This window comes from Taudactylus pleione, unplaced genomic scaffold, assembly GCF_031769625.1.
Source record: "Taudactylus pleione unplaced genomic scaffold, aTauple2 ptg000019l, whole genome shotgun sequence".
NCBI lineage: Eukaryota > Metazoa > Chordata > Amphibia > Anura > Myobatrachidae > Taudactylus > Taudactylus pleione.
This window is the reverse complement of record NW_028284421.1, coordinates 24,052,334-24,196,512: the sequence shown is the minus strand read 5'-3', so window position 1 is coordinate 24,196,512 and position 144,179 is coordinate 24,052,334. Positions and strand designations below refer to the sequence as shown.

The 144,179-nt window shown below is 43.9% G+C and overlaps 4 protein-coding genes across 5 annotated transcripts in view; 2 read left to right on the top strand and 2 right to left on the bottom strand.

The window, feature by feature from the left end:
* Nucleotides 1-16,155, bottom strand: part of MPI (mannose phosphate isomerase) — a 41,939-nt gene extending 25,784 nt beyond the window's left edge. Inside the window, exons 1-7 of one of the 2 annotated variants that reach the window (XM_088443768.1) lie at nucleotides 16,078-16,155; nucleotides 9,227-9,354; nucleotides 7,864-8,064; nucleotides 7,299-7,440; nucleotides 7,018-7,206; nucleotides 6,747-6,920; nucleotides 4,159-4,367 (exon numbers count right to left, since the gene is read on the bottom strand). In XM_088443768.1, coding sequence (XP_088299894.1) covers nucleotides 4,159-4,367; nucleotides 6,747-6,920; nucleotides 7,018-7,206; nucleotides 7,299-7,440; nucleotides 7,864-8,064; nucleotides 9,227-9,354; nucleotides 16,078-16,108 — 1,074 coding nt within the window. In that variant the 5' untranslated portion in view covers nucleotides 16,109-16,155. Of the gene's footprint in view, nucleotides 1-4,158; nucleotides 4,368-6,746; nucleotides 6,921-7,017; nucleotides 7,207-7,298; nucleotides 7,441-7,863; nucleotides 8,065-9,226; nucleotides 9,355-15,564; nucleotides 15,696-16,077 lie in introns of those variants that run through there. The other variant, XM_088443777.1, reaches the window with a different exon arrangement.
* Nucleotides 16,156-16,252: 97 nt separating this feature from the next.
* On the top strand, nucleotides 16,253-46,148 carry SCAMP2 (secretory carrier membrane protein 2). Its single transcript, XM_088446179.1, has 9 exons — nucleotides 16,253-16,422; nucleotides 36,533-36,613; nucleotides 36,811-36,900; nucleotides 37,297-37,408; nucleotides 40,829-40,957; nucleotides 42,466-42,628; nucleotides 43,157-43,258; nucleotides 43,344-43,461; nucleotides 45,060-46,148. Exons 1-9 carry the CDS (start codon nucleotides 16,366-16,368, stop codon nucleotides 45,204-45,206), a joined length of 999 nt encoding a protein of 332 aa, XP_088302305.1. The 5' UTR covers nucleotides 16,253-16,365; the 3' UTR covers nucleotides 45,207-46,148.
* Nucleotides 46,149-67,231: 21,083 nt separating this feature from the next.
* On the top strand, nucleotides 67,232-105,460 carry ULK3 (unc-51 like kinase 3). Its single transcript, XM_088446178.1, has 16 exons — nucleotides 67,232-67,472; nucleotides 68,742-68,882; nucleotides 70,610-70,730; nucleotides 71,135-71,239; nucleotides 72,311-72,454; nucleotides 72,970-73,052; nucleotides 74,442-74,597; nucleotides 74,804-74,909; nucleotides 93,379-93,419; nucleotides 94,930-95,032; nucleotides 101,705-101,769; nucleotides 101,844-101,919; nucleotides 103,642-103,682; nucleotides 104,830-104,871; nucleotides 104,988-105,054; nucleotides 105,351-105,460. Exons 1-16 carry the CDS (start codon nucleotides 67,377-67,379, stop codon nucleotides 105,365-105,367), a joined length of 1,404 nt encoding a protein of 467 aa, XP_088302304.1. The 5' UTR covers nucleotides 67,232-67,376; the 3' UTR covers nucleotides 105,368-105,460.
* A 1,254-nt stretch (nucleotides 105,461-106,714) lies between these two features.
* On the bottom strand, nucleotides 106,715-143,505 carry CPLX3 (complexin 3). Its single transcript, XM_088443755.1, has 3 exons — nucleotides 142,757-143,505; nucleotides 109,692-109,779; nucleotides 106,715-108,289 (listed from the first exon to the last, which is right to left on the bottom strand). Exons 1-3 carry the CDS (start codon nucleotides 142,918-142,920, stop codon nucleotides 108,065-108,067), a joined length of 477 nt encoding a protein of 158 aa, XP_088299881.1. The 5' UTR covers nucleotides 142,921-143,505; the 3' UTR covers nucleotides 106,715-108,064.
* Nucleotides 143,506-144,179: the final 674 nt, after the last annotated feature.

Below are 144,179 nucleotides of genomic sequence, written 5' to 3'. Positions count from 1 at the left end.
GTCATGGTGTGATGGCTGATGTTTGATGCTGGAGTGGAGCGAGGTCCGGCGGCGCTTCTAACTGCTTGCAGCCTGCCAGCACCTCCACACATGTGTTTCGCCGGAGCTCCTTCCTGGCTGCAGTGCTGCTTGCTGGAAGCAGTGATCAGCATCCCTTAATCTTCGGTGCAGCTGGGGGAAGGCGGAGCTGCTCCACTGTACAGGTTCCTGCCTCTGTTGCCTGGCTGCAAGGTGGGCCTGCTGGCAGTGGTCGCCATTACTATATTACTCAGTAACCGTGCCTCTATCAGCATCCCCATTTTCAGCCTGTCTGCTTGTTTTTAGTGACCTGTATTTCTACAGCTTCATCAATTTATCACTATGGGCAAAATGGGCCATGCGGCTAGGGGCGGATTGGGATCGACAACCAGCCCGGGAGATTTTAGAAAGCAGCCCTGATGGGGGCGGGCTCTATTGAGAGAGCGGGGTCCTACTGAGGGAATGAGATACTCCCTCCGTATAGAGCCTGATTCTAAGTTGTACGCAGTCGCGGCTACTACAACCCCTGGCAAGGTGCACACCCCTGTGCAGTGCCCTCAGTACTAGTCCTCCCCTGTGCAGTGCCCCCAGTAGTAGCCTCCCCCCAGCAATGCCCCCAGTAGTAATAGAGCCCCCAATAATAGCCTCCCCCCAGCAGTGCCCCCAGTAGTAACCTCCCCCCAGCAGTGCCCCCAGTAGTAACCTCCCCCCAGCAGTAGTCGTGCCTTCAGTAGTAGCCTCCCCCCAGCAATGTCCCCATAGTATTCGTGCCCCCAGTAGTAGCCTTCCCCCAGCAGTGCCCCCAGTAGTGATCTCCCCCCCAGCATTGCCCCCAGTAGTAGCCTCACCCCAGCAGTGCCCCCAGTAGTGATCTCCCCCCCAGCAGTGCCCCCAGTAGTAGCCTACCCCCAGTAGTGATCTCCCCCCCAGCAGTGATCTCCCCCCAGCAGTGTCCCCAGTAGTGCCCCCAGTAGTGATCTCCCCACCAGCAGTGCCCCCAGCAGTGATCTCCCCCCCAGCAGTGTCCCCAGTAGTGCCCCAGTAGTGATCTTCCCCCTCAGCAGTGCCCCCAGTAGTGATCTCCCCCCCCAGAAGTGCCCCCAGTAGTGATCTCCCCCCTCAGCAGTGTCCCCAGTAGTGATCTCCCCTCCCCACCCAGCAGTGATCTCCCCCCCAGCAGTGCCCCCAGCAGTGATCTCCCCCCCAGCAGTGTCCCCAGTAGTGATCTCCCCACCAGCAGTGCCCCCAGCAGTGATCTCCCCCCCAGCAGTGTCCCCAGTAGTGCCCCCAATAGTGATCTCCCCACCAGCAGTGCCCCAGTAGTGATCTTCCCCCTCAGCAGTGCCCCCAGTAGTGATCACCCCCCCCAGAAGTGCCCCCAGTAGTGATCTCCCCCCTCAGCAGTGTCCCCAGTAGTGATCTCCCCTCCTCACCCAGCAGTGACCTCCCTCCCAGCAGTGCCCCCCCAGCAGTGATCTCCCCCCTCAGCAGTGCAGTGATCTTCCCCCTCAGCAGTGCCCCCAGTAGTGATCTCCCCCCTCAGCAGTGCCCCCAGTAGTGATCTCCCCCCCACCCCCCAGAAGTGCCCCCAGTAGTGATCTCCCCCCTCAGCAGTGTCCCCAGTAGTCATCTCCCCCCCAGAAGTGCCCCCAGTAGTGATCCCCCCCAGCAGTGCCCCCAGTAGTGATCTCCCCCCTCAGCAGTGCCCTCAGTAGTGATCTCCCCCCCCAGCAGTGCCCCCAGCAGTGATCTCCCCCCTTAGCAGTGCCCCCAGTAGTAGTCGTGCGGTTCCCCCAGTGGTAGCCTCCCCCCAGCAGTGATCGCCCCCCCTGCAGTCCCAGCCAATCATGTAAAAAAAAATAAAAAAATTCACTTACCTTAATCCCCGCTCCGGCATCCGCTCCTCTGTCCTCCGGGCGGGCGTGCTCTGCATGATGGGAGAGACGTCATGACGTCTCTCCCATCACCCACTGCGGGAGCCGGAAAATGGAGCCCGGCTCCGGCAGTGGGCGCAGCAGCCGATGAGAGTCTGTCTGATTCTCATCGGCTGCTAAAACAAACACACAGCTGCCGGCGCTGGCGGCTGTGTACTTGCTCCTAGTAGGTAGTGCGGACGGCACTTATGTGTCGACCACACTACCGCCCTGCAGTGTCCGTCCCGCTCGCGAGCGGGTCAGAATCAGGCCCTGAGTCCCCTGTATTTCTTCCATGTTCAGTATTTTGAAAACTAGACAGTCTTGTCTCCTCGCTGGTCTGGATGGGTCATAGGGCCCATATATCGCTTAATGTTCTCACCAGGTCTAAGTTGTTGAGGGGAGGTGGGGGGAAAGAGGCCTATAGGGCTCAAAACGTGTTGGAAGTCATCAACAGCCACCAGACTTTTGGTAACCTAAGCCTGTGAGTGTCTAGTAGGGTCGTATCCGGAGACACCCTGCTAAATTACCCGAAAGACACTCACCTACACCTACTGGTAAGATAATTTTTTCCTTCGATTGCTACAGGTCTTCTGCTCATTTAGAACTAACTGACTATATCTGTCCTGTTGAGAGCTAATTTACATGTCCCTTTTAGGGGGGGGGAGTTTTATTGTTATTTATATTTTTTTATGCTGCTTATCAATTATATATGTATGTGTACCACCCTGAGGGTTATCCTCATTTGCTCACCAGCACCTTTGTGGTGAATTACATGACTCCAGTCTATACCACCTGTTGGAGTATAATTTTGTGACCTCTATTATTATTATCATTTCACTGCATTTGCATGTGATTGTTTTTAGAAAAATTATATTTTTTCTTCTGTGTTTAATAAAATTGATATTATTCTGTTCTGAGATATCCTGTATATCATTTTAAAGAATAGCGCAAGACGGACACTGCTGATATACATTCACTTTACAGTTAGTTTCTTATGGAACATTGTAGTTCTGAGTTGTTAAAGCTATCCCTCCAGAAAAAAACAAACGCCTAGACCTAGAAACATGAAAATTGAGGAGTATATTCCTTCCATGACATAGGTGCCCAGTAAGAAGGGATTTTTCGAAATTTGACTCTTAAGGGGGTGAAAAGAGCTAAAATGTTTCCTCCCCATGTGCAATGTGCTGACTGACTGTCTCATCGTGGTTACAGCACAGTTCATATCCAAACACCAACTGGTAAGGGAGGGTAATGTCTTAATATAGCAGTAATACATTGCAATAGAGATGTGTCATGGTGCATACACACGGTCCGATCAGACAACAATCAGATATCGTTGTCTGATCGTCTTACATGTGGTGGATGATCGTTATCGAACATCCAGCACATGCACCAACCCCCCAACTACGATATCGACCAGGTTGGCCTGCATGCATGGGTGATGGTCGATATCGACCATACGTGCCCGCGCATCGACCATCGTTTGGTTGTTGAAAGGGGCTAATAAACAGGACGATATAAACCAGTCGCCAGGAAACAGGGGTATATTACCCCACATGGGGTAAAAATTTTATTTCTGGGGGTAATGGACGGACAGCCGGGCATGCATATGAATCATTCTATAATATTGAATGATTCATATGCATGCCTGGCTGTGCCGCAGGGAGGCTCTAAGCCGGACACCCGCTGAGATGTTATTACCAGCGGGCGCCCTCCCTGCAGCGTTGCGTTAGCCGGAGGCTGGAGTTCTCTTCTGAACTCCAGCTTCCGCTTCTCTCCATGCGCACTATGGGAGAGACGTCATGAGCGGGATTAAGGTGGGGTTTTTTTGTACAAGCGGCACTACAGGGGCATTATATGGGGGCACTACTACAGGGGCATTATATGGGGACACTACTACAGGGGCACTATATAGGGGGCACTACTACAGGGGCATAACTATGGGGGCACTACTATATAATTTCCTTCCTTTCAAATCAAGGGGGTAACGTCGGCGTATCTAAATATATTTTGGGGTAAAAGGTAAAAAAGTTCCCTGACCCCTGATATAAATGATCGAACAATAAACAGAATCGTTATCATTTATATCATCCTGATTATCTGACCGTGTGTATGCACCATTACTGTAGTGGTGAGATGGAAATGGAAACATTAAATATCTAAGGACTACCCGGGTGAAACTTGGTACATCAGCTAGTAAGTATACAAATCTCAATGATCTCACCTCAATTTTGATGACTGTGAAGTCAGGCACAGGAGGGTTGTAGAGGAGAGCATAGGGGTCACTACTGATTGGTGTAGGAGTAAAAAGTTTAGCAGTGGCTGGAGCTGGTATGTAAGTCAGCATCTCGCACAGTGTGTCCACATCTATATACTTAGGTGTGAGGCCAGCACGTACAGTGTTATCAGAACAAGCCATACATTCCACGCAGTCTGTAGAAAGAAAGAGCTCAGTAAATTACACAAAAAAAAAGATTCAATATTCAATTAACCGCATAATGACACATGGGGCCAAATGTAATAGGGTGAGCGTTTAGAAAATGTGAGAGTTTAGCAGTAACCTCTCACATTGGTCGAGTTTTATCTTCAAAATGGGAAAACACCTGGATGAGATTTTAAATCGTGACAGTTTTTTGAGTCTGAAAAATATGAAAGTTTGCTCTGTTGCTTTGTTCTCAGACTCTATTATATTGGCCCAGTTTAAAAAGTGTGAGAAAACTCTCATTTTCTAAACTCCCACCCTATTACATTTGGCCCATGGTGTTTCATCCTATTAATGTACCCATATGAGTTTCACTTTTTTTTTTCTTTTGACAAATGGGGTTAGGTTACATAATGGATTCTTGTAATTTGGTACATATCACCTAAGGGAAGACAAGCTAAAATGTAAAAACAATACAGTTCTGGGATGTTACCATAGTTACTGTAATGTACTTAGGGCATCCCTTGAAATTTACCCCTCAATTACAGTGATAATCAAACACAAAATTAATTTTATTATTATCATTGTTGATTGATAGGTGGCCAACTCGAACTCCTTTATGGTCAAACAAGACATTAAATATCCCGAGATGCCCTTTATTTCCTGTGTCTCTCTCAGTCTGGCACTAGATGAACACATAGTGGTCACACTAAACATTATGGGACATTATACCTGTTCTAACCAGTTACCTTGGGAGGTTGTACATAGTGAGGAAACAGGATAGAGAGGGTGATATCTCTTTGTTCATTGAGATTCAGCTAAGACAGAGTAACTTGCAAGAAGTATCATGTGCTCACTTCTGCATTGAAGACTGAAGGTGCCCACACGCATACCGACTTTTCATCCAATTTGGCCGATTTCGACGAACCGTGACAACAGATCATGTAAAAAATGGCCAAATCGTGAGTTTCTACTCTTGATCACGATGACGATGCGCGTCCCCGCTCGTCGTACCTCGCATCTTCAGATCTGCCATGCTGTAGGGCAGATTAGCCAATCTGGGATACAATGCACTGGCTGCACGATGGATCTTAAGTCAGATTGGACATTTTTAACTCCAAATCGTGACCACGACTGCCTGGGGAGAGTTCAGGGAGGGTTCAGGGGAAATCGTGTACATCGGCTGATTGGGAGCAAGTCGGTATGTGTGTGGACGAATCTGAGAAATGGGTCTCCCACAGACAGATTGAAGCTAAATAAAACATATTGGATGCTGAAACTTAAACGTTAAGTATTTTCAACTGAATTGCATCTTATTTTTGTCATCATCACTTAGCTGTACCAAATTAGCTCTATTTCTTTATATTACTGAGATTCAGCATATAGAATTACCAACTGACACAATACAAAGTGAATGACGCTTGTCAAAGTGGCATAACATTACAATTACAGACACACACAGAGGCAGTATGACAAGTAAAGCATTATATTGAATCTAGCGACCCACCCTGGCTTTGCACAGGAGCAATATTGAATCTACAGCAATAGTCTTTTTTAACCAAGGTATTATAAGTTTGCCTTGTAGACGACATTAATAGTTTTTCCTCCTGACGTCAACACGAAAAGGTTTAGTTTTGACTTAACACAAAAAAGGGCCACGTAAAGTTGCCCATGAGAAAAATAGTCTCCATTTAGGTCAATACTAGCCACGTTACGTGTCTGTCGCTGTGCTTTATTTATTGTCATGCCAAAGCAGACTCTTACCGGGAATTGGGCTTGTTTAAAATTAAAGAATTGTTTTTCAAATAAATGAAATAGGAAATATTACAAACAAAGTTTTTCCCTTTTTATTTTTTTCAAATCAGTAAACAGCGCTTACATAAATTTTTCTGGAGAAACTGTATAATACGTATCAATCTCTACATGGTATAAAATAAAGTCCATCGTTGTGATATATCTTTAACAGTTTAGGCGGCGTAAGCAAAGAAAGCGTTCGGACGTCCATTTTTTATTGACTTGCTTCATTAAAATCGTCACTGCTCAGCTCCCTTTTGCCATACGTTAATGTTTCATATACCTAAACGCTCATCGACAAATGGTCTGTAGATTAGTGAAAACTGCACCACAATCCATCCAGTGGTTCTGGAGATTAGCCCAATCAAACAGACAGACGCTGACCAGGGACTGTATTTTATTCTATGTATAGATGCACATACGTTAGGTTCTGAAATAAACTGCTGACCTGCCACAAAAATCACTTGTAATCAGAAGTGTCCCTCATACAAACACACACACACTCATGTTAATGTGGTGAATTGTACTAGTAGCTAGAGAAGCATGTACTAGAGAAGCATTACATTTCATGTGTAGATCTTAATAGAGTTACTCACCACCCTCCAGATAAGCGTGGGGCTCATTGGCTCCCAGGTACATGGCTTCTCCAGGTTGAAGTGTCACAACATTGAGGAAATAAATAGCAAAACAGCCAATATCTCCAGGGAACTGTGAATGCAGTGTAAGGAGCAGATCTCCAATACAGTAAGACACATCTCCTCCACTCTGAACTGGAAAACAAATAGTAAAATATGAGGCATATCTTTACACAATACCCATGTACTGCAGTGTGTTCAGGTAATTGTGTTCCTTAGGACAGCTGTGTACCTTGCTGAGTTACATGCTGAACCAACAAATGAAGCTGTTCTGCACACTCCTTCTTGCTGCTCTGCATCATGCAAGTGAAGCATCTCCGCAGTGCCCTCTGCTCCTCCAACTCTTTACAGGGATCTGCTGCACTAGACTCCAACTGCTGGGCAGCCTCCTTACCAATAAGTGCATAAAACTCTGGGACATCTGAAAAGTAATAAAAGGTTGTACAACTAGTAAGATGATCCCCCCCCACATGTATGCACTGTAGAATGGGGATAGTGTATGTGTGTTCATACCCTGCAAGAAGCCTACAATCTCAGATATAGGTCTGAATCCACAAAGACCCCGGAAAGGGGTAAGAGCTATGGCCATCTCTGGTTTGTGGTTGTCATCAGGGTAATGCTGTGGAAATTGGACATGGAGCTTCTTAGCCAGTGCCTGTGTGTGAAGAGAAAAAGATGATAAGTCTTATAAATACAATAAGTACAGTAGGGGATGTAGCCACTACTCTGGCTGTCACAATGCCGGCACTCAGAATGCTGGTCAGCATCCCGACAGTAAGTAGTGGAGTTAGGGGGAGGGATAAGCACTAGGGGCAGGGTTAGGCACTAGCGGGTAGGGTTAGGCACTAGGGGTGGAGGGCTAGGTTTAGGGATAAGCTTACGCTGTAGGGATGCCGGCCTCGGGATTCTGACCACCGGGATCCCGTACCCAACCCGTACAGTAGAGGTTGAAAAAAAATATAAGATGGAGGTAGAATTGTTCAGTTCCCTCTCAGTTATCTAATATCATACCCCTGTGTTCCCCATTCCCTCATATTTCCTTTCCTATTCCTACTTCCCTTGTACTGCGGCATCTCACCTTGTCTGGATGAGCCTGGATGGATAGTGCAAGTCTAACTGATAGCACTTTAAACAAAAAAGGAAGTTGATCCTGGAAAGCTTCTCTGACTTTTGACCCAAGACAATCTGGATGAGCTGCAATCCACTGTCCTAGGGTCTTCTCGGTAACACGATTGTCTATGATTACAGCGTCACCTTTGGGGTGAGTTCCCATCCACAGCTAATGAAAGAAAATTTTGAAGAATATGAATATAAGATAGTAAATGTTGAAGAAAGGCAAACAGCAAAGCAGTTGCTTTTACGAACATTATGAAATAGTAAATAAAAAGGGGGGACAGAAAAAGTGAATGTAATCTGTAGCAATCAGGTTCTCTGTGTTATTTTATTAGAAAATTAAACAAATGCCCTTTATAAGGGAATCAAGTAACTTCTTTTATTTCCCCACCACACCAGTTTTCATAAATACACATTGAAAAAGAACACTTTTGTTACATACATCAATATCTTTAGAATGTAAGCTCTCACGAGCAGGAGCCTCTTCCCTCATGTGCTTCTCCTTACACTTTCTTCTACTCCTTACTCCCCATAAGGGCACCTAACTCTTGACTGATAACTCCCGGCTGCTTATTGTGAGTGTTTTAATCGCTATTGCAGCAATGTATATAAGTCGTGTCCGTGTCCTGCACTGTAATGTACTGTAATTTACTCGTTTCCTGTTCACTTATTAGTTCTATGTACTATGTAAGGTGCTGCGGAACACTTGTGGCGCCATATAAATAAAGGATAATAATAATATAATCTTAGGAACTAAACTTCTTTACCAAAGCTCAGGGGCGTTTTAAGAGAGGAGGGGACCCGTGTGCACTCCTCGTGCGGAGCCCCCTCCTCTCTCCCTGCTGGCTGGCCAGCCACCGGAGCATTAGTAGACTCCGGGCACTAGAGTGTGCCCAGAGTCTACTGCGCATGCGCAGAACACCGGAAAATGGCTGCGGCGGCCATTTTTCTGGTGTTCTGAGCAGCAGTGACACCCGACGCGGGACCTCGGACAGGTAGGTTTAAAATAATATGGGTGCAGTGTGTGCGGTGCGGGGCCCCCCTGGACCCGGGGGCCCGTGTGCCCCGCACACACTGCACCCATTATAGATACGCCACTGCCAAAGCTGTATTTGAAGCACAGCAACAACTGACATTATAATATGCCACCAAGTTAGTCTTTATTCCTTCATCCTCATCTGCAATGTTTCAACTTTCAGTCATAAAGTCTGTGTTACGCACACTGTGTTTCCAAAGATAGAAATGTGCTCAGGGGTCGATGCCCATTTCTGCTGTATTTTAGAGTCTAATACACTTGTTTGTTCCACTTGTTGGAATTCTTGAGTTACCTCCGCATATGGCTTGTCTGGCTCTATCTTCCGTGTAGGATCACCACTAGCCCACAAATAAGCCACCTCACTGTCACTGCCATGTTTGCCCCACGCATAGTCTTGCACTGTACAAGACAGGAGAAATACTGCAAATAAAGGAAGAAAGAAGAATTAGGGATGGAAGTGAAATACCATGTCAACAAGTGACATCTACTTCCTACAGAGTATCATTATGTTAGAGTGAGGGTAACTCTAATGGGCGTAGCTATAGTGGGTGCAAGGGGTGCCAATGCTTTGGCGAGAATTAGGGGCCTCAAACACAGCCCATATAGTTGTCTACCAAGTTCCTGAAATTGCCTTCTTAGAAATTGGGTCCGGCCCATTGCACTGGCTTGAAAAGTGGTACTCATCAGTGACAGTCTCTCCCTCTCAGTAAAGCTCCACACTGACATGATCTATCTCCCACAATCCTGTGTCACGCTCACAGACACAGATGAGCTAATCAGTAAGCCCAGGACTGTCGGAGAGTGGGTTTCTCTTTGTTTATAGCCCTGTGAAGCTGATGGGCAGAAATTAGGATTGTCCCAGAAAGGGCCAAAATGTGTAAATTAAGAGCATCTCCACTCAAAATGGAATGTCCTGCATTAGGAAGTATCCCCCTCAGGTAGGAGCTGGTTGGACCCAGCCCCCTGTGTGGAATAATGTGAACTGGAGGAACTACGTGGCATAATGTCTACTGGCAGCACTATAATGTGGCATAATGTGAACTGGGGGGTGGATACAATGTGGCATAATATGAACTGGTGGCACTGTATGGTATAATATGAACTAGGGCACTTCTATGGGCCATAACATGAACTAGGGCAATATTATGGGGCACTGTGGAGACAGGCATTTCTCCAAAACATTGGAAGAGGGGCCCCTTCAAAATTTTGCTATGGGGACCACAAAATTCCATCTATGACCTTGATAACGGTCCCTTTTTTTAAAAAAAATGTCCCTCTACTGGTTGCAATGTACAGGCCTGAATGGATAAACTGCACAACTGCCTCTAAAGTGTCTATGTGACACAAGTACAACAGCATCTAGTGCTTATACTAGCTTCTGTATCAGTGCTTTGTGGTGTTTTATAGCAATGTCCTTTACATTGCATGTGACTATGAACGTACAGAAAGGTGTTTTCTTTTTTTATTTCATTTCTTAAAAGTGTCCCCCTGACCATATGTAATGTTAGGATTTATTCATTTACAGCAGGGGTGAGGAACTTTTTTTCTGCCACCTCTATACAGACAAGTTTGAGGCATCAGATGACATCATTTTTCATCAGGTACTGAATCACAGTGCCTGGTGTCATGGAGACAGAGAGGAAACACTTAAATGATGGCAGAACTGTAAAATGCTGCTGCTGTTTCCATAGAGGTCCACATACAGCAAGAAAAGGTAGAAAGTGGGAAGAAAGGTACAAGAAGCTATCTGATAAGGATCTGTTTTTCTTAAGAGTGTAGGAAGTAGGGTTCTTTTTCCCATGAAAGATTGTTCAGTCTATTATTCTACATTTGTAAAGGGGCCTATCCACTAGGCAACATGAAAGACTGAACGCTAGCGTTCAGACCTTCAGGTCACCGAGGTGCGGTGCCCGCACTGAACGGCGTTCACTGAATGTAATTCAGTGCTGGAGTCCTACCTACTATCTCTGAACATGCCGAACCTAACGAGCATCGTCAGGTTGACAGACATGTTCAGTAGATAGTCGGGGTCGGCAAGGATCCAGCGTGCACGCGCATTGCTGGTCCTTGCCGGCTATCCATTACACGACTTTGTGAACAATGCGACCAAAACCTCCTAGTTTTGGTCGGATTGTTTACGAAGTCGTGTAATGGATAGGCCCCTTAACACTATTTGGGTATAGTGTGCCCAATTATGTGGTATTTAGAAGGGTAAAATAATCGGTGTAGACATAAGGTTTATGTATTAACAAATATTTAGCATAAATATTGCAGGTGGGACTATATTATCTAGGTCCACTTTCTGCTTTCTGAAAGTCAGTTCTGGACTATCAAACATCTAATTTGACCTAAGTTACATCCAAACAAGTAATAATATGTTCAAATAAACCTTTAGGCTAATTTTTGTGTCCAAGGATGACTTTTAAACAGGAGTACTGATCATCTGTCCAACATAGCCAAAGATATTTATAGAGCCCAGAACTGAGAATGTCAAATTTGTCCTTCACGTCCCGGAAGGAATCTTAATATATTCATTTATAAGTCTGCCTCTATAATATCTCTTTCACTATGTGTTCATGCCTGGTACTGGTGACATACACAAACAAGAGCAGACCTTTGCAACAGCAGTGGGCAGTAAGAAAACAGAATGTTACATTACTTTAAAAAATATATATATATTTTCTTTCTGAAAACAAGAACATGCACATGCTTTTTCAAGACCTTTTCTTTCAATAAAATGCCAACCTATCAATCCTACTTACATTATACTTTTATCTATAACTGCCACTCCAACTCACATAGTTTAAAAGAAATCATAATTTGAGCACTAGGGGCAAAATTCCACTGGAGCCAAAGGGTAAAACATAACACAATCAAACCAACTACAGAAGTTCCTGTGTAAATATGACCAATAGTATGCTTCATTACCAGGTATTAGAGTACTAAAATAAAATAATCAGAAACTAAATCATAGTAATAAAAATAGAACTTGTCCCATTTAAATAGAGTGGTTTATGCTATAGAAAAGTTTTCTGAAGGAAAATATGTTATTTTTTTATCTATCGGACAGTATAATTATATACTGATATGAAAAATATGGATGCGCAGCAAGGAACTGCTCAGAGCTTGATCATAAAATATTGGGGGAGATTAGCTACAAGGTACTGATGGAATATTAATACTACGCGTGCTACCCAAGTAGGAAAACCTTGTTTCTGCTTGCAGCCAATAGAGGTACAGTTGTGATTTGTGAGAATTATGTTATTCATCACAAGATATTGAACCATGTATAATGATGAATGTATAGTAACTTCAGGTTTTTTTTATAACTTCCCCCCATACCTGCAAATTAATTTATGAAATGCTCAGATGGTGAGGATCTGTACTGAAGAAAGGTGGCATTTAAGCACAAAAGCAGATAGATATATGCATACCGCATTCTGACTTCCAAGGTTGAACATAAAGATAGAGAAGGACAAAATTATGGTTAATTCTAAATACCTAGAATGTTTTTCAAGGGGTATGAAAACTCATAAGTCATTAAAACTCAGATCTGAGAAACTTTTGTGGCTGGCATCTGGATACAACTCTTGAACTTCAATGACAAGTTGTCAAACGCCACCTCAGAATCTTGCATTCCTGCAGATGTAATTACTATGATACACAGTTTGGGTAAAATACTATATGATAGCATATCTAAGTTTGGTTGTGATTCCCAAAATATTATCTGTGATGATTTTTCAGGGGTCTCTCATGTTACTATCATAAACAAAGGAAGAATTATGCCTTTCTAAAGGGCCCCATACACGGTGCGATTTGCAAACGTCGTTTGCAATCTCCCTTGAACTCTCCCTGGCAGCTCCAGCTCCAGTGGAAACCCCGCCGCTGAGCACTCATTCACTGAAAGAGGTGAGCCTTCCGCCTCTCAGCCAATGACCGGGTCCAATTCAGTGGTTCCAGGTTCAGTGAGGACATATCCTCACTGAACTTAGCCAACATGAGAATGCCCCCTTGCTACCCAGTTAGGCTCCTTTAGTCACAAGCAGAGACGTGTGCAGCTTGCACACAACACTGTATCACCTGTAGTTGCATAAGCTTGGTTCAGAAGCAGGAGCGTTTTAAGAGAGGAGGGGACCCGTGTGCAGACTCAGTGCGGGCCTCCTCCTCTCTCTGGTGCCACATGCACTGGAGTCACCTGTCTTCAATACCTACAGCAGGGTGATATCTCCAAAACCCCAACCCCCCCCCCCCCTCAACAAATTGGGACAATCAAATTGTGACTGCTCTGCTGAAATTGGAATAGTTGGGAGTCATGCCTTCATGCCGACCCCAACCTATGCAAAGCAGCAATGAATGGGACATGCCTTCCCATCCTTCCAGTGTGATTAAGATAAATCCCACAAATTGGGACAGTTGGGAGCTATGTGGTTTGGCCAAGATGCAGAACTGAACCTTCTAACTGAAAATACTAACTGTAAATGAGACCCCGCATGTAGATAAATATCGCCAGACCCCAACAGATCCAAGATCCAATGTCATATGTTATACTCCATGCAAGGCAAAATATCCCAAATCAGTGTTGGACATTCTACTACATCAATGAATCAAAAACACTAGTGTTTGTGGCTCAATAAAGGGCACTTGCCCAAAGCATGATATATCGATGGCACTGATGCAGATGTCAAGATTTCTCAGCTCTCGGCTTGTTGGAGTATGTGGTATGTTAGATCGACATTTATCATGTCAGCATGCATCAGTTTGAAGAAAGAATGTCAATATGTAGCATGCTTAGCACATTCTTACACGGATGACATAAAGACACCAAGAATTATTGGTATCTCTCAACCTCTGAGATAATCTCAAATAATAATAAACAGGGACAGCTCCCACTTTGCTATACCTGTATGAAACAGACAGTGTACCTACTGACTAAGGGGCATATTTATAAATGTAACATTGCATGCATATGTGAACATATTCAGACTGCATGAAGGAAATACCATAGCACATATCTCCATTTCCCCAAGAATCTTTTACAGTATGGGGTTGCGAAATTGTCAGATTTACCAAGCTCCAGAATCTTTGCCCCGGTAGCTAATGCCATCTTCAGATGGCATTAGCCTATAGTAGCCTATGGTCTACTTTATCGCATTTATTTATACCAGAGATGGATCCTTTAAAGCATGGGTCTTCAACCAATGGCCCGCGGAGCCGTTCCCCGTGGCCCGCCGATGGTTAGTGTAGTGCAGTCCGCACTACACAGAAACAAACACACCGCTGCCAGCAGTGTGTTTGTTTTGGCAGCCAATGAGAGTCAGACAGACTCTCACTGGCTGCTGCTTCCGGGTCCCGCAGTGGGTGATGGGCAAGACGTCTCTCCCATAGTTCAGAGCGGGCCGGGAGGACGCCAGACAGAGGAGCGGACAGTGGCAGGCTGTTTTTTTTTGCGTGTGTGCCTTTGTTCAATATATTTAAGGGGCACTGCATAGGGGGGACCACTACAGGGGGCACTGCATAGGGAGGACTACTACTGGAGGCATTATATAAGGGGCAATGCATAGGGGGGACTACTACTGGGGGCACTATATAAACAGCACTGCATAATGGGGACCACTACTGGGGCCACTGCATAGGGGGGACTACTACTGGGGGCACTATATAAGGGGCACTGCATGGGAGGACTACTACTCGCGGGAACTGCATAATGGGGACCACTGTATAAGGGGCACTGCAGAGGGGGACAGTTATGGGACATAATTGTTTGAGGATGGGGGCAACTATCTGACATAATTAATGGAGTAGGAGGGACAGTTATGGGGCATAATTATAATTGTGGGAGGAGGGGTGCCATTCTGGGACCTAATTAAAATTGTAGGAGGGGGCAGTTATGGGACATAATTGTGTGAGGGGGCACGGTCTAAATACCGCAGTATAGCTTAGTGGCCCTCGGGCTTCATTGAATGTGGCCCACACTGAAGAGGGGTCTGGTTTTGAGCATTCCCTGCCAGCCATACTGATGCATGTGTAGCCTAACAGCCTTATCAGAGCCCATACCCCACAATAAAAGATTGCTAAATTCAAGTGAAAATATTAATTTTAGCTTTGTGACTTTAGTTGATAGCTTCTCATCACAACCAAATTAAAAATGCAGATTGTGATAAATAAGCTTTGACTCTCCAGAATGCAGTTGTGAAGAGAAGCAGCTGCGGGACGGCTCTTCAGCTGCAGGCTAGCTGGCAATGTTGCAGTATATCTATCTGGGAGCTTTGATTATCCTTCTCTATAAACCCCACTCAGCGGTTTGCTAAACCAATACATCAGAATAAAATAAAAGCATTCATAAAAAGAAAACTACCATGTTGTACATTGAGTGTAAAAGCTAAATACCAATATGCGTGGATACATTAAAAATAGGTGTAGAGGAGCCAGAGGAGGGGTGATTTAATTTGGTAAATGCACAATTAAGTTGAGTACTGATGCTGGACTACATTATACTCTCCAGAGCGACCAGCACTGTGGACGCCATTGACAGCCTCATCCTGACCATATAGCTGTCAGTGTCACAGTCAGTGTGTGATTGGAGGAATTTCCCCGGCCGTGTATTTGTGACCCGTATCCTGCTGCACTCACCTCGGGGCTCAGCCATCACTCTCTTCGCCACACTCACTCTCCTCCCCCGCCCCGACCACACATACACACACTGGCAGCAGGGCACTGTGCACCGCGCAGAGCACGCCGGGAGATGTAGTCCACACACAGCCAGTGACGTCAACGGGCGGTCAGCTGCTGCACTACAGACAGCACAACTGTTACAGTAGGGTTGTTGTTAGAACCAAAGGATGAAAGGACCTCTGATGTCACAACCACGTGACCGCTACGGCAGTACACATCAGTTATTACACTGTGCTTATGTCTGTGTCCGCGCTGTAGTATAACACAGGCACACACACGCTGGCACATGAGGTTAATCAGCATCTATGTTACACACAAGTTTTCATTGAGCGCAGTTATATCACACTGCGCCGGGAACTCTCCTATGTCCGTGTAGCAGTAGGACGGCGCCTGCGCCAGTCACTGACAGGAGGCCCGCGAGGACACTGTCACCGTAGTGACATCACAGTATGTGACGCACCACTGCCTCACCTGCACTGTGTGCTTCACCTGCAGCCAGCATATCTAGCCACACCCCCTGCTGTCAGTTAGCTCCGCCCCTCCTCTCACGGCGCACACATTGATTGGGCTGCTAGCCACGCCCATTACCCGGCTACATCGCTGTACTGCGCGGCTATTGGCCGGTATACACACCCAGCACTCTACGGCCACGCCTACCAGAAACTGCCCCGTCACATCCAGGAAGGTTTCTGTGCGAGGAGGAGTCACGGCTGGAGGACCCAGCTTCACGCTCTCAGCCCCGCAATCGCAGCCGCAGCTATGGCCGCTTATGACACCAATCCCTTCGCGGATCCTGTTGACGTGAACCCTTTCCAGGTAAGATTGGGGTAAGCGGCCCCGGGCGTGCACACATGGGGTAACTATTACATGCCGGACATAAACGGCGCTACCTGGCTGCTAGTCAAGAGTGACAACTCCGTACAGCCAATAGGACAGCAGAGAACGGGGCTGGGTCGGAGCAGGTTGACAGGGGCGGGGCCTGGCACACGTGACCTGTTGTCCATAGGCCACATAGTTAGTATACAAGGTGTGCAGAAGCCATGGGGGTGCCACCATCCTGTGTCCTCTTTATGTGGCTGCTCTGCACCATCCCATTGTTATTACTGCTTCCTAGTAATAACGTATATCCCATTCCCTATATGGAAGCAGGCTACACAGTATATACCCCACTTACAACATGCTTTATGTCACACAGACTGTGCTGTCACCTGTCAGCTCTTACATTCTCATTATGGTGGTTTATGTAGCTTTATAGAAGCTATAAGGTATGGGGATTAAAGTTCAGAGCATGGGGTTTACTAAGTTAGCATAAGTAAACTCATACCTTTATCCCTGTGACTGACTGACCGACTGTCAGTGAACCAAGAAAGACTGACCGTCTGAGAAATGACCATTCCCCAAGTATCTGTGTGCCTTTATTCACTCACCCGCTGACAACAGCAGCAGTAGCTTATGAGGCGCGTCAGCTTACTAATGCACTGCGCTTAGTAACAGTCGTTCACAGAGCCGAGCCATCCATGCCATACTGGGGGCCAGAGGGTGTTTGGCTGCTGTTTTGCGCTGACTGGAGTTCATTAAGAATGTTCCGTATTACAAGCAGCATATTTTGTTGAGAATTGCAGTAATACTAATAAATATGGCACTGGGCTTCAGCATTACTCAATTCTCCAGCGAGTTCCAATGACAATCCCCCTCCTCAGCGGCGTCATCTGCTCTTTTCCTGCCAACCTATCTCTACCAACGACAGTTTTCTGTGCGCAGTACACTTTCACCCAGTGGGGACCCATTAGTGCCTTGTAGGATTCACTGAAGGAGAAAGTCTGCCGAGTCCCCGTTGACGGCAATGCGATCTGTATTGCTCTCGTCGTCTAAAGATGGCAAAAGCGATACAGTAACAAACAGAAGTAGTCTTAGATTATCGCTGTTTGTTAAATATTGAAAGGAGGACATAACCCCTGTAGTGAGTGTTAATGGGGTTGTGTTCCGTTCAGAAATGGAGCCTTTAGTCAGCCAGCTGGTGCTACGAGGAGTACGAGGACTTCGATGGAGTCGGGAGCTGGCTGTTTGCATTACTGGAATTACCGAAACACCAACAGGTGCTGATGTTGCCAAAGGCACAGTCAGCCAGGTGCTGCGAGAAGGAAGGGGTCGGGCATGACAGAACTGGCATCACCGCTGCCTCTTGATAAGCCAGTGTACCCAATGTTTTGAACTTTAACCAGGTGTCGGTGTATGTGGTCTCTTTCTATGGTGTATGTCTTCTCTTTCTATGACTGCTTATGTTCTGGCACATCATGTACTATGTGTGCAGTTGGCAATGTAAATGGAGGAGAAAAACAAATAACACCTGAATTCAATTCTCTAATGTCTGGCTGCGCACATTTCCACTTCTTAATGTAAGCAGTCTTCGTTCATTTAACTGCGCGCTTCTATGGGGTGCAAGGAAAAATAAGATCCATTACAATCGTTCCTTTGTGACCTCTTTGGAGGCATATCCCAGAGACTCAAATCACCCACTAACAGTCTGAGAAAAGGGAATAATGTTTTAACCCAGAAGTTCCCAAACTCAGTCCTCAAGGCTCCCCAACAGTTCAGGTTTTAGTGATATCCATGGTTAAGCACAGGTGGTTAAATCAAACTGAGGTACTAATTAAGTCTCCTGTGCTCAACCATGGATATCTCTAAAACATGAACTGTTGGGGATCCTTGAGGGAATCGGTATGATCGGTTCGATTCCCGGCAGCCCGACACTGGAACAGATCCCGAAAGCCCAACAGCGCTGGAAATCCCGATCGTGCCGTAACCTAACCCCCCCTTCCCCGCTGCCTAAACATAAGTCCCCTGGGGGGGTGCCTAACCCTGACCTCCCCCTGGTGGTGCCTAACCCTCCCTCCCCCTAGCCTAACCCTAACCTCCCGGGGGGGTGCCTAACCCTAAGTCCCACCCCGGGAGCCCTAAACCTAACCCTGTGTCCACTCGCGGCGCCCAGCATCCCTTCGATCGGGATGCCGGGCGCCGGTCTCCCGACGTCGGTGAAATCAGCGGCGTCTACATCTAGACCCTGGGCATTTCACCCTCGCCGGGATTTGACAGTCGGGAAGCTGGCTGTCGGTATAATGTCAGCCGGCTTCCCGATTGCATCCCGCCTTGAGGACTGTGATTGGGAACCTCTGTTTTAACCCCTGAAAGGTTACTAACATAATAAAAGGTCTTAAATGTGTTTTTATTGTTATGTATATAACATTACCTATGTTTAACCTCTCATGCATTATTGGTTTCTTAAAACGAAGGGCCTGATTCATTACCGATCAAATCTGCGATTACACACGCAATCGGCCTATTGATGCGTTCTGCACATGCGTATGTATTGCAGTGCACGAAGAATCCACTGCAATTGGGGCTGTGATCACAGTGACTACGCAGACCCATCGCAGAGTGACTGGAAGTGACCATTTGGGGGTGGTGATGGGGTTTGGTTGGCGAAATGCAGGCATGCCAGTACGGTTGAACGCCGTTACAGGGGTGTGCATAAATTAGCCACTGCAATGCCATACACAGCTTGGGCTTTCACTGCGTTCGATGAAGTTAGCAATTTCTGAGTAAGGCCAGACCTTGTGCAAGTGTGCGTGAGGCTCCGATGGTAATGTTACCGATGGTTTCACAGTCTTGCTAAGTATTACAGATGTATGTAAGGTAAAGTGGACGGCTGCGACGGCATTGCGATTGCAATCATTAGCATTTTTTCGCAGTGAGACTGTGCGTAATCGCTGCTGCGATTGCAATAGCGATCCTTTACTGAATCAGATAGCTGATTCAGAGCTGCTCGCTAAATGCGATTGCTCACACGATGTGTATGTAAATTGTGTAGGAAGTGCTATAGCACAGTAATGCATTAGCGCGCCCAGTATTTCTTAGAGAGCGATCACATAGTGTATGCAGACACCCACCAGCCTATTTTAAGACGCCCACTTGTGCACGTCATGTCCAGGAAGTGTATGCAACCATCGGTACATCTGGTAACATCGGATGCTATCGCAGCACTTGAGGTTGACCATACCCTGCCGCAAGCACTGCGAGCACCTCAGTATAAAAACAAGCCAGGTGTCGTGTTATATGTACTATGATGCTGTCTTTTAATTATGCACACCTCTAAAACGCCGTTGAGATGCTCAGGCACGCCTGCGTTTGCACCTCCACTCCCCCGTTTTTAATGGCCAGCCCGTTACCATCTACAAACGGCTTCCCCTGTCACTCACTCTGCTGGGCTGTCTATGTGCAGTGAGCCAATGCATTGTGAACTTTGGCTAAGGTAATGCGTATGCGCACAATACATACACACTGCATGCGCACAATACATACACACTGCATACCATCGGCAGCAGCGAGAGTATGCATCTTAGCGAGCGGCTCTGAATCAGGTCCCAGGCCCGAAGTCTGGAATTTGGGTTGAGATCCATCTATCTCCTTTATTGTGCGGTGTAATGAGGCAATGTTAAAATATATATTTGTGAGTGTAAAATATATATTCTCATAATAGACAAACTTTTTCCTTTTTAGTATAGAGTGCTGATTGCCCTAGTGCAACCCAAGATGCAGACAGGGTGCAGATACTAGAGGAAACCCTTAAATAATAGAAATCATAGGAGATGTTAGTATCTGCCTTGTGGCGCGTGATGAAAGTTAAATTAAATAAACCGGTGGGTATGGAAATAGAAAAATAATAAATAAATAAAAAGGAGATACTTCACTTCAATCAAACGTTGCATAAGAGGGTTTTCCCACATGTAAAAGATAAAACTTACGGACAAATATAGTGTAACTCAGTTTAAAAAGTACCAACTTATTAAATTAAGAGATAAAAACTATGAACCATATAATTGGTCCTGAGGTGATAACCACATAGACAATAATGCAAACAGACTTTCCATTATACCACTGCATATGCATTTACTGTGATTTTATTGTTTGCTCTTACTGAGCCATAATCCTCTGTTTGCATTATTGTCTTTGCGGTTATCACCTCTGGACCCATTATATGGTCCATAGTTTTTATCTGTTATTTTAATAAATTGGGACTTTTTAAACTGAGTTACACTATATTTGTCCATAAGTTTTATCTTTTACATGTGGGGAAAACCCTCTTATGCAACGTTTGATTGAAGGGTAGTATCTCCTTTTTATTTATTTTTCCTTTTTAGGTATAGTGGCACTTTGGTTAGTTTCTGGTAAGAGTAAAGGTGCCCATACACGGTGCGATATGGATAAGCACCTTGCGACGCAACCTGTGATCCGACTGTCAACATATCGGGCGGTCCCCACACACTGAGCGATCGGTGGCCGACCTCCCAATATGCCGGCACCCCCTTCCCCCACCCGCATAGTGCTGCATGGGATCGTACATCGCATCCCCAGATCAAGTGAACATGCAGTAAGATCTGGAGGTGCGATGTACGACCCCACGGGAGCGCGCACTGGCTGATATTATACCCACACACTGTATGATATAGCAGCTATATCGTACCAATCCGTCGGATCAGCTGCTATATCGCACCCTGTATGGGCACCTTTAGATTTTTCTTTTGCTCTTTTTTTTATTGTTACAGCTGTCATACCTTGAGCTTGCATATGTGGTGTTGTAAGGATTTCTGGTCATTTAAAAAAGAAAAACAGATCCGTTAATGAAAAATTATTATAGAAAAGGTATTTGTAATGAAACCGCACATTTAAATGTGACTGAGCACTGTCATTATCATGTGCTTGTGCCAAAATCCATTTCATTATACTGCATGAGCTTAATGACATTATACTTGTTTAGTAAATATTCAGGAATGTATGTTATGGCTGCACCCAATACTCATGTGACAGGCAGTACAACCAACCCAGGCATTTGGGTAAAATGAGGGGGAATTTTAAAAGAATGCGTTTAATCTAATTTAGATATCTGCAACTAAATGATATGTGTTCATTTTGGTCTATTTTTATTTTGTATGGCATTTTCAATTATATTTAACAGACATTAAAGAGAAAATCAACTGGGATCATTTTGAATGCTTCTGCAAACAGTTACATATCTGTGCACATTTTCTGTGATGTATATGGTTAATGTAGTATGAAATAAGCATGATGATTGGATTGCTCATTTTAATAAGTTTAATATTTGTACTTTAAAAAAAAAAAAAAAAAAAAATTCTTACAATACAGCACACTTTGCTGTCCAACATGTAATTTGGTGCATCGGAAATCTATCACATTACATTTATGTGGTTCAGATCAAGATAAAAAGTTTATGCCCTATAATAAAACCTCTTGATTATCTCAGAAAGGCTTGGGCTCATCCAGATGAGCATTAGTAGCATGTTTTATGATTTTTCTTATATGCTCCAGAAGAAACATAGCCATGACGAAAGCAGTGTCTAAAAGCCACAGGATATGGACCCCATATATAAACGCATATGCTGTTCACATGGCATCAATTTCATTCATGGTAAAGGGAGAAACTCTAGTAAATAGCTTAAACATGCAAACATATTACAATGAAAAGTCACAAAACATGCAACACTAGACATACAATGCTGTAGAGGGATGTAGTTGGTTTTAATACCGTCATCCGTATCCCGACAAGAGACTTAAGATAGGCTTTGCAATACCGACGCCTATCTTAATCCCAACGCCAAAGGACGCCAGCCCGAACGAGGCAAGTCCAGGCCGCCCATAGCGCTAGCTCCGAGGAGGGGGGGGTTAGGTTTAGGGTGCGGTAAGGTGGGGTTAGGGTAACGCACTAGATGGGAGGTTAGGGTTAGGCACCACTAAGGGAGGGTTAGAGGGGGGAGAGGGGTAGGGATATAGGATACTTAGCTCTCCTGTCGGGATCTTCTCCCTTCGGGCTCCAGGCGTCGGGATATCAACCGGCGGCTATTCATACCCATTCCGCTGTAGCTGTACATGTATAACGGCTGTCATAAGGTTGACCAATGGCATATTTATTTATTTTTTTAATACAATTAAATTTAATTATACTTACTTCTTCGGGGTCCATAAGGATCCACAGGGATACCATGGGGATATTATGGTTGGAAGACCAGGCACCAAACAACTAAAGCTTCCCCTCCCAGAATGCCCTGGGTCCTTCCCCATATATACCCCACCCCTAGCCATAGGACTTCAGTTGTTGGTTTGGTGTGGCAGGATCAAGACGCACCTTTGTAACAGGAGGACTGCTTACAGCAGTCCTAAGCTTTTATTCTGTTTTATTTTATTTTCATGTTTTTCTGAGTTGGCAGTACCAAGTGTCTGAATTAAGAAGCACTTACTACGGCTCCATCTACCTCCTCCGGACCGCAAAATCAGTAATTGTGCTGGTGGTTTCGGCGGGTCGCGGCTGAGCTTAGCTAGCAGCAGTGCTGCGATCTGGACTGCACCGGATGTTTGGAGAAGTCATGTAAGGCGATAACTCGCTCAACAGGAATCGCTCGTGGCAGTCCTTGCTTTTGGTGTCAGAGACGCACCAGAAGCTGCTGCTGTAAGGGCCGGAATTGTCCGCATCCTCACTACACCAGCCGGGGCCTTATCGTCTGACACCGGGGATCGCCAGCAGACGCTATCTGCTGCAACGAGGCCAGTGTACCCGCCTGGTTAACATAGCTTAGAGGAGGTAGGCGCTCCCCAGGCAGCTCCTCCCCAGATGCAGCCCCTACGAAGGGTTTCGCACGTCTTGGTTGCTCCGCCCACCCTCCACGTATATGAGGCGCTCACTGTCCACGCTGAGTGCACCCTGTAGCGGTTGGTCTAAGGAGGGTCTGGATCAGTCTCCCTGTATACCTCTTCCATGGTTAAGGTATATGGTGCTCTATGTCCTACCATTCATTTGTGTTGCTGTAGTTGATTTAGAGCCGATTGTAATTATATTACATACTGTATGCATTGTATAATGTGACTGTTTGCTAGCTGCTGATTGACACTGTCTTTTATTTCTAAATCTGTCAATTGTAACTATTACTGTTTTCTCTCCATCCTCTTGGGGTGGAGGTTTCTTTCTGAGTACTTCACATTCATTAAGATATTTGTGATGGCTGTCATATAACATTGCAATTATTGCCTTTACTTTGAACATGTCAAAAAATAAAGGGAAAAAGGAGGGGGAGCAACCTGTGCTGGTTCCATGTAAATCATGTACGGCTTATGTGTCCTCTCAGAATGTGAAGGGTGGTTTGTGTGTTGTATATTCTAAAGAGCCATCTCCGGTCAATTATTTTGGCAATGGAGCTGGGGGATCACATGGTTTCCCTGGACATTCAGGATGCATATCTGCATGTTCCTATTATACCGTCCCACCAACAATTCTTACGGTATGCTGTCCTTCAGCAACATTACCAATTTCAGGCTCTACCCAGTGGCCTATCTACAGCTCCCCGGGTATTTACCAAAGTAATGGCAGTCATGACGGCCTATCTCAGGCGTCAGGGAGTCAGAATTGTGCCATATCTGGACGACCTTCTGATATTGGCGCAGACTCCGGTTATGTTCCAAAACCATCTTCAAATGACCATACCCTGCCTACAAAGGCACAGCTGGATAATCAATTTGAAGAAATCATCACTTTCGTCAACACAGCAGATGGTACATCTGGGAGCGTTTCTGGATTCTCTGACACAAAGGGTGTTTCTGCCAGAGGACAAGATTGTGGATCTATTATTGCGAATACGCAAGCGAAGGGTATCCATTCTATTAGCAATGCAGGTCCTGGTATCAATGGTATCCACCTTCAACATGGTTGGGTATGCTCAGTTCCATTCCAGGTCTCTACAAAGATTGATTCTCTCCAGGTGGATTGGACAGCCTCATCTGATAAAATCTCAGAGGATCCTTCTCACTCCAGATTTTTGTCACTCCCTCCTGTGGTGTCTGAGAAAGGATCATCTAAACAAAGGGCGCTTGTTCTTGATTCCAGATTGGGTGTTTCTCACCACGGATGCCAGCCTTCGCGGATGGGGGGCAGTGACAGGTCATCACACCTTTCAGGGAAGATGGACAAATCAAGAAAGTCATCTGCCAATAAACATTCTGAAACTGCAAGCAGTATACAGAGCTCTTGTCATGGCACAGGACCTGCTCCAGAGCAGGCCAGTCCAGATCCAGTCCGACAATGTGACTACAGCGGCCTGCCTCAATCATCAGGGAGGCACAAGAAGTTATGCAGCCATGAGGGAAGTGACAAAGGTTCTGATTTGGGCAGAACGTCATCCTCCGGCCATCTTGGCAATATTCATACCGGGAGTACTCAATTGGGAAGCAGACTTCTTAAGTCGCCAGGACATACACGCCAGAGAGTGGTCTCTCCATCCGGGAGTGTTTCGGCTCCTGGTAAACAAATGAGTCTACCAGAGATAGATGTCATGACGTCACGCACAACCACAAGGTCCCCAGGTACGGGTCCAGGTCCAGAGACCCATCAGTAGCCTTCTCGGACACACTGGCAGTAAGATGGGATTTCAAGTTGGCGTATCTCTTTCCTCCGATCTCTCTACTCCCAAGAGTTCTCATAAAATTCAATCAGGAAGGCGGAACAGTAATACTGGTGGCTCCGGCTTGGCCCAGATGTCATTGGTTCACAGACATACAGAATCTGTCCATATCCTCTTCCTCTGTGACAGGATCTGCTAACGCAGGGTCCCTGTCAACATCTGGAATTACTTCGTCTGGCTTTGACGGCGTGGCTCTTGAAAGCTTCCATCCGAAGAGCGAAAGGTTTTACCAGCTCTGTAATTCAGACGATGATTAGGGCACCGAAGCCTACTTCTGTCTGCATCCATTACAGAGGTTGGTATTCTTTTGGTCAATGGTATTCCCATAGGAAGTATGATCCTAACATATTCAGGATTTCCAGGGTACTGTCTATTCTTCAGCAAGGATTAGACAAAGGTCTACACCTGGCCACTTTGAGAGTCAGTCTGCTTCCAGAAGAAGATTGCTTCATTACCAGATGTTTAGAATTTTTCTCCAAGGAGTTTTGCTAGTGCAACCTTCTTTTGTTCAACCAGTAGAACCATGGGATATGTCTTTGGTTCTTAAGAGGCTACAAACTTCTTGACTCTGTTGATTTGAAGTGGTTGACGGCAAAGACACATTTTCTTCTTGCTATTTTTTCTGCTTGCAGAGTCTCTCTGATTTGGCAGCGCTCTCTTGTCGCTCCCCATTCTTGATTTTTTCACCAGGATAAAGCTGTTGTTCTCACAAGGAGGGTTACCTTCCTAAGGTAGTGTCTCATTTTCATTTAATTAATAAATTGTTGTTCCAGCTTTTCGGGCTCCAGACCTTTCTGTAGGTGAAGCCTCCTTGGATGTAGTTCATGCTCTCTGTATCTATGTGGAGCGTACAAACTCTGTTAGACAATCAGATGCTCTTTTTGTATTATATGGTTTTCACAAACGAGGGTGGCCAGCTAATACATAGACTCTGAGATGGCTACACATGACTATCTCTCAGGTGTACACACAGGCTGATCTCCATGTCCCTAGCATGGTGACAGCACATTCTACTCGGTCTGTAGGGCCATCGTGGGCATTTAGCTGTGGTGACTCTGCTGAGCAATTGTGCAAGGCAGCCACGTGGTCTTCTGTCCACACTTTCTTAGATTTTATGCCTTTTGATACTTTTGCCTCTCAGGATGCTTCCTTTGGGTGACTATTTTCTCCTTTCTGCTCAGGAGCATCCCCCACCTTAGTGGAACTGCTTTAGAACATCCCCATTGTATCCCTGTGGATCCTTATGGACCCTGAAGAATAAAATTAGAGTTATGGTAGACTTACCTAGATAACTCCTTTTCTTCGAGGTCCATAGGGCACCGACCCTGATGCACCTGGCTTCATTGGGTTATATTCTTTCGGTCACAGATTCCCTCATCTTATGTAACAATGTTTCTGGTGTACAATTGTTCTTCCTTCTCCTCTTTCCTTCTCTTGCATTGAGACTTGTTAACTAAACTCAAGTCCTAGGGCTAGGGGCGGGGTATATATGGGGAAGGACCCAGGGCATTCTGGGAGCAGAGGCTTTAACTGTTTGGTGCCTGGTCTTCCAACCATAATATCTCCATGGTATCCCTGTGGACCCTATGGACCTCGAAGAAAAGGAGTAATCTAGGTCAGTCTACCATAACTTGAATTATTTGGGAGGTGATAACCCAGATGGCAAACTTTGGTTAAAAGTTATTATATATGTTTATTAGCCGATCTTTATATAGAGCACACATATTACACAGCGCTTTACAGAGTCTATTTAATTATTCACTTCAGTCCCTGTCCAAGTAGAGCTTACAATCCTTGGGCTTGTGTATAATTTTTCGCATGAAGAATGAGATGATCCCCGTACCACTTTGCCTAAGTTTGTATTCCGTTAAATAAATAAAAAAATGGATGAATGGATCCAAAGTAAAGTTGCGAAAGTAGCTTTGCAGCAATTTCTTCACCATCTGAGACATGCATTAAACAGGTGAAAGAATATCCCAAAAATAATTGCAAATTTTTAATGATACATATACGAAAATACCGCATTGCTACTATTAAATAGATATTTCTCGCAATCATTTTCCATTTTAAAAAAAAATCTTTATTCAAACTACATTTTCACTTTTTACAGATGTGTCCTCATACATCTAGCCTCAATACACCACGCAGCGTGACTCGTCTGGTGTGAGTGAGCCACCAGGTCCTATGCTACTCTGCTAGCGTCTGGCTTCTCTTGTTGCAGAAAATGCATCTAAGTCGCAATGCAATGTTACTAGGAAGCACAGGCAGACTGCTGATTCATTGAGATGCGACACTTGTATATATCTGTGCACCTGAGTCTGTATATGAAGTACAACAGAACTTGGAAGGAAAAAAGCTGCAGCCGCTACATTGTAGCACTTCATATACAGATTCAGAGACTCCGTGGCACACAGATATATAAGTGTCACATATCAAATTAATCAGCACAGTCTGCTGGTGCGTCCTATTTGCATCACATTGTGACTTAGATGCATTTTCAGCAAAAAAAAGAAACTCTGCACTAGCAGAGTCTCACGGGACCTGGTGCACCGAGAGGGGCTTTTTACGCAACTGCAGCAAAGATGTGTAAGGACACATCTGTATCATGCAATAATTTTATCATATATATATATGTGTATGTATGTATGTATGTATGTACATTTTTATTTATTTTTTTGCAAAATACATTTGCATCTGCCCTTATATTCCCTTTCACATGGACACACATGCTCACAATGATTATTATTATTTTTTTTTATCAGAAGCCTATTAACCTAACAGTGTTATGAGTTTGGGAGGAAACTAGAGCACAGAGCCACACGAACAGAGGGAGAACATATAAACTTCACACAGTCCCTTTGTAAGGAATTGAACTTATAACCTCAGGGCTGTGAGACAGTAATGCTAACCATTTTTGCCATGTATTTGAAGAAGGGTAGTTGAAACAATCCCTCTGCAGAATTACAGCCACTTATTACTTTACAGTTCCACATGAGTTGTCAAATATTTACTTGTCACACTGCAGCAGTAGATTTTTTTATTCCTCCTACCATTTCAGCCCAGGATATTTGCCAGGAGCCAGCTTTGATCTGTTCTGTAAGTTTGCCACTTATGGCATCCTCCCCCTCCTCCCTCATCTCAAGTACAGCAGCAAATGTGTGTAGAGCTTAGTGCCTGACCAGCATTCATTGATTTTTGCTACTGGCACTTGGATAGATATGTTTTATTTGCTTTAATTAGTGTGTGTGTTTGGCTTTTGGGGAGGGTGAGCCAATTGTTTTATCATACCCAATATTCCGTCTAAAGTGACGGGAGATGAGGGGTGATATTCAATTGTTTTTGGGCGCCCATGTCTTTTCACGCCGAAATAGACTGGGTTTAGCCGCGTAAAGTTGCTAAACCTGTCTGAAGTCCAGCGTTAGCCCAGCAGTTTGGGCACCCAAAACCAGGACTTTTCGATTATTTCTGCTCGCCACTTTAGGAGGGTACAAGAACAAATCTGTGCGTCCGCGGCATTCACATATGATCAGAGCAGCAATTTAATTGCTCCGTCGGGCACCCGTTGGTAGCAGCTGTGGGCCCAAACAATTTAATTATTCATCCGAAGCCCCACCCATGACCTTAAGTTCTAGACCATATCTAGAATTTATATATAGAAATATATAGTGGTACTGTGGCTGTTGCATTCATTTGCTAAACTGCACTGACATCTACAAAAACATAACTACATACCCCTATTTTAATGTGTAACAAAGCGCAGTATAAAACACTGCTGTTTAAAGACCTGGGCGGGATTCAGTTGGTTTTTTTTGGGCGCCCAACGGAACAATTCAATTGTTGCTCCGTTCGGGCGCAAGAGCCAGCACAGACCTTTCTGCTCGCAACCTCTTAAAGTGGTGAGCAGAAATGTTTGAAAAGTCTGTGGTTTGTACGCCCAAATGGTAGTATTGGCGCCAGGGCCGGCTCCAGGGGTCTGAGCACCCTGTGCCAGCCCGGTACATAGCACCCTGTAATCGCGCTGCTGTGACGCACACAAATGGAATGTGGGGGTGTGGCCTCATTTACATAGACCACGCCCCCTGTGTGACGTTATTTGGAGGCGTGTCCGCATGGCTCGCCTCCAAATAATGTCAGGCTGGGGGTAAAGCCTAGCCCTCTGTCACTGGCTGGGCTTCCCCCAGGTCCCCAAACTCCCGATTTGACCACCCGCGGGCCACTTAGGCCCATGGGTGGAACAGCGGGACAGTACTGTCCCGCTGAAATCGGGATGTTTGGGAGGGGTGCGCCCTCTATGGGTGGCGCCCCTGTGCGACCGCACTGGTCAAATGCCCCTAGAGCCGGCCCTGCTTGACGCCCTAACCAGGACTTTAGATGGGTTTAGCCGCATTTCGCAGCTAAACCCAGTACTTTTTGGCACGAGAAGTTCGATAAATACTGGGCACCTGTAAATAAGTGAATTGCTCCATCGGGCGCCCATTAGTTATCGCCGCCCAAAACTGTTTCATTCCCCCTGTTATGTGTATTACATGCAAGGTTATTGTTACAATCCACCACTGTTACAAGTGTCCCCACTCCATTCCGACAGGACATCGCATTTAATTGAATTCTCCCCATATACTGACAATCAATACTACAGTCCCAGTACTTGCTGTCACATAGTTGCCATGATGAGCTCTATCGATCTAAGAGGTGCAGCTTTCTTTTGTGTATCCCGAGGGACAAGAACTTACCATAATATTGATAGTACTTTGGTAAGTTTGAAAATAAACCAGGCCAGATACCATCAGATAGTATGGTTGTTTTCTAAACAATATGACATTGTCACAGAGTCTGGGCTATTTCCCCACTATTAAGAGGCAACCCTGCAGTGTCCGGTCATAGCCCAGATTTGTTAGCACGGGTCTCGTGGCGCATAAAGAAAAAAAGTCTCTCTCTCTTTTTTTTTTTTCACAGTTATTGGTCACCTGGAATTTCTATGAAATAAATGAATACAGATACTCTCACTCTGCTGGCAGGTCTTCTTGTTTGTAGTGGGCTGGATACATGCAGGTGACTTCTTACCTGATTCCTACTACACAGTGAGATCCTGGTTGGGCCCCACCCTGCTACATGAGCCACTGAGTTTGCAAAGGGAGTGCTTTATAAGTTTAATTTCCTGCTGTCCAAATCAGAGCTTAGTGATTGCACTTCTTAGTACACTGTTCAAGAATAAATCCTTTGTATCTACTTACTTTCACTTGGGAAATGTTTGCCTATGTGTGCATCAATAGACTAAACACGCAATTAAAAATGTTTTGCATTTAAAACAACGACGTAGTTCAGTGCTGTACACACCCGGCAATGCACTATAGATATATTGCCCGTTCCATATCTGGCAGTGTGTACCCAGCTTAAGGCGCTATGGGCCCTTGTGTAATAATACAATTTTAAATCCAGCTCTCAAAGCCCCAAGAATCAGCGGCTTTGAAAAACCAATATTTGGTAAATAACAGCTTACCCTTTAAAATGCATTAGTTTGTTAAGGCCCCCATACATCAGAGATTGATTGCAGCAATCGTGCAATTTACAATCGATTGTGTATAAAAATCTTTCCCTTTTTCAATCGATTGCAGAATTTCCACAATCGATTGATTGCAGCAATCGTGCAATTTGCAATCTGATGTATGGGGGCCTTTAGATTGCTATCTGACGTGTTTCCTACAGACCCAGCTCTTGAATGCTTGCTAAACCAAAGGAAGTCTAGTGCAATGTAATACTTACTTACTTCCTTCTCTCTCTGAGGAGATATTCAGCCAAGCCAGGTAACGTTGCAACACATAGCTGAAAGTCCTGAGTATGTATAAGTAAATAACAAACTTGGTTTAATAATTTAACAGTTGGTGGCGTTAGGTCATCACATTGTAACAGATATATGTAAGTCTTGGGAGTTCCGATTGTCATTGCTAGTCCGGATCAATGTGCATTACAATGAACACTGGCACAAACATAATAATAAGTAGCTCATTATAAACCTGCATGATGCAGAACTTGTTAAAAATCCCAGTGTACCTGTGTCACCGCCTTCTTCACTATTGCCTCCTCTGACTCCGTTTTCAAGATCATCGTATAATCTGAAAAGTGGCAGAAATCAATGAAAAGATCACTGCTGGTGAATGTAATTGAAATCCACATTTTTATATTTAAGTTATGATGCCATGTTTTGTGCTGTATTTATTAGTGATTCTATCCTTAACTGGTTTCAGACCATCATACGAAGCCTTGTGCATCTATTTAACTTTTTCTCGCTCCCATGTGATATAGCCATCTGTATTTTGTGTTATGAACAGTATATTTTTCTGTGCAGTGTGGCAGTATCTGTGTGCTGCCTTGTTGAGAGAGCTCAGGTGTGGGCTGATGAGAAGGCAGACCAGTCAGGCTGCTGTTGGAAATAGTCTATGTGGGACTGTGGCAGCCAGAGAGCCCAGTGAAGCTAAGCAAGCCATTGGGGGCCAGGAGGCCTGTGTCTGAACCTTGCATTAAGGGAAGTGAGGAGACCATAAACCTCTCAGACTGTTTGACATTGAAGCAGCTGGGCTGCAGGCTGAGGAAGTACCCTGACGTGTTTCTTCCCATCGGGAGGACATCCCGATGGGAAGAAACGCGTCAGCGTACTACATCAGCGGCTCCTACACACCATTGTGAGAGATCCATCATCCAATATCTCCCATTTATTATTCAGCCACCATCTCCAACTCCGAGTGAGCTAAGAGGAAGAGCAACTATTTCCCTCTGGAGACCCGTTATTATACTAGCACGTTGACATGTACATTCCCAGTCACTCCCGGCACCACGGTGATTGTGCGGCATACAGCTGAGCCGCAGCGTGGAGAAACACATGCTGGTATGCAACTAACCGGAGGCCAGGATTTGCTGCAGAGTGCCGCTACTTACTGGAGCCTTATTCGGCACTTAGTTGGGCGGCACATGCTGGTTACATTTATCAAGTCACAACGTGAAGAGTACCTGCTGTCATTGAACTAACTGAACCTGGGATCCACCACAGAGTGCTGGAGTCCATTCAAGGTACCATCAGGTCATTACCTGAACCCTTATTACGGGGAGGTATAAGCCGGGACTATAAGCCTTAGTACGGGGAGGTATAACTGAACCTGGGATCCACCACAGAGTGCTGGAGTCCATTCAAGGTACTATCAGGTCATTACCTGAACCTTTATTACGGGGAGGTATAAGCTGGGACTAAGAGATCCCAGCCGGCAGGACAGTCGGAAACTGGTATTTCAATATACGGGAAACTGGTATAAGAATTATATACACTGCCTGTTAATTATAGCAAGTGACTGCCATTTCAGAAAATACGGGTGGCTGTATAAATAAGAATAAAAGGTGGAATAATTTGCAGTAATAAATCCATCCAGGAATTATACGATACGAGACTTTTTCTTTGGAATTCTGTGTATTTGATTTATTCCCGCATATATATGTGAGGAGAACATTTATTACTATCCTTTGGATTGTTTCAAAATAACAGCAGAGCATTGCTTATTGAAACACAGCCTCATGGTGTTTAAATAATTTGTGATAGCTTGCAACAATATTACTGATTTTTATTGTAATTTTCAGTACTTTGTCGGGCGACCCGTATGTATGTTGCATTGGCCAATGATGTTCTTTGTTTGTAAATTATATATTTCTAATATTTTTATTTTCTAATATTTTTATTTATTAAAATATATTTATATTATTTTCTGACATAGTGGATTTATTAGTTTATTGATTTATTGGTGTCCCTCAGCGCTGTTATTTCTTTCTTTTTTGTTCTTTTCTAATGGTTAGCAACCATAACAGTAGCGTGGCACACCAGTTTTGGTTATTATAATTAGTGTAAGTGTTCACACTGTTAAATATTTGGTCCTTTTTTGCAGCGCCATTGGCTTTATTCTGTTTCACTATTTATTTTATGCTATAGTTTAAAATGCTTATCCCTAAATGCAGTTATAACTAGATAAAAAGGAAACCAAATGTAAGTTGTAGGTACATTTGCTTTATTAGGCACATAAGTTGGATGGCGATAACAGGCAAGCTGCAGAAAAAAAGCTTTATTTAAATCTATTCCTTTTTTTTTTTTTTTCTTCAATTTTTTTAAACATTTAATTTCATAACTTTGTTCATCAGATAGTGTAGAAGATTCCCAGCTAGGATCGCCACCTTTTTATTTTTAAATTCCTACACAGGATCTGTGGTAATATGGCATGGCCTGGGGAGCGACCAAAACCGCCGTACGGTTACACCTATTTTATGAGTGCCCACTCATGCCTTTTATATGCCATCAGAGCCTCCCAAGCCCCTTTTATATGCCATCAGAGCCCTCCATGCCCCTTTATATGGCATCAGAGCTCCCTCATGCTCATATATATGCCATCAGAGCTCCCTCATGCTCATTTATATGCCATCAGAGCTCCCTCATGCTCATTTATATGGTATCTGACCACACCAAAAAAACTAGCTAGACAACAGATAGATCAGTAATGTGTGGAGGACAGGGGAAGGGAAAAGGATTACACTGTAAAATAACACAAATTAAGTATGCAACAGTGGTAAGGTGAATGGATGAGGACGATGTAAGGTAAACCAGAAAATAAGAGGCTAAGATGGAGATGTATCAAACGTTGGATAGAGATACGTAAACTATAAACCATTCAGCTTTTAACTGTCATTTTACAAGCTGCGTTTGAAAAATTACAGCTAGAAGCTGATTGGTTGGTACTTTATCTCTCTCCAAGGTTTGATACATATCTCCCTATAGGTAAAGCATGCACATACGGTGGCAGAAAGCGTTAATATTAAGTTCAGTACTTAAGTCACAGGAAGAAATGTATCAATCTAAAAAAATTTTTGGTCAGTCCTTTGAAAATTGCAGTTTCCAGAGATTTACCACAATACATCTGGAGCCCCATATGTATTAAAAAAGAGTCTGCAGCAAGCTATGTGAGATATCTACTGAGGCCCCAAAGCACAGCAGTCTCCATAGAATTCTATGGGGGCTTGATACCTAAGCCTGGAAAGGACCCTACACTCCAAGGCCTACTGTCCTATTTCATTACTCCCCACTGAAGCTAAGATTTTAGCTATTTGTCTTAGTGCATGTGGTACATCCCGACCAGACAGGATTTATGCCGGGACAGTCGACTTCTGTTAATATTAGGCGTCTATATACCCACCTCCAGGCCTCTCATGGGAAAGTCTTCCTCTGTTACAGTTTCCTTAGATGCGGGGAAAGTCTCTGATCCTAAAGATGTCCAGACATGGGGGATCACTATGGGTACCCCTGTTTTTACATGTTGAAGGGAAGTCAGGTTTTTAAATAGCCGCGGCAGGTGCATAAATGCGGCTTTGAAGAAGATTATGCAGAAGAGCATTTAGCAATTTTTTTTGTGAAAAATAACTATGCCCATCAAATCTGGGGTACTTGAAAATGGGTGCAAACATATTTTTAAGTCCCTAAAATTATATTTTATAATTCTGCAAAAATGCACCTGCCGCTATCACCCGCATTGAAGAAAACACCTGCCGCATACTTTGGAACCCCTCTGGATTAAATTTAGCTATTTTAGAAGTCTTTTCCCTATTATTTTTTATTTTAATTTTTTTTTAACCCCAAAATGTAAAGAAAAATTTGGGGTGTCCTGATTTTTTATTTTTATTTTTTGTAACATACAAGTTTAGGGGCCATTCCCAGGGGTGCCAGTTTTTTTTTTATTAAGCCTGCTCCCCTAAACCCCAATTCTGCACTTTTTTTCGCCAGCTAAAGGCTGGAGAAAACGTATCCCCCTTTTTTTTTTTTTTTTTTACAAAGACTTTTCGCACTGGCGAAAAGTCTTTGTAATTGAATACGAGGATAATTACAATAGGCGAAAATGACATAATCGGCGATAACTTATCGCCGATAACGGTTTTCCCCTGGAATTGAATACGGACCTATGTATTAAAAGGGGAATATTTTCTAAAGTACTAGCAGAACCTCACCGTGATTGTGTAGTTACATTTTGTGTAATAAATAAACATGATGTCTTGCAATTGGCTAACCTGCAAAGTAGGGCAACTAAATTGATATGGGCGTAGAAGTTTTCGGTTTTGAGTAGAGACTACCAAGTTAGATATATACTATTGAAGGAAAGTTTGAGCATTTGTGGTGACATTGTAAATTTATCATATGTTTTTTATGTTTGGCCTTTGGGTGCTGTTTAGCACTGTTCTCAGGATGGTATTTCCAGTGTCTCACTTTTCTCTAATGTCACTGGGTCAAGTCTGAGTCATTCACTGGTGGAACCAGTTATAAAGAGCAGGGAGTGGCCACTTGATAGAGCACACACTAAGAACAGGGCTTACTACCACAAGACTATAGAGGTTACTCCACATCTACCAGCAACATGAGTGTGTTGCCTTGTGGTACTGGGACATGTTACAGCATAGAAGTCATTGATTCATCCCTATAGTCATCAAAATGTATACTTGTTAACGAAGACTATTTAGCTTTATTTTATGTACAAGTAACCTAGTAACCACCATCGTTGCCACCACTATATAAGATGCCTTCGGGTGACTGTAAATGGAAACATTTAAAAGCGGAGATGTATACAATCTTCCACGTGTTTCATGCAAAAAAAAAAAATAGTTAATCAAGTGTCTATTTCTAGTGCAGTAGTTACTCTTAATTAAGGTTTGTTCACCTGAAAATATATATAATAAAAATCTATATTATAGTTGTGTGTGTGTCTATATGAATTGTGTGTGTGTGTGTGTGTATGTGTGTGTGTGTATGTCATATATACATGTGTGTGTGTGTGTGTGTATATGTATATGTGTATATATATATATATATATATATATATATATATATATTATAATATAATATAATTCACTGCCTTCTGATATGCTCAGGCGCACTGACATGACGCTGTGATACCCTGTCTGATGCTAAGTATCATATTTTTATTGAGCTGTTTAAGATATTTATATACTTCTTTAAGGCACATTAAAACTTATTACCTTTTTGCATTTACATGGAGTGCTGGTCTGTCTCTTATGGTTGATCCATAAGTGTAGAAACTCATTTATAAAAAAGAAATGAGTAAGGAAATCTTAATCCAGTGGCCATCTTGGATTACATTTTTTTAATTGGGAAAGTAGTCATGTGATCTATTAAACAGATGCAGCATTTTATAAGAAAAAACAATGGTGTTCTTCGTTTTAACATATCTAACCTGAAAAGATCCGGATATTGGACATACTGCATAAATTGGGATATATAGGTACATAATGCATAGCTTCACACAGTTCTAACATATATCAGTTGTATTCAAGTTTATAAATACTAAACTCTATAGTATGTGTGCTCATTTTCCCAGGATCCCTCAGTGACACAGATAACTACTGGTGGCCATGGGAACATTGAAGAGTTTAACCCTTTCTCAGAAAATTCACACTTGGTGGGTATGGGTAATGTTTTTCGTGATTATTGAAAATGTTGTAAAACTAGCAAAAATGTATCAATTTCATGAACCAGATTTTAATTTTCTCTAATGTCAACTAAACATCCCCCCTCTGCCGAATCCCAACTCTAGATCCATCTGTGAACATATGGTCATCGCATGTCTTGTTAATAGAATTATTTGCTTGCTTGCAGACACCAACAAATCAAAAAACAGTCCCAGTGCAGCCTGTGATGCCTTCCCAGCCTGCTGTTCTCCAGCCATCCATGGAACCATCACCACAGGTACATTTTGTATATGATGTTGTCTTCTAAATCATTTCTGTATGTAAGTATTTAAGCTGCTTCTTTTTTTTTTTCATCGCTGCACCAGTCTTTTATTCAATCATGGTAACGGAATGTATTCTGGGTCTAATGGCTGTTTTAGTTTTGAATGATCTTTTGCAAATGTACTTAGAGAAAAATAGTCATCTAAACGTCTATGTACTGTAGTAGCATGTATGCATTTTGTGCTCCTAGTAGTCAGAAGTGAGCAATATTTCCATAATTACTTTTTTATGACTCTCTGCCCTAAAATACCACCACACTAAGTATGCGCTTGTGGCTGCTTTATCATAGGCCGGCTTGCTCCATACATATGTGGACGTATCATAGACACTTTCCTTTTGCTTTTCTCTATAGGCAGTAGCAATGGCCGCACAAGCTGGTCTCCTGCAGCAACAGGAAGAGCTAGACAGGAAAGCAGCTGAAATTGAGAGGAAAGAGAAGGAAATGAGGAATGTAAATATCAACTGTGAGTATGCATTCATTTGTACTGATTCGAAAAGTGTGTGTGTGTGTGTATATATATATATATATATATATATATATATAATGTGTATATATATATATATATATGTGTGTGTATATATATATATGTGTGTGTGTGTATATATATATATATATATATATATATATTTCTAGTTATTTATAGACTTTCCCATAATAAAGTTGTATGTATGGCTCTTTGCATTGTATCTTGTGACTGGTAGTTTACAATAGGTAACAAATGCCCTGACATAAATGGAAAAGTGAAGCTCTATGCAATTCTATTTTAAACCAAGGCGGTGTATTGGATAATTCATCTAGCAATGTTAAAAGTTGGTAACTATAACATTTGCTATCTTGGCTACTGCTAATCATTCTTACTGTTTTTAAAGAACATAAAGTTCTAAAAAATCGCACCCAAAAATAAAAGTTGACCACTAGCAACACTTTAAGGAGGAGCTTCAGGGCCTGATTCAGAGCCGGACGCTATTTGCGGACGCTCGTTCAGAAAAAGGGGCCGGATATTTAAATTGAGCGCTCGCTCTTTGCGGTCTGTTAACGCCTCTATGTCTGAGCGAGCGAACGAAAAATGCGCTCGCTATTTTGTAAAGACTCCCCCTGGCCGCTCGCATCATACGCTATTTATTAGATTAATCGAGTACATCGAAAGGCGTCTGAACTGCTCGCAGTGCTTGTGGTAGGATTTTCCTACCGCAATCATGCGAACAGTTCAGGCTAAGAGACAACCAAGTGACGTGGCCGATGACGCTGGATTGTTAATTATGCCCACCCTTAAAACGCCCGTTTTGACCATTTGGCACGCCTGCGTTCGGATCTCCACTCCCCGTTTTCAAGCACCTTCCCCTGTTACCACCCACAAACGCCTCATCCTGTCACTCAAATTAGCAGGCACTCGCTATTTTGCGAGCGCTCGATTTCCGACCGCACTGACTGGTGCATGCGCATTACGACCCATACGCATGCGCAGTTGTGCGAACATCGCTCAGAGCGAACGAGCGACCGCTTACGAGCGGCTCTGAATCAGGCCCTCAGTTCTAAGCAATGGGTGCAGATTGTCTCTGGAATCAAAGCCCAAAGGCACTTTGCACCCAGTAAAATCCTTAATTTTCCCTTACACCCCATAGAGATGTTCAGTAAAATATGTGTACTCTGCTGTGCACATCTAAACATCGCAGCGCCACATAGTGGAATGTTACCTCCTAAAAGTCTCTTATTTAAATTAATGGGGCCTGTCCATTACACGGCTTTGTGAACAATCCGACCAAAACCAAGAGGTTTTGGTCGCATTGTTCACAAAGTCTTGTAATGGATAGCCGGCAAGGACCAGCGATGCGCGTGCACGCTGGGTCCTTGCCGACCCCGACTATCTACAGAACATGCCCGTCAACCTCACGACGCTAGTCAGGTTCGGTATGTTCAGAGATAGGAGGTCGGACTCCTGCACTGAATGACGTTCAGTGCGGGCACCACACCTCGGCGACCTGAAGGTCTGAATGCTAGACTTAAGAGTAAACAATGTTTTTATGGGAACAAAGTATACAAAATATTGTACTGTTCATGTACACTTACTTTCTAATATGGAACTCATAGTGTATGTAATTTTTTTTGCCTCTGATTTTCCTTTTGAGAAAAAAAATCTGCCCTGTTCTCTTCCTTGAACTGCCTCTATAGTTTTCCAGTGACATTCTTTCCACAGTTGCTATGAAACTCTTTGCAAACAGAGTGTCTGTAACAGCCATTGGAGAGAAATAAAGTACCAAGCAATCAGCTTCTAACTGTCATCAAAAACAGCCTGTAATATGACAGTTAGAAGCTGATTGGTTCTCTACTTTATCTCTCTCCAAGGTTTGATACATCTCCCCCATTGTCTGCCTCCTCTCTCCTACTTGCCCTACACTGGCTCCCCTTCAGAACCCGATTCAGCGTTCTTACACTAATTTACAAAGCCCTCACCCACTCCTCCCCCATTTACATCTCAGACATCATATCTCTTCACACTCCCGTCCGCCCACTTCGCTCAACAAGTGCATGCCTTCTCCTCCCAACTGATTACTTCCTCTTTGTGCTGCTCACTACCACTGGAACTTTCTCCCTCTCCCTATCAGACTCCCCACCTTCCTACAAATCTTCAAACAGGCTCTCAATACCCATTACTTCATCAAAGTCTTCCAGCTCTCATCCTAACCCCCTGCTCCATGCTCTTTCCTCACTGTCTACCCCATCTGTGTCATACCTGTCTGTCTGCCCCTCCCCTTTAGAATGTAAGCTCTCACAAGCAGGGCCCTCTTCCCTTATGTGCTTCTCCTTCCCTTACTCATACTATCATCTACACAAGGGCACCTAGCACTTGCTTGCACATTCCCTTCTGCTAATTTGAGTGTTATGATCGCTAATGCAGCAATGTTTATAAACCATGTTCTGCATTATTTTGTACTGTAAGGCCTATAGTTTGTGTATACATATTTTATTCTTCACATCCAAAGTTCTAAACAAGAAAGCACCACAAAGAAAATGACACTGAGAAGTAAAATTTTATCAAATTTATTTAGTACCAAACTAAACAAACACTGAACAAAAAAAGTTGCTCTAAAAGTATAATTATTGTGATATTCTGGTGAATAAGAGAAAATCAAACATCTACAAAGTGATTACTTTCACACCCAAAAATCTGAAACATTTTGTATGTAAATAGAAATGATACCATTAATAAATGCTCAAATTTGAAGTAGTCGTTTTAAAATGATTAAAAAATATATAATTTTTTCTAGAATAACCTCACACTGTACTGAATCCTATTAGCTATAGGCAAATTGCTCCACACATAGCGCAAGCGGATACGCACACTGCGTACACGACCGCGCTTCCATAGGAATGCATGGCGCAATCGCAGTGCACGTCATAGCGTACCGTAGTGTATGCAGGAGCAGGAAATCGCATGGCATGAAGTGTGCGCACTTTTGTGGCGTGATTAGCCACAATTTAACTGGGCGCATCTGTAGATTACCAAAAATGGAATCCATATATAAATTTGTTTCATGCCAAAAGATAAAGTAACCCAGAGTTAAAATGTCTAAAGGATTAATTTACATAGTAGAGGTGTGTTGCTTAAACAACTTTGTCACAGTTATTATTTTTGGCTTTAAGATCACTTGTGGTGGTTTATGCTACTGTTTTCATTGTGGTCTTTATATCCAAAGATTGACTCAATACATTTGAAAATGATTTGTTTCCATGAAGTTATTAACACCATATTAAGTATTGGCTATAATATACACTCATGCCTTTTTTTAAGTGTTTATTGCTTTGTTCTGAATGTTTTTCTTGTGTTTGTTACAAAACAATTACAGTAATGTGTGTCTGCCACCTTGTCTCTCTCTATCTGCAGTACGACAGAATAACTGGCCCCCACTTCCCCCCAAGTGTCCTATCAAACCCTGCTTCTACCAGGACTTCTCTGCAGACATACCAGCTGATTACCAGCGCACATGCAAAATGTTGTACTACCTGTGGATGTGTAGGTATCCACCATTTGCTGAGGAATGTATAGCAAGCACAGAATAGTGATATGTTTATGGCTGTATAGCTATATGAAACAAAGAGCTGTGTACTGCTCACTACCTGGGGTAAATGTAATAGCCTGCAACTTGCAGGCATGGGTGAGAACCTGACGAGTACCCAATGTTTTAAAGTGTTAATCATTTAAAAGGCAAAACTAAATTGGTTTTGCCTTTTAAATTATTGCCACTTTAAAACATTGGACAGACACGTCGGGATCTCCCTGATGCTTGCAAGTCACAGCCTATTCAATTTTCCTTTAAGTCAGATCTAAGTACAAATGTATCAGCTTCTAGCTAACAATTACCAAGTACATTATATCAATGTCGAAGGTTTGATGCATCTCATTCTAAGAGCTCCATTTAACAATGAGACATAATCGCGTTTGTACTTGTTAAAGGGGTTCTGTTACCTGTTCATTATTTAATGAACAGCAGTAAGCTTAGCTTAGCTTCTGTTTGTCACTGTACCACTATTAGAGGTACCGTCCCCATTGCTGGATACAACAAAAGCCTTTCTGGCTTCAGCCTTCTAGGCTTAGATAAGTCCTCTCCAAGTGAAAATGCAATACGCGTGCACAGATGGCCTTCGCGCATGCGCGTTACGCAGCAGCCTGTCCCTGGCAGTGATAGGCAGTCAGCAACAAAGTGGAGAGTGCCACTAATGAGGGGGGACACCGTGGGACCTTGCAGGACAGGAAAGTTTTATGTTGGATACTGGCAGCATATTTGTTAGTGTCACTGTGATGCTACACAAAGTATGCCCCCGCTAATGAGCATCATTGATAAAATCCTATAGATTGTAAGCTTACGAGCAGGGCCTTCCTACCCATATATCTGTCTGTTATTACCCAGTTTTGTTCTATTAATGTTTACAATTGTAAAGCGCAACGGAATATGCTGCGCTATATAAGAAACTGTTAATAAATAAGTAAAATAAATGGAGGCTTCATTTGCATTATTAAGTTTAGTACCTCAAAATACATGAAGTGTACTGTACCTCACCCAGGTTTAGTCATGTTGTGTGTTTATAAGGCAACTAAACTCCAAAGTTAAAATACTCAGATTTGACTCATGAAAGTAAAATACTTATCTCAGTATTGCTCTGACAGTCCCCTATATCTCCTAAAATGTATCCTCCCTCCATTACATTAGACATCTGCATCTCCTCCCTCATCTTTTAGCCCAGTGTCCTAACGGCATCTCATACAGTGCAGTTTTCTGAGCTGAGTATCACTGGCTCTGTCCCGGTGTACAAATCAACTGATCTGCACAGATCAAGTTTTCCAAGTTGCATTCAGTCTGTGTCTGCTCTGTTGGAGAATAACCTCCCACATAACATGGCAATCTTCTATAGAGGAGTGGTGGACTTAGTCAAATATAAGAACCAGGGATATAATTGGCTTTAGTGAACTGATTCACAAAAAAAAATGTGTATGATATGTTTTACTTTCTCCTCTTTCCTCAGTGCACTCATTCACTCTTCTACTTAATGTTCTGGCCTGCTTGGCGTATTTCACTCAAAATTCAGAAGGTGGTGGTGTCGATTTTGGCCTATCGATCCTGTGGTTTATTCTGTTCACACCCTGTGCCTTCGTGTGCTGGTACCGACCGATCTACAAAGCTTTCAGGTGACTTTTGGTCTGTGAATCTTGCGCAGGCTCCTTTTGTGTCTAGAGTTACTATACTCTATTATGTATGCATATAGAGATATAGTTGGTATATTACTCTTCCGTATTACATTTCACTAAGGTTTACTATCACTAAGCATGTGTTGGTAGCGCTAAGAGGAAAGTGGTATAGGATATTCTTGAAGAAGTAAGGTAAGCACGGAGAGCTGCACAAAAGTTTAAAGGAGTTGTCCCAATTGTTCCACCAAGGTTCTAGAGACACTTGTGTGCTGGTGTTTAAACATAACGATTCTCTAGGAATGGACAAGCCCTAGCAGTTATGGAAGGAGGCCTGATTGGTGAGGAGTTACACATGGCCTTATATTCATTTTCCTGTTAAATGTGTAGTTCTTGGCCCAATTATCTCCATTAAAATCCTTTTTGTACAACAGAGACCAAAAAAAACAAAAAACAATAGTAACTTAGGCAATACTCACGCTAAACCAAACAAGGCTCAATTTGACCTGCTCTGTATTTGTTTTTCCCCAGGACGGACAGTTCCTTTAACTTCTTTGTGTTCTTCATGATCTTCTTCTGCCAGATCATCATTTACATCATACAAGCAGTGGGCATCCCTCATTGGGGAGACAGGTGAGAATGTTATTGCTCTCCTGCAGCCAGCACCCTGCTAGTCTTTGTTCTGATCTCTCATCACCGTCTGCTTTTTTCCTTGTAGTGGCTGGATAATCGCGTTAACCATGACCACCACCAATGTTGCCGTTGCTGTGATCATGATAGTCGTAGCTTCATTCTTCACAGTCTCTGCCGTGTTCTCTCTTTTCCTGCTGAAGAGGGTGAGTCTTCTGTGACACACACCAGCTAGTGACTGCAACCATTCCTTACATGTTGTACTGCACTGTTAGATATAGCTAAATATCATGTAGCGTTCATAATAATGAAACTTTTATGCATTAAAGCAAAAACTGTGCATATTTGTACTACAGGTTGAGTCTCCCATATCCAAAATGCTTGGGACCAGGGGTATTTTGAATATCGGATTATTCCGTAGTTTGGAATATTTGCATACTATAATGAAGTATCTTGGGTATGGGACCCAAATTTAAACACAGAATGCATTTATGTGTTATATACACCTTATACACACAGCCTGCAGGTAATTTTATACAATATTTTCAATAATTTTGAGCATCAAAAAAAAATTGTGTACATACATGAAATTCATTTATGTTTCATATACACCCTATACACACAGCCTGAAGGTTATTGTATACTGTATTTTAATGATTTTATGCTTTAAAAAAAGCTTGTGTACATGGAACCGTCAGAAAGCAAAGGTTTCACTTTCTCAGTCATACTAAAAATATTCCGTATTTCGGAATATTTGGATATGGGAGACTCAACCTGTATACAGATTCAATATTTTAACTTCAGTTCCTTTAGAGAAGAGGTATTTCTAGACTATTTTAAAACACAAAAAACAATAATAAAAGTTATCAGCCCTAATGTTTTGAATAGGGAAGTGTGGTGTGAGCAACCTGTACAGCAAGTCACATTTTGAGAGAGGTCAGCAGTCACAGAGTCTGTAGACCTAATGACTATTCAGAACTATTATTTTATCTTACCTACACAGCGGCGGCTCAAGGCACGGGCTAGCAGGGCCGTCGCCTGGAGCACCAGAGCCTGCAGGGGGGTATAGCCCTGCGCTCTACCTGAACAGAAACACTCACCACCGCCCAGCTCCAGAAAAACCCAACAGGCGTTATTGGTATCCGCTCAGGTGGAGGGAGCGGGGCAGGGAAGGGACAACAGTGCAGCACAGGACGGCACGGGGTGCAGTTAAGCCTAGCGCCGGCCCTGTACTTACATAGTTGTTTAGTTTTACAGGTAAGGGGATATTTTGTTCTGAAGCGTGTTCTCCAGAAAGTTGAGATCGAGGAAAGAGGAAGCTAACTTTTGAAAATGCCGTTTAGTATATTTTCAGCAGGAAACTTCCAATTCTGTAAAAAGAAAACCTCATCTCTGAAACCTTCATTCCTCTTATTCCTGGAATATATTCTCGTTTTGGTCAGCACGGTGGCACAGTGATTAGCATTGCTGCCTCACAGCTCTGTGGTCATGCGTTAGATTCCAACAGGGCCCCATCTGAGGAGAATTATGTTTTTCCTGTGTTTGCGTGTTTTTCCTCCGGGTGCTCCAGTTTCTTCCCAGACTCTAAAACACATTTGGCTTCTAACAAAGAAAATAATCCTAGTGTGTATGTGTGTACATGTGGTAGGAATATATATTGTAAACTTCACTGGGTCAGGAACTATATGTAAAGTGTGCACTATATAAATAACATAATGAATAAATAATACCTGCATAAGTATTTTTTATATCGATATACGATGCGTTTGCCATGACTTACGTATCACTCTTACCCACCTGACAGGTTCACTCACTGTACCGCAGAACAGGTGCAAGCTTCCAGAGGGCACAGGAGGAGTTCTCACAGGGCATCCTTTCCAACCGTGGTGTCCAGAATGCTGCAGCTGGAGCTGCCGGTGCTGCTGCTAGGGGGGCATTCCAGGACAACTGAGCCTCTTTATTCCATTCCTTCTCACTTTTTACCCTCCTGATTCCTACTCTTCCTCATTCTCATCTTTTTCCAGAGAGGAAATTCATTGCATCTCGAAAGCAATTGCCTCTGGTGGCAGATTCCAGCACTCCACATTTTACCCTTTCCACCAAGAGACTATATAAATATATGTATTAATAGTCAAACATGATGAACTAATTTACGTGTTGCTTTTCTTTGATCTTTTTCGTGGGGCTGAATTTTTTACTATTTATTCAGTGGGATAGGTTTTTGGAAAAGTGGTAAATGACTGATCTTTTTCAGATTTCTGTGTAAAAACTCACTGAATTGCAGCTTTGTGAATAATCCAGTAATGAACTGCTTTAGCTGTCATTTGCTGTACAGTATATTGACTCAATCCTGAGATGTAAAATATGTAGATTCCTATTTACTCCTCTTGTACATTTTCCCTGATATTGTATTTCTTTGTATTTGCGGGAATGCTGCAGCAGCCATTTTAAGTACCAGTGTTACTTTTGCAGTGGAAACTACAAGATGGTGGATATACAATTTCAGATGTGTTCAAACAGCTCAACTTGGTAATACAAAAAGTAGTACTGCTTGTGCATCTACACCTTTTAAATACAGCAGCAAGAGCTACCTTTTACTACTCCTGTCAGAATGTGCTGGCGCAATAGCCAGGAATTTATCTGTCCGCCTTCATGGTGCAAATAAAATAATGGTGACAATATCCAGGCCTGGGCAGTGGCCTGTTTTTTTTTTGTTTTGTTTTTTCTCCTTTTTTATTCTTTTTTTTTTTTTTTTTTTCACGTAGAAACCAGTGAACTACAATGACTGTTCTTTGGGATAGAAACTGACTGCACCAGCTTTGTATAGTGTTAACTGTCATTGCCTTGCAGAGCTCAGTAAGACAAAATCTAAATAAACCTCTTTTCTACAATGTGTATGTGTGATTTATTTTTCTTGCGATCAGAGTCCTGCTATTTGCAGGATAACTTATTCTGGAATGAGTTGTACGCCCTCACTCTCTGTAAGTGGTAATGTTTGCGTTTGACAGGGATTGGCAGAGATAAGAAAACGGGGCATTCATTGTCCAAGAGGGCTCCATATGACCTCGGTGCCACTCTATCATTTGCCGTTATCAAAGCTCTGCTGCCAATCTCAGTGGAGAAACAGAGATTGGCACTTGTATACAGTGAGGATGGACAATCTATATAATGGTGGAATACTGTGTCTGTAGAACATCTGTTAATCAGAGTCCACTGCAGGCAGGCAATGTTTTGTTTTCTAAATGTGCCATATTAAACCATATTTTCCAAGTCAGTCAATGTAATACAGCAGTCTTGCCTGTATAACCGCTGAAGGGCTAAGCCCTTATGTCCAAATGAGGTACAGAAACCTTTACATTAGATTTATTAAGGATTTATCAGAGAGGTATTGTAGGTCTTTCTATGCCCCACGGAAAAGACCGCTGAACTGGTAGTGTCCCTTAACTTTTGTCAAAAATGTCTGTTAGGAGTGGAATGAACCCACGTGACTTTACCGCTAAGGAATCGTCCAGGTGGGTGAGGTTGTTTGTTGGTTGGTTTTGTCTTTCATAATAAACCCACACATATTTAGTGGCTAGATATAGGAGAATCTGAACATTTGGCAAGGTCATTTCCAGCATGAATGAAGCCTGTTAGTGTAGCCAGAAAATGTGCACACAGTCCTCAGATGTGTTGCCAGAACAAGAAATTGCAGTGAAAAAAAACTTGCTTCTTGGAATAAAGCATTTGTTTAGTGCAGTACACTAACTCCCAATAAGCTGTCCAGATGGCCCAGGGCAATAGGGAACACATTGCTGCAGTAAGGGGGTGTGGCCACAAGTCATAGGGGCGTGATAGGCACTTCCACCACACTTGATCTCTCCTGTGCCATTCCCTTCCTTTTCAATGCTGCGCACCAGTTCAGCTCTGCTCTGCAGGGCAGTGGTGAATGGGACTTTCACCTTCAACTACCTGGCTGATTGGAACAATGCATTTTTGATGGAAAAGGTTGGACAGAGCCCTCAAATCGGTAATGTTTCTCTCTACACGATGACCCTTCAATGCCATATTTACCAGTGGCAAGTGTGTGGCATTGAATGGCTGTTTACAGGGGAAGGCTGGGGCCCAGCCGTTGCCCACTTGGTACATGGTAGGCATCCAATATGATGTGACCGTCCTCTGTTCAGTCAGACCACATCACTTTGCCCACTGGTTATTCTTTATTCAGAAATATTGGTAGGGTATGCATGTGTGGGGTTGGGGGGGGGGGGTACGGACAAGCACTCCTTCTGTACATAGGCCCACTAAATGATTAGAACCACCCTGCACAAACAAGTTCTATTTCTAAGGGCTAGATTCAATTAGCTGCATCTTTTGTCGGCCGCCTGTCTACGAATTTATGAAAATGCCTCTCCAAACAAGGACCGTGACACCCACTTTCAGCATCTGTACACGCAGTAATACCGACTGGTGCACCTTTGGTCGCACCAACAAAACGTGCAACAGCCCTATGGCTGGTGCAGTTTTTCCATCTGAGTATGGCCTCCTATGTCTGTGAATGCAGATGCTTTCACTTACACCGCCGTAACACTCTAATTTTTTCGTACATCTCTAGCCACATCCTTGTCACTGCCCTGGAACACCCATCACTTTTCCACAACATTTCTGATACCATTCGCCTTGATCAGCACAGCACCTTTGTGCGTACGCTCTGTAACACATATGCCGTACAAGGTTTTTAGGAATTTTCACGCATGAGTAGTTGCAAAAAAATGCTCAACTACAATCTGTTCTAAAATAGGTAGGTGTTTGGTATACCTCAGAATTTAATTGGTCTGGAGGCTGGAACCACCAATGATAAACTGGAAAGGGCAAATAAAGGAGGGATAAGCAGCGATCATAGACCAAACTTCACCATTACAGTACAGGTTTTAAGGATATCCATGTTTGAGCACAGGTAACTTAATAAGTACAAAAAAGTTGAAAAAAATGAGGGGTTTAACCCCCTATTGTTCCTCAGCACACTGAATAATACTTGCAACAATATATGAAGAAGAGTATATGGTCATAGAAATTCAGAGATATTGGTTGCATGCATTTGCAAATACATGGGAAGCTGCTAGGCCACGTCACGGCTTCTCTGTCACTAGTAGTCCCTAACATTAAGGGGTCACGTCCGGGGCGCAGTGCACCCAGAAAAACATCCAGCCCAGGATGTACTGGCTAGAGGAGGTCCTTCACGGTACTAGGCATCTATCCCATGACTTTTGGCACTTCAGTGTCTTAGACCAATATCATACATGTGATCCAATAGGGGGGAAAAAAATCAAATAAAACTGTTGTCTGTAATATCATTAAAAATATTCCCACTTGTTCCAATATGAATAGTACACCCAACAGTAATATTCAAATTAGGGAAATCAGAAACTGTAAATTGTGCGTGTGGTAGCTCTCAATTCTTTATACTTGTAAGTAGTTTGAATTTAGGGCAAGGATCGCTATTCTGATAATACACACGCAACGCAGTTGCTAATATCAGCGGTGATATGCAAATGATTGCATTCGCATTGCGATCGCAGCCTAACATAAGAGTGCCCACTTCCCCTTACATGCGTATACTTTAGCAATATAATCGGTAACATCAGACCCATACGCTCACTTGCACAAGCCCAGACCTTACTCAGAAATTGCTAACTTCCACGCACGCTATGAGACCTCAGACTGCATATGGCATCACAGTGGCTAATTTGTGCATGTCCCTGCAACAGTGTGCGAACGCACTGGCACGCCTGCGTGTCCCTAATGCCCCCCCATTACCACCCACAAACGGCACTTCCTGTCAGTCACACTGCAAGTGGGTCTGCGTAGCAGCCGTGATCGCAGTCCCCATCGCAGCGTAAAGTTTGCGCACTGTGATGCATGCAAAGTTCGAAACGATTGGCAGATTGCAGGCGTATTCGCAGTTGCGTGCGGTAGTGAATCAGGCCCTTAATTTGATAGTGGAGTTGCCATTTTGGAACTGCTGAGGAAATCCCCAGTTCTAGAAGAAGAAACACATTTAGCACTGCATTAGAATCTTGGTGTTTTCCTGGATAGTGGCTTGACATCAGGTGTCAGCCACAAGCAAATCCTCATTCTTTCATCTGAGGAACATAGCCAGAATCAAGCACTTAATTCCCTCAGAAGATCTGCCTAAAGTCATACATGCATTTATATCATCACGCCTAGACTACTGCAACGCCTTCTACATCGGTCTCCCAGCAAAAGAATTGCACTGTTTGCAGATGGTACAAAATGCAGCTGCCAGGCTATTAACCAACCAGCCCCGTTCCAGCCACATAAGACCATCTCTACTTCCTTCACTGGCTGCCTGTCAGATGGCGAATTGTTTTCAAGATTAGCTACTGACTTTCAAAGCCCTACATGACCAGGGCCCAAGATACCTGAAGCAGCTTCTGATCTCTTACTGTCCCACTTGATTACTGCCATCCACAGGTTGAGCTAATTATTTCATTTGTGACTCTGTGAGGAAACCTATATAGGAAAAAAGGTTTTGTGATTATGCTCAGAAACAGGTTATAGTGTGCAGCATATGCATTAACAAGGAGGTTCACATTCAACTCCTTAAACAACAATAAACAGAAAGTAATATAATGCATTTTTTGCGCAAAAACCTGTATTCATTAAATCATAAAAGAATAATCACCCTTAAAGTCCAGAGTTTTTATAGAAGTGCTATTCAGCAGAGATCTGGACCAGTTAAAAATTAATAAGAAATTAAATGAATACGAATCTTAATAGAGAGGAAAGGAAGGCATTTACAGAAATGAAACAGTGGGAGGACATCATAATAAAGCTCTCCAATAAGGGGGGCAATGTTGTACTTTGGCCTCGAGACAAATGTGTAGAGGAACTCTATAAACAACTGAATGATATGTCATGCTACAAAGATTGTTCTATAATCCAACTATTGATTTTTTTAGAAATTTATAATACTATTATTGTGAGAGCTAAGGAGAATGGTATTATCACCAAAAAGTACAGTGCCAACCCTGCACTTATTACCAAAGATTACAAGAATGAGGCCAACCCACCTGGTAGACAAATTGTCTCCGGGATGGGTAGCCTCACAGAAAATGCCAACAAATTCCTAGACTCCCATTTGAGGAAGTATGTCCTTGTATTACCTTCATATACAAGAGATACACCAGACGTCCTGAGCAAAATCCAAGATGTAATTCTTAACAAGGATACTTGGCTGATTATGTGTGATGTTGAAAGCTTGTACACAAGCATCCATCATGAGTATGGTATCAACGCTACACAATACTTCCTGAGCATGAATCAAAATGATAACTTTAACGAGTTCCACATCACACTGTTAAAGTTTGTACTCACTAAAAAATATTTCATGTGTAACAACAACTTCTACCTCCAGGTATGAGGTATGGCGATGGGGACCACTTGTGCCCCACATATGCAAACCTCTACCTGGGGTGGTAGGAGAGGGAGTATGTTTTTAGTGCGAAAAATTACTACTATACCAATCATGTCATTTTGTGGTTAAGATACATTGACGATCTGCTAATTATTTGGGAGGGAGAAATACATATTTTCAGAGAATACCTGGATAAATTTAACCTTAATAGCTTCAACTTCAGGTTAAGATCAATTTTTTAGATATCTCTCTGACTATTGAAAAAGATGGACAGATCTCATCAGATCTTTTTCGAAAAAAACACATCTTCTAAGAGCATTTTGCACTGTGGAAGCTCACATTTCCCTCCAGTTTTGAAAGGTTTACCAAAGGTCGAATTTCTTTGCATGAAACAGAATTTTTCAATGGAACAAACATTCCATATAAGATCAGAAGAACTAAGTAAGAGACTAAAGTCCCGTGGATATAGTCAGAACTATAAAACGGACATATAGGGAAACTAAGAATTATACTAGAAATCAACTTTTGTTAGTCCCTAAAATTAAAAATGAAGATGATGCACAACAAGGGATCAGATTTTTGGGAACATTTTGTAATGAGTGGAAAAATATCCAAAGTATTTTAAACCAACATCTCAATATATTACACAATGACCCTCATCTTGCAAAAAATCTTGGGAGACAAAATCCCCAGATCACTTGGAGGAGATCGAAAAACCTATGGCATATCCTAGTGCATAGCCATCCTGAGAATATAAAAAAATCCCCTTCTCTTAGAAAATGCTCTAGGAAATGCGGAACTTGCAAGGCATGCTCCACTATTATTACCACCTATACATACTGCGATAAATGTACTAAAATCTGGTCCATCAATGAATACATTGACTGTAACACATTTGCTGTTATTTACAATTTACGATGTCCATGCTGCAAAAGTTATATTGGGAAAACCAAAAGACCCCTTAAGAAAAGTATCTTGGAACACCTGGACAGTATAAAAAAATGGCAAGAGAGACCAACAAATGTTCAAACCACTAACCCCAATAGCCTGACATTTTTTTAAATACCACAAAAGTAATCCTTGAGAGCTAACAGCCTTTGGAATAAAAAAGATCAATCTTAATATAAGGGGTGGAGATGTGGATTGTGAATTTTTAAAACAAAAACCCAGATACATTTTTGTAATGCAGTGGTATTCTAAAACCTCGGTCCTCAAGGCGCACTAACAGTCCTGGTTTTAGTGATATCCATGCTTGAGCACAGATTGTTAAATCAAATTTACTGAGGTACTAATTAAGTCACCTGTGCTCAAGTATGGCTATCCTTAAAACCTGACTGTTAGTGTGCCTTGAGGACCGTGGTTGGGAACCCCTGTTCTAATGGATACACTTACACCTAAAGGACTCAATGAGGAAAATAACTACATAGCTTTCCTCAAATAATTTAACAGTTCCCTCACACTATTTTTTTAATACTCATCCATATTGATATAATCTATATGTCTTTATACACAGAATTTTGTTTTTCATAATTTCATCACAGTGTGTTTTTTTTTTGTTTCACTACTTTTTTTTCTCACATTCACACTACACAAATTTCTGTCCCATTATCATTATCTACAGTGGTATTATATTCTATGATGAGACATATATGACTTCACATTTATAATTATAATATTTTATAAATATTAATTAATTTTATTATATTTTTTTATATTTATCTACACAGTGTTTTCACAATTTAATAAAGCCACAACGCTTAACGTGTTTCAAACCCAATTGGGTTCTTCCTCAGAAACTTGTGGCTAAGTCTATCCGACTAAATATAAATACCCCCCTTAATTACAAGAATTAACAACAACTGTGTCCACTTTTGAAATTACGGTTAGGTCTAGACTATACAAGGCTGATGGACCTGTGACGTCACACCCACGTGACCAGGCCTGAAAGGGGGAGGGGCGGGGATGCTAACGGGGAGCCAAAAGTGTCCGCTCGCCACGCTTCGGGCATGGTGGCTCGCTGCGCTCATCACAATTATTTATTCCCCCTCTGTGCCCTAGTGCAGTGGCGTAACTACTGCCCCCGCAGCGGCTTGGAGGCGCTGGGTAGCTTGGGGGCGACGAGGGCAGTAGTGTCGGAACTCCCGTAACTACGGAGGGTGCAGTCGCACCCCCTGCACCCTCCATCTGCCAGGTGCCCACTGAGTGTGTTACCAGCGGGCGCCCGGCTCCTTTTCAAACCCCCGGCGGAGGATGGAGCTCCCTCCGTCCTCCGGGTCCCGTAGGGCACTATGGGAGTGACGTCATGACGTCACTCCCATAGTGTGCTGAGGAGCGGACGCCGGGGTATGAACGGCAGCAGCACTGGAGCGGGGATAAAGGTAAGTGGGTTTTTTTTTGTGTGTGTTTGTGTGTGCGCGGGGGGGGACAACTACAGGGGGCTCACTACTGGGGGCAACTACAGGGGGCTCACTACAGGGGGCAACTGCTGGGGGCTCACTACAGGGGGCAACTGCTGGGGGCTCACTACTGGGGGCAACCACAGGGGGCTCACTACTAGAAGCAACTACAAGGGGCAACTGCTGGGTGCAACTACAGGGGGCTCACTACTGAGGGCAACTACAGGGGGCACTACTTAAATGGGCACAACTACAGGGGGCACTGCATATGGGCACAACTACAAGGGGCACTACTTTAATGGGCACAACTACAGGGGGCCCTGCATAATGGGCACTACTACAGGGGACATTGCATAAGAGGCACTATTACAGGGGGCATTGCATCAGGGGCACTAGTATAGGGGGCATTGCATTTTGGGGCACAACTACAGGGGGGCACTGTAAAAGGGGCACTAACTTGATACACACAGTTTACAGGTTATAAACTATGTTCCCAATAATCTGGTTCTACACGGACATAAAAACTGTGCAACCTGTCTTGAGCTGAGGTGACAGTCTGGCAGGAGTAGAGAGGAGGGTTGGTGAAGTAGATCTGTCAGAGTGGGATGTAATGGGCATTACTGTTTGGCATAATGTGTATTTGGCATGACTGTGTGCACAATATTAGGGGCATTACTGTGTGGCATAATGTGTTGTATGTGGCATTACTGTGTGGCATAATGTGTTGTATGTGGCATTACAGTGTGGCATAATGTGAAATAGGGGCATTACAGCATGGCATAAATTTGTTATAAGGACTTTACTGTATGTCATTATGTGTTATATGTGGCATTATTGTGTGGCATGTGTAAGGGGCATTGCTGTGTGGCATAATGTATTGTAAGGGGCATTCCTGTGTAGCATAATGTGTTGTAAGGGGCATTCCGATGTGGCACATTATAAGTGGCATTACTTAGTGTGTCATAATGTGTAAGGCATGTTGCTGTATCATGTAACCACACACCTTAAACGTCGTCTTTGGGTGTGTTTGATCTTTGGGCGGGGGGGTGGGCGCCTGAAACTTTTTTGGCATGGGGGAGCAAAATTTATAGTTACGCCACTGCCCTAGTGGATGGTAACGCAGGAGCGGTCCAGCCTCTTGCAGCGGTCACGTGGTGGATATGTCACAGAGGTCCTTTAGCCACATAGGAAATAGCAGCAACCTTGAAATTACATCCACAAGTGGCTGTTTCCGCTTCCGTGTTCCATTGCACGTACGATACCAGGAAGTACTTAATGTATGTGTACTTCCTGGTATCGGACATGCAATGGAATAGACGGGACTTCCGGACATGCGCAATAAGCATACTTCCTAGTACTGGGCTTTGCAATGGGACACATAGCGCTATTCCCGACCATGCACATAACAATCTGAACGCAGAGTGGAACGCAAACCACGGAAATGGCCACTCGTAGATGTAATTTCAAAGGTGGACACATTTGTTAATTCATGTAATTAAGGGGGGTATTTATATTTGATCAGATAGACTTAGCCACAAACGCTTCTGAGGAAGAACCCAATTGGGTTTGAAATGCGTTAAGCGGTGTGACTTTATTATATTATACTACCTGCTGATGTGGGGGACTCATTCATCTGGACTGACTGAGGGTTTGAGGAGTATCCGAAACTCGGGGCCTGATTCAGAGCTGCTTGTAAGCGGCCGCTCGCTCGCTCTGAGCAATGTTTGCACATCTGCGCATGCGTATGGTTCGTAATGCGCATGCGTAAACCAGTCATTGCGGTCGGAAATCGTGCACTCGCAAAAAAGCGAGGGCCTGCTAATTTGAGTGACAGAATGAGGCGTTTGTGGGTGGTAACAGGGGAAGGTGCTTGAAAACGGGGAGTGGAGATCCGAACGCAGGCGTGCAAAACGGGCATTTAATGGGTGTGCATAATTAACAAAGCAGCGTCATCGACCACGTCACTTGGTTGTCTTTTAGCCTGAACTGTTCGCATGATTGCAGGAAGTAAAACCTACCACAAGCACTGCGAGCAGTTCAGACGCCTTTCAATGTACTCAATTAATCTAATAAATAGCGGAGATGACGTATGATGCAAACGGCCAGGGGGCGTCTTTACAAAATAGCGAGCGCATGTTTCGTTCGCTCGCTCAGACATAGAGGCGTCAACAGACCACAAAGAGCGAACGCTCAATTTAAATAGCCGGCCCCTTTTTCTGAACGACCGTTCGCAAATAGAGTCCGGCTCTGAAACAGGCCCTCTGTGAACAATTCTGAATAAGATATGGTCCGATGAATATATGATGTCTTCATACACATGCTGATTTGTTATATGCTTTTCTTTATGCTATGCTTGTGAGTGCATTTAAAACATAATTAAATTTTTAACTCTGTTAATGGTGTCTGCACTATTGGTTTTCTTTTTATGTGCATCCCACACATATGAATATTTCTGAATGAGTTCATATGTCAAATGATTTTCCGTCTGCAAGATACGTCTGGATTGTGAGGATTGGCATCTATTGAACTATATATTTAATAAACTACAGAGAGGAGGATTTTGCACTTCTATAAAAACTCTGGACTTTAAGGGTGATTATTCTTTTATGATTTCATGAATACAGGCTTTTTGGCAAAAAATTGCATTATATTTTTTTCCGTTTTCTGTGAGGAGACCTGGAAAACATGCACTGTTTGGAGTCCTGAGGACCGAATTTGAAAACTTGTGCTCTAATACATCAGCAGGCTCTCATTCCATAACAGGGTGATCATTGATCAGGGAGGCTGTTGCGATTTGTCAGCTCCCACTCCATGTTAAGAGGACGTTGAACACCCAGACGGGCGTCCCTTAAGCTAATATACAGTACTAGCATCCCTTTCACACATTGGAGCTGACAATGTATCATGAGTACACCCTGAATTGCCTGTCCTGATTGACATCCTATTGAACTCTGGGCCTGATTCAGACCCGCTCGCGAGCGCTGAGTGCTCGCAAGCGGGTCGATGGTGCCCTAGTACGCATGCCAAGCCGTCGTTATGGGTCTCGCTCCAAAGGGGGCGTGCTGTCAATGATGAGTGAAAGCGCGCCCCCTTTGGTGGGCGTGCCGGGGGCGTGGCTGCCGAGACAGAGGCGTTCCCATGGGAACGCCTTACGTTTGGGTCCGGCCCCACTGACATCACTAGTGATGTCAGTGGGAGTGATTTTGGCTCTGATAGAGCCAAAATCACTCCAGGGCTTGCGGCAACGAGACCCTATCGCAAGGGTCTCGTCGCAAGCCCGATGGTCGTGATGGTCTTGACCATCTCGACCATCATCATGGACGCTCGCATAAGCTGTGGGTGGTAACCCACAGCTATGCGAGCGTCCAAGAGGCCGCATAAAAAAAAAAAAAACGCCCAGATTCAGAGCGGGCGCTCGTTCAGAGCGTCCGGCTCTGAATCAGGCCCTCTGTCAGTAACTGTTTATTTTCTACCATTAAGTTGCATTCATTCAACTGTACTGATCACAGCAATATAAAAAAAAACACCCAGTATACGCTGAGGAGCACCTTTTCATTCAACAAATGTTATGTATCAAATTCAATTCAAACTACAGTACTTGCAATAATGAGTAGAATTCAGAGCTGGCACACTGACTGAGCTTTGATTTCCCTATGTTGGACATCACTATTGGGCATACTATTCATATTGCAACTATTAAATAGAACAGGGTGCACGCTGATATTACAAATGGCAGAGTGTTATATGTTTTATTTTATTTTTTGCTCTTATTAGTTTGCATGTATAATATTGATCTAAGACCAGATATACTTTTATGTAAGATATTTTTTGTATTATAATATACCTATTTTATAGCTTCCACTGCTGTATGTTTAGAATTTATCATATTGTCCTTTTGAACGCTACTTATCCCTCCTTGAACTTGTTCTTTCTCATCCTGCTGTTTAGAGTTCCTTAGAGATGCATAACACTGATCTGGAGGAGCGTCTGAAATGGAGACTAATGAGCCATAGACTCCTGTACATGTGTTGAAGTGATCACTGATATTTATATATTTGAACACGTTTTTATATTGAAGATGGAATCGAAGCTTGTACATTTCTACCGACTCCGACTTAAACCAACATTGACTCCAATGATGCATACCTGGTGCAAACACTAATATATAGACAGTGACGAATGGTGATGGTGTATGCTCAATTCCAGAGAACGCATAAGTCACTTCCTGTTGGCAAGTGACAAAAGTACATTGACATGTCACATCTGCACTTTGGTCAGTAGTCACATGTACTTATAATCAGAGCTATGCAAGTGACACACCTATTGTTACTAGCATGTATTATTATTACTATAATGAAAAAGATGGATTTCTTAAAGGAAAACATTACATGTTATGAAGCCCTGACAGGTTACTCATAGAGGTTGTACTCCTGAAGTACGAAAGGAAGATACATATATTCTGTATCATGCTACATCAATATCTATGTGAATATGTATGTGTACTGTACGGTATGTCTACATGTCTTTTTGAATGTCACGCAGATATATTTCTGTATGTAGGTTATTTTTTCTTAGAATGCCTAGGAAACCAAAAGTGCAGAGTTTACTACTATTATTTATTCTGCAAGAGAGTACTACTCACTAAAGATAGAAACAAAGCAGATGGTTGCACCCAGTTCTCTTTTAAAGGAAACATTCCCTCTCTACTTTGAACAGAATGGCTTCTCATGAGTTGTTAGTTAGTTAGTTTCGGATTGTTGGCTGTGTAACCCAGAGCCGTAAATAGATATTTGGGCGTTCAGCTTGGAACCTCCCTGCGGCGCCGGGCTGGTGGACCCTGGCGACGTGTGCACGTGCACCTCCAGTTTCCCCCCTAGTTGCTGCCCTGGTGTATGCTCTATATTGTGTGTTCTGGGATGAAGGAAAACTGGAGCAACCATCGCGTCTATTGTATGTTGTTCTGGTGTGTATCTAGCCTTAGATTTCATGTTAAATATATTATTTTATGCATGCACCCATGGCTGTAGCTATAGAGGGTGCAATGGGTGCCATTGCTAGGGGATCCAGAGGCTTAGGGGGCCACAGACCCTGGTCATACAGTTGTCAAGTTCAAGGAATTTCTTGTTAAGTGTCACGACCAGGGTTTCTCGGCATAGGGGACGACGGGTATTACCTGTCAGGGTGCTGTGGCGTGGTCCTTCCGATGGAGGGGCTGGTGTCTGGCGGCGGGCGTTGGCTGTGCGAAGTGTTCCGCAGGCACTTTGTTATTCTGGCTGGGGTAGGCCTGGTGGTGTTTCCATTCCACTCTGGTATGGGCGCCGCCATCTTGCCTCTGGTCATGTGATTTAGCTGCTCCAGTCCTGGCATGTCACATTCTCTGACCTATCACGATTCTGCACTGGGTACTTAAGGGAGTTCGGAGCTTCCCATAGTTGCCAGTGCAACGTGTTTCACAGCACATGCTGAGAGAGAGTTCCTGTCCTCCTGAAAACCTGTCTGTTTGAGTGCTCACCTGTGCTTTTCCTGAATCCCAGCTTCCCAGCAGCCTACATCGCTCTGCCTGCTTCCAGTCTCCTGCTAGAACCATCCTACACCTTCTACCTACCTTTTCCCTGCCAAAGGACCTGAGTGTGCAGTTAACCCTGTACCTACACTACCTCCATTTACCTAGCTCTCTGATTCTACACTGAGCTGTCTCAGTACAACTCTCCATTCATTTCATCAGCTGCTGCTAATCCAATTACTCTATAACCTCTCTGGATTTCATCTCACCAGTATCAATCAGTAACTGTTATCCTGTCTGCAGCCTTGCAGTGACCTTTTGGATTACAAAGACTTTTTATTAGTTCTGCCACTACCCGGACATTATTCTTACTTCACTACAGTTTCTAATCATCACCATCCTCTTAATATTCTGGACTTTATTTTATACGTGTACTTGTCTGCAAGTTCACCCATTAAAAAACCCACTTTTCTATTTAAATCTGTTCAGGTGTCTGCTCCTATTTCCACCTCGGGTCCACAACAAACCCAGATCCTAACATTAAGCAATTGGTTCCGGGCTATTGCCCAGTCTGAAAAGGAAGAATCATCAGCACTAGATGGCAATCTTTGTCTCTACCTCTCAGTAAAGCTTCACACTGATATGATCCCTCTCCTAAAGGGCACTGCAATGTTACATAATATGAACTGAAGGGTGATTGTAATGTAGCATAAAATTAATTGGTGGCACTGAAATGTTGCACATGATGAACTGGGGACACTATGGTGTGACACAATATGAATTGGGGCACTGTAACATGGCATAATATGAACTGGGGGATTGTAATGTGGCATAAAATGAACTGGCGGCATGGTAATGTAGCACTTTAGGAACTGGAGGCTATACAGTGTGACATAATATGAACTTGGTGTACTACAGTGTGGCATAATAAATTGGAGGCACTAAAGTGTGGCATAATATGAACTGGGTGATCTACTGCGTGGCATAATGCAAACTGGCACCACTACAATGTGGCATATTTACTGAGGGCCTGATTCAGCAAGGAACACACGGATGCAGACTCACGCAATCGGCTGATGTTCACAGTCTGCGCATGCGTCTGGGTCGCAGTGCGCTTGCCCTAAATGCTCACTGCATCCGCAAAAACGAGTGCAGTGAATATGCAGACCCAGGGAAAAGTAGTTGACAGGAAGTGGCATTTGGGGGTGGATACGGGGAGTGGTCGGCCGAATGCAGGTGTACCAGTGCGTTCGCACCCCGTTACAGGGGAGTGCATAAATTAGCCACTGAAATGATGGATGCAGCCTGGCATCCCTCTGCGTGCAGGAAGTCTCTCAACTAATGTGGGAGGGTCAGGTCTACCTTTAGTCTGCGTGCTGCTCCGATGTTACTTACTTGATGTTCCCAATGTTTTCTCGGCCTTGCGCATCAGTATGGACGTTAGCGGATGGTAAAGGGGGCAGCATTAGTGCTGGGCATCTGCATCTTTGTGCTGCGATTGCTGTGCATATGCATTCATTAGCATATTCTCGCAGCTGCCGGGTGCGTGTGTCTGCATCCGTGCATTCCTTGATGAATCAGGCCCTGAGTGCACTGTATGGTGCAGTGTGAACTAGGGCACATCTATCGTTCAAAAATTTACTAGGACACTACTACTGGGCATAAAATGAACAACTGCTGTGGAGATAGGTGTCTATCTGGAAGCATTGGGATGGGGGCCCCTTCAAAATGTTGCTATGGGACCCACAAAGTTTTGGCTAAGCCCCTGCGTGTACCACAGTGATTTAAGTACAAATTGTAACTGGGAAATTTAAGATTTTGGCCAGGAAATCTGGAATTTGAAAGTAGAATCACTGGTGCTTACAACATCAGTCATTGAATGACTGAGATGGAGATGAGCCACAAGCACTTAAATTGTCTGTTTAGGTTAAGGAACTCCTCAGTTGGTAACACCGATGGGGCGTTGAGCAAGCTTTACTTGCCTGAAGCAGGAGTTCTGACTGGGTGAAGAGCAATAACCTTGGTGCAGTGAGATACATGGATCCAGTTGTTTTGACATTGACAGCTGTGTATAGTGATGGGTATGGCTCAATTACCAATGGCTCAATGAAGATTTTCACAAGTGCACCTTTATATTTAGAACCGGTCTCCTGGTTCAGTTAAGTGGCATGACTGGTCTGGTTCTTTTGCCTGTGTTCCTCACATGGAAACACTTAACATACTGTATCTGATTAAAGTCCTGCAGGAGTTCAGATCCAGGTTATAAGTTAATAGAAAATAAAGAGATGAGTGGTGAGGATGTTAATCTGATAGACCTTCCACTGTATCATGTGTGGTCTTACGCCAGTCTTGCTATTTAATTCTCATGAGTGCAAGGTATGAGGAAATGGGCTATATTGAAAACAAGATGTGTGTTATTCTAAGAGATCCTAATTGTACTCAGCAAGACTGCTGAAATGAGGTAAACCCTGTTTTCAGATCTTTCCTTAATCATAAACACTTCCAAATCAATATTTGACATCAGTACAAGATAATAACAGACTTCCTTTTGCAAGGACATGTGCACTTCTCAGGAATATAAGAGCCTTTACCTGTGCTGAGTAAACAGGGGGTAATACCCCTTTCAGACCTATGCCAAATACCCCATTTTTTGCTTGTGAACGCACATCAACACGGGTCTGGCGTAAGTCTGAAAGGTGCAACCCGGGTTGACAGTTCCGGGTCTGCTACACTGCTAGCTAGCATGGTTTTTCCTGGGACTTGCAACCCGGGTAAACTGCCCAGCTCTAGTTTGAAAGGTGCTACCCGGGTCGCACCTTAAACAAACTGATTGGGCAGGGAAATGAAATCATCTCCAAGCGTCCACTGAATGCCAAAAGACCCTGGTCACAGCAAGACCTGGGTCCGGTGTAAAGGGTGACAACCAGGCCGTCCCCCTTCTGTGAAAGGGGTATCTCGGCTTCAACCCATGCTCGGTGTCCCGGATTCCGAGCCGGGTTGAAGCCGGGAATTATGTATGAAAAGGGTAGACATAACCACGATTTTGTGCAGGATGCAGAAGGAGTAAACAGAAATATTTCCTAAAGGAGATCAATCTACTGTTATGACTTAGGTGCAGTAAGAAGTGAAATGAGTTAAATAAAATCATCTTCCACTTAGTCACCTAGAGATGACAAGAAGAAGCATGATTAAATACAGAACATTGATATTAAAAACCAGGGCCTTAGAGAGTGAGGTGGGCCTGGGTTTTGGAGGAGGCGAGGCTAAATTGTCGAGGTGTGGCCACGCCCCCAGATCCAGGCTAGGGGGCAATCTGTGCGATTGCTCCTCCCAATACATCATGCAGGCACAGAGAGGAGACTCTCAGCAGCCTCCCTGGACCCTCCGCATCCCAGCACACAGCTGAATGTGCTGGGTGTGTGGGAGAGAGGCTGCTGCCAGTGATAGGTAAGAGGTGTTACGGTAAAGGGTGGGAACCTCACCTAGCCTTTCTGTGAAGGTTCCATCTTCCTCACATGATTCAAAAGTCGTCCCACCAGACCTGTTGGAGAAAAACCCGTTTTCATCTTCTGATCATTAGAGCACGATTATTATGTATCCATATCACAGGGAATATTTTAATATTAATGAAAATATCCCCGCTTTGTGAATGTTATGGTTTCTGTTATATATGGCGATCTTTCAAAGAAAAAGTGTTTAAAAAAGACAATATCCCCGCTATGTACAAAGGGGAACTCGCAGGAACAGCAGTTTCGGTAACCACTGTCCCTGCGAGTTATATCCCTGGCAAATTGTAGAAGTCTTTGATGTTTGTGAAAGACTACTCCTGTGGAAGCTGACACATCGCATGTGCACAGCATCAGCTTGCGAAGTCGACTGGAGGCTTAAAGCAGTTTACACCATCTGAAGATGGTGTAAAGTATTGGGGTCAAACTCTGAAAAGCTTCAGATTGTAGTCCCCAATGATAATAATGGGGACTGCGTTCTGCAATGCTAATTAGCACTTTGCTGGAAATTTCTGTGAAATATCCTGCATTGTGCCATTAGTACATAGGAACAATACATAAAGTTATGCAGAAACTGCAGTTTCTACATACTTTTATGAAACAAACATCTTGATACATAGGGCCCTTAACTTTCGTAATTTAACCTGAGATACTCCCACATATCCTCTTTTAGGAGGCCCCATCTTCCTAATGTAAGTTCTTCTTACAATGCCTTAAGATGTTTTGTCTTCCTCCCTCAGTTCAGTTTTCAATGAACTTCATAGCCCAGTGAAGCAGTCCTTGCTCCAGTGGTCACCAGAGGATCAATTCTTGTTGCATCTGCCACTTTCAAAAGTAGAAATAACAAATATATATTTATCAGTGACGTGCGGTGAAGTAAATGGCTGGGGAGGCACTGGCTAGTATCAACAGATACATATATGAACCTGAGGGTTCATGTTGGGCATTATACAAAGGTGCAGGAGTATATAGTGCTGGAAATTTGGTGTGTTTTGATCAAGGATGTGCAGAAAAGGTAGATAGGGGAGGCAGTGCCTCACCTGTCATACACTTTTTACTCCAGAGTTTTGTCTAAAAAAATTATTATAATAATAAAAAGAAGATATTTATATTTTATTTAATTTTTTCTTATTCTTTTTATAGTCAAAACTCTGGAGTATACCTAAGTATGACAGGAAAGGCTCTGCCTCACCTGACCGCACATCACTGATATTTAGTACCACAGGTAGGAAACAGGGCCGGACTGGGTCTAAAAATAGGCTCTGGCATTTAAAGCACACAGGCCCACCTCATGTCAACATCTGGCTCCTGGAATATTCTCCTGAGTCTAAGAAGTGGGAGGAGTTAGGAATAGTAAGGGGAGGAGGCCCTCCTCCACTTACTATTCCTAACTCCTCCCACTTCTTAGTCTATGCCAGAGATTCCCAAACAGTCCAGGTTTTAAGGTCATCCATGCTTGATGACAGGTGACTTAAGAAGTACCTCAGTCAATTTGATTTAACCACTATGCTCAACCATGGATATCTCTAAAAGCTGAACTGTTGTGGTGCCTTGAGGACCGCGTTTGAGAAACTCTGGTCTATGCTCTTATATAAATAAAATTAATATTACAACAACATACAAGTGCATTACCTCCCAACATGACCCTCTCCAGGAGGGACACAATGCTCTGGTCCTGGACTTCCCTGGTAAGAGGTGGGGCTGCAGCGCAGTTCAAAAGTCAAATAGGGGAGCCACACCAAATGTAATTTCAAACACTGCCAAACATCACTGGCTGAGACTCACTGGCAGTTGGTGTGACTCCCCTATTTGAATTTTGGACTGTACTGCAGCCCCACCCCTGGAGCCGCCACCAATCATAAATCACCAGGGAAGTCCAGGACCAGAGCATTGTGTCCCTCCTGGAGAGGGTCATGTTGGGAGGTAAGTAAGTGTACATAATTCTCTGCAGAATCGGCCCTAGGCATAGGCAAACTAGGGAATTTGGAAGCCCGTCTAGGATCATCGAAGGTTTGCGGCAGGCACGGGACACCTGCTGCCGGTTGGGCAGAGACTCTGGCAGCTATTACTACCGATGCACAGCATCCACAATCGAAGCTCAGCTAACAGCTCCAATTGGGCCCAGCGGCAGCAGAGACTGGGCAGTGGCGGTTTGCGGGGGAGTGGCAACTGGATGGCGGCTCTGCTCTAATGGTTAGCCTACCACAATCAGAGCTCACAACTCCAATCAAGCAGCTCACAGCCAGAAGCAGCAGGAGCAAGCAGGCAGGGAGCAGACTCAGCACAGTTGGGGCAGTGAGCATCAACAAAAATGGCCACTGGAGGAGGGCTGCTGCGCATGATCAGCAACAGCAACTCCTCCTCTCATGGGCCTTTGCGGAGTCCAGTTTTATAAAAATGTTTTGATTAAAGTCAGCTCTGGGGAGCTGACTAGTTACATATAGATATACTCAAGAAAAATTTGTTGAAGCAGAAGAATGCAACAAAAACAGAACGAACCCTTGGTGGGGGCACTACTTGAATAATTGTAAGATGTGGCTTATACGAGAAAAATGGAAAGAAAATGAATGTGTTTTTAAAACATAACTTATAATACATATACTTAAAATAAATGAGAGAAGACTAATTTCAATAATTGGCAACAATTTCAACCACGGGTGAAACGCGCGTCCAGTCAGGACGGCGCCTCCGGCGCCGAAGGGAACGCCGTCTTGCTGCTCGGAGATTCAGATTGATTTAATTTCAATTTGTGACACACACAGGTATTTTCTCCTTGTTACTTTCTTTAGTCAGCATCTCGTTCGGTCAGGCAGTGGCACCCTGCAATGCAATTTAGTACACAGGGTTCATGCCAGTTAACTGCTATGCGGACAGCAGAGGTGACTTCTCTTCCTTACTAATTGTCAGTTCTAACAGCACATACCTCAATATATGCCTGTTCACTGCAATAAAGCACACAGGCAGAATAAAGGTTTTTGTTCTGTAAAGCTGCAACTCTTTATTCTTTTCTATGGGACACTGATATAAATGCACATCTGTGAGTGCAGAGACATCTGTCTCACCAGATAAGAGCACACTGTAACTTTTTTGTTTTGCGTACAGCTTTAATTATGAACATCATCTGATCACATGAATTTATAACAGTGATTTGTGAATGTGCTTCTGCCTAATATTAACGATAAAAAGCCATACAGTGTTTACTATTCTCTAGCAACATGTGTGAACTGAGGGACTGAGTCAGACCCGCTCGCAAGCGCATAGCGCTCGCAAATGGGTCGATGGCCGGGCAGTTCGCACGCGCGGCATGCGCACTGCGTGTGCCCCGGAGTGAGAAATTCACTCGCTCCGGGGCTCGCTACAAACGGGGTGGCTGTCGATGTTGATCGACAGCTCGCCCCGTTTTGTGGGGGGGTGGCTTGCCAAACGGAGGCGTTCCCGAAGGAACGCCTGCCGTTTGGGGGCGGCTCTACTGACATCACTCGTGATGTCAGTAGTGAGATTCCTGCTCTATTAGCGCAGGAAGCTCACTGAGGCTTGCGGCAGACGAGACCCTACCACAAGGGTCTCGTCGCAAGCCCGATGGTCGCGACCATCACCTGGCTGCTCGCAGCGAGCGGGTCTGAATCAGGGCCTAAGTCCAATCAATTGTGATTAGGATAATGGTTTATGAATTAGTTTTTTTTGTAAACTATCTCTGCAGGAAGGTTAATAACCATTTGGCTGACATACCATCTGCTTTATTAGAAATTGTTAGAAAATAGTACTTTCTGTCTATTTCAATTGATGTGGTTGACTGCATTGGTTATCTGATCACTTCTAATATTCCTGCGATATATTGATGAGTGTGCTGATACCCGGAATTAGGTAACAGAATCTTATGTTTGATGTACTTATACCTTCTTGATCATTGATATTGACAGGATATAGCAGGCAGCCACATCCATGGAGAGACATCTTCACCGGCATTTCGAATCAGGCGCTGGTCGTGAGCCAACCGGAGCTCACAGACCGGCAGCCACTGCTGATTGGCTTCCGATCTGCAAGCTCCAATTGGCATGCGAACAGCACCAGATTTGAATGGTAGTGACACTGTCTCTCAAGGACTGTGTCTGCTTGTTGGTGCGCCAGCTGTAACCAGCTGGCAGCCGGCATCAAATCCACACTGCTGCCACCCAGGCTACCCGGGTCCCTCTCTGCAGCACTGGCCAGACCTGCACATCTGGCCATTAGCCCTTATGGCATTTGCCAGAACTGCCAGATGGCCAGTCCAGCCCTGCTGAGAGGTCAGGTTTGCACAAGTATATCATGTAGATATACTCACAAAAGTAAAAAGGAGAGGGTTGAGAGTCAAAATCGATGACCTATAAATGTATAAAATTTGTATTGAGTTAGCAATTGAATTTGTAGGGTAGACGTAGTGCTGATATCTCCAGATTCTTTGCAATGTTGCCTGACACCCCAAGGGTGAAATTCAATTCTGCAATGCTTGGTCACACATATCACGGTAAAACACAATAGTTCAACTGCGCAAATTTTTCTGCACACCGCTATAGGGTGTGAGGGAAACTTAGAAATGCCATTGCTTAGAAGTGAATCTTACAATGCTGACTCTTGCACATGTCATTCTGGGACTTCAAACACTATGCACAATGCTTAGAGGCAGATGATGGCAGCATGGCCCATAGTAACATGGGTGGCAGCTACATAGCCCAGCAAATGGGTGGCCCTGTAGTGTCTGCTCCAGGCCATTGGGGGAGCGCTATGGTCATATGTTACCTCGTTTTATTATCATATTTTACCAAACATGGCTGTCATTTAGCATTAGCTAAACATTATTTTGACATTTTTAGGGAAAAAATAAATATATTCCTGTGTACATATATCAAGTACTTTCTCTTTCCAACTTTTCTAGGATTTCTTTTTTAGCATTAGCTGCAGAGCAACTGTTTTGACATTTAAGGGGGAAAAAAATAATATTCCTGTAAACATATAAGAAATAATTTCTAGATACAATACTTTGTACAAAACGAGTAAAATAAAAGCTGAACGTACAGTACTGCATGTTTCTATCCACCACTAGATGGCGCAAGTCTCCATGTTTCTGGTTATCACTGTGTGCTGCTGGCTGGGCGCTTCCTGTTCCTGTATCAATAAGGAAGTGTAGCAGCAGCTGCAGTCAGTGTCAGCCAGACTAGTGACAGCTCCATAGTAACTCACCATGTCAGGCAGCTGTCTTCTTATAGAGTGAGGGCAACACTTACCAGTCAGTGTGCTACATAGGATATGTACATGGCACATTATGGCAGGCTGGGCTCCACCTCGGCTGGATGATTTTATATTGACTGACAAACTGGGCAGCGGCACCTATGCCACCGTCTATAAGGCCTACAGGAAGGTAAATCTGCTCAGCCCAGCAGGAATAGAACAACATAATATACTTTGTGCTCTAGGAAAAGGTTTGCAGTGTGTGTGGTGCTTTGTTAGATTTTGGTTTGGATTTTGAACTTCCTATAAGTGCATTTGTCAGCACCACCTATATATAATATATATGACATGTTGAAAGCCTGGTCGTTGCCTGCTGTTACAAAGGGTGTAAAATACTAGATTGATCATTATTTTTTTGTCTAGTATTTTAATCTCCAGCTTCAGCTTTGATGCCTGGACAAGAGGGAGACATTGTGAGCCTGATTCATGGGTGGATACAATGCCTATGTTTCTGTAGTTGAGTGACTATTGGCTACTGTGCATGCGTGAAAAGTCCTGAAAACCTACAGCACGTTAGTTCCCCTGAGTGTACGCTGATACGCTCTAATGTGTACAGAGCCAATGGCATTAGAAGTAGGGCGGCTAAACTATGGGCGGTGACTGGGAGGTGGCCTGAGGTGAATGCAAAAAAATCAGTCTCATGGGCGTGTTATGGGAGTATTGCGGGTGGTCCATATAAGAGGCTGCGTTCTCAGATGCACAGCGACAGAGACCATGTGTGGTTGGATTTCAGGAGGAGACACTGCCTGCTATAGGCTGGTGCCCATGGTGGAGTATTCAGAACCACCAGAGGAGTTGCATTGTCCATGAGCATTGAAAGTTGGCGTCTCAGGGCTTGCACAGTCCGGCGCATGCCTGTTCACAAGGGGAAGACTGAAACTACCATTTGCATGAAGGCTGCAATAGTGTCCACCTCTGAATCAGGCCCCCGTTATTGAAACTTTGGGAAGAAGAACCTGAAGCTGGCTTATTATCCTGTCTGTGCTTGGGCACTTTTCTTTCTTCTTAGAGATGCTTTCCTCTTTACCTAAACTAGTCCTTAGATTTCTCCAAAAATACCCACTAAACTGCTTTAAATAATTGTTATAGTAACTACCATAATGTTTGCTGTCTGTTTCCTATAGCATGTTACTGTAATAACTGATTCCATGACCTCCTTATGTCTAATAACATTGTATCCATTGCTTCATGTATCCCATGCGCCAAATGTCCCTTCCTGCAGCTCTTACTCTGACTGCCTCTAAATAAAACATGTAAATGAACTATGTAATTACCTAGGCATCATTAGCGCAATATCAATCGCTAAAACCGTGACCACATTTGTGGCATATCAAATCAAGTATTTTGTTACTCAGTTTTTAATATGTACATCCAATGCTTTCCCTCTGCCAAATGTTAGCGGAACACACGTGAGGTTGTGGCCATTAAATGTGTCGGCAAGAAAAGCCTGAACAAAGCATCGGTGGAGAACCTTCTGACAGAGATTGAGATCTTGAAAACTGTCCATCACCCACATATCCTCGAGCTGAAGGACTTCCAGGTCAGAGTATGAAATGTATACACGCCTGGGTTTTGAACTGTTTAACCCAAGTTGAAATGAACAAATATTAACTGCTATGTTACTGCGGACCTGTGTGGTGGCTTTCTGCTTGCATTTTAGTGCAGCCATAAAATATATATGCTTTATTCGGTATGTAATCACTATCCCGGCTGTAGGGAAGCCGGCGCGCAGAATGCCAGCGCCAGAATCGCAACACCAGTCAGAATCCTGGTGCCAGCATCTTGACGGTAAGTAGAGAGGTTAGGCACTAGGGGGGTGGGGGGTAGGGTTACCTATCGACAGGTGTCGGTATCCTAACCCTGTCGGCCGCTGGGTTCCTGAGCGCCAGCATCCCGTACCCAGCCCCTTTATTCGAGCATATGTATACATACATACAGTCAGGTGCATAAATATTGGGACATTGACAGAATTTTCATATTGTGTCCTCTATTCACCACCACAATGGCTTTGAAATGAAATAAACAAGATGTGCTTTAACTGCAGAGCTCAGCAACACCAAAAGACCCGGAAGACCACGGAAAATAACTGTGGTGGATGACAGAAGAATTATTTCCCTGGTGAAGAAAAACCCCTCGACAACAGTTGGCCAAATCAAGAACACTCTCCAGGAGGTAGGTGTATATGTGTCAAAGTCAACAATCAAGAGAAGACTTCACAAGAGTGAAATATAGAGGGTTCACCACAAGATGTAAACCATTGGTGAGCCACAAAAACAGGAAGACCAGATTAGAGTTTGCCAAACAACATCTAAAAAAGCCATTACAGTTCTGGAACAACATCCTATGGACAGATGAGACAAAGATCAACTTGTACCAGAGTGATGGGAACAGAAGAGTATGGAGAAGGAAAGGAACTGCTCATGATCCAAAACATACCACCTCATCAGTGAAGCATGGTGGTGATAGTGTCATGGCGTGGGCATGTATGGCTGCCAATGGAACTGGTTCCCTTGTATTTATTAATGATGTGACTGCTGACAAAAGCAGCAGAATGAATTCTGAAGTGTTTCGGGCAATATTATATGCTCATATTCAGTCAAATGCTTCAGAACTCATTGGATGGCGCTTCACAGTGCAGATGGACAATGACCCGAAGCATACTGCAAAAGCAACCAAAGAGTTTTTTAAGGCTAAAAAGTGGAATGTTATGCAATGGCCAAGTCAATCCCCTGACCTGAATCCGATTGAGCATGCATTTCACTTGATGAAGACAAAAGTGAAGGGAAAATGCCCCAAGAACAAGCAGGAACTGAAGACATTTGCAGTAGAGGCTTGGCAGAGCATCACCAGGAATGAAACCCAGCGTCTGGTGATGTCTATGCGTTCCAGACTTCAGGCTGTAATTGCCTGCAAAGGATTTGCAACAAAGTATTAAAAAGTGAAAGTTAGATTTAGGATTGTTTAGTTTGTCCCATTACTTTTGGCCCCTTAAAAAGTGGGAGGCACATATAGAAACCGTTGTAATTCCTACACCGTTCACCTGATTTGGATGTAATTACCCTCAAATTAAATCTGAAAGTCTGCAGTTAAAGCACATCTTTGTTTCATTTCAAAGCCATTGTGGTGGTGAATAGAGGCCAAAATATGAAAATTCTGTCACTGTCCCAATATTTATGCACCTGACTATATATACTAGATAGTACTTATAATTCCCTAGTATTGCCATATTTCCTTGTCATTCTCATTTTGTTTATTGTTGTATTTTAGTGGGACCGAGATTACATATTCCTGATCACAGAGTATTGCGCAGGTGGAGACCTTTCTCGGTTCATCAGATCTCGAAGGATTCTCCCAGAGAAAATAGCTCAAATCTTCCTGCAGCAACTAGGTGGGTAGTTCTCCTGTTTGCAGTCACCTGAATTTAAAGCCATCATCCTCTCCCTCATACTTACAGGATGACTTGCACTGTGCTCCGCTTGGCTTTCTCACTTTGCATTCAGAAACTTTGTGATTTGCACATGTGCGGCTTTTCCATTTACCTTTTATTCCTGTTTCAGTCTTTGTTGGCTTCTAATAACTGTTTCATTTCCTTGCTCTCTATATTCTCCCTTTTGTTTCTGCTTTTGTTGTCACTTCTGTACTACAATTTTACTTAATTTATTATATTTTTCTAATACAGCTATTCTACTCATTATGTCCTATTTCCCAGCATGCACTATATGCAGCTAGCAGTGAGCATCACATATTCATACATCCTTATTATATCTCGCTATCGCCTTTTGTATTATGCAGCAAGTGCTTTAAAGTTCCTATATGAGAGAAATATTTCACACTTGGACTTGAAGCCTCAGAATATTCTCCTCAGTAGCCTGGATAGACCCCACCTCAAGTTGGCTGGTGAGTGTCGGCCTCTCCTTATGACTACTAATAGAGGGGATATTTGGTAATATCATTTTAAAGGCGTTGTAGTTGAATTTCTACAATTTCTTTTACAGCATAGTCTTTTCTTTCTGTGCTTTTCAGTAAGTTTTTATAAAAGCTACAGATATACAGTACACCCCGCCCCCAGCTCTGCTTCCAGTATCTCCTAGAAAGCAGCCCTCTGTTTTCCAAGGGCAGGGGAGATATAAATGATGTAAATGCTTTGCTAGAAACACACAGAAGTCTGAAGGCTAATGCGGTGTATTTAGTAAAAGTTACAGAAGATCACATATAAACCAGTAAATTATAAGTTAGTGAAATATACATTTTAACTCTAATGTATTGGTTGATTCATTTACTGCCTAATTTAAGTCATTAATGATTATTTTTAACCAGTAGGAAAGTGCAATAGTTTATACCTCCCAACATCTGTTGTGGGTGGGAGACATGTCCCTTTGGGGGCATGTCTAGCACTTCAAAAGTGCTAAGCCACCCCCTTCTATCCTCTAAACCAGGGGTTCCCAACCACGGTCCTCAAGGCACACTAACAGATTTTAGGGATAGCCATACTTGAGCACAAGTGACTTAATTAGTACCTCAGTTATTTTGATTTAACCATCTGTGCACAGTCATGGATATCACTAACACCAGGACTGTTAGTGTGCCCTGAGGACCGAGGTTGTGAATCACTGCTCTAAACACCACTTCAATGCCGTTCTGATAAGCTCGAAATTTACAAGCATCAGGACAAAGTCCTGATATCCTCATACTGGGACTATGCCAGCTGGGAGGAATGATAGCGTTACAGTCCATATCATAAGCTGCTATGTACATAATAGGTCAACTTCTTTTACATATTGATATTCTATATTCTCCACATAAAGAACTTTCTTTCAGTTGTAACTAAAGACTATAGTAGGCCAACTAGTAACTACTGGTTAGTAATCTGAGGACCACTGGACATAGATGTGTGATGAAGCAGATGCATGGCTCGAATATAGATGAGGAGACTGCTAGTCTGACACCTTGGTTTTATCTTCCTACTAGATTTTGGTTTTGCTCAGCACATGACATCACAGGATGAGTCTCAGTCACTGAGAGGATCTCCACTCTACATGGCTCCTGAGATGGTGTGTAGTAGGCACTACGATGCTCGGGTCGACCTCTGGTCTGTAGGGGTTATTCTGTATGGTAAGAAGGCAATCCAGAAATAATAACCGTATTCCTCTGCTAGTTCTGTCATGGAAATATATACAAAGAATTGCTCCTGAAGACAGCACCTTCCAGCTGAATTTACGCAAATGTCTAGTACCCATAATGTATTGTGATGTGCGTATGTTTATATTGTGTACATATTCTATGTGGAAGGAAAGTTAGACCATAAGCTCCAATACTGCATGTTCACATACATCTATCCTGAAAGAGCGCCAAACAGCCCCTTTTAGCGCACCACAGACTTTGCGGTTTATCTGCATCAAAATACTAATTCTAAGTACCTAGTATAATTTAAGTAGAATAAGATGTAACATTTAGGATAAAGTTTTTTAATTTGGGCCTCTTGCACCTTATGATGCAAAAAGGACTGGTGTATGTGTACACGTCTGTCAGCTAAACTGTGGCCGGGACTGATGTGACTGATTACAGAACTGGGTAATATGGTGGCACTATAACAATAACCCAGAATAATAATCTTTCTGACATCCTAGAGGCACTGTTTGGGAGAGCACCATTTGCATCCAGATCATTCTCAGAACTGGAGGAGAAAATACGAAGTGTCCGGACAATTGAGGTAATAAATGAGAAGATTGCCCTTATGGAGAGAGAAATTAGAAAAGTTGTCTGTATGGTGACAGGTCTCCTGCACCCTTCTCTGTAGAGGAATTGCTGTTGCCAATCTGTTAAAATATTTTAGTCAGTTTTTTTAAATCCTACTGGCATATTTTACTGACACATCATTATGCTATAACAACGTATGCTAAGAAATTATAGCAGAAGCACCATCTACAATGAAAGCAGGTCCAGGGATTGTTGAAGGGTGATTCCAACCCTGTATAACCCTACATAATCTTAGAGGATATATAATTAACTTTGAATTTTCAAACTTGACTATTTTCTCTGATGCTGACGGGTTTTGCGTGTAATAAAATTGCCATTTTAAAGCGTCTGGGAAAATTTTAGATTTTGCAAATCCCAAACCAATTACATTCTCTTAAAACCATATTTATTACCAACCGCATTTTAATTATGCCCCAACTCGCAATGTAGTAATGAGCGTTACCCTTTGCACTTATTTCGTTGACATGCCAGGACAAAGTTTCTGAAAAAGCTCTCTCTCAGCGAAGGGCTGGCAGCAAAGTGAGAGCTCCTACTACCATTGTGTTTCCAGGTTAGCACCCTGCACGTGTACTGCTCATGCACAGTTGGTGGCCTGTGTGTATGTCGGTGGAGATGGATCTGGAAGATACTTCTTCGAAAGAAATTGTGTTACAGTAGTCTATAGGCTAAATTGCCTGACACTATCTGAAGATGGATTTAGCTACCTGGACCAAGCTCTAGAATGCTTGGTAAAGCTGACAGCATAGCAGCCCCATAGATACCTATATTGAAGATATCTACTGCAGTCCCTCTTTGTAACATCTTGTCTGCTTCGCATTCTGGAAGTTGGTAAATCTGGCAACATCGCATCCTCCATAGAAACCTATGGGGGCTGCAGCTGCTGGGGGAATGGAGGGATCACAGCAGGTATCTGAGATATTTTCTGCAAACCCTCCTTCATACATGGGGGTGATACTAAATATTTGTGGTTATCCCTCTAAAACTTGAGTTTTTGTGGAATAAGCCGCAAATCTTTAATGATAAATGGGCCCCTTAGCCTCAGGTGCTGACAGTCGGGGCCAGCAGGTCACAAGTATCTGAGTCAGTGTTCTGTTGTCACAAGTGATAGAGTGCAGGTTAGTGTAGCGTAGCCGGTCCTTAAACTGTTTAAACAGAACTTTTACGTATATAATTACCTATTTCTGTTCTACAGTTATCTTTGCATACTATGATAGTAAGCGTGCTGGTTTTAACACATAAATATTTATTGTTCACAGCTTAAAATATCGATTTCTTGACTGGCACTTTTTTTTTTTGCACACATAGTTTTCTCCTTTGACTTTCTATGGTCTCTTGGCTGTAGCTCCCAGTAAGACCGCGGGTCTCACCTGAATGCCGGGATCTGCTTCAGCGGCTCCTGGAGAGAGACCCAGATCAACGTATCTCTTTCTTAGATTTCTTCAGCCACTCATTTGTAGACTTGGAGCATATGCCTTGTGCAGAGTCCCTGGAGAAAGCCGTAAGTTGCATTTCTGTGGTCTGCCCCTCTGCATCACTCCCCAAATGTTTTGCACTCTGCTTACTGTACGGGTATAACTGTAGTAATACCCACTTTGACAAATTGGCTACCTTATGTTTTGTCCGGTTTGTTGTTCCAATGTTTTTCTCAGGCCACTATTTCCCTCTCTCCAAATCCCTCAGTTGATCTTTGCCTTCTATAAACAGGCGTCACTGGTGGTAAAGGCAATTGAGAAAGATGGAGCAGGAGAGCCCTCAGCCGCCCTCACTCTGTACTGCCGAGCCATGGAATACTTCATCCCTGCCCTGCACTGTGAGTGTTTATGTGTCTGTACTTTGTGGCTAATAATATAGTGCATGGACATGTTTTCTATAATACGTATCCCTTCTTTTCAAAGGAAGATTGCCTGGAAAAAATAATTTTAAATAATGTGGTGGACATGACATTATGAAAGCGTTCTCCAGTGACTGTGTGGAAAAAGTGCTATTACCCACTGGCTTCATTTTATAAACTATACTGGTGCACTTACAGATAAAGTTCTGTTGCATTGGACAGTAGCATATTTCTGTACCGTTGCCTTTAGAACAGTTTACATAAAACTCCCCCAATATTTTCCGTAGAGTTCTTTATGAATAAGACAAGATGGGGTAAGAAAGCTCTTCCATAAGTCACTGTGTGGAAAAGCAGGTGCAGCATATAGCAGTTCATTAGAATGTAGCCATATTGTTTCTGCTGCTGCTGTTTGGCAAATGAAACCATCTATCTGAGTGACAGCTGTTGAAAACATCACTTTTTCCACATGGTTATCTGTAAAAAAAAAAAAAAAAAAAAGATTTAATGTCTCCTGTCAGACTTTGTGCAGGAATTATGGCTTCTACTCTTATTAAAAATAGTTTAGCGACCAACGGCACCGTTAAATTGGATTCTAGGGGCGATATTCTAGAAAATAGGAGTTTCTCCCTTAACTTTAGAATTGTTCTACTTTCTATTCCATAATCTGAAACATTATATATCCTGTCCACATTGTTTTATGATAAAAACTGGGATGCATTTAGTGACTGTCACAATAAAACATGACTTTTATAGGGCACTTGAAGGAAGGGGGAGGTGGCTAGACTGCACACCCTAATTTTAAACATAAGAAGTGCTACCATGCTGAGACTTAGTGTCATGCAGGTAAACAAAATGCAGATGCACACTCTGAGCTCTATGAATACTGATAGTCAAAACATTTATGATAAACTCTTCAATCAACATGGTGTATGAATAAGATTCTTAGCACGTTTGGCCAAAAATGCATGCCCATCCAGCACGTCACTTTGAACCTCATCAGATAAGTCCCTAACATCCCTAATGCTAACACATTATATACATTTAAACATAATAAGGGATACTACCATGCTGAGACTTGTAGTACCATCCAGGAAAAAGAAACTGCAGATGCACACTGAAAGCACTAAGAATACTCCTAGTCAAAACAATCATAATATATTTAATATGACACATAGGTAGTATTTTTTTTTATTTTTTTTTTAACTTCACGTTTATTGAACAAACAAGAATCACAAAAAGAGTCGCAGCAAATTCCAGAACATAGAGTACAAAGAAAAACAATCACAAAACAGACAGGCTATACACTGACTAGTGGAGAAGCATCGAAAGTGCTTGTGAAAATAAAAAGTCACTTTTAAATTGGAAAGGGACGAGAATGGGAGAAGGAACCAAAAAAAAGTGTGTGTGTGGGGTATGGTGGGATGGGGGGGGAAGGTAGTCATTTATAGTGTCCTTTTGATGGGGGAAATGATCTGTCTGGAGGTTAGGGAAGTACTGTAAATATGTATTTCTAGAACAGTGCTGCAGAAGCAACATTTCTGGAGACTAAAAAATGCATATTTCTACAGAGTCCATAGGCTCCACAGGGAGACCTTGGGGGTGTAGGTTATGGAACTGAATCCGGGCACCACGCAGTTAAAAGCTTTCAGCTCCCAGGATGCACTGGTCCACTCTCACTATATCCTGCCCCGAAGCCAGAGTCTCCTCTTTTTCGTTGGTGCCCGGCCGGAGTCGGTAGTCCTTAAGCTTCTTTATTTTTATGATTTATTTCTTTGTTTGATACATAGAGCGTGCAGAAGCATACTGTTCGTGGGACGTCTGTGCTGCCGCTCCATCACCCCTCGGGTGCCGCGACACCAGTACAGATCTGGGGATCTCGGCGGGCATCCCGGGGTCACTGCTAGCCAAGGCCCCGTTGGAGGACCCAAAATGCAGCCGGACTCTAAGGGGGCAGGTAAGGTGGGTCGCCGCTCGCGGTGGCCTGCTCGGGCATTCATACCTCCGGTCTTTCGGGGGATAGACTGGAGGTGCTAAGTGTGGACGCAGGATCTAGCCACCACGCTCTACTGGACCACCAGGGACAATTGGTGCGGGAACCAGCGTCCCGGGGGTTAATCAGCCAGGGGAGACAGCTTCCCTATTAATGCAGCTCCTCCCCTCAGCTCAGGGCACCTTTTCTCTGAGGTCTGGCTTCTCTGAGTTGTTCTCCTTCTCGGTCACGCCCCCTCTGACGTCTCCGGTGGCCATTTTCTTCATGGTGCAGTCGCAGCTCTCTCAGGACAGCGTCTGCTCCGGTCCCCCTATGCAGTGCCTCGCCCCAGGGTCAGCGTATGTAGCGCTACAGCCTACCAGATGCTGAGTCTGTGTAGATAATAGTAGTGCCAATTTGCAGTTGTATTTCTGCATTGTATGTGACTCATGCTAGCGCTGTCTGTCTCTGTCTATTTTCTACTGTCAGCATATATCTACCTTTTCTCTGATTCTGCCCTAACATACAGGTCTAGTCAGGGTGTTTCCTATACCACACATCTATAGAGCTTAATATTTGTGAGGTTGGTCACATACAGTTATACCTTGCATTGTGCCATATCCGGCTGTGTGCTCCTGCAGCTTGCCCAAGCATCAGATAGGACCACTATATTGCTTCTCTACAAGTATCCTATATACTTAGTGGTTGCTTTATACCCAGAGCCATATTGTGAGTTACATTGCCCTACAGATATGTCTGGCAGAGGCAAGGATGACGAACAGACTACTGCACCCATTCTGCTATCATGCAGATTATGTGCCACAGGTATTGATGGAGGATTTACAGGATGGTTTATGTGTTGGGTGTTTTAATCCACCAGGTACATCTATCCCCCCATCACCAGTACAGGAGCCCCCTTGGGCTGCCTTTTCTCAAGTCCTGGCCTCCATTGCGGGATGCCAAGCGGTTCCAACTGTTTTTTCCCCTATGGGGTTACCACATCAGTCTGTTATTCCCTCACAGGGATTACCACAACTGATACCAACTATGCAAACTCCTCCTGTGCCTCCACCAGGCGTGGACGTTTTCTCTACCTCTGTGCAGAGCCTGGTGGCTTCTTCTACAGCCATTCAGACCATGCTGCAGGGTGAGAAAACTCTGAAACCTGCTAAACGTACGGTTTTGCCATCACGGTCCACACAGCTTTCTGAGTCTGAGCTGTCATCTGATGATGGAGAGGTTACTGATGCCTCTAACCTCGACTCCCCTCTGGAGGAGGTGGAGGCTCGGTCTAAAATTAATATTCCTGCCTTATTGCGAGCTGTCAGATCCATCTTAGTCATAGAAGAGGACAAGCCAGCCCCTAAATCCAAACACCCTCTGTTTAAACGACAAAGTGGCTTCAGCAGAATTTCTTCTGTCAGATCAACTAGTTGAACACATGGCTGCAGCCTGGTAAGAGGTTCCAACCTTAAAAGCGTTTGCCTCATGCTACCCATTTCCTGATGCTCACTGTAAAAAATGGGAATCGCCCCCTGCAGTGGATTCCCAAGTTACACTGTTAATCAAAAATGCTACGTTACCTATGCCTTTTATTTCTTTCTTAAGGGACCCTACAGATAGGAAGGTGGAGACGTGCCTGAAATCTATATACTTTTTCAGGAGCTGTTGCCCGCCCATCCATGGCTATTTCATAAGTAGCTAAAGCTATAGAAAGCTGGGCTGATGCATTGGAAGACTCCTTCCACTCGGTGACTCATGGGGATCAGGTGTCGTTAGTTGGTCACATTCATTCGGCTGCATATATTGGAGAAGCTACATCGGATACCAGTCTCCTAACCTCCAGAGTCTCGGCTGCGGCAGTGTCCGCTCGACGTTCCCTATGGTTGCGCTCTTGGAGGGCGGATGCTGATTCTAAAAAGGGCCTGGAAGGCTTACCTTACAATGGGGAGATCTTGTTTGGCCCGAATCTGGTCAAGATTGTTGACACATTGGCAAAATTGAAGTTGGCATTTCTACCTTCAGCATCTGTTTCCTCTAAACCGAGAGTCGGCTGCCAAGAAGGCCACCAAACCCAGAAAACAGGCCTGGAGCACAAGATGCCCTGTTTCTATACCAGAGGATAAACCCTCAGCCTGATGGGACGGGCCTCCCTCTGGGGGATCCCAGAGTGGAAGGCCGACTTCTTCAGTTCACCCAGCGTTGGTGTCAAACCACCCAGGAATCCCTGGGTAAAAGAAGTGGTCTCTCATGGGTTCGCGCCCTATCATTCCTTCGGAGACCTCACCAGTTTTTCTGCACAGGCCGTCTTCAGACAAGGACAAGGCCTTACAGATCCAGAAAGCCATACAGTCCTTGCTGCAAGCAGGGGTAATTGTGCCAGTCCCACTATCCCAGTGATTAACTGATTATTATTCTACTCTTTCTGGTGCAGAAGCCGAATGGGTGTCATTGGCCTATCCTCAACCTGAAATCCCTGAACAAGTTCCTCAGGGTGCCCAGGTTCAGGATGGAAACCCTACGCTCCATTATACTGGCTATGGAACCTGGGGATGTTATGGTATCACTGGATATTCACGATGCATACGTACATGTCCCTATAACGCCCTCTCACCAGCGTTATCTACGGTTTGCTATACTACAGCAACACTTCCAGTTCAGAGCACTACGCTTTGGCCTGTCCACAGCTCCAAGGGTGTTTACCAAAGTTATGGTTATCATGGCGGAATCGGGATCTGGCTACTACCATACCTGGACTGTTGGCAGGTTCTCCAGAAGTGCTTCGCCACCACCTACAACTGACAATTGCCTTTTTACAAGCGCATGGGTGGTTAATCAATTGAATAAAGTCCTCCCTGAATCCCTCTCGGGATGATTCATCTGGGGGCCCTACTGGATTCTCACCAGCAGAGAATCTTTCTGACTTCAGACAAGATTTCCACATTACAACTACGAGTACGCAGATGCTTCCACAGTCGCCGGGTGTCAATACACTCAGTGATGCAGGTTCTGGGATCCATGGTGTCCACCTTCGACATGGTGGAATATGCTCAATTTCATTCCAGGCCTCTGCAGGGGCTGATCCTCTCCAGATGGAACGGATTGCCCCACCGGATCAAAGCTCAGACAATAGTGCTCTCTCCGGAGGTGCGTCTGTCTCTGCCTTGGTGGCTACAGACATCTCATCTAACCAAGGGTCGCCCTTTTGAATCCTGGAATGGGTACTCCTAACAACGGAAGCCAGTCTCCGGGGCTGGGGAGCAGTGAACGGTCCGCACTCTTTTCAGGGTCGTTGGACAGCAGTCGAAACAACCCTTCCAATCAACATATTGGAACTTCGGGCTGTGTACAGGGCCCTCCAGTTAGCCAAGCACATACTTCACGGAAAACCCGTGCAGGTTCAGTCCGACAACGCCACCATGGTGGCTTACATCAACCATCAAGGAGGCACTCGAAGTCGGGCAGCAATGACAGAAGTGTCATGCATTCTGACATGGGCAGAGTGTCACCTCCCGGCCATTTCAGCAGTGTTCATTCCGGGAGTTCTTAATTGGGAAGCGGACTTCCACAGCCGTCACGACGTGCATCCAGGGGAATGGTCTCTTCACTAAGAGGTGTTTCAACTCCTAGTGGACAAATGGGGCCTCCCAGAGGTGGACCTTATTGCCTTCTGACACAATCACAAATTACCAGTGTACGGGTCCCGAACAAGAGATGCCGTGGCAACCTTGGTGGATGCTCTGTCATTGAAGTGGACCTTCCAGTTTGCATACCTGTTTCCTCCAGTCTCCCTTCTTCCTCAAGTTCTTCAGAAGTTCAAACAAGACGGAGGCACTGTCCTGCTGGTGGCTCCAGCTTGGCCCAGACATCATTGATACTCAGATCTTCGGAGTCTCTCCATCGACACTCCGTTCCTACTGCCTCAACGTCCAGACCTGTTGTCTCAGGGTCCTTGCCTTTACCCGGACCTGGATCGTCTGTCTTTGATGGCTTGGCTCTTGAGACATCACTCCTAAGGTGCAAAGGATTCTCCAGCTCTGTCATCAACATGATGCTTAGAGTGCGTAAGCTGGCTTCTGTTAGGATCTACCACATAGTGTGACATACATATTTCCAGTGTTGTCGTCCCAGGAATTATGACCCCCAGGTGTTTCGGATCTACAGAGTCCTGACCTACCTTCAAGCTGGATTGGACCTCGGACTCCGCCTGGCCTCACTGAAAGTGCTTATCTCTGCACTGTCACTATGGGTCCAACGTACAATTGATTCACTTCCGGATAACCACACCTTCCTCCAGGGTGTCCTCCGGATTCAACCTCCCTTTGTCCCCCCAGTGGCTCCTTGGGATTTGGCAGTAGTTCTTCGGGCCCTCCTAGGTCCTCCATTTGAACCACTAGATTCTATAGAACTTAAGTGGTTAACAGCTAAGACTCTCTTTCTTCTGGCGATAGCATCTGCCAGGAGAGTGTCAGAATTGGGGGCGCTCTCCTGTTGCTCCCCTTCCTGATATTTCACCGGGACAAGACTGCTTCGCACTCGCCCGGAATTCCTTCCTAAAGTTGTTTCTAGTTTCCACATTAATGAGGAAATTATAGTCCCGGCCTTTCAATCACCAGACCTCTCTGCAGGTGAGGCCTCCTTGGATGTGGTCCGCGCCCTTAGAATTTATGTGGACAGTACCAGTTCCATTCGGAAATCAGACTCCTTCTTTGTGCTCTATGGAATTCACAAGAAGGGATGGCTTCGGTTCCATCACCTACATCCCCAAGGTCTCCCTGTGGGTCCTATACACTTCAAAGAAAGAGAGTTAACAAAGGTAAGTTCTTACCATAACTCTCATTTTACATAGAGAATATCCAAAATACTGTAGGGCAGTTCTCGCTCCTGTCTCTCTGTTCAGGGTCACTTATCCCCATGCAATTTACTGAAGATTAAAGATTCATACTAAAACCTACTATAATTGAGTCGTTAGTAACCGTTTTCAATATTGTACTATCTTCTATTTAGTTTATCATGTTATTAAGACAGTTTGGGTTAATACACAATGGGGCAGATGTATTGACCTCTGGAAAGTGATAAAGTGGAGAGTGATAAATGACCAGCCACTCAGCTCCTAACTGTCATGTTACAGACTGTCTTTGAAAAATTACAGGAGGTGATTGGTTGGTCGTTTATCACTCTCCACTTTATCACTTTCCAGAGCTTAATACATCTGCCCCATTCAGTCACATAGGAATCCCGAAGAGCTGAAATGTAGGTCTGGTGCAAGTACTGAATTCCATATGTGAAAAAGACAAATTTACTTACAGCCCTGGATAACTAGACCAAGTCTGGTGCTAATCAAAGCATAAAAGGTACAGATGCAGCTGTTTAATAGGAGAGGCTGTGCAGTACCTTGCAGAAAAACAAAGCAAACAGATATATAAACTGCGCACCTTTCCTGAGGTAAGGTCTCAAAACTCACATGAATAAATAAACACATTTATTATAAATAAAGAAAACATCACAAATAAAAAGACATTATTGATAATGAAAATTTAAGAGTAATAAATAAAAAAAAAATGGATACTCTGTTTGAAAATTGGATGATTCAATGTTCCAGTTGACTGCACCACAGGGATTAAAAAATGTGAATGTCTCGTAACACCTAAGCTCCCATATAAGACAAAGTAGCAGTCTCAGCCATCAATCAACGTTTGACATCCTGCTTGTGTAAACAACGCTCGTAAAAGGCAGGTCTCTCCGGCTGTGCTGAAATATATACCGACCAGTGCCGACTTACTTGACAGAGTTTTTAAGTCCAGGATAGGCTTTACGGCAGCGATATTAACCAAGCCCCAAGCGAGCTGATGCTTGTGTAGAAAAGCCACTCCGTGAATGCACTGCAAGGAATTCCCTGTGTGGTAAGCCATATGCAGAGGATGTAAGACGTACATGGCTGCTTAGCTGATGAAGCTCTGAATGCGGACCGGGCAGTTCACACTGATCGCTTGATTTGATTACAGGTGCTCAATGCGTTTCTATGTCACTTGACACTTTCTTCAGGAGGGGTTGCATGTGTGTATTCCAATGAGCACACAATTCTGTGAATTAGCAGCTCCACCATTTTGTGAGTGACGGCAATCTCATTCTGTGAGAGTGCTGAATCTGCCATTAACCACAGGGTGTGATGGCATACCATATCTGTATTGCGCAAGGAACACGTCCATTAAAGCGTCAGCTTTAATGATCGTAATTTCATAGCTTTTTGAAGTTTGGCAGAAAATCAATAGGTTTTGTGAATTTTCAGATCATGTCTTAGCAGCTTTAATGGGACATATGAAACAGTAAGGTTTATTGTCTATGGAATTTCATAGCTTTTTTTAAAATGTATTAACTATCAGGGTTTGGATGAGCAAACCGGGCAACCTGCAGGGGTGAAGGGCAACAAAATGGTACACTAACGCAGGTTTAAGAGGGGACCGCACACAGGAGGTTGGTTTGCATACCTCCCAACTGGGACAGTCCCGTTTTTCTGGGACTGTCCTGCCTGCGGGCCGCAGTGTCCCACGGTGGGGGAGATGTTGGGGGGAGCACAAACCACTGCTCTGCATAGAAGAGCAGCGGGTGTGCAGGAGGAGAAAATGCCGTGCGCATCTGTTCTCTTGTATAGGGAGAGCCTGGGGGCTGCCCAGCGTCTCGGAGAGTGCTGGGCACGCCCCCAAAGTGCCGAAAACGGGGGAAGATGTAAGGATCCGCCCCTTTTACAGCAAGCCACAACCACTTTTTGGCCAGGCGCGCCCTGTACCTCCTCAACATCTTGAAATATTGGGAGTATGGGTTTGAGAGGTGCAGAGTGCGAGATGGCTGTAGGCGCGTGGGGTAGCGGAAGCAGCAGTGGTGCATACCAGTGGCAGCGGTGCAGTGCAAAAGGGGCATCAGTGGGCGACAGAGGGCTCGCTGGTAGTGAGTATACATCTGAGGAAAATAAAATCAATAAGTTACAGATGGACGAATGCAGCAGTGAGATCTACGCATTTATGTTAAAAATTGAATGTGTAAATAAAAAAAGCGTAGCCACCCTTCCCCCCCAGAAAACAACCAGCCCCGGGCTTTGGAGCCCCAGTACTGGTTGTGCTAAATACAGGGGACAAATGACATAGGGGTCCCCTGTATTAAACACAACCAACACCAGGCTTTTGAGAACCTATCCTGGTTGCCAAAATACGGGGGACCAATGACGTAGGGGCCCCCCCGTATTTGGTGCAACCAGCACAGGGCTCTGAGCCGGTCCTGATTCTGGAAATACAGGGGGAAAAAAATTTATAAGGCTCCCCCTGTATTTCCCAAAACCAGCATCGGACTGCATCTAGCAGGGGGGTGATGCCACAGCCAGGGGAGCCCTTTCATCGGGCCCCCCAGCCGCAGCATCACGCCTGACCGCTAGTCAGCCCAGGCCGGGGATCCCTGGGGAGTTGGGGACCCCCCCAATAAAGGGGTACCCCTCCACAGGGCACCCCAGGCCCAGGCTGATAGCCCAGGGCTATCCCTGGCACCCCTGGGCGCCGGGTTGATTATGTCTAGTGTGGTGCATAAGAAAATATAAATATTGTCTTTTGCAATAGTACTACAGGTCCCAGCAGGCATCCCCCGCATGCTGGTACTTGGAGAACAAGTACCAGCAGGCGGGGTATTAAGGGCCTGCTGGCACCTATAGTACCCCTGCAAAAGAAATATTCAAATAAGCCACACAGACACAGTCTTATAAATCTTTTATTTACCGGGACCTTCACCTGGAGCGCGGCGGCCAGTAAACTCTTTTGCGCGGCCGCCGCACATCCAGGGCTTCTGCGGTGTCTTCACCTGGAGCGCGGCGACCGCACATCCAGTGCTTCCCGTCGTCTTCATTCTTCAGCTGTGATTGGCTAGCGGCGGTCATCTTTGAATTTCAAAAATAGCGCTGAGGCGCCATTTTTGAAATTGGCGCTGCTGCCGTATTCGGCATAATGGCTGGCGGGGTTTGAATCCTCTCGGGTCCAGGCCCGCCGCCAACGCCCTCACCGCCACGGCCGAGTTCCCCACCACCGCATCTGTGTCCCCGCCGCTGCTTTGCCAGCTACCGCCCGCAAACGACGGCCATCTTGCTGTACCCAAGTGAAGCCACTATGACTGCACCTGCTGGAAGCTCCTACTGCGGCTGCGCAACAAGTTGAAAAGTCCTATCTTTATAATGGCGCATTCTTGAGAATAGTTTAAAAACGGTGACTTTCTAATTTACCTGAACCCCAAAAGCACGTACCCTGGCACAATAGCTAGCTAATAAAACAAACCCCAAGTCTAAATTCGCCCCCTACCCTGAGTTTTGCCTTCCCAAAAATCCCTCATAGACTACAGCAGAAAAGTGTTCCAAATTGACAATGTCAGAAAAAAGTGGAGCTTTAGATTACTCCCAAATCCTGCATTTTTTTATGTTTTTGCCCTGAAATTTGGCATGCAGCACCGAGCAACAGTTCTACCCGTCCATGCCAAATTGTACCTCCTATAGCTTTTGAGGTGTAGCCCCTTGAACACCCTGCCCCCCCCCCCCCCTTCAGAATTCTGTATGGAAAAATCAGTGTTTTTTTAGATGCAACCTTAATATAAGGGCACGACTGTGCCCTTATATTATATGTATACAGATACCATTAAGGACGCACAAAGCAAAAAGGACTAGGAAACTGATACATATGAAACTTCAATAACGCATCTATTAATCTAAACTGAATTTGCGTTCAGAATGTAATGTTAATGAAATATGAATGATAGCCTCAGTAAGTTTTTTTTGGTAATATTTGATGATTGGCTTTGTCTTTGCACTCAGCAATGCCTGATTCTACTCATGTATAACAATAGATGGTAAGAATTCTGTAAGTGATGTAATGAGAAAATATTGGCAATAAGAATATAGATACACTGCACTGAAACACAGCTCATGTGATAAAATACAAATAAATGTAAAGCATTTGCCAAAATAATGTAAAAAGTAAAAGCTCAGGCCATGTTTAGCTTATATACATCCTCATAGTATCTGTTCAAAGTATCTTTTTACTTAAATAACATATTGTTGACACCAGTGATTTATGTAAGCTGCTAGTATCTGTATTAAACACCATTGAGGGCATATATTGTCTTGCGTTATTGCTGCATGCACCTTATTTATTGTCCTATAGTTAAGTGAAACTTTATTGCTTTATTTATAACTATGTAAACATTTCACACGTTAACAGAAAAATTAAACTAAGACAATCATTAACTAGGAAAAGGAGTAATAAAGTGAGATAGGGGGATAAGGTGCACAAAAGATAAAAACAACATACAGCATGACTGTGCCGTCAAAGGGAGGAGCAGCCATAACAGACTACAGGTTGAGTCTCCCATATTCATATTCCTGCTTGGGACCAGGGGTATTTTGGATAACGGAATATTCCGTATTTTGAAATATTTGCAATTAATAATGAAATATCTTGGGAATGGGACCCAAATATACACTAGGGATGTGCAGGCTCGGATAGGTTCGAGTTTGCATGTGGAGTTCGGATTTTTCCCTCCAAAAAAACGGAACTCAGAAAGAGGCAAAACTTCATCTTACATGGACGAACATCATCATTCCTGGACAAAAGTCCAGGAATGATGATGTTCGTCCATGTAAGATGACGTTTTGCCTCTTTCTGAGTTCCGTTTTTTTGGAGGGAAAAATCCGAACTCCACATGCAAACTCGAACCTATCCGAGCCTGCACATCCCTAATATACACACAGAATGCATTTGTGTTATACACCATATACACACAGCCTGCAGGTAATTTTATACAATATTTTCAATAATTTTGTGGCTCAAACAAAGTTTGCGTACAGTAATGAAATTCATTTGTTTCATATACACCCTAAAAAGACAGCTTGTAGGTAATTGTACACATTATTTGTAATAATTTGTACCTTAGACAAAGTTTGTGTACATTGAACCATCAACAATCAAAGGTTTCATTATCTCAGTCATGCCAAAAAAAATCCGTATTTCGGAATATTCAATTTTGCGGAATATTTGGATACGAGAGACTCAATCTGTATAAGGATATTGGATGCTGTGACCAAGTTATAATTCCAGAAAGTATAATTGATGAACAAATACCAGTTCCTCCTTCTCAACATACATCTCCTGGTGCACCAGTTAGTGAGTTGTCCCTCCATGACTCCCATACCTATGAGACTTTATCTGGGCATCCTTTAGCTATTTCTGCCACTTTATACCAAATGAAAGTAACTATTAACCAGGTTAACACAAACTGCTTGATACCCCTTGCTCACATAGCGAGATTCCCGGGTTTTTGTCCTGGCTCTGCCAAAATACCCGGGTCTCGTGTATATCTGAAAGACACCAACCCGGGAACACTTTCCCTGGTCGCCGCCCCTGCAATTGACCAGGGTATTTCTTGGGACTTAAGTTCCGGGTAGACAACCCTGCTCAAGTCTGAATGGTGCCACCCGGGATTTTACTCCCAGGCTGCACCTGGAAGCCTCTGATTGGCCGTTTGGGGCTGCCTGGAGGGGGCGAAAAAAATTATGGAAAAACACCGTCAGCACTGGATCTGGGGAGCCCTTATAATAAGGGGTGAAGGCCAAGTACCCGATGGATTGAAAAGGTGTCTGGTCTGTGCTGCAGTGTGGAGAAGCAGCCGGTGCACACACGCTACAGAAACACTGCCTGTTGTGAGGTGTGGTGATTGCATGAGTGTGATGTGTGTGTATGATATGTATGAGCGGGACATGAGAGCAGCCTGTCATGCCCTGGCTATTAGAATGCCAGAGCAGACAGGCTTATGTCTCAATGGAGTCGACCCAGGAATATCCCGGGTCTCTGGTGTAATGAGAATAGCGGGAAACAAGTCCTACCATGGCTATCTATGTAGAATAGCGGGAAACAAGTCCTACCATGGCTCAAGCAATTGACAACTAATTGCTTAAGAGATGCAGATGTAAGAATGTCACTACCTCTGGCTGATTCTGCAGTAGCCTCTAATGAAATGTGTGAACTACTCTCTAGTGACCACTTTTCCCCTAGTACCAGAATGCAAGCACTATGGAGTACATAGTGATATGTATTACTTTAGGTATATTTCACTAGAATGTAAATATGTATTGTATTTGCCTCTCAATGTTGATGGCCATCTGCTTCACAGCTTCACTTTTGAAGCTGTGTATAATTAACAGCACTAACCACACCACTCAAAAGCTGTATTTCTGTTAATTACTACTGTACAACTTTTACCCAAGGAGAAGGGAGAGGTAACACCGGAAATACTTAGTTAAACATATGCTGAGAGGGTGGAGGTTTGTTTTTTAGAAATCCAGCAACAAAGAAACTCTTCACACTGTTGAACTTCACACCTGGAACTGCGCACTTAAGATGAATGCTTTGAGCACAGTGTTGCATTTAATATTTTAATAAGGACCTGATTCAGAGGTAGACGCAAATTCTGTCGCTAGTGCAGCTTTGTACGCAGCGACTGTGCAAATATATCCAGCGGCTTTGCAAATCCATGTGCATGAAGACAAAGACACAGCATCAGACACATATCAGTTGATTATCAAAGTTCTGATTAACCCTTTGATTGCTCAGAATGGCCATCGGAACGGAGATGTTGGAGCCTTCACAGCAGGATCACAGTCTAAGACTGAGACGTCCCCAAAACATTCACAACATGCCTGCGTTTGAGTCATACCTCCCCTCCCCTTTTGCCTGCCTGTCAATCACTCTGTACAATAAATATTCACTGCAACCGCCATCGCATGACCGTCATGGCACAAGCACAGCACAACTCCAACGCATGCACAGTAGAAAAAACATCAACCATTTGTGAAAACAGCGGCATTGTAGCCTTAAGTGCTGATTTTAATGGGTTGGGTATGATATCCCGACAGCTGAGTAGCTGCCGGGTGAAGTACCAACGCCAGAATCCTGATGATGAGAGATCCCACAGGGGGCAGGTAAGTACACTAACCCTACCCCTCCCTTAGTGGTGCTTAACCCCCCCTCCCCACAGCCTAACCCTCCCTAGGGGTTGCCTCACCCTCCCCCCAGTGGTGCCTAACTCCCCCCCTCTCCGCACCCTAAATCTAACCCCCCCCCTCTCCGCACCCTAAATCTATCCCCTCGGGGGGTGCCTAACAATAACCACCCCCCTCCCCGGAGGTGCCTAATCCTAACCCCACCTCCCCGCAGTGTAACCCTCCCTAGGGGTGCCTAACCCCCCTTCTCCGCACCCTAACGCCTCCCTGGGGGGTGCCTAATCCTAACCCCCCCCCCCTCCCCGCAGCCTAACCTTAATTCCCCTCGGGTCTAAACCTAACCTCCCCCCGGCTAAGAGCTAAGTCTGGTTGGCTTACCTTTAATTCCGGAAGCAGTCTGTCGGGATCTAGATGGCGTCAGGATTTAGACAGAGTGCTTCCCGGCCGTCTGTATTTCAACTACATCCCAATTTTAATATAATATATAAACATCATTACAATGCTGATTACTTGCAGTAATAAATAGTTGTAACTTGTATCAGGTAAACTCCAGCGCAAGCATCACAAACTGGGAAAAAAAGCACAAAATCTGTCCGTCATTTGACCATATGCCCCTTTTAAAAATGCCAGTAATTGCTATCAGTTGCGTCCTGCCCCGCGGTGTCACCTGGTGCGGGGCGGGATGCCGTGTGTGCGGCAAAGTTGCGCACTGCCGAAAAGGGGCGTGGCCACTCAGGAAAGTGCGTGGCCTCACGGCCTCCCCCCCGGGGTCCCGATATTACTAGGGCAATATCGGAGGTGCTGACTGCCCTTTGTGCAGTCTCTCCCTCTCAGTTGTCATAAGCCGAGTGCTGCACTTATTATAAAGTGCAGCACCTGGTTCCTGTCACTGAGGGGAGTCTGCACCTTAGTGCCACCCCTCGGCAGGTGACACTTGGGTGCGGCCTGCACTCTCCTTGAGACACCACTGATTGCTATACAGGATCGTTCTGAGACTCCAATTAATGCAGGTACACAAATTAACATAATTGCACCTGCAAATTGCATATTTATTTACAGAATACAAAAGGAGAGCAGGCCCTGCTCGCAAGAGCTTACATTCTAAAGGACATTATGGGTGGTCACGAGGGAGAAGGGAGCAGTGCAGTGTGGTGTCCATTTCACATGAACTCAATATGATACACAAAGTGTGACCTTTGCCAATGAATTCACATGGACACACACAGCTAGACATAAAGGTTTTTTTTGTTTGTCTTTGTTGATTTTTCAAAAGAACTTTGGTGAATGACTGTTTTACTATTTCTAACCAAACAAGGTCATTTACAGCCCACAGGCATTCATATAATATTGTTCCCATCCCCTTTTGTACCCTATAATCATCGCAGTGTCACACTCAGTACAAAACTAATGTCTGTGATTTTTATTATTGTTTTTTAATTGTTTTTTATTGAGTCTTCCCCATTTTTTAATAGCAGTGCATTAAAAAAAAGAACATGAACATATGTCGTACAGTATTCATACATTAAGAAAGACACAACTTCAGACAGTCATTACATATTATCATTTTCCATTACCTAAATAAAATAGCCTCAACAGTAATTGCCTTGTCAAAAACATTAAATACAGTAAAACAGAGTCTATCGTACCTTTCAATATAGATAGTGCTACAAAAAAAAATAATGTATAGAATAACAATATCACAAAAATAAACACAGAAACAACAACAAATGCCACACTCCATATAGTCTTAACAAAATATATCCTAAACCAAAAGATAATTTCAAAGTATATGTTATAGCTAAAGTTGGTGGGGGTGCATATATTGACTCTATCCGTCTTGTCCACGGACAAATTTAGACTCTGTCTTACGGCTAAGGTATAAATAACGCTTTATGTTCAACAGTTGCGAAACCCACTCCTGAAAGTCTGGCCCATTGGGAGCCATCCATTATCGAGTCCGGCATACTCCTAAGTATTGCCCCCACACTAAAGGAGTCCTTAAGTATTGTTTTTCCAGCTAAAGTTTAGTCCAGTCATTGGATAAGAACAAGCATTATTCTATACATTGGTTCTTGTACCTTGCAGCTTATTTGATGAATTGATCTTAAATGATTTTATCTGTATTTGTTTTACTATTATATATCTTTATTCATTTTGATTAAATATTGAGCTATTTTGCAGAATAATCCATGCTTTTTATGTCATTTATATATTTAAGCGCTGCCATTTCTATTGTATATACTTTTGCAAGAGCATACAAATTAATATAAAACCTGCATCTTCAATATGCACAGAAGTATAACCGCATTATACGAAGAGAAGTTCAGGTTGGAGCCAATTGACGCCCCCCCAAGAGCGTAACGGTCCAGCCAAGCAGCCACCTCCCGCAGGGTTGCGATAAATGTAGATTCCCCATCTGCCACAATCCAGAGTTTGGATGGGAACAGTATAGCATATGATAAATTAAGGTCTCTGAGTCTACGCTTAATAGGAAAGAATTTGGCCCTATCCTTTTAGACCTCCACTGCAAAGTTAGGAAACGCAGATATCTTTACGCCATTTCTAATCAGAGAACCTTTAGTGCATCCAAAATGTAACACCGCTCCCCAATCCTTCTAATGTAAAAATTTTGCTATACCTGGTCTCCATGTCCGAATGAGAGGATAGCGCATGGACCCAGGCGTAGAGGTCAGCAGGAGAGCATACTCCAGAACTATGCAGCGGCTCCCAGCAGTGCTGGCTACCAGGGACCGGAACGTGCCCGCAGGTGCACCTTATGTTTAGAGTCCCAATTCAACCAAGATGCACTGGGTCAGCTGGGTCAGGATCTGTAAAACGGACCTTCAGACGGGGAATCTCCGGACCCACGTCTCACTCCTTTGCCATTGTAGCCACACTCCACCTGTGATTATTAATTTTATTGAATTCAGTATTTATAGTGTTAATCATTAAATGTGTATTTGTAAGAGGCTTGTTGGAAAAAGTGAAGCATGCTCATATGGTTAGAGCAGTTTAATTTAACAAATACTGGCATATGCCCTTGAGAGACTTAAAGGATGGAATGGTTATATAGTAGTGAAGCAAATATAGGAATGCCCATTTACTCATTCATTAATTAACCACTTAACCAAGGCAGTTTCCAGTATAACACATCTGCTTAGAATACCGTAACAATCTTTATATTAATATCCAGAAAGACTGCATTCAAGATGTGGCTTTGTTTAAGATATTACGTATTCTCAGTAATAATTAATCTTTAATAATCAGTACATATAATATTAAACAGTGTATTGAACATGATGTTACAAAATATATCTATAATAACCAATTGTTTCCACTATTCACATTTCATTCAGATTAGTCTCTAAACTACAGTAGCATTAACCCATTGTTTAATGCCACTTCTACTGATCTCAATTTTAGCCTCTATATAGCCACACAGCCTTACTGCTAACAATGTATGAAGCCTTTTATAACATAATACATGTTAGACACACTGGGGCTTGCGCAGAGTTGTACACACAACCGTACGGATCTAGATGCAGATATTTTCCTGTATGCGGTTTCACGCACAACCATGCGATGGCATTTGTGTTGGAGGTGGGGCATTAAGCATATTAGCGCACACTTTTCTGCCAACATAAAAAGAATGCCAGACAATATTTAGCTTGCATACCCATTGGCATTACACTAGTAAAAATGCATATAAAAAAGCATTTGATTTCAATACGTTTGATGTGTTTTAATTGCATTGTGTACTAGCCTTTTAGCGATAATTGTGTTGTGAGATAAATGCATAGAGACTCGGCAAGCACACACTGAAATGAGTAGTAACGTTCCTAAACATGTCAATGTAAGCTTAATGCTTGTGATTGATATTAAGGGTCTTATCTGTTTAAGTAAAAAATGCATATAATGCAAACACTAGTGGGGTATATATTGTATCCTTACTTACTGATAGAATACATTAATTTTATACACACATGGGGCCTGAGTCAGCGGTGGAGCATCCACTCTTGCATCTGTTGCTGGAGTTGTGGCTCCGATAATAGGCAAATGCTAGTTTCTGCGTTCCCCTGGTGTAGTAGCTTGCAGCTGAATGAGAGAACCCAGGAATGGCCACTTACAGCATCTCTGTAGGCTGTAACACCGCCGGTGGTTCTTGACATGCCACCATCGGCGCACCATCGCTTACACTATCGACACTTGCACCAGTCCTATGGCAGGTGCGGTTTCTCCTTCTGACTATGGCCTCTGTAGCTGCGGCTCTGTGCCTGAGAACGCAGCCACTTTCCCTGACACAACCACAATACTCCCGTAACACGCCCATGAGAGACTTTTTTTTGCATTCGCTAATAGTACCTGATTATTCTGTGTCATCCAATTGCTTGTGCTGATTAAACATTGCACAGACCTTAGGTGTTTATACATACTGTTCGTGTTGCTCTCTCTTTTAGACGAGACCGATGTCTGTCGTAAAGAAGCCATACGTTCAAAGGTTAGTGTTGAAGATGCAAGGTATCTGTGATAGATTTAGCTGGCTGACCAGAGAACATATCAGTTAGACAAAAGATTTTTACAGTCAATATCAGTTTGATACATATATCAATCAATCTAAATGTATGTGTGCGCACACACACACACACACACACACACACACACACACACACACACACACACACACACACACACACACACACACACACACACACACACAGGGACAAGCGCCTGATAGTGTGGTATTGTCAGATAATACAATTAACAATTTTTTAGAAGTGAGTACCCGTACCGTAAGTACACTTGTATATTAAGCGTAACAATAAATCCGTCTTTGGACAGGAATCCCTCACGTTCCACCTTTCTAATTGCTCTCTTCCCTCGACTCCAGTACGCCACCAATTTTTATATCCTTAAAAGTGAATTACTGTCACTAGTATCCAATAGTTAATGTTTTTTATTTCATGGTAAATAATTTTTAGAACAGTATTACAATAGAAATTCAAAAACTTATCTTAAAAACAAGGTGGCTGGTCCTAAGGGAGAGTTTTCTTGTAGAATCGTGATTTCCAGGGATATACAGGATAGTCTCTTAATCAATGGTGCAGGGTGTTGGACAGAGGGCCTGATTCAGAGCCGGACGCTATTTGCGCTCGCTCGTTCAGAAAAAGGGGCCGGATATTTAAATTGAGCGCTCGCTCTTTGCGGTCTGTTGACGCCTCTATGTCTGAGCGAACGAAACGTGCTCGCTATTTTGTAAAGACGCCCCCTGGCCGCTCGCATCCTACGTCATCTCCGCTATTTATTAGATTAATCGAGTACATCGAAAGGCGTCTGAACTGCTCGCAGTGCTTGTGGTTGGATTTTTCTACCGCAATCATGCGAACAGTTCAGGCTAAGAAACAACCAAGTGACGTGGTCAATAACGCTGCTTTGTTAATTATGCACACCCTTAAAACACCCGTTTTGACCGTTTAGCACGCCTGCGTTCGGATCACCACTCCCCGTTTTCAAGCACCTTCCCCTGTTACCACCCACAAACGCCTCATTCTGTCACTCAAATTAGCAGGCACTCGCTGTTTTGCGAGCGCTCGATTTCCGACCGCAATGACTGGTTGGCGCATGCGCATTATGACCCATGAGCAGTTGTGCGAACATCGCTCGGAGCGAACGAGCGGCCGCTTATGAGCGGCTCTGAATCAGGCCCAGAGTTCCCAACATGTTTCGCCTCATAGGCTTCCTCAACTTAAAAAGTGGGATACACATATAGAAACCGTTGTAAGTCCTACACCGTTCACCTGATTTGGATGTAATTACCCTCAAATTAAATATGAAAGTCTGCAGGTAAAGCACATCTTGTTTGTTTCATTTCAAAGCCATTGTGGTGGTGAATAGAGGCCAAAATATGAAAATTCTGTCAATGTCCCAATATTTATGCACCTAACTGTATATAAAAGTAAACGATATATATAAAATATATTTAGTGATGTTGCTAATAACACTTGCTACAGGTCTGTCAGTACATATCCAGAGCTGAGGAGCTAAAGGTCCTGGTGTCATCTAGTAACAAGACTCTGCTGCTGGAAGACATGTCATCTCGGGAACTCTTGAAGGGTGAGTTCCAGCTGTGAAAGATCTAATAAAGTTTAACTTATTATTATTTATTTATTTATATTGCACCACAAGTGTTCCGCAGCGGCTTGCAAAGTACATAAACAAATAGGTTGACCTGTGACAGAACAATACAATACAGGATGAGGACAAGGATAATATACTTTGCTACGTTAGCTATCATAACACCCAGATAAGCAACAGAGCATCAGCAACCAAGTGTTAGGTGCCCTAGTAGGGAGTAAAAAGTAGATGAAAGTAAAGTAAGGAGAAGCACAAGCGGGTAGAGGTATTGGATGCTCTTGTGGGGTGTAAGAAGTAGAAGAAAGTATAGAGGACCCTGTTCGTAAGAGCTTACATTCTAAAGAGTGGGGCAGACAAACAGGTGTGACACAGATGGGATAGACAGGGAGGAAGGAGCATGTAGTTAACTAGATAGACTTTCTTTGTGCATTTAGATACTGCTCCCATGAAGGACATTGCTTTGTCCATATGACCTGTAGTAATGTTGTGCTTCTATAGTCTTCTTGACCAGGGCTATAACTAGGGGTGTGCAACCGTTGCCTCCGCACAGAGCGCAGGGCAATGTGGATGGCACGTCACCGCCTCATGACCCTTGCTCCTGGCTAGCAGGGTGCCATTCACTGCTGCAGTGCCGCTAGAGCGTCTTTAAGGTGCTCCAGATAGGCATCCTGCACCCTGTGCTGCTGATTAGAGCGACCTCAGGATGTTCCAATCAGCACTGCACTTACCAGTGCTGCCAGCCACGCCCCCTCTGCGTGACATAAGGACATCATCGTCATGACGTCAGACGGTAATAAGACGGGCTGGCACAGGACGCTATTTAGCCCTTTTACAGCGCGGTACTTCACTATGGGGGAGATGTATCAAACATAAATAGGGCAGGTGGAGAAGTTGCCCATAGCAACCGATCAACTCCTAGCTATCATTTAATAAACTGTACTTGATAAATGATAACTAATAGCTGATTTGTTACTATGGGCAACTTCTCCACGTGTCCTCTTAAGAAATTTTGATATATCCTTGTGTCTTGCATTTATATTTCTACATCAGGGTCCATAGGGTATCCACAGGTTACCTTGGGGTATAGGCGATGGCGGTAGTCATCTGGCACCGCAGAGTTTTTTTCCAGCCTCCAAGGATGCAGTGGGGCCCTTCTCCTATACCCCGCCCCCGAGCCAAGGCAAATCAGTTTTGTCGGTGCTCGGCTCGGAGTCGGGTCACCATTCTCAGAGGGGGGCTGTTCTCAGCCCCTGAAGTTAAAGACAGCGATTGCTGCAACGAGCTGTACAGCATAGACAGTCAGTACTGACGTATATGCTGTCACTCCTCCACCCCGTCGGACCAGAACGCCAGTACTGATCTGGGGATGCTGGTGGGTGTCTGGGGTCACAGCTAGCGGTGACCCCGGATTACCCGGACTGTGGCCGGATTCAAGGGGTCAGGTAAGCGGCGGGGTCCCGCGGAGGGTTCCCGCCGATACACAGTCCTTGGTCCTCAGGCAGGGGGCTCCCTGGGGACAGGCTGCGTGTGGAGCCAGGTATTAACCCGTGCTTCCACTAGACCACCAGGGACAAAGGGCTGCAGCAGAGCGGTAAAGCTCCAGCGTCCCAGGGGTTAATTGCATGCCAGGGAAGAGCCCCTGTCTCACAGCCGGTGCCTCCCCCGCTGCACAGTGCCTTTTCCTAGCAGTCTGGTGGGTTGTGCCAGCGATCCTCCCCCGGGCCCGCCTCCCCTCAGCTCCTCGGCGGCCATTTTCTGTGAAGTGTGCAAACGCTGCTGGAAGCTTGATACAGGTGACGTCGCGGTCCGGGTCCCCCCGCATACCTCTTCTCCGTTAAGGTCAGAGTATGCAGCACTGTTTCCTGCCAGGCTCTGTATCTGTGTAGTTGATCATAGTGCTGGTAGTGCAGGGATTTATTTCTGAATTGTATGTGACTTAATGCTAGCGCTGCCTACCTGTACTTTCACTTCTGACTGTCTGCCATTTTCCTATCCCTGTTCTTTCTCTGCTAAAGCCCTTGCGGTGCGGTGTTGCAGGGTGTTCATTGCCTCACAGTCACAGTATTTTTCTGTGAGGGGAGTCACATACGCTCTGTTTACACTCTTCAGCTAAAGTGTACCACATGTAATGTACAATTAGCGGAGGGTGATGGGAACACTGAGGGATTATGTAGGGCATGTTACCTCCCGATCTCAGTTACTGCGCCTGTGCAGGAACCGCCCTGGGCTTGTTTTGCTAAGGCACTTACAACCTTTGTTGGCCAGCTGGCGACGCCCCCTGCCTTTCCCGCAGATGGGGTTATCGCAGCAGTCGTAGTCTCATTACCCATGCAGGGGTTCCCCAGGCAGTTGATGGCACCCCAGTGTCTTCCGCTTTCATCCCCCCAGGTCTTGCAGGAGCCTGCGTGGGTGAATTCATTGTCCAATACGTTTACAACACCTGATTGACGTTTCACAGGGGGAGTCCTCATTATGGCCTCCTAAGCGGCCTTTAGTGTCTCAGACGGTTCAGTTTGATGAGGATGACGTGACATCTGATGATGGTGAGATTTTTGACTTTTCGGACCAAGAGCCCCTTCGTACTAAGGAGGTGGAGTCAAAGTCTAAAGTCTATATACCTGGCCTTATACGGGCAGTCTGTGTGGCCTTGGTTATTGATGTTGAGGATCCCCCCGTGGCCAAATCCAAAAATACACCTTCTTTAAGGATATTAAGGGAGATGCCACTGTGTTTCCTCTATCTGTTCAGTTAGTGGATCATTTAGAGGAGGTGTGAAAAAATCCAGGTAAGCGGTTCCAGCCTCAAAAACGCTTGGCCTTTGCATACCCTTTTGTGGATAATTATTTTTCCAAGTGGGGAACCCCTCCTCAAGTGGATTTTCATGTCACACGCCTGGTGAGGAGTGCTACAATACCCATGCCCTCCATGTCCTCCTTAAAGGATGCTACGGATCGCAAGGTGGAAATATGCCTGAAATCCATTTATTCCCTTGCTGGAGGGGTGTCCAGACCGGCTATGGCCGTGTGCTGGGTGGCCAGAGCCATGGAGCGCTGGGCTGATAGCTTGGAGGCGTCTCTGGACACCGACTCTTCAGCTGAGCAGGTGGAGTTAGTGGGCAATCTCAGAGACTCAGCCACGTACATTAGGCAGCCTTGGATATAGGTCTCCTCACTTCTAAAATCTCCTCGGCAGCAGTGGTGGCTCACTGCGCCCTATGGTTGCGCTCTTGGAAAGGGGACGCAGATTCCAAAAAGGGATTGGAATGCTTGGGCAGGTCCTGTTTGGCCCTGATCTGGATAAAATTGTGGCCACTGTGGATAAAATTGTGGCCACTCTGGCGGCAGCTTTGTCTGCATGTCTGCCATCGGCTGCAGTCCCATCAGGGTTGGGTTCTTCGTCCTTTCGGCCCTATAGGGCCCAGGGTAAGTCCAAAGCACAGTCCTTTCCGAGACAGTCAGGGGCCAAGAAAGCTGCCAAGCCAAAGAAGCAGGCTTGGAGTACAAGACGTCCTACTCCCAAGTCGCACGATAAGCCTTCAGCCTGACGGGACAGGCCTCTCCTTGGGGGACCCCAAAGTGGGAGGCCGGCTTCTTCAGTTCGCCCAGTGCTGGTGTCTGACCACCACGGACACTTGGGTAAGAGAAGTGGTCTCTCGGGGGTACGCCCTCTCCTTCCGGCGGAGGCCTCCTAGCCTGCTTTTCACCACGGGCCTTCAGTCAAATCAAGACAAGGCCCTGGAATTCCGGAAAGTGTTACACTCTATGCTCCAGGCTGGAGTTATAGTGCCGTTCCTTTGTCCCAGAGGGGATCGGGGTATTACTCCAATCTCTTTCTGGTACAGAAACCCAGTGGGTCTTACCGGCCCATCCTCAACCTCAAATCCCTCAACAAATCCTTGAGGGTTCCTCAGTTCAGGATGGTGACTCCATCATTTTGGTGATGGAGCCTGGGGATTTTATGGTGTCGCTAGATATTCAGGATGCTTACCTACGTATCCCCATTGTCTTAGCACACCAGCGTTTCCTCAGGTTTGCAGTGGTCGACCGATATTTCCAGTTTCAGGCACTGCCCTTTGGTCTGGCCACAGAGCCTCGAGTGTTTACCAAGGTCATTGCAGTTATGGCAGCCCACCTGCGGATGCAGGGGGTCCGCTTGTTGCCCTATCTATACGACCTCTTGTTGTTGGCAGGGTCTCCAGAGAAGTGCCATTTGCAACTGACAGTCTCTGTGTTGCAGACTCACGGCTGGCTGATGAACTGGAAGAAGTCCTCCCTGGTCCCGTCACAGAGGATTCTCCATCTCGGAGCCCTGTTGGACTCCCAAAATCAGAGGATCTTTGTGACGGAGAAAAAGATCTCTGCATTGCAGGCAAAGGTACGCAGTTGCCTGCAGAGTCGCCGGGTGTCTATTCACTCGGCGATGAGGTTACTGGGATCCATGGTGTCGATGTTCGACATGGTGGAGTATGCACAGTTTCACTCCAGACCTCTGCAGAAGTTGATCCTATCCTGATGGAATGGGTTGCCCCATTGGATAAAGACCCAGACAATGGTGCTTTCTCCGGAGGTGCGTCTGTCTCTGGCCTGGTAGTTGCAGACTGCTCACCTGAACAGGGGTGCCCCTTTTGGATTGCGGACTGGGTTCTTATGACAACGGATGCCAGGCTGGGGAGCAGTGACGGGTCCGCACTTCTTCCAGGGAAGGGGGACGCCAGCAGAATCTGCGCTTCCAATAAACATCTTGGAACTTTGGGCAGTATTCAAATCTCTCCAACAAGCAAGACATGTCCTCCACAGAAAACCCGTGCAGGTGCAGTCGGACAACGCCACCACGGTGGCTTACATAAACCGCCAAGGAGGATCCCTCAGTCAGACGGCCCTGACAGAGGTGTCCCGCATTCAAGCTTGGGCAGAAGGCAATCTCCCTGCCATCTCGGCAGTGTTCATACCAGGAGTCCTCAACTGGGAAGCAGACTTTCTCAGCCGTCAAGACGTGCATCCAGGAGAATGGTCTCTTCACCAGGAGGTGTTTCAGCTATTGGCGAACAAGTGGGGCCTTCCAGAGATAGAGCTCATGGCCTCCCGACACAACAACAAGCTACCTGTGTACGGGTCAAGAAAAGAGACTCCGTGGCACTTCTAGTGTATGGTTTCAGTGTAGGATTGCTACACTTCCTGATGTCCGCACCTTTATGTAAGGTGTACTTCCCATTCAGCCTCCCTTTGTTCCACCAGTGGCTCCTTGGGATTTGGCTGTGGTTCTGAGGGCTCTCCAAGGACCACCATTTGAACCACTGGGCTCAGTGGATTTAAAATTGCTTACAGCTGTGTTTCTTCTGGCCATTACTTCGGCCAGAAGGGTGTCAGATTTGGGGGCCCTCTCATGTCGCCATCCCTTTCTGATTTTTCATAGGGATAGGGTGGTGCTTCACACTCGTCCTGGTTTTTTTACCTAAGGTGGTATCTAGTTTCCACATTAATGAGGAAATTATAGTACTGGCCTTTAATTCCCCAGACCCCTCAGCTGGTGAGACCTCCTTGGATGTGGTACGGGCTCTAAGAATTTATGTTGACCATACCAATTCATTTCAGAAGTCGGACTCCTTGTTTGTCCTCTATGGTTTCCGTAAGAAGGGTTGGCCTGCCACTAAGCAAACTTTGGCAGGATGGATTCGCATGGCAATTTCTGAAGCTTACATTCATGAGGGCCTTCCTGTACCATCCTTTGTTAAAGCTCATTCTACTCGATCTGTGGGTCCTTCGTGGGCAGTTCGCCGTGGTGCCTCTGCTGTTCAGCTTTGCAAGGCAGCCACGTGGTCTTCTGTCCATACCTTTGTGAGGTATTATGCATTTGATACCTTCGCCTCTCAGGATGCTTCCTTCGGGCGGTGGATTCTCCTTTCTGCACAGGAGCGTCCCCACCCTTGAAGGATACTGCTTTGGGACATCTCCAAGGTATCCTGTGGATACCCTATGGGCCCTGATGTAGAAAATAAGAGAGATGGTAAGAACTTACCCTTGTTATCTCCATTTCTACGAAGTCTATAGGGTTCCACAGGACTCCCGCCCTGTCGCACCTGTACTGCAGATGGGCTTTGATCTGGTCACCGTTTTTTCCGTATCCTTCTGGTGAGAATGTGATTCTTGTGTGTTCCAGACTTTCTTCTTTTTTTTCTCCTCCTCCGGCCTTGGGCTTGTTACGTAACTGATTTGCCTTGGCTCGGGGGCGGGGTATAGGAGAGGGACCCCAGTGCATCCTGAGAGGCTGGAAAAAATAAACTCTGTGGTGCCCGATAACTACCGCCATCGCCTATACCCCAAGGTATCCTGTGGAACCCTATGGACTTCGTAGAAATAGAGATAACAAGGGTAAGTTCTTACCATATCTCTTCTTATTCACCACTGTAAGCTACTTTTTGTATTTAGTCTGTCTGATCATCACATTTGTTTTTCTCTCACACATGTCACAATGATTGCAGACAGTGTATAAGACCGATTCCCTTATAGCGGTGCATTACAGTGCATTAGGGTCTTTAGGGGCAAGGCATTGAGAGTGCAGAGAAGTCTGTGTATTATTCATAAAAGTTATTATTGCTTTGTGAGTTATTTAATTTCCTATATATCCCAAATACTAATCCATTCAATTTGGTAGAAATGTCCCAGGACAAACCACGCCTGTTTGCTGCTTTGGATGTGGCCGCAGCTGCTGTTATGAAGGTATGAATCCACCCATAAAGTTCTAATGAAATCTATATTTGACTCTTCACTGTAACTCTTCCTCACTACTTCAGGATGAAGAGGGCATGGCAGCTGACGCATTGGATCTGTACCAGCAGAGTCTTGGGGAACTGATACTAATGTTATCTGGTCAGTGAAACTCTTTGATATGTTGTCCTGATGAAAATCGTAAACATGCTAATACATTTGCAGAAATGTCCTAGGAAATATGGGGTAGACCAACATTTGTCTTTCACAGTTTTCTTTTTGATGTGCTATGTACATCTATACTTTTTTTTTTTTTTACATATTGTATCACTGAAATGAGGAACCTGATTTGTCATTGGAGGCTACTTGTTAATATTTCCATTTATGCAGGGCTCATTCTGACAAGTGCTTATACAGAATTTCCTATATTGTGCTGTTCACACAAGTTCAAACAAGTAGGATTTGGCTCTGACCCATAAGTGGCAGTGCCACTCATATGAGTAGCAGGAGTTCCAATATAAGCAACATCTGCCACAGTGCTTGTCTGTTTGATCACTAATGGTATGCGTTCGGCTTCCCAGCGCTCTGGTTGCCAACGCTTACCTTACCGGCGCCGGCATCCCGATCGCTGGGATACTGAAGGTAAGTACCGGGTTGGAGGGGAGGGTTAGGTTTAGGGGTTAGGGCTAGGCACTAGGGGGAGGGTTAGGGTTAGGCACTAATAGGGGAGAGTTAGGTTTAGGGGTGTGGGGAGGGGTAGGTTAAGTTTGGGCACTAAGGGGGAGGTTAAGTTCAGGCACCAGGGAGGGAGGGTTAGGGTAGGGAGAGGGAGGGGGAGGGTTAGCATACCGACCACCAAGTGTCTGTATGTTAACCCTCGTCGGGATCCAGGCGCCGGGATTTTGACCGCCTGGATCCCGCCTGTCGGTATTAATACCGATTCCTCACTAATAAGGGATGCATGAATTATAGAGGTCCTGTGTTTGGGTCTACAGGAGCATGTAAGATGATAATTGTCACATAAGCTGTGTAAATCATATTTATCCTTTATTACAGCCAGTGGCAGGCAGGTATTTGCTGCACATGACAAATAGTGTACATGCCCATTTCCAGCCAACCAATGCAAGCAGCCATCATGAATGCAGATAAATACATTTTATTAGTGGAGAGTTTCATGGGTGAGATAAGCAAATCCTCAAAGTCCCCTGTCTGCCAGTCTAAAGGTGTGAGTTGGCATAATTCTATCTAACACAGAATGTTATATTGTGTTGTACACACAATTCCAAAGAAGAATCTCTTATGTGATTAAGGTAACACCACTCATGATGTTGAGCTGTTTGAATCATTGTGCTGGGTATTATAAGTACCTGATTTCTACTAGAAATTGCCTGACGCAAACCGTGCGGCCCACAGTTTTTCCATGGTTAATATATGTTTCTAAAAAAATCAGCTCATCACAGCCTGTCTATGAAATGGTGGTAATAGTTTTCAACAGGTAATTTCAGGCAGAAGTCTTATTTCTGGCAAATTCTTTTTTATTTTTTTGTCTTTTCTTTGTCTGTTTTCTTATTTCAGGTATCAGTAGTTATTCCATTAAGTTCAAATTACACACAATCATTTTTGAGTTAAATTTTATATTTTGTATTTCTTTACTGTCATAAAAATAGAAACATTATAGTTTACTATCCATTCAGGGTGCATAAAGCAGAGCTCTAGATATAAAATAGTTTCCAAATAAACTTTACACGCTGTAGGTGATTTTGTCTCTGCCACAATTACATTTATGATATACAGTTTTTAAGTTGTCATTTTTATTTATTTTTTTTAACCTGTTATGCCTACTGCACAACTTCATTTGATGTATTTTATTTGGGCCTTTTGCAGCAGAACAAGCTGGAAGGAGACGGGAGTTATTGCATGCTGAAGTAAGTGCAGATCTTGGCTAATAGAGTGGAGCTGGGATGACATGTAAAGGGAAACTAGCAAGACACTTCTTTTCAATATACTTATAAAAAACATATAATGGAACCAAGGTGCACCTTCAGTTTCTATTGCTGCTGTTCCCTAGGAGGTCCTTCCAGCCTATTACAGATAGCTGGAACCTCACACATCTTTAGGTCCTTAGATCTGGTGCTGGTAAGAAGTTGGGGCTGCACGTAGGTGAACTTTGGTAACTGACACTGCACAATGTATGAATCCAGTAATCCACAAAAGCCGGCAGATTCTGTACAGAGATGTATTGTCGCTCAACAAAGCACCTTCCCCCTAACATAGCAATTGTATACAATGAGGTGAATAAGATCACAATGAAAATATTTAAATCAGTGTAAGCACTTCAGATATTCAGTGTTTTTATTTGCTATTGGGAGGATTGTTTCCAATTACGTTTCTATGTCCTCTAGTATAAAGTAATATAATATCACACAGGGACTGAGATGTGTGTGGAGGCAAGCTTTCTAACTAGATTAGAGAATTACGTGATATGTATATTTCTAATTACCATTAAGAAAAATTACATTTAGATTGGTGGTTGCAGTTACATTTGATACTAGACCAGTGGTTCCCAAACTTTTTGGAACCAAGGCACCCTAGTGTATCAGCATTGTTTTCACAGCACCACTAAGCCAAAAGTTATGATTGAGAAATTCAGAAAACAATGTAGTGAAGTAGTATAGTGAAGAAAATTGTGCTGCCCTGTCATCCTTAGGTTCAGTTATGTGGGGGTGGACAGGTTTGTGCTTCTGTTTGTTCACATATTTACATTACATTGATCATAAATTATGTGACTTGGTGCTGGACCACCAACCTGAGGCGCCCCTGCAAGTGACCTGAGGCACCCCTGCAAGTGACCTGAGGCACCCCTGCAAGTGACCTGAGGCACCCCTGCAAGTGACCTGAGGCACCCCTGCAAGTGACCTGAGGCACCCCAGGGTGCCACAGCACATAGTTTGAGAACTACTGTACTAGACTTATTTTTTTTTTTAAGTGGACACACAGTACCCATGAAGGAACGTTCTGGATCTGCAGATCTCTCCTTCCCCGATTTAATCTAGATCTGCTTATGTCCTGCAGGTTCAGACACTAATGAAACGAGCAGAATTTCTAAAGGAGCAGGTAAGAATAACAGCACAAGAAGATGAGAAGAGCAAACATGTTAGTGACCGGTCAGGTAGCAGGTGTGAGAGCAGGTGCGCCAAGTCAGGTGATTTCCTCCTATTTTCTCGCTGCAGATGAAAACTTCTGACTGGAAATGTGAATCTCTGGGGCAGGAAATGCTGTCTGAGTCTGTGCGAAGTTGTAAGTTCACTAAATTACTGTATAACACTTTTTTTTTTTTTAAGAATAATTCACTTTGCAGTCTGTCTTCATTTGCTGATCTATCCCATTATACTGGTCCAGGGTTAGAGGAAGCAGGGAATTGCCAGCTGGGGTCCCTAGCATTAAGCTTAAGCTGGAACCCTATGAATGATTCCTGTGAAATCACCAAATGCATTAATAACTGTAGGAAAATAATACTGGAATATAAAGTGTTGTGCTTTTTGTGCAATTGGGAGTACTTTCCACTCTGAAATGTCTTCCTCTGTCTCTTTCAGCATGCTCTCTGCAGTGACCTCCGCTAGGGAAAACCTGCTAGATGGACTTCACTTATATGTTGTTTTGTCTTAGTGATACTGTGTATTAATTAAATTATTTTTTACTCTGATGCATCATGTTTGTTATATTCTAACAGCCTACCTACTCTTAAGTGGGAGTTCTTCTGAAGCTTATGCATGGTGTAAAGCAATAGCATTTTGCATCTGGTACAGTTCCAGTGTCCACTGAAAGTTGGAATCTTGCCACTATTGACAATAAGGACCTCTATAGTAACCATGACCACCATGCTCCTTAACTGTAACTGAAGTGCCGCTTATAAAGTATTAGTTGCATCTATCTCCTCTGAGTATGGAGATAATTTTGAACATAGAGATCAGTGACCTCTATAATGGCCTGTCCTTCTTGCTGCGTTCCTTGGGTGGTAAATGCAGCTGACTGTGTCTGATGCTAGATTTATACCCATTGTTTGAGGCCTTACACAGAAGAAGAACATGAACACGTGTAGCTTTTCTGCATAAATATATAAATACAAAATCTTACTATATGATATGTAGTAGTGCTAATTACATACTTTTGTAAACACAAAGCTCAAATATTGTTCACTTTGTTTGCTTTGTACACTCAACGCTAAACTAGTGTATAAAAAAAGCAGCATATTAGGAGAGTAACTATGCATTCATGTGTTATGTGTGGACTTTTTAGGCCAATATCAGAGCAGCAGGGGAGGCCATGGGTTGGAATGACTAGCTGTAGTGTCATTGGGGGCAGTGAGATTGATTTACATTACACAGAGAAAAATGATACTTGTCTGCAAACAATCATGTGTAACTTGCAAATATAAGACATAACCTCTGGTTTGAGCACATGTCATGAAATACAAATACACAGAGGAACATTATCACTGATCTTGTACAGTTCAGATCTGGTGTTTATGTTTCAATCAGCTTTTACATATTTTCCCCTTTTTATATAATGCAGCGCACAGACATATATGTGATGGGGTTATAGGCTATTTCATTGCCTGATCTCTTTCTGACTTGCCCAAGGCCTCCCCTGGTTCCTGCTGTTGTGCTCTGTGAGGTTGTCTGATAGGAGGGCTAATTCCCTCAGTAGTGCTGACTACAAGTGCTACTTCCATCTCTATTAAAGAGTACATCTGTGTGGTAGTTCCTGACCTGTGCCCTATGGTACAGCCTCGGTGCTATATTACTGGGGCAGATCAGAAAGAGTAAAGGTTGTCCAAAAGTGGACAGTCCCTGTAAAGACCATAGTGCTGCATTGTATATTGTTATTATCCTAAAACACACAAACTACAACTCAGAATTCAAAAACAAAAATAATGAAAGAACACACGTTTCCAAAGTGTTCTTTTAATAACAAGTTGTTAGAAATGAGGTTACTAGTAGAAACAACCACTACGAAGACTCACAGTTCTAATCAAACCAGACTTCCAACTACAGACCAAGCACACTACGCAGTGCTGAGAGACACACAGGAAGGTACGATATCTCTGCTCTGGGTCATCCTCTCTCTTGTCATGTGCTCTATAGGGGCCTGAGCTTCCATGTTCTCTGTTATCCCCTTCCACATGACAGTGTTTTGCAATATAGTAAATATGTTGCCTTAGTGTTCAGTATAAGGGTAGATGGTCTGCACAGGGTAGGTCCTTGCTGTTGCACGATTCAGCAAATGTGCTTTCCAATGGTTTAAGTTCCTAACATTTATTTCCATGACATATGCTGTATATTGCCAGATGTCTGTTATGCTTCTTTTCCTGCTTCTTTTCCTTCATACACAATAACTCCAATTGAGGTTTGATACATTTCTCTCCTTCCTGTTATATATTAGTTACTGAGTACATATTAGTAATATTAGTAGTAGAAGTAGTGTGTAAACTACACTGTACTCTTGCACACTATACAGCACAGGACAATTTCTTTCCATTTCACACTTTAGAGCTACTTCTGCCGTGTCCAATGTCACAAGCAAGCAATGCACACTACAGTACCATCTAACTCTGCCCCTCATATTACCTCTTCTACTTATTGCTTCCTCTGGATATAAGATGTGCATATCTCATGAACACTGCTCTGAGATCTGCTCCTAGATTTTTCTTTATATTTAAAGAATTTAGGATTTATGTTTTTTTTTTGTCTCCACTAAAATTGCAAAATAGGAATCAGGTTAATGAATACTGCAGTGTGCTCACAAAGGTTAGCTCGGGTACTGATCATTTGGTGCACCAGAAATGCTGTACATAAAATTGTTATCTCTCCACAAAATAGATAAACTTTTAGTTTGAACTCCATACAAGAGAAGACTTATAACTAACACAATACACATTTTATGCTCCATGTGATCATCTTTTGAGTCTTACACAGAAAATGTGTGGACTATCTGGTCAGGTTTTAAATGTCAGGAATGTTAAGATCTTATTACATATAATCAGAAAATAACTTTTCTGGAGACTTTTGAATATTCAAACACTGGTGATCACATGCTCAAGAACTAAGTTTTCCCACGTGATCTAGAGGCTGGCTGGTAAAACTTCAGTTGAACCTGGGTGTACACATTACAGAGTCATATTATCTCCAAGACATATCTTATGGTAAATAACCAATGTTGGGCTTTCTAGATCTCAGAGATGCATAGCAAGTTCAAATGACCTCACTGCCTGTCAGCAAACTGAGACCGTCTGGGGCTTTCAGAAAAGTCACATGAGTGAACACTTTTCAGCTGACTGCTTCAGGTCATCCAAAGTAGACTGGGCTTTTCCTTTAATTGAGTCCAAGTCAATATTCTGGATGTTGCTTAGTTGTCCAATGACTGATGATTTTCCCTCCTCCTCTTCATTATCCTCTTCAATCATTTTTGCCAACTCCTTGGGAAGTTCCACGTCACCACCTGCTAACTGGATCTGTGCATCATCAACGTCACTCTAGAGAGAGAGATGCACACAAATATCACACATACAGCTACAGTCAGGTGCATAAATATTGGGACATTGACAGAATTGTCATATTTTGGCCTCTATTCACCACCACAATGGCTTTGAAATGAAATAAACAAGATGTGCTTTAACTGCAGACTTTCAGATTTAATTTGAGGGTAATTACATCCAAATCAGGTGAACCGTGTAGGAATTACAACGGTTTCTATATGTGCCTCCCACTTTTTAAGGGGCCAAAAGTAATGGGACAAACTAAACTAAACTAAATCTAACTTTCACTTTTTAATACTTTGTTGCAAATCCTTTGCAGGCAATTACAGCCTGAAGTCTGGAACGCATAGACATCACCAGACGCTGGGTTTCATCCCTGGTGATGCTCTGCCAGGCCTCTACTGCAAATGTCTTCAGTTCCTGCTGACCGTATGTCAATTACTCTATCAACATGATAATGGGAATGGCTTATGATTATATGGGTGAGGCTACAGATGTTAGTTTTTTTTCTTTAATTTATTTTATAAATGTTCTACTAACATTAATTTAAACATTAAACAAATTTTGTAAGGGAGTATATATTTATAAGGAATGCATATACAAGATAGATGTAGACATATCTATATTCCCTGCTATATAGAGTACTATTATCTGCATGTCACTACCAAGTCTGCTGATACCAAAGCCGTAACTAGACTTTTTGGTGCCCTGGGCCAGAAAGAGCACTGGCGCCCAACCCCCATTTTTCAAATAGGCACGAAAAAGGGGCTTGGCCTCATGGGGAAGGGGCATAACAAATCTAAGTTGTCCTATGATGATGAAGAGGTACCAATCCCTTTGTACCACTCTTATCCAGGTGGTGTTGACAAATACATTGTAAATCCAATGGCAGAAGTGATGATACACAATGTAATAATGAAGTATACAGTACTGTAACTCACCACCTTTAGATGTAGCAGAGTGCTGGTAAAGCTGCCCTTGAAGCAGGATTTGTCTATCAGAACAAACTTGTGCAAGCCTGGAGCCTGCAGTGTAGATCACAGGCTGAAGGTATAGAAATAGTTTTGCTTGTATATGCAGCAAATAACAGTGGCAGGTTCGAGTCTTGGGTATGACAGTATTTTAAAATGTGTGTTCTAAGTAAAGGATGATGTGACAGAAGGTGCTTGGGGAGGTGGCCATATGGAGGGGGAGTCAGCTACAGAGGACATAGGGGCGGCCAGGAGATGCCAAGCATCAAAGAAGAGGAAGCTACAAGTAGAATACTTATAAACAGAAAATTGAGATGTGCCACCAAACAGCGCCCCCTGCCCTCTGGTGCCCTGTGCCATGGCACATGTTGCACCACCCTAGTTACGGCCCTGCCTTATACTGTCTCCAAAATGACTTGTTACTTTACCTTGGGTAGACGGTACTTGTCCCTGAAGTGACTCCGTAGAGTGGCTCTTTCGGCTTTGCGTTGAGTGTATACAGCATCACGCTCCATCCTGCATGAACCAGATCATGTTAGTATCCTACATTTACCCAAAATGAATAAACACACAGCCAGACTAAAATCACTCCTCAACTATTAATATCCTGCTTAATTCAATGTTTCAGTAGATCATTTCTCTCATTTGATAATCACTTTAATAATACCAAAATATGATGCAGATCTCTAGCAGCAAGATTCAAACTGAAATTGCATTAGAAGATATATACAGTCAGGTCCATAAATATTGGGACATTGACAGAATTTTCATATTTTGTCCTCTATTCAACACCACAATGGCTTTGAAATGAAACAAACAAGATGTGATTTAACTGCAGACTTTCAGATTTAATTTGAGGGCAATTACATCCAAATCAGGTGAACGGTGTAGGAATTACAACGGTTTCTAAATGTGCCTCCCACTTTTTAAGGGGCCAAAAGTAATGGGACAAACTAAACAATCCTAAATCTAACTTTCACTTTTTAATACTTTGTTGCAAATCCTTTGCAGGCAATTACAGCCTGAAGTCTGGAATGCATAGACATCACCAGACGCTGGGTTTCATCCCTGGTGATGCTCTGCCAGGCCTCTACTGCAAATGTCTCCAGTTCCTGCTTGTTCTTGGGGCATTTTCCCTTCAGTTTTGTCTTTATCAAGTGAAATGCATGCTCAATCGGATTCAGGTCAGGGGATTGACTTGGCCATTGCATAACATTCCACTTTTAAGCCTTAAAAAACTCTTTGGTTGCTTTTGCAGTATGCTTCGGGTCATTGTCCATCTGCACTGTGAAGCGCTGTCCAATGAGTTCTGAAGCATTTGACTGAATATGAGCATATAATATTGCCCGAAACACTTCAGAATTAATTCTGCTGCTTTTGTCAGCAGTCACATCATCAATAAATACAAGGGAACCAGTTCCATTGGCAGCCATACATGCCCATGCCATGACACTATCACCACCATGCTTCACTGATGAGGTGGTATGTTTTGGATCATGAGCAGTTCCTATCCTTCTCTTCTCTTCCCATCACTCTGGTACAAGTTGATCTTTGTCTCATCTGTCAATAGGATGTTGTTCCAGAACTGTAATGGCTTTTTTAGATGTTGTTTGGCAAACTCTAATCTGGTCTTCCTGTTTTTGAGGCTCACCAATGGTTTGCATCTTGTGGTGAACCCTCTATATTCACTCTTGTGAAGTCTTCTCTTGATTGTTGACTTTGGCACATATACATCTACCTCCTGGAGAGTGTTCTTGATTTGGCCAACTGTTGTGAAGGGGTTTTTCTTCACCAGGGAAATAATTCTTTTGTCATCCACCACAGTTGTTTTCCGTGGTCTTCCGGGTCTTTTGGTGTTGCTGAGCTCTCTGGTGAGTTCTTTCTTTTTAAGAATGTTCCAAACAGTTGATTTGGCCACACCTAATGTTTTTGCAATCTCTCTGATGGGTTTGTTTTCATATTTCAGCCTAATGATGGCTTGCTTCACTGATAGTGACAGCTCTTTGGATCTCATATTGAGAGTTGAGAGCAACTGATTCCGAATGCAAATGTCACACCTAGAATTAACTCCAGACCTTTTACCTGCTTAATTGATAATGAAATAACGAGGGAATAGCCCACACCTGTCCATGAAATAGCTTTTGAGTTGATAGTCCCATTACTTTTGGCCCCTTAAAAAGTGGGAGGCACATATTGAAACTGTTGAAATTCCTACACCGTTCACCCGATTTGGATGTAATTTCCCTCAAATTAAATCTGAAAGTCTGCAGTTAAAGCACATCTTGTTTGTTTCATTTCAAAACCATTGTGTTGGTGAATAGAGGCCAAAATCTGAAAATTCTGTCAATGTCCCAATATTTATGGACCTGACTGTATATAACTTATAATATTTTATACATGTACATAAAAATGGATTTTGTAGTTGTGTAAATGACTTTAGTCTTTACAAACATCAGTCTTAGAAGTATATTTACTAAAGTGAGAGTTTTTAGAAGTGGAGATGTTGCCCATAGCAACCAATCAGATTCTAATTATTATCTTCTAGTAGGTGCTAGTTAAATGTTAAGTATCATCTGATTGGTTGCCATGGGCAACATCTCCACTTCTATAAACTCTCACCTTAGTAAATGTACCCCTTAATATAATTTTTTCTTTAACTATATATTTTTTTTACATGGCAAATCAACATCATGTACAACAGTGAATCAACAGGGAACCATGTCAGGTACCAGCTACAAAGCTACCTGATAAATCATCAGATTTCATTATTCACATGAGATACTGCTCCTGATTTCCTGCTGGTCTATCAGAACTCATTTACGTCGGGAAACTCTAATGAGCGTTCCGGTCTGTTTGTTCAGGGTTTTTTATACATTTTTTAAACCCACTGCACTACTATACATTGGATCAAGAAAATAAAAGGAAGAAAGATAAGTATTTCCCATTATACCGAAAATATTGGGAAACCTTAAATATTCTATAAAACCGGTGGAAATATTACCATTATAAAAATAAATCAATGACTGTAAAAAGTATGAATGGAACATGAAGTTTGATATACAGTACATATAATACAATGAATATATAACTTTTTTTTTTACTGAAATGACTATCAGTGCTGCTCCCCAGTATTTTAGATTGTTGTACGTTATTAACCATCCTGTCTCTTTATGCCTTACTCAATTAACAATATTTTATTATATGCATATATGGTGATTTATTAAATGTATTATATGTATATCAAACTTTGTGTTCCATTCTTACTTATTGCATAGTAGTCATTGATTAATTTTTATTAGTGCTATCTTCATTGTATACGTATATTTTTCTGTATGACGTCCATGAGGTACGTCTCATTATTGAACAGCATCTGAATAAATTACTGCCCCACAATATTCAACTTTCTTTCATTTATAATAGTAGCTACATACTAAATACATCTTTTTCTTGCCCAGTACAAATATTAATATTATAGATAAAGACACAGATATATTTTAATTCGAAAGATTGCACATATAATAGTTTTATTTATTTAGGAGAGCGCAGATATCAGTTTTATTCAGGTGGCACACAGTTGTTAAAAATACAGGTAAATACCACTTTTTGGATTGGCCTGGACATCCTTAGGTGCAGGTGTCTGAACATACCACCTAGAACAGTGCCTCTCAACCTAAGGTACTAGTAGCCCCCAGGGTCATTTTTTTGTAATGGCAGGTACAGGTGACTATTAGACACATAAGGAAAGCCAAGTCCTGGGGATTTTTATGCCCATGCATCACAATAGGACCTTTACAACAAAATTAAAAAGGCATATGTAGACTATAGTTTTAATGTGTTTTTTACATTTTTCATAAATTGTAATATGATTATATTCTTATATTTTATATGGTAACAAATTACAGGGGGCAAATAGATCAATCTGCTAATATATAATATATAAATTCATAAAAATGTATTCAATTATACATATAAACATATTGCATCAATAAATACAGTACAAGATAAAAGCCTCACTTTCACTCCTAAGAGGTATTTATTAAAGCAATTTATTGGTATCCACTTGGGTGATAAGTGCCAAGTATTGCAATTTAATAATTACCGGTAATGTGTCTTTGGGTTGTAGTCATGAATATCATACACACCTGATTGCCAGGTATATGCATCAAGGGGAGAGCGCCGAGAAATTTTCAATTAACTATGCTGTGCTATGCTTCAAGCCTTATAGATGTTATCCCCATTGAGCCGGGGGGAGGGGCAGAATGCTAGCCCTGGTGACGTTTGGCAATTTTATTCATTACAAATGTATTGCTAATGTTGAGGGTATAAATTATGTAAATAGGCTGCCAGGGAGAACCCAGATGGAAAATGATTGAGAACTACTGACCTAGAATAGTGGCAGTTTGTCTTCTACTGCATGCGATATACGGATTTGTAATCCCTGCACATTCCTGGCAATTTGCATTTTAACCCTCCGAACTGCATTTTACTCCTCCGGTAGTTTGGAGGGCAAACCCATCAGAATTAAATCCCAACAATATTGTAAACTCTTTTGCATGTCCAGTTTCTTTCACATGCTTGCAGAAGATGTGGGTGTCTGATGCAGGCTATAAGCAAGAGACCTTGTACGTTGCATCATGCAAAGGCCTTGCCATTGGTTGCAGGAGAGATATGCTTGGCAGAGTTCCAGACGTTATTCCTTTATCAAATACTTGAATATGTTATGCAGTCTGCAATATTTTATGGACTTTCCCAAAATAATACTTGTGTTTGATCATTATGTAATAAAGTGAATTGCAGTTGAAATGTTGCCACTATTAACATTTGTAATACATCCACTAGGGGACACTGGAGGCTTCAGTGGGCTATAGACGGTGCTAAGTGGGAGCTGGCACTCTACATTTTTTTTGTGTGACTAGCTCCTCCCCCTCTATGCCCCCCTACAAGCCCAGTCTTAGTTTGTGCCCAAGGGGAGCTGGTGTGTTATTCACATTCTCCTCAGGGTCTTAATAAATAGAGCGCTGCTGTGCTAAAGAAAATAAATTCTACATGATAAGCAGTGCAGCTACTGCCTGTCTGTACCGATGGACCCGCTCGCAACTGCACGCAGTTCGCCTGGGGTCCCCGACTACAGAGACAACGGTCTCCATATAGGAGGTCCTGCATGCCGCTGCTTGCAGCGCGCCTAGTGGACCTCCATTAGTCAGCCACACCAGCAGCAAAGCAGCCATGTGAGTATTACTTGGCTCCCTGTCTCGTGGGGTAGCCAGGTTACCATAAGTGGCATTTACAGCAGCAGGCTGCTCCGATTAGCGGGGCAGCCAAACAAATCACTAGCAACAGCTAGCGAAGCAGACATAAGCGTGCATAGAACTCAGTTTAGGTGCCATAGCGGGGGGGCGGAGCCTAGCTCCGGAGTCCTGCTCATTTCTCATAGCAGCCATCAGCGCTTTCCTCGAGGGTGCTGGAGGCCATTAACACGGAGGGAACGTCTGCTACATAGGAAAGCCTGAGCCGGTGTCCGGAGAGAGGCTTTACTTTCTGCAACGCTGCTACATGAAACTGATGGCCTAACCTGGTACTGTAAGTAGACAGTGGGGTTTAGGCTGGTCAGGAGAGCATTTAAGGCAATACTACTTAGCGATTGCTTACTTCTATGCCTAGCGTTTTTTGGCACTGCTAGGAGCACTATTTGGACAAGTGTGGCTCTCTCCTGCCTCTCTGTATGTCAGATTCTTCTTTTGACCTTGTTTCACTACACTTTACTGTTGTTTGTGTGGAGTCTGTATGTATCATAACTGAAAGGAGCACTAAGGCATCCCAAAAGTTAATTACCTGCAAAAAGTCTGAATTTACAAGGGCAGTCATCTAACTCCCTAATGTGTGACAATCCTGAATAACAATGTCAGGGACGTTAGATCCACTGTCTTGAACGGCGCAGGTTACAATGTGTTCCAGTACCCCCGGGTTCAGTCCCCGGCATCTCCATGTTAGCATGGATGGTGTAATGGTTAACATTACTGCCCCACAGCAGGTTGGTTAGATACACCAAAGATAATTGTGTGAGGTTTGTGTATTCTTCCCATGCTTTACGCGCTGTACCTGGAGTAAATGTAATTTTATGTCCCATCTCTGCTGAGCTGGAGGCTTCTCGGAAAGAAAGAGGGGTCTCCAGGTCAGCGGTTCTAAAAAAAAAAAAAAAAAAAAAACGGCATGGGCATGGTCCTTAGCTGAATCCAAGGATGGGATCTCAAGAGCGTGACTATCACGTACATAACTGGATCCTCTACACAGGTCTCAAAGAGACAGTCCTCCAATCGGAGGAGAATATGCCGGTATTCATAGGGCGAATATGCTCTAAAATTCGCCTAGGGAAATCCAATCTGCCAGGTATTGTATTTACACGACAGTCTTTCTTTCTAAAGAAACAAAGACAAGCTTTTGCAGATTCTGGGCCTGATTCAGAGCCGGACGCTATCAGAAAAAGGGGCTGGCTATTTAAATTGAGCGCTCGTTCTTTGCGGTCTGTTGACGCCTCTATGTGTGAGCGAGCGAACTAAACATGCGCTCGCTATTTTGTAAAGATGCCCCTTTGCCGTTCGCATCACACGTCATCTCCGCTATTTACTAGATTACTCAAGTACATCGAAAGGCGTCTGAACTGCTCGCAGTGCTTGTGGTTGGATTTTCCTACCGCAATCATGCGAACAGTTCAGGCTAAGAGACAACCAAGTGACGTGGCCGATGACGCTGCTTTGTTAATTATGCACACCCTTAAAACGCCCGTTTTGACCATTTGGCACGCCTGCGTTTGGATCACCACTGCCCGTTTTCAAGCACCTTCCCCTGTTACCACCCACAAACGCCTCATCCTGTCACTCAAATTAGCAGGCACTCACTATTTTGCGAGCGCTCGATTTCTGACCGCACTGACTGGTCGGCGCATGTGCATTACGACCCATACGCATGCGCAGATGTGCGAACATCGCTCGGAGCGAACGAGCGGCCGCTTACGAGCGGCTCTGAATCAGGCCCTCTGTTCTGATGTCAGCTTGGGAACAGATGTCCCAGCGGTTGTTATCTTTTTATATTTTGCCTACAGATAGTAAAAAATCTGGTGAGGAGCTCCAGTGACTTACCTGATAAGGCGAGTTCACCTGTGACAAGTCTGGGACAGCATGCCACTTTGTTAGTTTACTCCCCCTACAGTAGACTGTATAGGAAGACTACAGTAGCGGTCTCTGTGGCCACGCCTTTGAAAGAGAATGCTTTCAGGCCCAGGACGTGCGTTCCTGCGATTGTATATTCTGTCAGTCAATTTCTGCAGCTTCATCTATATTGCTGACGGTATGAGAGAGTGACGTCAAAAGACGTTGGCAATATTTTCAGATCTGGCGTCTTCGGCGTGTCGGGCGCTGTGGGTTCAACTATGACAGAATGCGAGAACGCTGTGTAGGCTCTTTCATTCACGGGAAGTGTATTTATTGGGAGCTAGATAAATGGTTTTTCTCAAGCTACTGGGGGTAAATACATTTTTCTTCTGTCTGCGGCTCCTCCCTCTAGAAGATCTTACTCGTGACCTTCATTTTGGTCCTTTCATGCTCGGGGACATTCACGTGGTCTCTTCTGAGAAGGACCATCAACTTCCCGTGGTTCCAGAGGACATGACAAAGCCACAATAACTTCTGCTCAACCGGAGGTTAAGTCCACTACAAAGTGTCGTGCATGACTGGCTTCCCTCTGACCTGGGGGAAGATGGTTGCGGCATTCGCGGCAATTCCTTATGGAAGGACGTTTCAGGTAAGGTTAGGTCCCAGAACTCGGATATCCTTTTTTCTCTGGTAGTTGTACTCGGTATACCTACATGGAGGGAAAGACATTCGGAGTGTGCAATTGAAATCTTCTCACCACAGACGCGTGTCTGAGAGGCTGGGGGGCTGTCATTCAGGAATGCTATTGCCAAGGCCACTGGACAGTACTGGAAGCGAGTCTGCCGATGAACACATTGGAATTAAAGAGACAACAGATTACCTGTGGTGGGGCCGAGCAGTCAGGGTCCAGTCGAACAACGCTACGACATACATAAACAAACCAAAGGTCGGCCGGCTATGAAAGAAGTAAGCTGGATTCTAATCTGGGCAGAAAAGTTTGCGATTGCCAGGACGTGCATCCAGGAGAATGGGTACTACATCCATAGGTTTTTCACCAGCTTGACCAATAGTGGGGTCTTTCACAGGTCGACCTCATGGCATCCATATAAAATCATCAACTGCCTCTCTACTGCTCTCGGACGAGAGACCTGGAGGCAGTGTCAGTGGCACATTGTCAGTGCCATAGCAGTTCCTATCTGTCTATCAGTTCCCTCCGTTCCATCTTCTCCCTCGATTCTACACATCAAAAGGCAGAAGGCCAAGGCTTTATTGGTAGCTCCGCATTGGTCTCGCAGAGTCTGGTATTCCATCATTCAACTTCTGCGAATCGACGATCCGTGGCTCCTACATCTAAGAAAAAATCTCTTATTACATCTTTAGTTTATTCAGACTTAAAGCGGCTAGGTTTGGCGGCATGGCGGTTGAAAGGGCCTTCTTACAACGTAAAGGGATTGCACCCAGGGTAATCCCTACTATGCTCAGAACCCGGTAAGAATTTACTTTGAAACATTACCACCATATTTGGAAGGTTTATGTTTCAGGGGGTGAACGTAAAGAGTCTCCTCCAACTGAATTCAACCCAGCCAGACTTCTGCTTTTTTCTGCAAGTAGATTTTTCAGCCGGTCTGGGTTAGGGTTCTCTCATAGTTCAGTTTTCAACTCTGACTATTTTCTTCCAAAAGAAGATGGTATTCATACCTGTGGTGCAGACTTTTCTGCAGGTTATGATACAGTTATGCCCAGGGTATTTGGATCTCGTCCTTTCCTGCTTATAGTCTTCTCTGTTCGAACCTTTGGAGTCCATAGTGTTAAGACGGTAACACTTCTTCTCGCACTGGCCTCAGCCAGGAGGGAGTCGGATCTGGGAGCTCTATCCTGTCATCCTCCATACTTGGTATTTCATGAGGATACAGCAGACCTCCATACAGGAATGGGTTTTCTTCCTCAGGTGGTTTCGGCTTTCCACATCAACAACCTAGTGTGGTACCATTTTCTTACACAGGATCCACCTTCATTAAGACCCTTGGATGTTGTTAGGGCTCTTTTGTATCTATGTGGAGAGGACTGCAGCCAGAAAAAGAACAAACACTCTATTTGTTTGGTAGGATGCTGCTCATCCTGGCTTGGCCAGCTTCCAAGCAGTCACTTGCTCGCTGGATTTGTTTGAACATCAGACAGGCATATATGGCCTCATTTAGCGCGGGGTTTTCCATGGAGTGACTTTACCGGGCGGCTACTTGGTCTGGCCGGCATACATTTATTAGTTTTTTATAGATTACCATTGTGGCCTCTGCAGCGCAGTATGGCCGGTCTGTTTTGTAGGGTTCTCAGTGCTCTCCCGCCCGTGAGGGGAGATCTGGGACGTCCCCACTGTCTGAAACCTCCAGTGTCCCCTAGTGGATGAAGGAGAAAACAGGATTTTGGCACTTACCGATAAATTCCTTTCTCCGATTCCATAGGGGACACTGGACGCCCATCCTGCGCTGTTCCTTCCTGCCAGGGTTCTGGTCATTTTATGTTTTGACTGTTAGAGAACTGTTTGACGTCTCTTCTCTTGTTGTGTTTCTGTTATTTCAACCTTCTAAAATGTTCTGTGTACTTGCTTCACCTCCTCCTCTTCCATTTGTCTTTTTCTCAGCTCCCCTCGGGCACAGTTTTCCTAACACTGGGCTTGTAGCTAGTCACACTAAAAAAAAATGTAAGTGCCAGCTCCCACTTAGCACCTTCCATACTCCACTGTGTGAAGCCTACAGTGTCCCCTATGGAATCGGAGAAAGGGATTATCGGTAAGAACCAAAATCCTATTTTCCATCCTGGATCCAAAATATGTGAAGCAGCATGAAGAGCAAAAATGCACCTATAGCTTCAAAAAGCTAATTTTATCTAGGTCATAAGATGAGAAGTGTCTGATACAAGTGCACTGTCTGACTCAGAGGCAGTGACTGCTGGAGAAATTGGCTTTCGAGTCTTCAAGGAGGAACTCAGAACACGTCACAGTCCGTACACTTCTGGCTACTCTAAGAACTTCTATTACTGGTTCTTGTACTGATTTCTTATTTTTAGGAAACGTTCAAATTGAATCCCTACTCTGTGTCATCTAATTTTACTACCAAGTTTGAGCATCACTATTTTATTCTTTGCATTCTTTTCTTCTTTGTAAAAACTGCAGCTACAATATGAGTATATTTTATGGGCATGATACTTTATTATGATCATCTATATATATTTTACACAATGTCCAACTTGTTGATATCAGAATATAGGTTTAGCCAGTGGGTGCATATCCTACTGCTGTAATATGTATAAGTTTTCCATTATCACATGTTGCGTTCAAATGACATTAGCAAAAGGAAATATTTACTACTTCCAATCTTTAGGACTTCACATATTTTACTAGTGATCTAGAACACAGTGTGCCTTTTGTCTCCTGTTGCAATGATTCTGGCTGAAGCATTGTCATATCACAGACATTATGGTTACTTCTCCCTATATATTTGTCCATCCATCTTGTACGTTTGATAGAAACTGCTATTTTTATATATGTCTTTAAAGAGGACAAATTATATTTCACATCCACACTGTGACAGCAACAATAATTTTTCTCAATATTTGAGGGGGCAAACCATATGATAGCATTAGAAATGTAAACATATCCTGCCAAAATTTACATTCCGTTATTAACAATGATGTCCCAGAAGAACAAAAAAGTTTTGCAAGAGCGTGGTCAAACTATTCGTGACCTTCAGGTGTCATCCTGTCTTCTAATGAAGATATTGAGAGTGTTCTGTGTACAGTAGGTTGCAGTATTTGTGCAGTAGCAGTAGTAATATGTGTGGATTTGTGAATTGAAATAAACTGTTTTTTAAAATTTGTTATATTGCCCCAGCAATTCAGGTGTCTAGTCTAGATGTGCAGAGGGGTCAGGGACTATTGGACCGCAACTGTTAATACGCAGCAATCGGCCAATTGATGCATACTGCGCATTTGTAATGCATCGCAGTGCGCGTTTCCAGCCACTGCGGTCGAGACTGCAGTGACTACGCAGACCCATCACAGAGTGATTGACAGGAGGTGCCATTTGTGGGAGGTGACGGGGAGTGTTCCGAGAAATGCAGGCGTGCCAGTGCGTTTGAACGCCGTTGCCGGGGCGTGCATAAATTAACCACTGTGATACCTTACGCAGCCTGGACACTCATAGCATGCATTGAAGTTAGCAATTTCTAAGCAAGGTGAGAGCTTGTGGAAGTGTGTGTGAGGCTGCGATTGTACTTGATTGTACCGATGGTTTTGCAGACTTGCTAATCATTATGGATGTGTGTAGGGTAAAGTGGGAGTCCTTATGTAGTACTGCGATGGCATAACGATCTCAGAGATCCGAACCCACCCGAATTTAGGGGATCCGGGGTGCCCCGGATCCCTCACCCGAGGCAAAACCTTGCGACCCCGCTGTCGGGTCGCGAGGTTTTGTATTGAGCGGGCTTAACGCTGATTGGCTGAGAGAGCAGCCTGTCACTGCTCTCAGCCAATCAGCATTAAGCCCATTATATATGCACACAGAAGAAAAAGAAGATGGTGCCTGCCATCCCCAGCCGCCTGACACCGCCGGCACCCCCCACTGCTGACACCGCCGGAACCCCCACTGGCAGCATCTCCCGCTGCTGACACCACCGCTGCCAACACTGCCGGCACCCCTGCACTGCTGCCCCATGTACTGAGGACACCGTCAGTGACCCCCACACTGCCGACACTCCCACACTGAGGACACCACCAGGACCCTGCACTTCTGTGACACTGTCAGCACACATGCACTGAGGACACCGCTGCACTGCCGACACAGTCAGCAAACCGGCACTGAGGACACCGCTGGCACCCCTGCTCTGCTGGCACCCTGCATTGAGAACACCCCTGCACTGCCGACACAGTCAGCAAACCTGCACTGAGGACACCACTGGCACCCCCACTCTGCTGACACCACCGGTACCCTTCACTGAGGACACTGCCAGCACCGCAGCACTGCCATTCCATGTACTGAGGACACCACCAGCAACCCCTGCACTGCCGACACAGCCAGCAAATCTGCACTAAAGATACAGCTGGCACCCCGCACTGCTGACATCACCGGTACCCTTCACTGAGGACACTGCCAGCACCGCAGCACTGCCATTCCATGTATCTAGGACACCGCCAGCAACCCCCGCACTGCCGACACAGCCAGCAAACCTGCACTAAAGACACCGCTGGCACCCCTGCATTGCCGACATCACCGGTACCCTTCACTGAAGACACTGCCAGCACCACAGCACTGCCATTCCATGTACTGAGGACACAGTCAGCAACCCCACTCTGCCAACACTGCTGTCACAGTAAGTGCACTATTGGTGTATCCAACACACTGTATCCGTGTTGGAAATTAGAAGCTGAACTGCCACATGTAAGTGCTGCCCACTGTGTCACTTAGCTTAGCCAGCTAGCTGGATGCAACCTTTTGGCCTTAACTAGATGAAGCAAATAATATTGTGAGGTGGTAAAAATTGATTGGAAATCACTGTAAATAAATGTTATTGAGGTTAATTATACCGTAGGAACAAAAACTTGCCCATTTTATGTGATTTTAGCTGTTTTTATGATTTTTTAAGAAAACCAAAACCAAAACACGGAGGTGAGGTTTTGGCAAAACCAATCCAGATCCAAAACAGAAGGGTCAGCACACATCTCTAATACTATCACAGTGAGACTGCGTGTGTAATTGCTATTGAAATCGCAGTTGCGGTCCGTAATGAATTTGGCCCTAGGGGCCTGACTCAGCAGTGCACGCATACCCTTGAATGCCTCTGCCTGATTGACAGGCAGAGGAATTTAGGGGGCAGGAGCAGCCGGCATTTCCGGAAACGGGGGGTTTGTCCGGGAGCGGCCAACTCAGGATCTGCGTTGATCAACGCAGTGTCCTGGGCTCGCAAGCCGGCCAGCCTGAGTAAGCTGAGGCTTAGTCAGCTGGCCGGAGGCCCGGCGCCGGCTACCATTGCGACCATTGATCACCATCACAGTGCTTGGATCGCCAATGCAGCAGGGGGTGCATATGCTGTATTTGGATAATAGCAAGGATTGCAGTTGCAATGCTGCTTGCGTGCAGCTTTGCAATTGCGGTCCTTGCTGAATCAGGCCCATAGTGCTGTAATTGCAGCTAAATATGCTACAAAGCACTAAGCTGAAGTGTGGATACTTATGTAATCAATTCTATTTCTTTTAATTTTTTAAAACTTTATCAGTTTTTTTTTAATTTGACATTAGAGATTATTTTGTGTTGAGCAATGGTAAGAGTTTCTGAATAAATACATTATGTTTCTAAGATGTAAGAAAAGAAAATATGAAAAATGCCAAAGAGGGAAACATTTTTTAGTCACTGTATCTGCTTTACCAGTCTCTGGGAGGTGTAACAGAAAGCTATCTAGCCTTGAATAACATCAAGTTAGTAAAGATGTCCACAATCATAGAGCAAGAGTGGGGAACCTTATTTCTGCTGAGGGCCATTTTGATATATATAACATTATTTGCGGGCCCAGTGCAGGCCACGCCCCATCCATGTGATGTCACACGGGGAAGTAGCCACAATCGCCGTTGATTACAGTAATGCCCAGAGCATCCTGAGGATGCTCTGGGAAGCTGTAAGGGCAGCGGTGTGACCGTCTGAAGCGTCCTAAGGACGCTCCAGGCGGCACTGCTCCATAGATGCTGGGTGCCATTCTAGGCACCCTGCTAACCAGATGAGGCTAGCAGAAAAAAGCTCAGGGGGCCAGACCAAATGATTCCGCTGGCCTTATATGGCCCCCAGTCCTGATTTTCCCCATTCCTGATATAGAGGCTTCACTATGCATCAATGACAGGACACTGCTAGGAATACACTACAATCTTATCAGCTAGTGAAGGTTGTCAGCTGAAGGAGGGCTACAGACAGTGGCGTAACTTTAGAGCGTGCAGGGGGTGCGCTTGCTATGGGGCCCAGCAGCTTAGGGGGCCCGTCAGCCCAGTTAGCATCCCCCTGCACTCTCTGTAGTACGGCTGGACAAGACTTGCTGGTGCAACTGGGAACGCTGGTCTCTGAAGTGATCAGAAACTAGAGACACCTCTGATCGCTTCAGAGGCCAGCGTTCCCAGTGATGCAGTGCGCGGGTGATGTCATGACATCACCCGCGATAAGAGGAGCCAGCGCCTGCTGTTGGATATAGATTGATCCAGTCAGCGGCAGCATCTATGCAAGAGAGCTAAAGGCGTGGACTAGAGTGTTGGCCAGCGTGAAGAGAGGTAAGTACTGCACAGGGGAGGGGAGTCCACAGCATAAGGGGTACTTCTAGGGGCATTACTGAGGGCACAGCATAAGAGGCATTACTGGGGACACTGCATTAGGGGAATTACTGGGGGCACTGCATAAGGGGCATTAATACAGGGGGCATTGCATAAGGGACTCTAATACTGGGGTATTGCATAATGGGCACAATTACAGGGGGCATTATATAATGGGCACTGCATAAGGGACACAACTACAGAGGGTATTGCATAATGAGCACAACTACAGGAGCACTGTATAGATAGACCTATGGGGGCCTGACGAAATTTTGCTATGGACATGTTTTGCTTCTATGGTGCACCTAGAGCACAGCTTCTATGCAGATAGGGTTAATCTAAATCGCCTATTTAGGCCCTTATCACAATCCAGATATCCTATAAACCAAGTTCTGTGACCCCACTGGTGGCTCACCTTTTTTAATGAACATCAGTTAAATGGGAAAGACAAATTTCCCCCGATGATGTTATGTACTAATACAAGAGATAACAGTTCCATATGTCTTTACTAGGTATGAATGATCATATTTGCAGTTTATCATTTTTCACCAAGCTGTCAGTGTTTATAATTTAATCCCATTCTTCCTTACTCTACTAATATAATACATCATGTGTGCAAGACATGTTTTGAAAAGCTCCTTAGGAGGCAGTACTACTAAAAGCAATAATGTTAAGAGAAGGATTACGCACATGGCAAAAGGGATTTTAATCTTTTATTTTTAGTTTATGCATCATGCTCTCCGACAATGGGCTCACAATTTGGGGATTTTTTTTCATTGTTCTCTAATATGTAATGGAGCAGAATTCAACCATTTTATTTTGTTCCCTTATCAACAAAGTTGTCTTATTACCCCCTTTTAGTCTTCTTAATATTCCTATTCTTTCTGTTCTGTGCACTCTTATACTATCGTCCAGATTATCATTTCTCTGCACTTATCTTACCTGAAGCTGAATGTTCCAGCCAGTGATGTGTGTTCCAGTAATGTTTAGATACGTGTACCACTCAAAATATCTTTTATCCTTTGTGACTATTATTATGTAAGTTTTTATCTCAGCTGCTTTGCCTATTATTATTATTATTATTATTATTATTATTATTATTACTACGTTAAGTCAAAGTGGAACAGACTTTCCTTTTCAGCATCAAGGCTGCAATCATTTAAATGTGCAAGTGAAAACTGACTCATTCTCTTACACTGCGAAAACATATTTACAAGGAGAGGGTAGCTGTAACCTGACTAAAGTATACCAGTGCTAGAATGACTTATAGACATGAATATTTGGGCTACAGCTAAGTTCTATTGTGTTCACACAGCGCACAAGAATTCAAATGGAATTTGGATGATTGATACCTATGGAGAATGGCAGGGGCGTCTTAAGAGAGGAGGGGGCCCGTGTTCACACCCCGTGTGGGGTGACCGGTAGCCAACTGACGCAGCTGGCCAGCTACTGGAGCATTAATATATTCCGGGCATTAGAGTGTGTCCGGTGTTTACTGCGCATGCGCAGAACGCTGGAAAAATTACCGCGGCTGCCATTTTTCCGGTGTTCTGAGCAGCGCTGACATCCGACACGGGACCACGGACAGGTGAGCTGAAAATAATATGGGTGCAGGGTGTGCCGTGCGGGGCCCGTGTGCCCCGCACACACTGCACCCATTATAGATAGGCCCCTGGAGAATGGTCACTACACAGAAGGGCTTTCTATAATGAATGGTGGATAAACCATATGTGCAGTATGCACTACCATGTGTACAGTGAGTCTGTTAAGCAGACTGATCAATAATCCCTATTACACATTTTTGCAAAGAATGCCTTCATGCGTGCAAACCATTGGGGGTACATGCGTATAGGTATTTTAGATGTGGTTTTGGTCCATTACACTCATGTTCAATACATCTGAATTTGGATTTGTACATTTATCCATGCACTGTTCACTAGAAGGTGAACTGTCCAATATTGTGATCTATAAATTGCTATGACGAGTACTAAATATACTAATGGCACCTGACAGATAGAGATGGCTACTGGAATAGTACAGAAAAATAAAAAGAATCACAGACTCCACTTTTTCTCCTTGTGTGGGTTTCTGAGTTGTCAATACCGGAGTGTGGCCTTGGCAACCATTGTAATCATTATGCATATGTCTTACATTAAGCTTGGTTTTTGACTCAGTTCTTTTTACCAAATTAGCGGAAGTTTGGATTTACTCTATTGGCTATCCAAAACATGTGAGAATGGTTAGCCAATAAGATGCCATTTTCCTCATTTAAATAAACATTGAAACATTGGCTAACAGTTGCATATGAGTCTTGTGCCAGCAATGAGTGCCGTGATATATCAGTGAGCCCCATTAAGAGTTCACCTTTGGAGGACACCTCCATTGCTTGTGGTGAGGAGTGCTACCTGGTCTCTTTTTGTTTCTTAGGAAACTGAATGGCTACATGATATTTATTTATGTGACTACAGCACCCGGACATTGAAACTACCATTAAGGTTCTTCACAAGGCCTTTATATATAACAGTACTTTAAAAAAATGGAAAAAGTACAAAAAAGTTAATAACTTATATCATGAGTCTGTTATAATTTAAATGTGCCACCAGAAATTGATCCAATGTATTTCCGTTCTAAGAAGTAAATAAAGTCCCCTCTGAGAATCATGATGAAATTGTTCAAGACCTCTTATCTTAAGCCTTCTCTATGATGAATTTAATTATTTAGTGCTGTGCACAGAACTTTCATGCTATGATTTGATCCTTTCCTATGTGAACTAATCCTGTCCTTGAGTGATCTCATTTTAATTTTGTTCACAATAGAAACCTGGCTCAGTGAACACTAATTGAGGATGTGAGGGTGGTCTGCAAGAGATCCCTCATCATGGGCTACAAACACATTGGGGAGCTCCCTATTTATTCATTGTATGTAAGGTTACCAAACAACTTATATAATTTATATATCTGTAGGTGTATGTGGCTGATCAGACAACCCAATGTATGCTTTGTACCTTTAGTGTTGCTATGGTGTCCAGTAAGGACCACAGGGCTAGTGATGATGTCCATATGGAGATGTTTGGGTTGTGACCCCTGTTACTGCAGCAGGTAAGCACTGTCTCCTCTCCACTGTGCTCTACAAATACATTCACATAACATGCACAGCTGGATTATACAGAAAATCCGTGGTCAGATGTTTAATCAGTTGTTCATGGGTTAAGCTATGGCTTGTGCTATGAGAACACTTCCCCATGACTCTGTGATTAAGTACGTTATAAAGTGACAAGCCCAGACTGGCCTAGGCTGGGGCTGTTTTGTGCCTTAACAAGGGGACCCCAAACGTGTATTTCCATTTTGTTTAGATGTAACCATACCAGGCTATTAGCCGGGGGGATTAAAAATGCGGCCCTCCAGTTGCTGTGGAACTACACGTCCCAGCATGCCATGCTACAGTTTTAGCATGCCCTAATAGCATAGCTGGGACAGGGCACATTGTAATGTGTAGTTCCACAGCAGCCGGAGGGCTGCATGTTGACTACCCCTACATATTTTAGACACGTGTGTGTGTGTTTACACTGTACTTTGAGTTGTATGTATCAGAAGATATGTGCCATTCAAAATACACATGTAACACTACAATTTAGTGTCAGTCAGTTTATGCTCAAAGGGCCTGATTCAGAGCCGCTCGCTCTGAATCAGTGCCCTCCTCCATGAAAATGGAGCGGCGTCCTGGCCGCTCGCATAGCTGTGGGTGACCACCCACAGCATATGCGAGCGTCCATGATGATGGTCGCGATGGTCTTGACAGGTACGTCTGGCAGGTACGCCCCCGGCACGCCCACCAAAGGGGGCGTGCTGTCAATCAACATCGACAGCACGCCCCCTTTGGTGCGAGACCCGGAGCGATGGAGAGCCCGTCGCTCGCCGGGTCTCACGCATGCGCACGACGGAGCTCCCTCCGTCGTGCGCATGCGCAGTGGGGGAACATCGACCCGCTTGCGAGCGTCCTGCGCTCGCGAGCGGGTCTGAATGACCCCCAAAATTCAAGCCAGAAAATGCTGCCTTCTCTAAGTGAGTGAGATGGTGTTTGGCATTAGGTATGGTTACCGTATGGCCCTATTTCCAAAGCTAAATATTTCACTGAAAGACAGATGTGACCGAGTTCTATACAACTCAGTATATGTCCACAGTGGGAAGAGGACCCGGACTTTGAGCAGTTTCCTGATATTGGAATGAAGCTGGACGTAAGGAGTATTTGTTCATGAATGTTTCAGCAATCACAGGATGATGCTGGAGATCCAGGGAACGGGTGAAACCAGACCCCCGTCGGGTATTCTGAGCACGACTCCTGGAGATGCTGGGGTACAGGAACCAAGTATCAGTGCTGACTAAGGTCGCTGATGAGGGGAGACTCTGTAACGGAGCGCAGTAGCAGTTAGGATGCCGGAACTGAGATGGCTGACCAACTGGCAGAGGCATAATGAATCGGAGCAGGTAGCAATGATTTCTGCAACTGGATATTGCACACTGGATACAAACGAGACAAGGGAGCAAAGAGAACTAGCACACAGACTAGCTGTGTAAGACGTAGCACTGGCAACCTAAGGACTCCCAGGAAGCCCTTAAGTCAGTGTTGGCTAACTTGACACTCCAGCTGTTGTGGAACTATATATCCCAGCATGCCCTGCCACAGTTTTAGCATGTCCTAATAGCAAAACTGTAGCAGTGCATGCTGGGTTATGTAGTTCCATAACAGCTGGAGTGTCAAGGTTAGCCAACACTGCCTTAAGTGTATGAGGCTTGTGCAGGATTGGCTGTCAGAGCCCCTTGTGACAAATGCTGACTGGATTGGCTCTTGCCTGACATGTGACCAGATCCAAGATGGCGACACTCAGCACTCAGCAAAGTTTGTGCAGACTCCCAGCCACAGCAGCTCCAAGATGACAGAGACCCAGCGTTGCCTCCCAAGGACCTGCCAGCTGCCTGCAACCCCGCCAGACGGACCCCATCAGAGAACCCGGACAGGTAAGTCCTGAACCCCCTGCGCTGCAGCAGAGCGGCCCGTGACAGTATAGGACGAAGAAACAAAAATTTGCATCTGTGCATGCGCTGTAAGCAAAAGCTACACGAAATCCATCTGATTCAGGGCCTAATGCTGGGTACCCACTGGACGACATATCATGTGCGTCGGCATCGTGCTGTTTGTACGGGCTTGATGCAGAGGCCCCCGGGAAGGGAATTGCGACATGGCCAGTGGGACCGCAGTGATGGTTTTTCAGTGTGTATGAACAACCATCATCTGCAGATCACTCTATCTGCAGATATATCTTTCTGGTGTGTACTCACCTTAAGCTTCTATGTCAATTGCCTGCTGCCTGGAGGCTCCTGGGCATTCAATATTGTACAAACTGAAGTCAGCTCTGAGAAGCTGGGATGATTTTTGAAAGAACAAAGGGCCTGATTCAGCATGGAACGCACAGGAGAGAACGCACGCACTCGGCCGATGTATTTACACTGCGCATGCATATGCAGCGCACTGCGCGCGCGCGTGAGCTAACTAGCCAGTGCGATCAGGTTAGGGTACACAGACTACATGCAGTGTGTACGCAGACCCCTCCGATATTGATTGACAGGTAGTGCTGTTTGTGGGTGGTGACGGGGGGGTGGTCAGGCGAACGCAGGCATTATAACGCCGTTATAGGGGCGTGCATAATTAAGGCAGTGCGGCGGCATACACAGCCATACCGTAAGCTGTGCACAGGAAGCGGCCAAAATCCTGCAGCAGGTCAGGTCAACCACTATTATGCTAATGGGTCTGATGGTTCTCAATGTTACCGATGTTTACGCTATCTTGTGTGCTGATCAGGCTGTGAGTAAATGGAGATGGGTGGCATAGTATGGGGCTGGGCGTCTGCGCTTGTGCTGCGGTCTCCGTGCGTATGCATTGATTAGCATATTCTCGCAGTGGACGGGTGCGTGTGTTCCCTCCTGTGTTCCTTGCTGAACCAGGCCCAAAGATAAGTAGATCAATGTAAGGTTTGCAGTAGGGCCTCAGCAAAGGGGATCTCTCTGCAATATGAGACCAGCAACTGGGGAGTACCTCTGTGAAATGGAAAGGATATCTCTGTAGTGTATGGCCAGCAATTGCAAGAGTGGTTGTAATACATTGGCAACAACTAGGGGAATCTCTGGGCCTGATTCAGACCCGGGCGCAAGCGCTGAGCGCTCGCAACCGGGTCGATGGTGGCCCAGTGTGCATGCACATGACGGAGCCGGCTCCGTCGTGCGCATGCGCGAGACCCGGATAGCGGCGGGCACTCCGTCGCTCCGGGTCTCGCACAAAGGGGGTGAGCTGTCGATATTGAGTGACAGCTCGCCCCCTTTGGCGGGCGGGCCAGGGGGGTGGCTGCCCAAACGGAGGCGTTCCCATGAGAACGCCTGTCGTTTGGGGGCGGCCCCACTGACATCACTTGTTAGAGCCGAAAGCTCTCTGGGGCTTGCGGCCACGAGACCCTACCACAAGGGTCTCATCGCAAGCCCGATGGTCACGATGGTTTTGACTATCGCGACCATCAACCTGGCCGCTCGCTATAGCTGTGGGTGGCCACCCACAGCTATGCGAGCGGTCAGGAGGCCGCACAAAAAAAAACGCCCTGATTCAGAGCGAGCGCTCTTTCAGAGCGTCCGGCACTGAATCAGGGCCTCTGTGCAATATACAGCCAGCAACTGCAAGGGTATCTGTAACATATGACAAGCAACTGGCAAAATGTCTGTGTAATATATGGCCAGTAATTTGGGGGGAGGGGGGGTGGAATAATAAATATATGACTGATAATTGGGGATGCCATGTTCTAACTTCAAAACTTGCCAATGAACAGCGTGCATTATGTATTTTAACATATTGTTATATTTTTTGTTGAAAATTCATACTTCACTGTGCAACCTAGTGCATGTAACCTAAAAGAGATGTGACAAAAATATAGATCTGTGAGTCTCAGATATTTATTTTTCATAATCCAGTAACATTACCTTAAAGAGAGTTTGCTCAAAAGGATATTAGTGACCAATATGTAGCAGACACCAGTTTATATTACCCAAACATTACAAATTCAGTATCCTTTCTTCCTTCACTTGGAATAGGAAGAGATCCCAGTTGTGCCTCAGGACATATGAGGTTGGAGGCAACATAGTGCTAATAGATATAGGGCTAAATTTACTAAGCGGCGGTTTTGGTGTAATTTAGAAACCACCAGAAACCAATTAATTGACGGCGGTTTCTATTTCTAATTGACAGCATTTACTAAAGGTCGGTTTTGATGTCTAAACTGAAACCCCCGTCTATCCTCGGCAGTTTCTAAAAGAGAACCCGCCGTGTCGTGTTCTATTTGCCAGTGGTTTTTATTCAATATTCTATTGAAACCACTGCAGATTAGAATCTATTCTATTCATTTAATAGTGCTTTTATAGAAAGAACATTCTCCTGACATCACAGAAACAGACCACTGAGAAATAGAAGCTATTCTATTGATAGTCATTAATTTGTGCTACTCTTTGGGCTTAAATTGGTGGCGGTTTGACGGCGGGTTCTAAACCCTGTGGTTTAGTGGCGGTTTGACGGCAGTTTCTGAATGACAACCCTGTTCTATTCTATTCTATGCTAAAGTTTGTTTTGATGGCGGTTTTGCAGCAGTTTTGGCCTCAGTTAATCTGCGAATAGCAAAACCGCCACCAAACCGCCGGGGTTTAGAAGCCGCCGCTTAGTAAATTTTGCCCTACTTCTTATAGAAAGCAGCAAACTATTTTTATCATAGAAGCAGACCATAGTGGATAAGATGCTATTATATTCCTATTCATTTAATGGTGCTTTTGCAGAAAAAGTATTCACCTGACATCATAAAAAAACACACAGCCGGCTACTTTCACTTTGTGAGTCTGTGAGGAGTGTTGGTGGAGAAGGAGAAAGTTGTGGGAAAGTATAAGGAGAAAGATATAAAGTGATTGCTAATTTTATAACTTGCTTTGTTTCTTGTTCTGTATTTGTCTATTTGAGCTGTTTTCCATATAGACATTGTTTTAAGTCCTATGTGTGTGGGTTTTTTTTTTGTGTCAGTGCAGTGTGATTGTGTTTTATTTTTTTGTTTTATATTTTTATTTGTTTTTGTATATCTGTTAAAGACCAGTTATGTATAGTGAATAACAACATAATATTCTATAGTCCAATTGGATTATATTCCTGTCAAAACTGCCTGTTAAAATCAATTCATTTACCTGCTGTTTCAGCAAACATGCTTGTCTAAGGATAGTCAATTTTTTTCGGCGGGTTTACTGACAGTTTTATGGTGGTCTTGAAAACCCCTGTTTGATAAATCAGGGGTTTCTATTCTATTCTATTCTTTCTATGGTCAAAAACATTGATGGTGCTTTGATATTCAATTCTGTTCTACTCTGTTATAAAGTGTACTTTGACAACGGTTTAGCAGTGGTTTTGGCATTAGTAAATCTGCGGATAGCAAAACCGCCTAAAAAAACTGCCGGGGTTTAGAACCCACTGCTTAGTAAATTTTGCCCATAGACTTTAAAAACTTTAAAGGCTACATACCCGTGCGCCCTTTGATAACTGCTTCATCACTCATGCCTTGCATATTTGGATTACTGTACTGTAGTCATATGTCCTGTAAAAGAGGATAGGCCCATACATGCATCTTAGGGAAAAGGTTCTTCTCCCAAAATACATGGTGACTGACAAAGTGGGAACCCTGTAAATGAATTTGATGTCCTTAACCATTACTTGCTGCTCAGGGGTTGAGTATGGGATGCTGGTGCTCAGGATCCCAGTGGTCAGAATCCAGACGCTAGCATCCTGACAAGTTTAGGATACCGTCACCTGTCAGTCAGTATCCTAACCCTTCCCTTCTCCCTACCCCTAACCCTCCCTTCCCAATGCCTAGACCTAACCTCCCCCCTAGTGCCAAAACCTAACCTCCCACACCCTAAACCTAACCGTCCACCCTTAGTGCTTAACCCTCCCCCTAGTGCCTAACCCTAACCCCAGTACTTACAGTTGGGATGCCAGCGCAGGGATGCTGACAGGTGTCGGGATTCCGGCACTGATATTTTAAATCTGGCATCCCAACTGTCAGTATTTTGACCAAATCCCTTGCTACTTATTATTTGCCTATGACAATCCTGTGCCATTGGGCATAAGAATGGAACTAAAGTCATGTGATTGGTTTGAGGTATGACAGTAAAGGGGTCCAAACTATTAAGACACGTGATTAATGACGTATGGCAGTAAAGGGGTCCTAACCATTAAGACACGTGCCATCAGTTTATCAGCAGAAGAAGCAACTACATGGGCTGTATAAATAGCCCAGGTACTTATCTGTTGCAATTACTGGCCCTGTGTAGGGTAGACATGCCATAGCATATCTTGTGTTATTGTCTTTTCATATTGCAATAGTGTATCTTTGTTGCTGTCTTTTCACATTGTGATAGTGTACTTTTGTTACTGTCTTTTCATATTGTGAGTTTATCTTTGTTACTGTATTTTCATATTGTGAGTTTATTTCTGTTACACTATTGCAATATGAAAATACAGTAACAAAGATAAACTCACAATATGAAAAGACAGTAACAAAAGTACACTATCACAATGTGTAAAGACAGCAACAAAGTTACACTATTGCAATATGAAAATACAGTATCTTTGTTGCTGTCTTTTCACATTGTGATAGTGTACTTTTGTTACTGTCTTTTCATATTGTGAGTTTATTTCTGTTACTGTATTTTCATATTGCGATAGTTTCTTTGTAACTGTCTTCTCATAGTTCTGTTGTGTATCTTTTATATTGTCTTCATATTACAATAGTGTATTTTGTTTCTGCTTTTTCATATCACGATAGTGTACTTTTGTCACTGTCTCTTCATATTGTGATACTGTATTTTTGTTACTTTATTTTCATATTGCTGTAGTGTTTTACATTACCCTATATACATATGGTGATAGTATATTTTTGTCTTTTAATATTGCATTATTATATTGTTGTTAGTCTTTTCATATTAAGATTGTGGGCTAAATGTAATAGCTTTTGGGTTGCGGAGAGTACAGAGATTTATGTGATTTAGATGTGAGATTTAAAGCAGCAGGCTGCAGAGCTGGTGCCAGAGGGTTCAGGGAAGGTATTGAGCGTGTTGCTGGCTGAGGTAGAGCATATCACTTCATGGTAGTATTTATCAATAGAGTCCTTGAAGTAGGAAGTAAAATCTTGGACACTGATAGTAGCTGATGGGTTTGCTGTGGGAGGGGTGAGAAGAGATTTAAATGTATTAAAAAGGCAATTGGGGTTAGAGGCTTGAGCAGAGATGAGAGACTGGAAGTATATGTGTTTGGCAGCACAGTGCTGCAATGGTTAGCTTGCTGCCTCACATCACTGAGGTCATAGGTTCAATTCTTATCTAAGTGGAGTTATTATGCACTCCCCATGTTTACATGGCTTCCTCCAGATACTCCGGTGTCCTTCCACAATCTAATAACATACTGGTATGTTAATTCGCTTCTGACAAAAAAACAACCCAGGTATACATGTGGTAGGGAATATAACTCGTAAGCTCCACTGGGGCAGAGACTGATATGAATGACTGGGATGGGTACGAGAGACCAGCATTCGGGATCCCGGGGGTCAGAATCCTGATGCCGGAATCCCGACAGGGTTAGAATACCGACACTTTGTCGGTCAGTATCCTAACTCTTCCCCTCTCCTAACCCTAACCTCCCCCCTAGTGCCTAAACCTAACCCTCCCCCCTTGGTGCCTAACCCCCCCCTAGTGCCTAACCCTCCCCCCTAGTGCCTAACCCCTAACTCTCCCCTCAACTCCGCTACTTACCTTCGGGATTCTGACAGGTGTCAGGATTCCGGTGCCGGCACTCTGACTGCTGAAATCCTTTTCATCTGCATTTTATCCACATCCCAAATGATTAAATATCCTATAAGTGCTGCAGAATATGTGTGCGATATATAAATAACTCTTAGTAAATATTACATTTGGACAACTATATTCTTTTTGAAGTGCATATAAATTAAATATACAGTATTTATATAATCTGACAGTATTATGTGAGATCTATATTAATATTTGTACCACAGTTTATCGTTTGGGACAGTCATTCTATGAATTTGGAAGAGATGTTCCATTTTTTAAAGGCTAACAATTTACTACACTTATTTTCTTCTGTATTATATTTGATGTGCATGAATACCTTTTGAAGGAATTGAAATGCGAAAAAAGAAGAGACACAGCGCTAAAAGTAATTTACTTTTTTTGCTCTATCTTTGTTACTGTCTTATATCGCAATTGTGTATCTGTTATTGTTTTTTCATATTGCAATATCATAGCATGTACTGTTTTCTTCCATCTTTATTATATTGTTTTACATCCTTTTACAAATCTATTATAACTTTATGGGGCAGATGTACTAAGCTCTGGAAAGTGATAAACTGGAGAGTGATAAACTACCAACCAATCAGCTCAGTCATTTTTCAAACTCAGCGTGTAACATGAGCTGAGTGGCTGGTAGTTTATCAATCTCCAATGTATCACTTTCCAGAACTTAGTACATCTCCCCCTATATCAGTCTATATTACCATGGCTGTAACTTACCATGTTTCTCTACGCTTGTCCCATCTGCAGGCATCTGAACTACCTATGTGCTACTGTGCTACAATATATTATCACTGTTACTATATGACTGTGCTTTGCATTACTTGCTCAACTGGCAATGTCCCCACTTGTTCTGATATATGAAGGAACATATCTGATCTTGTTGTGCTATTCACCTAATCCCTAGTCAGTTCAGAGCATGCACTGTGGAGGGGCTGTTCCTGGCAGATGGGAGGATTATGTTTAGGGACAGTTATGGCTTGTGACAATAAAACGAAAATGTACTGGATTAAGTAACATTAATCCATAGAGTGGAAGTGTGGAGACATTTCAATTTGCATTACATACATTTACTCCTTTAGTGGCATCAACATTTAAATGACCAATATTGTGTGATATAATGTTTCTGTTATGTGTTGTTTGTTTTTATATACATGGCAATACCTTGTAATGACTGTTATAAAAAGAGCTATTTAGTGAACGGACCTGATTCGGAGATGGACGCAATGTCTATGTCGGACGCAGTGGAGTGATGTTGTGCTACTGAACATGCGTGAAAGCCGCACTGCGCACGTACAGCAATTGGTTAGTGGCTGGAGATGCCCCGGCGTCTTAGGTGAGGCGCTCATTCTGAAGCAGCATTGGCTTGCTCAGAGGTTTGACGTGCGAACGATGTTTCTGATTTTGTACATAGGCAGTGGATGTGAGACACTGACAGTGGGTGTCTCTTTGCACAAGGCGGCGACTGAGTCATTAAAAAATTTCTGCAAGTCCACTGCGTACAGGATCACAATAGTGACAGACATTGCATCCATCTCTGGACTGAGGTCCAATGTTTTTTCTGTTTGTATATGAACAATCAAGGTGTCCAGATCCACTGTGTCCCTGCAAGAACCTTGCACAGTAGACAGTATACACTGGTGCTATACAGTACTGTATCTTGCTAGACAGTGATAACAGAGCTTCTTATTGTTTCATGGCACAGTGAAAGCTGGCAAGCTGTACCTCTGAGGGAAAGAGAAACACTATATCCCAGACTGCAAATACCTCTGAGGGAAAGAGAAAAACTATAACCTAGACTGCAAATTACAGAATGGGCAGGCTAAGCTGTAAGGAGAGCTTTCTACCCTGACACTTCTACCACTGCAAAATACCTTACATGAGCTCTTCTCCTGGGACTGTGTGATTTGGGCCTTTCTGCTGGGGCAGTGTGATTTGGGCCTTTCTGCTGGTGCAGTGTGATTTGGGCTCTGCAACCAGGCAGTGTGATGTGGGCCCTTCTCCCAGGCAGTGTGATTTGGGCTCTGCAACCAGGCAGTGTGATGTGGGCCCTTCTCCCAGGCAGTGTGATTTGGGCTCTGCAACCAGGCAGTGTGATGTGGGCCCTTCTCCCAGGCAGTGTGATGTGGGCCCTTCTCCCAGGCAGTGTGATTTGGGTCCTTCTCCCAGGGCATTGTGAGTTGGGCCCTTTAGGCACCCCCCCAGGAGGTTAGGGTTAGGCTAGGGGGAGGGAGGGTTAGGGATAGGCACCCTTGGGGGGAGGTTAGGGTTAGGTGGACTTGGGTTTAGGCTGCGGGGAAGGGGGGGATAGGTTTAGGCACTTAGAGGGGGGGTTAGGGTTAGACACAGGGGGGGAGGTTAGGGTTAGGTACCTCTAAGGAGGGTTAGGGTTAGGGGGGTTAGGTTAAGTTAGTAAATACTTACCTTTAGGACGATAGGGATTTCCTCCTTTGTCGGGCAGCCGCTGTTGGAAATTGAACCACAGGCCTTGCGGCCGGCGGTAATACATATCACACCCCTCCCAGGGCACTGTGAGTTGGGCCTTGCTCCCAGGGCACTGTGAGTTGGGCCTTTCTCCCAGGGCACTGTGAGTTGGGCCTTGCTCCCAGGGCACTGTGAGTTGGGCCTTGCTCCCAGGGCACTGTGAGTTGGGCCTTGCTCCCAGGGCACTGTGAGTTGGGCCTTTCTCCCAGGGCACTGTGAGTTGGGCCTTTCTCCCAGGGCACTGTGAGTTGGGCCTTTCTCCCAGGGCACTGTGAGTTGGGCCTTGCTCCCAGGGCACTGTGAGTTGGGCCTTGCTCCCAGGGCACTGTGAGTTGGGCCTTGCTCCCAGGGCACTGTGAGTTGGGCCTTTCTCCCAGGGCACTGTGAGTTGGGCCTTTCTCCCAGGGCACTGTGAGTTGGGCCTTTCTCCCAGGGCACTGTGAGTTGGGCCTTTCTCCCAGGGCACTGTGAGTTGGGCCTTTCTCCCAGGGCACTGTGAGTTGGGCCTTTCTCCCAGGGCACTGTGAGTTGGGCTTTTCTCCCAGGGCACTGTGAGTTGGGCTTTTCTCCCAGGGCACTGTGAGTTGGGCCTTTCTCCCAGGGCACTGTGAGTTGGGCCTTTCTCCCAGGGCACTGTGAGTTGGGCCTTTCTCCCAGGGCACTGTGAGTTGGGCCTTTCTCCCAGGGCACTGTGAGTTGGGCCTTTCTCCCAGGGCACTGTGAGTTGGGCCTTTCTCCCAGGGCACTGTGAGTTGGGCCTTTCTCCCAGGGCACTGTGTGTTTGGCCTTTCTCCCAGGGCACTGTGTGTTTGACCTTTCTCCCAGGGCACTGTGAGTTGGACCTTTCTCCCACGGTTGAATCTATAATTGTTTGCTATATACTCATACCAGCCAAGTCAAATGGTTGTATGTTTTTTCCATGTCACATATGGTGTGGGACCATATTACACAATCCCTCAGTAAGTATGTTTCAACACACAGTGGATACAATCCACAATCCACTAGAAGTTCCCCTTGTGCATCCAATAACAGAACAGATGTTGGTTTATCCAATGCATGTCCCTGTGTATGTGAGTGAGGCAGCTGGATCATAGGGACCTGAAGGTGAGTTATCTGACAATGGGACGGTATAGAGTAATCATAGAGGTTTATGAAGGCACAACAGGCCTATGGCTATAATGTTGTACAGTGGAATGAGGAGGCTACATGCTGGCAATAGGGTGGTAAATGGAGGCTGTTATGCTGGACATTGTGCTGTGTATGATGGACAGTTTAGTCTGATTTTGAGTCAGTAATTTTTGTCATATCACCAAGATTGTTACATAATAGCAATTTTAGATTATATGCCTTTCCTAGGAAATTCTGGGTCTGATTCAGACCTGCCCGCTAGATGCGTTCGCACGCAGTCGTCAGCTGCCAAAATATGCAATCCCGCGATCGCACGCCAAGGCATTAGCACGCCCACTATGTCTTGGCGTGCGATCGCGGTGTGTATTTAACCACCCACCAGCCTGTCTTAAGACTCCCACTTTCCCTAAGTGATACATGTCATCTCCAGAAAGTGTATGCACAATCGGTAACATTGAGTACCATCGGACCCGTACGCAGCACTTGTGGGTGACCATACCCTACCGCAAGCACTGTGAGTGCTTCAGTGTGTAATTCAACCATGTGATGTGTACTATGATTCTGCGTCTTAATTTTGCACGCCTCTGAAACACCATTAAGATGCTCAGACACACCTGCGTTCGCACCACCACTCCCCCGTTTCCATGAACCAACCCCTGTAACCACCCACAAACGGCTCGTCCTGTCACTCAATCTAGCGAGGTGTCTATATACAAGGGGCAAATGCTTCACGATCACATGGACTGGTTCGCGCATGCGTACTGCGTCTTTACGCATGCGCACATTGCAAACATCGGCAGGTTACATGCGAACGCAGCCTAGCGAACGGGTCTGAATCGGGCCCTAAGTGTGTAAGTAAATGTAAAATAAGTACTGATGTTAATTTGCTAATTAGATCCACACTCTAATCCACCCCGCACCTCTCACAAGATATGCAAAACTTTGTACCCTGCAAACACCGTACTCTTCCCATACAAATGGCAGCATGATCACAAAAATATTCATGACATCACAAAACTTCCTGTGGCCATAGTTTATCAAGTTCTAAAAATAACTTATTTTGTTGTGTAGCTTTAGAGTAAAAGAACATAACATATAGGGGGAGGTGCATCAAACTTTAGAGAGATACAATGGAGAAGCTGCCCAACTGTCTTCTAACTGTCATTTTATACTCTGTGCTAAATACTGTAGCTAGAAGCTGCTGCACACCCACTACATGATGTGTGTATGTGTTGATATCATACTCGGTGACCCCAGCGGTGCTGCTGGCATTGGCAAAGGAAAAACACACTTGCCGATGCCGACCACCGACGGACGACGACGGGGGGAGGAGCGGGGCCATGCTGCATTCAGCAGCATGGCATCTCTTAGGATAACCCCAGATTGGGCTTCATGTACAGCCGACTGGGGTTATCGTAAACGACCAGCAGGAGTGCGCATCGCTAGTCGTTTTTCGCATACACGCTGGCCGATAGTGTGAACGATAACGATATTGTTCAATCGTTTCAAATATTGGCAAGTGTGTACGCGGCTTTAGGTTTGATATATCTCCCCTGTGAGGCACATGTCAAAAGAATCTCACAGGAGGAAAAAATCCTTCCTGACTGCAGCTCTCCTTGGGAACCACCGGTTAACTCCCCCAGATATGTGGTCAAATATTATCTGCAAAGTGTTCAAATGTGAGGATACAATCACAGTTTATTGATGTTGGCCTACCATGCTCCTTTTTTAGGACAGGAGCAGAAAGTTTTGAAGCTGGTAGGAGACCAAAACAATAATCTAGCCAGGGCCAGGCACTACAAATCTCTCATTATAAAGTCTGCAGGTGCTACACCTATCTATGGAGCAAGAATGTTGAAAAATCTAAACTGGTTTATGGTCACGACACAACCTATCTTATAAATATTGTCATCGACTGAAAATGTGCTCTATGGCACTGCAAGGTCAGTTTTGCAAGACAATACAGTGGGGGCCCAATCAAAATAAGCCAGTAACAAGCTTGTGAGTGAACACACGCTAAGTTCAGGACTGCACAAAGCAGCAATAAAGGATCATAAGCAGAGGAAGTGTAAAGGTTAGCTGCGGCAGAGGCCAGGTTACATAGACTGGGGGCTGCAATGATTGGTCGGAGCTGATGAGTCACAGGTGAGGCTGTCAGACCTTGGCACACTAGAGATTTGGACATATTGTTATTGATCATCGCCTGTCTTTATTGTATTAGTAGGTATATGACTGAACTTTGCTTGTTTAATCATTTTAATCCTTCTAAGTCAATAGTCAGTGGTAAATAAACTCACAGACTTTAAAACACAATAATGTGCATTATTTCTATCCTGTGTGGTACATTATTATTTAATCTGTACCATTATTTCATACAGCATTCAGCTGTGGTGTGCTAATATCTGCAGGTGTGTTATATGTAGGTCAGCATTCTATACATAGACTTGCCAGCGAAATATACTGTTGAGCAATAAAATGGAGCTTTTAAATGCCTGACAATATATTTCTCTGTATTTTATTATGATATTATTCTTTTATTACAGCTTAGTGTATTACTGGGCTCCAAACAATATAATGATTAGTACAGCATAACATAAGAAACATAATGATGTGTTGTTAATGTTATTTCTCCTATGACTTTAAGAGTTTGTGTATGGCTTTATGTAATTCATTGGGTACTCTAATGACTGTCACTACACCCAGTGTTTTACTAAACTGTTCTACCTCTTAGGGCAGGATTTACCACCCTGCTCAGGAAAACACTGGATTAAAGTAGCATTTTTCACAGGGCAGCATAGAAGGATTTTTTTTTTTCTGTAATATGTGTAAAATAGACTTTATTTGTAGCAAACAGACCTACCCACTCTGTAGTAGAGTGTATATAGTGAGTCCTTTCTCTATGCTGACCCTCTATATGCACCCCAAAACGAACATCATTGGTAGCACAAGCATATTCTATTCTACTCTGTTGAAATCCGATAAAGTCGGCAGGATGACGTAGTGGTGTCTAGCCATAGACAATCTACCGAAGATGACAGGAGCGTTAAGACAATTAAGTGCTATTAACACTTTGGTAGTGAGTTTATATAGAAATGGTTAAACATAGGGATTACCTTTATACATATGATACTACAACCCCTAAAGAAAAAATCCACAAAGAGTTAACCTTTAATGACAGCTAGCTCTTTGTTCATTGGTTCCTTCATTTAATACATATGTGCACTATTTAGTATTTATTACAATAGAATTACCCATACTTACCTGTCACTGTATTATACTGCTGTTACTACAATATCATTAATGTCAGTAATGGAATGTTGTGGGCTTTAATCATTAATTAAGCAAATTAATTTTTTTGTGCATGACATTTAACCCGTGTTAGTGGATGTTGTGGTAGAAAGACATATTTGTTCCACTTTGTAGACTGCATGACTAAATGCTTTCCCTTGTTATCATTCATGTAACTATACATGTCCCTACATACAGCGCACATGTACTGGTGCTGTTGTTATATGCTCATCTTAGGTAAATTAATACTAATACTAGATTTATTTATAAACAAGTACCTGATTGGGTCATGATTTTGCTTGGATGAGGTTAATGCAACAGCACTATGAGCAGTAGTGTAAGTAAGAGGGAAGATGTTCCGTATGAGGCAGATAATCAGGAAATAAGGAGTCATAACAAGGCAAATACTCAGTAGCAAAACACTGCCCCCACCCCCATCTCCCTGGGGTGGCATTCAGGAGCATCTTGCAGGATTGACACCTGGCACCCGTTTCCAGAAAATATCAAGTGTCCATTTAGAGTTATATTCTATAGCAAATTGCTTATGGAGGGACCCAGAAAACTGCTGGTAGTTGGCCCTATCTTCTCTGGCTATGCAACTATGTACCCTTTGTGTTATGTTGTACACTGTCATTAGTTTGTTCAGTATTAGCCATTAACTCTGCACACAGAATGTGCAGGTCTGAAATGGATTAAAATTAAAATGACACATCCCCACTTATCTAATGAACAATTAAATATATACTTTATACAGAACACAATTCAGAGCATTAAGTGTTACCATTTACTCTATGTATTCCATTTTGTCAGCAGGGTGTTCTGACATGGAAATTAAATTAACATAAATTATGGTAATTTCAACTATAGAAAACAAGTAGCAAATGTCATGGAAATCTGACATTGAATTATGAGTATATTGGGGAACTAGCAGGGGATCGGAATGAGACAACCTGCAACTTGACTGACTGAAAGCATTTAAGTTTCTGTTTATAATAACCCCCTGTAGTTATTTGGTTTAGTGACCCCTCCAGTTCCGCATTCTGATACATTTAGCTATAGGACTTGTGCCTGGTAATGCTGGAAGAATACATTTTTACCCTTTCCTGAATATGTGCAATTTTTTTCTGGTCCACTTTTACATTCATTACTGCTCAGACGTCTCAAACAAGAAACACTTACTTCTCTTCTAGAAGTTGCTTCTGATACTCTTCATATTCCTCCCTTGTCATTCCTTGGGCTTCAGCTGCTGTTTTCTCTCCTTCCCCCTTCTCTTCTCTGCCCCCCAGACCTCCTGTGAGGTTCTTCAATTGTCCCCCCACCATAGTCTTCACCATAAAAGCCATGATCGTGCAGCACACGGGGTTCAGGCTTCAGTGACTTTTCTGTACAGAGTTAAATTTGTGAAAGATAAAAGTCTGCTCTTAAATGATGTTATAATGGGACTGAAGGCGTACAGCTCCAATTTACTTCGTCACAATCCCTACAAGACCCTACACTTCAGTAAACAGCTGCAAATGTACCCTGGTTTGCTCAGCACACACGTAGTGCAGGTTCACACTGACGGTCAGTTTAATGAGTTGAATGCATGCCCTCAGACATGCTGTGCCAAGATCCTTATATCCAGCAGATGAGCCTACAAGTGAGGATATTCCAAGAGGTCTCCGGATTGCAGCCTCTGACGTATGAAGAGTGTCACTGCTTGGTCTTAGATTCAGCACCACCGCACTGAACAGCTCCCAAGCCTGCGCTGTCCCTGGTCTTCTCAGACTTTGGGGAGAGGGAGGGAGTCAGACTCCCCAGTCCCGAGTCACAGCTAGCAAAGGAACTCAAAACACAATCAGCCCCTTCTGTTCAGTCTGGCTTACAGCATCACAGCCATTGGCTCTAGTAAAGTCACTTAGCCTTTCCAATCTGTTCATATAGCTCAGCTGGGCGATCCCACGTTTATGAAATAACAGACACACATCTATTCCCACTAGCTTCCGACCCTTCAAATCCTATTATTCTCTGCCTCCGAAACCCCCTCTTATTCTAAAGATAGCCTAACTTGTTTACACTTATGTAGTCACAAAGCCAAACTCCCCACCTGCTAGATGTCCCTGGCCGCCCCCCTCCCCTTCTGCCAACAAAGAGGTTAATACCTCCAGTGTGATGTAGAGGTGAGATGCCCTAAATGAAATGCCATCACACCTATGGTAACGCCACCTCTGCTGGGTTATTAGAGTGAAACATAGCAAGAACCTTCACATGATGATGATACAATTAACACCCTGAGCTTTATCTACAAATGTGTCACAGATACATCAGTAAAGCTGTTGAGGTGCTTGGGAGTATCCATATAGAAGCATTAAATCAAAGTTAACAGCAATAAGATCAGCTTGTTCCAAGAGTTAAGGAAATAAATGAAATAATTGATGATACTCATAGTACATATATATTCTATGCTACTAATAGAACTGTCACTCAGTTGTATAGAAATCCCACTGTTTGATTCTTTCCCTTGCACTGACTGTTTAAATATATTGTTTTGTTTGTGTGTTTTATTGCAATATTGACTTACAACACTACTGCCGCTTTGTGGTGCCACATACATAATGATAAT

Excerpts from the sequence above, each read along its gene's own strand:
- SCAMP2 (XM_088446179.1), top strand. The coding sequence starts at position 16,366 with ATGGCCGCTTATGACACCAATCCCTTCGCGGATCCTGTTGACGTGAAC. Across the intron at positions 16,423-36,532 it reads TTGACGTGAACCCTTTCCAG|GATCCCTCAGTGACACAGAT; the intron begins GTAAGATTGGGG and ends TCATTTTCCCAG. Across the intron at positions 36,901-37,296 it reads CCATGGAACCATCACCACAG|GCAGTAGCAATGGCCGCACA; the intron begins GTACATTTTGTA and ends TTTTCTCTATAG.
- ULK3 (XM_088446178.1), top strand. The coding sequence starts at position 67,377 with ATGGCAGGCTGGGCTCCACCTCGGCTGGATGATTTTATATTGACTGAC. Across the intron at positions 70,731-71,134 it reads AATCTTCCTGCAGCAACTAG|CAAGTGCTTTAAAGTTCCTA; the intron begins GTGGGTAGTTCT and ends TGTATTATGCAG. Across the intron at positions 73,053-74,441 it reads GAAGTGTCCGGACAATTGAG|CTCCCAGTAAGACCGCGGGT; the intron begins GTAATAAATGAG and ends TCTTGGCTGTAG.
- CPLX3 (XM_088443755.1), bottom strand. The coding sequence starts at position 142,920 with ATGGCTTTTATGGTGAAGACTATGGTGGGGGGACAATTGAAGAACCTC. Across the intron at positions 109,780-142,756 it reads AAGCAACTTCTAGAAGAGAA|GATGGAGCGTGATGCTGTAT; the intron begins GTAAGTGTTTCT and ends TGGTTCATGCAG. Across the intron at positions 108,290-109,691 it reads ACAAGTACCGTCTACCCAAG|AGTGACGTTGATGATGCACA; the intron begins GTAAAGTAACAA and ends CTCTCTCTCTAG.